This window comes from Cucumis melo, chromosome 3 (assembly GCF_025177605.1).
Source record: "Cucumis melo cultivar AY chromosome 3, USDA_Cmelo_AY_1.0, whole genome shotgun sequence".
Taxonomy (NCBI): Eukaryota; Viridiplantae; Streptophyta; class Magnoliopsida; order Cucurbitales; family Cucurbitaceae; genus Cucumis; species Cucumis melo.
The window spans coordinates 21,028,425-21,160,960 of record NC_066859.1 but is presented as its reverse complement, the minus strand read 5'-3'; the positions used below and the strand labels follow the sequence as shown (position 1 = coordinate 21,160,960).

General features: G+C 32.8%; 7 protein-coding genes across 12 annotated transcripts; 4 read left to right on the top strand and 3 right to left on the bottom strand.

Annotated features, from left to right (window-relative positions):
- The first annotated feature begins 21,155 nt into the window (after positions 1 to 21,155).
- Positions 21,156 to 31,163, top strand: LOC103496591 (protein GIGANTEA-like). 5 transcript variants are annotated; one of them, XR_001763579.2, is made up of 16 exons: positions 21,158 to 21,356; positions 21,724 to 22,154; positions 23,018 to 23,089; positions 23,244 to 23,298; positions 23,411 to 23,553; positions 23,634 to 23,905; positions 24,211 to 24,266; positions 24,451 to 24,691; positions 24,783 to 24,933; positions 25,993 to 26,202; positions 26,326 to 27,867; positions 28,643 to 28,711; positions 29,054 to 29,272; positions 29,718 to 29,810; positions 29,975 to 30,339; positions 30,647 to 31,163. XR_001763579.2 is itself a non-coding variant. In XM_051082798.1 (16 exons), the coding sequence occupies exons 3-16, from the start codon at positions 22,065 to 22,067 to the stop codon at positions 30,272 to 30,274; spliced, it is 3,513 nt and encodes a 1,170-aa protein (XP_050938755.1). In that variant the 5' UTR covers positions 21,158 to 21,356; positions 21,724 to 21,826; positions 21,909 to 22,064; the 3' UTR covers positions 30,275 to 30,638. The 5 variants fall into 5 exon arrangements, 1 of the variants encoding a protein (XP_050938755.1); XR_007819729.1 differs by having other exon boundaries at positions 30,633 to 31,163; XR_007819728.1 differs by lacking the exon at positions 30,647 to 31,163 and adding an exon at positions 30,446 to 30,638.
- A 1,528-nt stretch (positions 31,164 to 32,691) lies between these two features.
- LOC103496593 (40S ribosomal protein S18) lies at positions 32,692 to 34,521 on the top strand. Its single transcript, XM_008458525.3, has 4 exons — positions 32,692 to 32,864; positions 32,968 to 33,128; positions 33,506 to 33,694; positions 34,210 to 34,521. The coding sequence occupies exons 1-4, from the start codon at positions 32,862 to 32,864 to the stop codon at positions 34,313 to 34,315; spliced, it is 459 nt and encodes a 152-aa protein (XP_008456747.1). The 5' UTR covers positions 32,692 to 32,861; the 3' UTR covers positions 34,316 to 34,521.
- A 12,489-nt stretch (positions 34,522 to 47,010) lies between these two features.
- LOC103496592 (UDP-rhamnose/UDP-galactose transporter 6) lies at positions 47,011 to 51,874 on the bottom strand. Of its 2 annotated transcripts, none has more exons than XM_008458524.3 (6): positions 51,592 to 51,874; positions 50,951 to 51,203; positions 48,788 to 48,972; positions 48,504 to 48,704; positions 48,134 to 48,295; positions 47,011 to 47,634 (listed from the first exon to the last, which is right to left on the bottom strand). In XM_008458524.3, the coding sequence occupies exons 2-6, from the start codon at positions 51,078 to 51,080 to the stop codon at positions 47,305 to 47,307; spliced, it is 1,008 nt and encodes a 335-aa protein (XP_008456746.1). In that variant the 5' UTR covers positions 51,081 to 51,203; positions 51,592 to 51,874; the 3' UTR covers positions 47,011 to 47,304. The 2 variants fall into 2 exon arrangements, with proteins under 2 accessions (XP_008456746.1, XP_016902021.1); XM_017046532.2 differs by having other exon boundaries at positions 50,951 to 51,161; positions 51,592 to 51,830.
- A 10,669-nt stretch (positions 51,875 to 62,543) lies between these two features.
- On the top strand, positions 62,544 to 64,531 carry LOC127148684 (uncharacterized). The gene is made up of 4 exons (XM_051082880.1): positions 62,544 to 63,071; positions 63,191 to 63,897; positions 64,153 to 64,313; positions 64,413 to 64,531. The coding sequence occupies exons 1-4, from the start codon at positions 62,544 to 62,546 to the stop codon at positions 64,529 to 64,531; spliced, it is 1,515 nt and encodes a 504-aa protein (XP_050938837.1).
- A 17,030-nt stretch (positions 64,532 to 81,561) lies between these two features.
- LOC103496594 (protein EARLY RESPONSIVE TO DEHYDRATION 15-like) lies at positions 81,562 to 82,399 on the top strand. The gene is given in 3 exon segments (XM_051082796.1): positions 81,562 to 81,892; positions 81,988 to 82,113; positions 82,116 to 82,399. Coding segments are annotated over 3 exon segments (492 nt in total). The 5' UTR covers positions 81,562 to 81,630; the 3' UTR covers positions 82,220 to 82,399.
- Positions 82,336 to 83,800, bottom strand: LOC103496596 (protein SODIUM POTASSIUM ROOT DEFECTIVE 2). The gene is made up of 3 exons (XM_008458526.3): positions 82,876 to 83,800; positions 82,717 to 82,792; positions 82,336 to 82,628 (listed from the first exon to the last, which is right to left on the bottom strand). Exons 1-3 carry the CDS (start codon positions 82,882 to 82,884, stop codon positions 82,480 to 82,482), a joined length of 234 nt encoding a protein of 77 aa, XP_008456748.1. The 5' UTR covers positions 82,885 to 83,800; the 3' UTR covers positions 82,336 to 82,479.
- Positions 83,801 to 97,948: 14,148 nt separating this feature from the next.
- LOC103496597 (wound-induced protein 1) lies at positions 97,949 to 99,206 on the bottom strand. The gene has a single exon (XM_008458527.3). The coding sequence runs from the start codon at positions 98,597 to 98,599 to the stop codon at positions 98,246 to 98,248; it is 354 nt and encodes a 117-aa protein (XP_008456749.1). The 5' UTR covers positions 98,600 to 99,206; the 3' UTR covers positions 97,949 to 98,245.
- Between the last annotated feature and the right edge of the window lie 33,330 nt (positions 99,207 to 132,536).

The following is a 132,536-nucleotide window of genomic DNA, read 5'->3' as shown; positions in this document are numbered from 1 at the left end:
AAATTACTTTTAAATTTTTTTTGTGACAAAAGTATGATGCATAATTTATCATACTTTTGTCACAGAAAAATTGTAAGAGTAATTCGTCGTGTGACAAAAATATGATGCATAAAGATATATACATCTTAAAATTTACCAACGTATTGCTTAACAAGACAAAATGCAACAATCTAACAACATAAATATATTTGAACTAATTATTACATTACTTTGTCATTAGAAGGGATACGGCTGTTTGGAGAGTTGTAAGGTAATTATGATTATTAAGAATTAGAGAAGTGTGCAAAATATAAAACAATATCGTAAAGAGTTAAAATAATTAAAAAGAGAGTTAGATTAAAAAATGTTAAAGATAGAACAATTTGTATATCAATCGAACCGAAAATGTTTAATCCAAACATGAATTTTAAATTACATTATAATATAAATTCATCCTGCCAAACGTCCTCTAACATTCTACTAATCCTTATTACATCATAAATAGTCTGTATCTTTTAAAGGCAAACAACCTAAAATGGCTATTTTTTCAATAAAAATAAAAAACATAAAATGTAGTGGACCAGTAATTTCAAAAAGGAGAAAAAGAAAAAGGCATAAAATTTTAACTTTAATTTACCGGACAAAAGATTAAAAAAAGAAAAAAAAAAAAAAAGACTATTGACAATTTTAACTTTAAGATTAGTGTTTTGAGTTGGGCAGTCCGTCTATTATATTCCTCAGCTTTTACTTGTGTATGTTGGACCCTCCAACCTTTTTCAGTTTTATGGAGAGTGACAATTGATAGGTCACCCTCACACACATAGAACCTACCTCAATCTCGACGATTCTTCTGGTGACACGTACCTTACTTTCTTTATTCGTTATCATTTTTGGACCCAACAATGGTGAGTCACCGATCCTCTCGTCTTACCCATTCCACCTCATTAGGAACATAATCATTTAGTTTGCACTTTTTCCTTCCCCTTATATACTCTCCTCGAACATGCGCAATCTATTTTCAAATAAATATTCACAACTAACACTCATCTATTTAATTTATGTTTATATTGGCTAATGTTATTAAATAATTTGATTGTACAAAAATTTGGTGTTAAAAGAATTCACAGGAGGTTTATTTAATTTATAAGTAGATGGTCATCATAAATTAAATTTATAACTTTTTTATAAACCTTTTATTAAGTCAGTTTATAATAGTCTTGTAAGTTTAATGTTGATTCGTTAATTTCATAAGTGATGTTAGATAACTTAATTTTGATAATATTGTGTTATTGAATTTTTTTCGTTTATCGAGAAATTTCATATTTTATCTTTTTTTTTTCTCTCGCTCTAATGCGTCTAAACTCTAGAATAAATAACTTTCTAGCTCAATTAGTACAAACTTTGCAAACATGTTAACGTTATACTTTATAATTCAAATGAATGTCCAAGAGAATCTCTTAGTATTTTTTATTTGACCTCCTAAATTTTTTTAAATAGTTTATTTAGAAGTCACGAGAGAGAAACTATAGTCGTATTAGAAATCAATTTTATTTTATACTTATTAAAACATTTACTTTTTCAAAATTTTAAATTGATTGATCATATTAGATACAATACGAAATTCTATTTCTTTTTTTTAGAAATTTATTGAGCACCTAACGCTATTTTAGGAAATTAAACACTTAAATTGAAATATCAATACACCAAATTTGTAATTTTAAGTTAACTTTTGTTAGGGGTGAATTCTATAATTAACGGTAAAACAATCAAAGTGTAAAAGAAGACTAAAGTAATAGTCTTGGTCGGTCTCGATTAATCGAGATCGAGCCTTTTATGTTAACTTGAGAGTCAAAGACCTAACACAGTTTATGCTAAAGGATGAAACCTTGCGTGTCTAACAAGGATATTAGGTAGGTTGACCTTGGTCAAAAGAAGATTCACAAACAATTTATCAAATGTAAACCCTAACAAGATAAGGAATATAAAATAGAGGATAAATAGACTTAAAGAGAATGATTAATGGGACTTTGAGTAAAATTAGCTCGATCGACCCTGATCTCGACAAGAGATGAGGTCGAGGCCAACCTTCTCTATTTAACGATCAAGAGCGCACTACGACTTTTTTTGGATGATGGTATGGGTCAAATGCCCAAACCAACCTCTTCAACCTTGACCAAGGATGAGTTCGGATGAGGTAAAGGTTGATCTTCTCCATTTTGAAAATTTTCTTGGGATACACGTAAATGAGAATAAAACATGTTAAAAAGATATGTGTTGCTTTCACTACAAGAAGTGGGACCACTTTCAACACATAAAACGTCAGAAAACGTGTAAAATACATTGAGAATTAAGTTTTCAACGCTGTAAGAGACGTCGGAAAGAGAGTCGAAAGAAATGCATCGGGAGACAGATACCCGATGCCTCACCAACACGGCATCGGGAGTATATGTCTCCCGATGACGGCATTTCTGACGTTGGTGCATCGAAAACAATCCATCCCCGACATCTACTGTCCGACGTCTGCGTGCGTCGAAAATAACCATCCTCGGCGCGACGTCGAAAACTATGTTTATGACGCTTTCTTAGGTGTGTCGGGATATAGACCATATTCCCAACGTATGTGGTGCGTTGGGAAATATTTTAAATATATATTTTTTATTTTTAAAAAATATTTTTTATTCAATTATAATATTTGTATTCATTTTCGATTCTAGTACGATTTATGCGATATTAAATTATAGAAAATTCACAATAAATTAGTAAACACTGAAATAAAATATAAAATTAAACAAAAATTTAAATATGGTTACGAAATCAAAAATAATAAATGTTTATAATACAACAAAGTTTAAAAATTTGAATAAAGTTCATAATACAAATCAAAAATAGTAAGGGCGTGTTTGGGGTGGGGTTTTAGAGGGAAAAGGATTAGGAAATTGGGCCAAACCGTGTTTGGCCCAAGGAATATGATAAATAATCCTAATCCCTAAATAACCCTATCTTATCCTATTTTTACTTTCTTACAACCCTACATTACCCTACCTAAATAACCCAATCTAAATTCTATTATTATTTTTTAAATTACTACAATCATAATCCTTCCCCCAAACACATATTACTATAACACTACTATCATAATCTCTCTCCCAAACACATACTATTATAATACTACCTTTTATATTCTTTCCCCCAAACACATATTATCATAAAACTAGGATTATCATAATCCTAGGATTATTATAATCCTTTTCCCCCATAACTCTTTCCCTCCCCCAAACGCACCCTAAATGTTCCAAAGAAAAAGTATACAGAAATCCATACAAAATAACGTACGTCTCCTAACGAGCCTTATACACTATTCTACATGTGGGACCTACAAAGACAAAAGTGTCTAAGTTTAGTACATATGCATATCATAACTGAATAATGTCATTTCAAGAACTTAAGAATATTGAAACATATATACGTACCATAAACTAGGGATCATGTGGTGGTTCTTGCTGTGCTCGAGTTATTTCTTATATGAGCTTCCGCATTTGTTACACTTGTGAAACTAACATATCTTGGTTTCTTTTCTATTCCTCAATCGCTCGCTTAGTTTCATCAAGTTCGATCCATAATTGGAGCTTTACCGTGGAGTTCGTCGAGGTTGTGGCACTGCTCGCATTGGCCGTCTTGCAAGCCTTGGGCTTAGGTCTCCAACCAAGGCCTTTTGAGTAGTTTGGTTGTCTACCCAACAAAGTTTCGTATATCTCGTCCCTAGAGAGTGGCTGAGAACCATATGGGATAGGTTGGGACTAGAGTTATAGCATTTGATTCTGCAACAAATTTAGAAATTAAGTTAGTAAGTCACAAATAAATTAAAGAGGACAAATAAAGGTCGAAGTATTGCTTGGATAACTTACATGTGCTTCCTCTGCGGCTTGTGATACAAAAGTCTCGTCTCGAAAGTGTGTTTGCCGGAACAACTGCACATGGTCGACCGGTTTCCCTCTTTACTCAACGAGCTCATGCTGTTGTTGTAGAAACGACTTGGACCCGCTGGTATGATTGTAAGGCTGCTTTTGTCTAGTAGCCTTGTTGGTCCGTAATTACTCTTGCATTAAAACAATTATATTGTTTATTTATTATACATATTACAAGTTGAAAATAGAATTAACCATTACAAAGTGTTTAGTTGCTCACCTGGAATGCATGACTCATGTAATGATCACAAAGGTAGTGTCAATCCTCCATATGTGTGGTGGGTTGGCGTGTGCCTCCTTAGGGTTGATGTACTTTTTGAAGTGTCTGTGACAATCGCCCCTGAACTTTTTAAAGATACTGAGCATTGATGCACAACGAACCAATTCATTACTTGATCATTGAAATCAAGCACGAGAAAATGCTACACATTACAAAAAACAACACATTAGCTTGGTTAACTTAGATATGTTTTAAATAAAAACATAAATGTGTAGTGGACATACTTGTAGATTGCCCCTAGTGACCACGATGTATCACTACAAGAGACGGGGGTACTCCCGACGCACAAATACGTCGGCGAAAATGCAAAGTACGTCGGGAAAGGATATTCCGACGTACAAAATGGCGTCGGAAAGAACGTCGGGAGAAATGCGTCGCGAGAGGCTTTCCCGACGCCGAGTTGGTAGGGCATCGGGAAAGTTTTCCCGACGCCGTCGATGCCGACGCATCTCCCGACGTCGGGAAAACCTGATTTTCGACGTTTTTTTCCCAACGTGATGAACGTCAGGAAATCTTTTTTATATATTTTTTAAAATATTTTATTTTTACTTTTTTCCTTATAATATTTTGCTCAAACATTCACAATGATTTTCGGATTGCTCAAAAAAATTTCGCGACGTTTTGGATTAAATTAAAATAAATTAATAAATATACAAACACAAATTAAAAAAATAGAATTAAAATTAATAATACGAATAAGTTGACTACAACAAAATATAGTTCTCAATATAGAAAAACCATAAACATAATGAAAAATCTCCCAACGAGGTGCGTATGCGCGTCATTCTACACCTTCGGTCCTAAAAATGGTATAAAAATAACTAAGTTTAATACATAATCATATATTGCAAAAACTTAAGAATAATAGAGACATATACGACGTACCGCAGAGCTAGGGATCATGTGGTGGTCCCTGTTGTGCACGAGTTAGGTCTTCGATCATCTTTTTCATAGCTTCCACTTGTGAAGCTAATGCTTGGTGATTTCTATCTTGTACTTCAATCCGTTCCAAAGCTTCATGAAGTTTAGCTTGTAATTCAATCTCTTTTTGTGTGGACTGCGAACAAGATGTCGACGAACTGCTTGCACTTGCCGTTCTGCGGGCCTTCGGCTTGGGTCCCCAACCAAGGCCTTTTGAGTAGCTTGGTCGTCTACCCAACACCTGATCGCATATCTCATCCTCAGAGAGTGGCTGACTACCCTCTGGGGTAGGTTGGGATTGGAGTTCCAGCATTTGATTCTGCAACAAATTTAAAAATTATGTTAGGTAACGCGCAAAAATATATAATAAAAGTGGATAATTAATAAGGGTATAACTTACATGCGCATCCTCGGCAGCTTGCGACACGAATGTCCCAGCTTGAACGTGTGTTTCCCGGAACAATTCCACTCGATCGACCGGCTGCCCTCTTCTTTTAGCGAGCTCATACTGTTGTTGTAGAAACGACTTGGATCCGCTACTACGATTGTAAGGCTGCTTCTGTCTAGCAGCCTTGTTTGTTCGTGATTGCTTCTACATTAAAACAATTATATTGTTTATTTCTTATACATATTAAAACTTGTTATCATAATTAATCATGACAAATACCTGGAATGCACGACTGATATAATGGTCGCAGAGGAAGTGCCAATCCTCATCACGTCCAACCAATGCGTTTGGTGGGTTGGCACGAGCCTCCTCCGAGTCGCTGTACTTTTTGAAATGTCTATGACAGTCGGCCCGGAACTCTTTAAAGGTCGTGAGCATCTGATGCTCAACAAACCTGTTCATTGCTTGATCATTGAAATCAAGCACAAACAATCGCTGCACATTGTAAACATAACACATTAGATTGGTTAAAGTTAGATATGTTTCAAATGAAATCATATATAAATGTGTAGTGCATTTAATTACCTGGAGGTCGCCCTTAACGACCTCAATGTATTCTCTCCCAACGTCCGCCCACTTAAGACAGCGGATGGGAAATGTCTTTCGCACGCACACGCCTATCGCCTGGCTGAAGCGAACGGCGTGTGGAGAAATAGGCTTCTCCACTCCAGGGGCGATCGTCATCGAAATGCGCCCATTTATTGCAACGTGACGCTCTAACTCCAAGAGTCGAGACTGCGCACGTCTTCTAGGAGTCGGAGTCGTTTGTTGAGAAGAAGACTCTGGTCAATAAATAGACAATAACATATAAAGTTAGAAACCCCTACATGAAATATTTGTAAGTTAAAAATGAAGAATATTCTTAGACTCACCCGTATTGTCGCCCACAGATGACGACCCTTCCGCAATGTTATCTAAATCCTCCTCAAACTGGTGGAACATATCGTCCGTCTCCATAAAATTTGATCGTCGATATGACATAATGACTATATGGACATATAGAAAACAAACATTCAATAACCAAATATCTTCGCATCCTACAAACCCCTCAAAACTACAGAGGCTATCATAACTGCAGGATAGCCAACACAACCTAATTATTAACAACAAAATACTTCAAGCTATCCTAACTACCACCCCTTGAAACCAGCAAATTCAAAACAAAAAATGCTACCATAACTGCAGGATAGCCATCCCAAATCAACAATAAAAATATTCAACACAAACAGGCTACCATAACTGCAGGATAGCCAAAACAGATCTTAACACACATATTACATTCCCAATTCAATTTAACTATTAACTTCCCCCCCCCCCCTCCCCCTCCAATTTCAATTTTCAATTCAACTATAAATTCCCCTCCCCACCCAATTTCAATTTTCAATTTAACTTAAACCCCTTTCCTCCAATTCAATTTTAAATTTAACTATACATCCCCCCCTAATTCAATTTAACTATTAACCCCCCCTCCCCTCCAATTTCAATTTTCAATTTTCAATTTTCAATTCAAATATAAACCCCTCTCCCAATTTAATTTTCAATTTAACAATAAACCCCCTCCCCCAATTCAACTCCCATTCAATTTTATTCAATTTTCTAAAACAAAAATCCTAAACCATTCAAATTTCAAATTTCAATTTCAATTCAACCACAAATTACACACTCTATACAAAAATACATTTAACAAACAAAAATCTATTTCAAAAGAAAATCCTAAACTAATTTTCATAAAAAAAACCCTAAACTAATTTTCATAAAAAAAAACCCCTAAAACTTAAACTAAATAAATTTTCATATTTCACTTACCTAAAGTGGCAGACGGCGGCGAGGGACAACGGCGAGGGCGGTCGACGACGGACGGCGGCGAAACAAAAGGAAATTTGAAGGACGGCGATGGACGACGACGACTTCTTCTTCTCCTTTCTTTTTCTCCTCTCGGTTTCGGTTCTGTAATTCACAGAACTGAAACGAATTTAAAGGGGATTTCCTGACGCAGTGACGTGGCGTCGGGAAATCCCTCAAAACGCGTCGGGAAAAGGGGAAAAACCCTATTCTCGACGTCGCTCCCGACGCACTGTTCACGGCGTCGGGAAAAAAACCATTTTCCCGACGTATTCTTGCTGACGCCTTCGTGGTGCATCGGGAAAGATAGTTTTCCCGACGCATCTCTTGACGCGTTGTTGACAGCGTCGGGAAAGCCCTTATTCCCGATGTTCGTTATGCCGACGTGCTTTTCGGCGTCGGGAATGCTCCATTTTCTTGTAGTGTATTCTCTGCCTATGTCTGCCCACCTAAGGCAACAGTCTAAAAATGTCTTTCACACACACACGCCTATCACCTGGCTGAAGCAAACAACGTGTGGCAAAATAGACTTCTCCGCGCCAGAGGCGATCGACATCGAAATCCTCTTATCGACATGAACGTAGCTCTCCAACTCCAGAAGTTAAGATTGCGCACGTCTCCTAGGAGTCAGAGACGAAGATGGTTGAGCAGTACCTGCTGAATAAATTAAAACAACAAAGATGACAACCCTTCCGCAAATTTATTTAAATCCTCCAAAAACTCAAGGAACATCACATCTGTCTCATCGAAACTACTCGAAAATGACGACGTAGTGCCTGTGGACATAGAAAACAAACATTCAGTAAGCAAATACGAACACATAATTAAATTCCAAATATAAACTAAATAAATATGTGGGTACGTAGTTCGTCACTATCATTTGTCGTCGCTTGTTCTGCTTTCATATGACAATTGTTCTTCCTCATCGTCTATGAAGTCATCAGTGACATGATGCATAACTGGTCTTTCAACGATTGTGGGATGAACATCAGTACTGCACATAGTGTCATCCTCGATGTGTTCATCCACTTGATGGCCGGCAATAATTTTGAGAACATTCAGTTGCTCGTTCTCAACATCATCTACTTTGGGCACGTCCCATATACGCTTATTCTAGACCACTTGGGCAACTTTTCAATTACTACAATTTTTTAGGTCATCTAGGTAAAATACTTGATGTGGATCAAAAGCAAAATTAGGAAATTCACAATCAAAGTGTTTCCATCCATCAACATCAGCTGGATGTCTCAACACATCATCTATTTCAACATGTTTATCTCTATGTCATCTCATGTCAGCGGACCCTTCTTGCGAGACAAACAAGTGTTGTAATCTCGGTACCAAAGGAAAGTGGAGCAATACCTTACATGAAAATTTTCCCCTTTGTTATGATTAGTCTCGTATCGAACCTTGCCACATGTAGGACAATGTTGCAAATCAGGAAACTCTTTCCAGTACAATACACAGTCGTACTTGTACGCGTGAATAGTCTTGTATCCTAAGCCCAAGTCATGAAGTTTTCGTTTGGTTTCATAAAATGAACTAGGGATAATACTACTACCCATTGAAAACGTTGTTCTTAAGAGTTCTAACAACGTGTCGAACGACTTGTTACTCTAATCGTTTAGAAGCTTGACATGCATCAACTTAACAAAAAAATTAAAGGAAGAAAATTCAGAACAACCGGGGTACAATTCATTACGTGCTTCATTCAATAAGTCCTGAAATATGTTTATTGTGTCTTGTTCTATATCTACCCCAATATTCCTCGGCATTTCATCCTCCAAATGACCTTCCTCTATTTCCTCTTCCTGTTCAATCGGGACATGTAAATCACTCAGCATACCAACATATCATCTTCTTCATGAAAGTGGCTACTACTAGGTCATTCATAAAAAAGGTTACTACTAGTTCTTTCATCAAAACTTTTTGTACCTTTAAAGCTAACTGACTCTCTATGACACACTCATTCTATGTAGTAGGGAATATTTCAATAGTAAGTAGACGTCATTCCACACCTTCTAATGAGTTCCAATTTAAGTTTATACATCTCTTACATGGACACCTTATTCGCCCGTAGGCATCAACGTGAAACTTAGCAACTTCTAAAAGTTGGGTTACTCCCTCTCTATACTCAAGGAAAAACTTATTTCTAAGTTTCATCCAACCCTTGTTCATCATTAAATCCCCTAAAACATAAATAAGTTTGATTAGAAGTATATTCCTCCTCTCACATCTTAAACTTACTCCTCTTAATATACAATCTCCCAAACTTTTCGCTAAAAATAACTTCAAACTACAGAGGCTACCATAACTGTAGGATAATCATTACAACCTAATTAACCATAAATAACTTTAATCTTCGGATACTACCTATCCCTTCCAACAACGTTATCTTACAAGCTACCCTACTACCACATCTTCAAACCCTCTGAAATACAAACAAATTCAAAGTAAAAAATGTTACCATAACTGCAAGATTGTTGTCCTAAATCAACAACAAAGTTATTCAAAACTACTAAGAAATAAAAAACTAAAATTGAACTAAAGACTATCATAACTACAAGATAGTAAAAAACAAAGCTTAATACAAATTACAGAATTTTTAAAACAGTAATAATCCTTGTCCCCCCCTCCCTCTCTCCTCAAAATTTCATCATCACCCCCTCTAATTCTCAACACATCTCCTTCAAATATTCAATTAAACCCACCCTACCCCATTGAAAAGTTCAATTCATCAATCCTCGGCCCCTTCAAAATTCAATTTGACCCCTCCCCCCCCCCCCCCTCCCCTCCTTCAAAAATTCTAATTCAACCCCCCTCTAATTCTTAACCCATTCCATTTCATTCAATTAATTCTAAACCCCCTTCCCCCTCAAACTTTTAAATTTTCAACTCAAAATTTAAATTTCTCAACCCAATTTCTCAAATAACTGGTCCTCAAATTTTCAACCCACATTCCAAAACTAATTCAATATTCAATCCTAAACTCACTTTTAAAAAAACGAAACTATAAACTAACTAACTAACCTAACCTAATTTCTAACCTAAATTAACTTGAAAACTAACAAGAAATGGTTTGAAACTTACCAAAAATGGAAGAACGGCAGCGCATCGACAAAGGCAAGGGCACGACAACATTTTTTCTTTTTCTTCTCCTTCTTCTCCTCTCGTTTTCTCTTCGTCTTTCAATTTTGTGAAATACAGAACGAAGATGAAATATATATGGGAACTCTTGACGCATTACGAAGACGTCGGGAGTTTCGCCCCATACCCGACGTCATGCATGTGGCATCGAGAATCTTGCTCTGACATAATTAATGGTCGAGTTTTTTCCGATGTCTCATGCAAGCCGTCAGAAACTATGTTACCCATTTATGATGTCGGATGAGAACCGTCGGGAACAGGTGTGCCTATTCCCGACACCATGCATAGGGCATCGGGAAAGGTCATATATTTATTTTAATTATTGTGAACTATTCTTGATGCCCTAGACCCTAACGTCAGAAATGACTTCTTACTTCTCAACATCCTTTATGAAACATCGGAATAAGGTAATGTTAAAATAATATTTTTGCCATGTCCCAACATATGTAAAATGATGGCGGGAATAGGCGTCTGTCCTGATGTTCCCTCTTTCGACACACAAAACAGCGCGGAAACCCTCCAATTTCTTATAGTGTTTTGTGAGAACAACCTTCACTTTTTATGAACCATTTGGGACAAGGGTCATGTAAGACTATAAAATAATTCAACTTATTGCTAAAGTAAATACTGTTTGGGAAATCCTAATTAGTTATAGTAGACACTATTTCAAAATTCTTCTACTTGCTACAGTATTTACTATTTGTTACCGCTTTTACTATTTGACATTATTAAATTTTAAATTTTTTGCTACAGTATTTACTATACATATTTCTCAAACTAAAATAGTTTACACCTCAAACACATACTATTATAACCCGAATTAAAATAATCTACATCTCAAGCACAAACTATTATAATTTAGCTATGACTATAATAACTCACTCATTCCCTCAGACGCTCCATTCAAATAGTCGTTCAAGATACGCAAAGAGCATATTAGCATTTTTGGGTTGCAATAGATGAATGGGAATGCATGAGCCATCAATTGTTGAATTCAAATTCTAAATCTTGATATGAATTCCAGACATGGGGCATTACACCCTATATTAAATCCTCTATAAAATACACTATTATGATTTCATATGAAGTAACCGAAACTTTTGACTTATTCTCCATTCTATAATTATCTTTATTGACTTACACATCAAAGTATTTTTCCTTTGTTTTGTAAGTTTCTTTTTCCCATATTATAAATTCAACTGTTGGTGTCACATGAGAGTCAAGCGTATTTTTTCTTGGTCAAAATTTGGCATCAACAACTTTTATTGTAATTTTTTAAAATCGAAGATAATAAGAGAATTTACTGCTTTATTTTATATCAAACCTGAAGGAGTGACACAATTGTTATCGTTCGATATTATTTAACTTTTTAGAAAAGACTTTTAGAAATAGTTTTAGCTAGGGGTCTTTTAAAGAATATAACAAAACAACAAAATATTTACACTGCATAGAATAATTTAAAAAATGGAAAAAGCTCATAGGCCCACAATACAAAATACAAAAAATGCCCCGTCAACCATGTCCGTAATAAATTGGGTACTTGATCATCTAAACGGTTTTTTTTTTCAAGATTCGTTTGTACACGATCGTTTAATTTGGTTACCCAATCATTTAGATTTGATACACGATCTTGAACCAAATAATAGTTTGGAAAAAAAAAAGATGAGGAAGAGAACAAAGACGATGAAAAGAAAAAAACCGCAGTATAGGAAGAGATGAAAGACGATGAAAAGAAGAGCAAACCAGAAATATTTTTAAAAAATGGTTACCTTCATTGACTTTTTCATTTTGTTACACATATCGTAAATATTTTATCGATTTATTATATTTATGAATATTTTCTATAGTTTTATTTAAGGAGACGTTAAAAAAAGGGTTTTCCTTTCCATTAAAAGATACATTATAAAACATATGTTTGTATAAAGTTGGAAAAAAAACACAAATTAAAACCTACTTTTAGATTGAACTATCTTTTTAGTCATAAAAATTATTTGACGAGGGTTGACCCACCTTAAATTTGGGTGATATTTATTTTAATTAACCATCGATCATCTAAATATTCTTTTAGAAATTGTTTAAGAGATGGATGGAGTACAAAATAAAGCTTCATTATAACAATTATAAGTTTTTTATTTTAGGGTCAAAGTTAACATTCGTGTTTCAAGGGTAAATTGAGTGTAATTTAACATAACGATTGAGATATATTTGTACAATCACATCATTTTGTCCAATTGTAATTATTCTAGTTAATTAGACATTGTATAATTGTGTGTATTTAGTATAATTCTAAACATAAATATGAAACAGCCGAGGTTAACTAAATTGATATATTTTAATTTTAAATAAACAATTTAAGGTATGGTGTAAAATTTTATGTAGTCTTCCTATTTAAATAAAATGCATTAAGAGATAGCATTTCATTAAATGTCTCCTTGGCTCTCATGTTTTGAATAGACAAACAAACAAAGTGGTAAACTCAACATTTTTTAATTATAATACAAATACATGTGTTTATTATATAGTTTAAATGGAGAAAGACAAAGAAGGTGGAAGTTAGAATCAAAATCATGTCCAATGACCAATATAATATATTTTATTGATTAAAAAAGAACTGAGAGAAGCTTTTTCGGTGCCGACTAGCCGACCAACGACCACTTGATTACCTCGGCAACCAATCATAACGTGAAATTCGTATCTTACTTTTTAGTTTTTTGTTCTTTTAAATTCTCATTTTAGGTGTTGTCGTTCAATTGCAGATTTTGATTGGTATTGGGGTTTTAAACTTTCAACTATCAAACTTCCATCCTAATAAGTCTAAATCACAAACAACTACCCTCCGTTATTCAGTTACATTCCCTTATTTGATTACCAAAATTCAAGGTCCACCCTATATTTCATGGATACATTTAAAAAAATATTTTTTTGTAAAATGAGTTTAAAATCTAAATACTCACATCTTTAGTTTGACATTTTAATAAATGTTTATATACAAAATTTTGTTTGCTTTAGTTTATAATTATGAACAAATTTTATAAAAAAAAAATTATAAATTAAATTTTATAAAAATAAGTTCATGAAAAAATTGTAACTTTGGTATAACCTTTTAGAAAATTAAAATTTAGTTCATATGATTTAATAAAAGTTAGATTTTTATATAATGATAAAGATGAAGAATTGAGCCTTTAATCTCTTCTCGGACTAATATATCAAATTCATAAATAATACAACAAAAGTACAAATAATTGAATAAAATTTATGGTAGACCATGTTTTTATTCATCTATAATCAACAGAATCCTAATTATTTCCTATGAAAAACTAAACCCTAATTATTAACCACCTGACTCCAAGTGCTAAATTATCACCTATGACAAAGTTTACCAATTTAGCTTTAAAATGTGTAATTTAACAAACATAGCAAATGGATGTATTTTAAAAAAGTAAGAAATAAATTAAAAATTCTCACCAACTTTAAGAAGTTTTAAAACTTATGGTCTTTAAATTTGTATAATTGTTGTTGGAATCAAATGATAGTCATTGTGTGTTGTAGATAAATTTATTGTTTTGCAAGCAAATTGACACGACTTTAGTGTTAAATTATTAAAGTTGGTTGCTCTCTAAAATTAACATAACTCTCAAATGCTGACATGGTCGTACCCTTATTAGAGAACAGATTGAAATAATTGAAAATTGCTAAAAGGAAAACTAGTGAAGAAGAAAGACGAAGAAAAATAAAATTTTATATTTATTTTCGAAATTGGAGAATTTTTTTTAACCAAGAAATAAGAAACATTTGACACATTAATTGCAAAAACCATTTCAAAATTAATTTTAAAAGAATAATAAAATATAATAATGTAAATAATTAAAGGTTATTTTTATATATAAAAATAATAAAAGAAACCAAGTAATTAGTTTATATTATAATAACTTTTTTCTCCTAAATGAAAAAATAAAAAATAAAAAGGAAAGAAGGCAGAAACAAGAAACAAGGGGAAAGATAAACTTTAGAAGGAAGGAATGAGAAAGGAACAAATAAGGATGGTGGTCCCACCAAAGGTTGGGAACAAGCTGACATGACATGCATGTTCCTGTTATATATATCATACATACCATACCATACCATACCATACCATACCATGACATACATTACAAACTAAGTGGGGGCCATTGCTACAGAATGTAGGACCCACGTGGATCCAGCCGTCAGTAACGAAAATCGAGATCTGAGATAAATTCCTCGCATCGCAAAGGGCCACGTCAGAAGGGGAAGTGCAAGGCCAAAGTTGAAAGATCTACATATATCCTAAGCTGCGCTCCAATTGGCTGTTTCTCTGTGGGTCCCCTCCAATAGCAAAAATATCTTGAGATACTTTGTGCAAGTGGCCAGGACGCTAGATATTTTGGGGCTCTGACCGTAAATATTGCTTCCCGTAGTTTTGCTACCCATAACTCTGCCACGTGTCGTGCATACTGCGGAGTATCCTCCACGCATTTTTACGCCGCCCACTGCTACATCCCTTTCGTCCCCCCCCCCCCCCCACATAAAAATGTTTTTAGTAAAATTAAACTTTTGAAAATCCATTTTGCAACATGATGATGTACTGTCACACAATTCTAAACCTACTTTACTAAAATTGTTATTTAATTTAAATCCATGGAACGTTTATTCAACTTTGTCCGTCAAACTTGTAATATTTTTGTTGATTCCATTGCACAATGCAAAATCTCTGAGCCAGAAAATTGCTTATGCTGGTCAACTTTTTCTTAGCGTTCCTTTAAATAAACTCGTTAAGTTATTTTCAAAGTCTTATTTAATCCTTTCTAAATAATCATTCACATGAAAACTAGCATATAAAACTATTTCTATATTTAATCCAAAAAGTTTGTTATTTACATAATTGAAAACATAATATGATATACTTTTTTTTTCTTTTTTTGCCGAGATGATGTTTTAAGATAACTAAAAAAGTAAATTTACTATATAAACACACACTCATATTACGAAAACTATGTGTTATTTTGTATATTAATTTATGCTCTATTTTGTTATCAAAATATGCATGTCTTTTAATAGTAAAAATAGAGGAAAGAGATTTAAAACACGGATTTCTTAATCCTTAGTATATATAGATGACAGTTGAATTATGTTGACACAAAAATATGTGTTCAAAACTTTAAGAAAGTAGACTGTTTTGATTTGATATCAAATTAGACGTAGAGATATGATTGAAATTTGTAGAAATCCAAGTGAGCATCTAGATCCTATATTTCCATTAACTCAAAAGCTCTACACCTAAAATAACAAAATTAATTTTTTTTTCTCTTCTTTTTAATGTTTTTTGAGCATGATGTTCGGAAACAAAATAAGGTTAACGATGTACATCATTGTCGGTCATATTAAGTTTAATATTAAGATAATTTTGTTTTTCTTAAGTTGATTCATACATTTGAATTGTTTGACGAGGTATATATATGATTGTCAAATATGAACGCATATTAGGTATTTCAAAATCGTTTTAATTGGTTAATTGGTGAATTGACAAGTTTTTATACTTCATAGTAATATGATGATAAGAATAATTTGTCACATAAAACTAATAATAATTAAAACATTTAATAAACTGTTTTTATGTTAAATAAAAACATCTTAAACTTCAGATAGAATTGATAGAGAAATATAAAGATTAAAGCTTAAAAATGGGAAGGGAAAATGGTTTTTCCAAAAAGATGTTTGGAATTTCATATGCTTAAAAGATGATAAATTGTTTCTTATAATCTCGTGTAACCCAACTTTTATTTACTTAGGGCCCGTTTGGTAAAGTTCTTATTTCCTGTTTCTTGTTTCTGTTTTCATTTTTTAAGAAACAGAAGTGTTTGATAACGTTCCTTGTTTCTCATTCTCAAAAAAAGTAGAAACGTTTCTCATTTTATAAAGAATTATTGGGAACAAAAAAAAGTAGTTTCTTCTGTTCCGTTTCTCGATTGCTTTTATTGGTTTCTTTTTTCTCAATTTATTTCTATTTGTTTCCTTTTCCTTTTTCTCAATTATTTTTTTTCCTTTCATTTTTCTCAATTATTTTTATTGGCTTTTTTCTTTTTCTCAATTATTTTTATTGGTTTCCTTTTCATTTTTCTCAATTATTTTTATTTCTTTTATTTTCCTTTTTCTCAATTATTTTTATTGGTTCATTTTTCTTTTTTCAATTATTTTTATTGGTTTCCTTTTCCTTTTATCTCCATCGTCTTCTCCAAATAATCATCCTCTTCCTCTTTTACTCATCGTTTTTCTTTGCACACTGTCTTCCTCTTCACCTCTCACCGTCTTTCTTGACAACCCGAACTCTTCCTCTTCGTCGGATCCATAGTTTTTGCCTGATTGTTCCTCTTCGTCGGATCCATAGTTTTCATCTTTCTCTTTGTGCAAATCTGGATTTTCGTTGTGAGTTTTTCTCTAAAGCATCATAGGTTAAGAGTTAAAAGTTAAATTTTGTTTTGTTTCTTTCAATTCTGAATATTGAAAACATAATAACTTACTTTAAAATTAATATTAAATTCTAGATGTCACGAAATAACAATGAGATTGTAGAAATTGATGGGTTAAAAAGAGAAATTACCTGAGTAAGAGATGATATTGCCAATCAAATTTGGTAACATTTGAAGGATAAATATAATTTTATGTTTATGTTATTATTTTTATTCGTGCATTGATACTTCTTTGTATTAAATGAATAAACTTTTGATAATTTTTTTTGTTATGTTTGATGGATAGACCTGTATTTTTGTTTAATGTTTAATTGAAGTAGATGTGAAAAATAAAAAATAAATCTAGAAGAAAATCAATAAACAAGAAACAGTTATCGAACACTTTTTTTGTTTCTATTTCTTTTTTTTTTCAAGAAACAAAAAATAGAAACAGTTATCAAACGTATTACTGTTTCTTGTTCTAAAAAAAGAAGAAATAGGAAACAGGAACAAGAAACAAGAAACAGAGAATAGAAACGTTACCAAATGGGCCCTTAGTTTCTATGTATAAATTTTTTTCAAGAGGAATTAGTTTTTAACAAACTATATATATTTTAGTTTTAAAAATTTAACTTTTGAATAGAAAACACATATTCAACTGGTTTTATTTTCAAAAGTTAAAAATAAAAAACAAAATAAGTAGCAAACAAAATGAAGCATTATAAATTTTCAAAATATTTTGTTTTTTTTAATATATATAATACGTATACAAGCACAAATTCATAAGAGTCTTAAAATATATATATAATAAAACGACAAAATATTTACACTTTACAAAACAATTCTGAATATAGAAAAAGTCTAGCCCACACTGAAAAATATCAAAAATGACGTGTCAACCACTGGGTAATATATTAAGCCCACAATGGAAAATACCAAAAAATGACTGTCAACCACAGCGTAATATATTTGGTATTCGATCCGTTAGATTTGGCTATTGTTTGCAATTTATTTTTTCAATTATGTCGTTTGTTTGATTTGGTTACATGTTTAGATTTGGTTACTCTAAATCTAAACGATTTTTTCAAAATTTGGTACACGATTGTGGAATTTTTTCAAGATTCTTTTGATACACAATTATTTAGATTTGACTAAACAATTTTTTAAAAGTTTCTTTTGCTACACGTTCATTGTTTAGATTTGGCTAGAATTTTTTTCAAGATTCTTTATGGGATGAAAAGAAGAAAGACGATAGAAAAAATTAAAAAAAAAAAGAAAAAGAAAAAGAAAATGAACATAGAAAAAAAATCAAATTTGGTTACTTAAATATAACCAAATCTAATGACGTAAAAAAAAAGAGAAAAGAAAAAAATGATTGAAAAAAATCTTAGTAAAAACAGAAATGAAAAAAGAGGAAAGAGATAAACAAAAGAAGAGAAAAAGAAAAAGACCTTAGAAATAAATCAAATTTGATTATCTAAATATAATCAAATCTAATGATGTAGAAAAAAAAAAAGAGGAAAAGGAAAAAACGATCTAATTTTTTTTTAATGAAAAAACAGAAATAGGAAAAAAGGGAAGAGAAAAAAAAATATTTATGAATTTTGTTATTCGAACCATCAAATAAAATATTTGAGTAGTTGGTTGTATTTATAAAAATTTTCGAAAATTAAAGTATTTGTTATAAAGGTGAAAAGAAGTGGAGAAGCACAAACGATAAAATTTACTTTAATTACCATCTGATGACATGCATTGAAACTTGAGTGCTTCCACCTTTGGGGAATGCAATGACCCTCTTTCTCCACAAAATGCATCTATTCCCCCACTAAACTACAATATTCATATGTTTTTTTTATTACTATTATTATAAACCTAAAGTCAACTCTCTAAGCACTTTTGAAGATAATTTAACATAGCATAATATCATGAACAAGTAGTGGTCATATGGTCAAATATATAATATGTTTTTATGCTTATTTGGTAGTTGAATTGGCATTTTGATTATCTCAATAACAATTTATTTAAGATGTTGGGAACACAATCATCCAATTCTCAATTTTATTTTAATCCAATCTCTTAAATTTTTAATTTCATTTATTAAATTGAATTATCAACTAAAGTTAGGTATTGCGATCTACGATAGATTGCTATTTAACCTATTAATTTAAAGTAAATTTAAGATTTCTATTCATCTAAAAAATATAATTTTTTTTACATATATGGAAAGAATATCGGTTTTTTCACCAAAGTTAGTTCAATTGATTCACTAGTAAACCATTAAACAAAATTTCTCAAACACACTTTCGATGGTTGAGATGTTATAATAGTTCATAATTAGCCTCAAACATTTAAATCTCTTCTAAACCTTTGATTTTGAGCCGTCTTTCGATCCATTTATTAACATTGGATGTGATTCTAAAATGGTTAAAAATTACTTTTAGAAATTTGATCAAAAGTATACAAAATCGTTTTTAATCATTCAAAACTAGTCTTAATTATATGAAACTTAAATTTTAAAACATAAAATTAAAAATTGAATTGATTTCAAGTGATTAATGATATGTTTGGACTGTCTTTTCAAGTGATTACTTTGAGTATGTATTTTGACAACACATTGAAATGAATATATTTTTATGAAAAAAAGTTTAGATAAAAGGTATGTATATATACATACACACTTGAGAACCATCGATGACAACCTTTGACTATCTTCTACGACGATTGTCATCAGGTAACTTCTAACCACAACATTTTCACCCTCTTCCAGCGATTGCTACCGATCAACTTCCGACCTCCGCCATCTATATCCACCTACCATCATCGATGACCGCTAGCCAACTCCAGTCACTATCGCTGCTGATAAATTCTTTTATAGTAATTTGAAATTAATAAAAACACTTATATAACAAATCAAACAAACTTTTATATTAAAAAAAACATTTTAAAAAAATGCGAAGCACATTTCTTTTTATTTTAAAGGTTTATTTTTTATTTTATAAAAAATTGTTTAAATGAAAGTGAATTTTTGAAAAACAATTTTTTCAAAGCTATTTTAAATATAATATAAATGTATTTTTTAAATTGATTTAGACCTTATTAAATGATCATGATTTTAGCAATTTTAGAATCACTCAAAATATATATATATATATATATATATATATATACTTCATTAATCACAAGTCAGATGGAACACAAACTATTACAAAATTAATCAATAAAATATACAATTCATTTTATCGCACTCATTAGTGATTTGGAGACTCGTGATTCAAATATTTTTATATATTTTACTGTACCGACATTTGTTTTTAACTATATGTTCATGTCGACACATCCATTCTTAAGTATTTAGATTTCCACAATGTGGAATTATTGCATTAAAGATAAAATGGTCCATGTTTACATATTTCACCTTAATGGAGATCCCTACTAAAAAGTATAAATAGTAACCCATCTTTTCTCAAGTTAATATAAACCAACTTACTTTGTTAAATTAAATTAGGGCATCTGTTGGCCATAGTCAATAAGAATGTTGTAACATATAGACACTATTTAACATATCATTTTTTTCTTTGCCAACAAGATAAAAACATTAAAAGAAAAGGTTTCGAATCTCTACTATCTCACTTATCAACTAAAAACAACAAATCTCTTCCATCTTTTCGTTCGCCTACCATTCAAGTCAACATCACGTGAAGAGCACTTTTTTCAGTAGAATTGAGAATTTGAATAGTTTATCAACTTTTATAGTATAGGTTTTTACATTATTTATTATTATTATGAAAAAAGACTTACCGGTACTATTTTTTTTAGTATAGGATTAGAGGCGAGAGAATTTGAATCTTAAACTTTTTGATTCTCGATTGATATATTAGTATTAATTATTTTTATTTAAAAGAGAAAGATAGAAAAAGTAAAAGAGAAAAAAAAGAAAAGAAAAGCCACGTGGGTAAAGATGTGATGCATAGATGGATGGGGATGCATGGTTGATGGGCATGACGCGGCACTACGCTAAGTCCCCAAGGCGAGAGGAAAATATCAGTGCCACGTAAGCAGCCAACTTAAGCCTAGAGCCCTGCTAAAGATCTGTCATATCTTCCCTCCTCTCTCTCTCTCCTCTCCATCTCTCTCTCTCTCTCTCTCTCTCTCTCTCCCCTTCTAAAACCAAAACTCAACCGCTGAAAAAACATCTCTAAAAATTAAACGAATATATAAAATTCACAATCTCACTTGTTACAGTGATTTGTTTGATTCCTCGCCCACCGGAGTTGCTTTTTCAGGACCTCCTTTCACTGAAAAACTCCCAGGTTTTTGTAATTTTTCTTATTTTTGTAATTTTTATTTTTGTTTTTTTTTTCTTTTGTGTTCTTGATGTTAATTTGGTTGAGTTTTATATGATGTATCTTTCTTAGTTTCGGATTCTGAATTTCTGATCCATTTTGAGATTTCTTTACCTTTATTTTTCGTTGAAATACAGCTCACCTGCTTCCTTAATGAAGTTTTTATCAGATTATTTGGCTATATTCATTGATTTGTGTGTTTTGACTTCTTTTCTTTTGTAATTTCTGTCTTATTTCGGTTCATGTAGACAATTTTTTGGGTTATTTGTTTCATATTTTCAGTATTGTTTCATTTCTTGATCTTTCCCCTGATTTTATGGCTTTCTCTGAACAGAAATCAGGTTTCTGGGTGTTTTTCTTGTAGAAGACGTTGGTAGCTCTGGAACAGATTCGAAAGGGAGGAAAATTGGAAGTATCGAGCTGGTCATATCATACTTGTAAATTTTCTTTGAAGGAGCTGCCCCAGTTTCCTTGATTTTTAGTTTTTTTTTTTTGTTTCAATTTTTCTAAACGAAACAGGGTGCCGATTTGGGATGTTAAGTTACGATATTTTAATTCTTGACTGGTTGAGATGTGTTGGATGTTAAAAGGCTTGAGGTTCATCTTTTGGATCATTAGTGAGAGGCTGGCGAAAACTGTGAACTACTCCCAGTAGTAGATTATTTCTTGTTCTATATGATGGCTAGTTCATCTGAAAGGTGGATAGATCGTCTCCAGTTTTCATCTTTGTTTTGGACTCCACCTCGAGATGAGCAACAAAGAAAAGTGAGCCAAGTTCCTCTTCCTCCATCTAATCTTTTAGAATCGATTCACTTTTCGAAAATTATATTTGCCTTGTGGTTGGTTTTACTTTGTCTAGACTTTTCTAACGTGGGAAAATGGTTGGTTCTTGAAACTTGCCCATTTTGAGCTATTAACAAGGATGAAATATAAATGATTGCTATGTGTCGTGTTCATATAATTTACCATTTGTTTTACAGAAGCTTCTCTCTCTTTAGCATATGTGTATACATGTAGAATACAAAAATAAATGGTTATGAAACGACTATCATTTGTCTCCATCATCTGTTGTGGGGTTGGCATTTTGCACAGTTTCTTTGGGCTCGTTGGTTGATTTCTTCCGTACTTTATTGGGTGTGGAATAAAGGTTATTATGGGATGGGGGAGGAGGAGCTCGTTAATCCGCCCTGTTGTAATAAGGGTATAATCTTGTAGCATACTAGTTTCTTTGCCATCTTATGGAGTATTTGGCTTGAATGTAATAATATAGGATCTTCATACTTCTTTGTAGTTGTGTCACTGGGCCTTTTTTTAATGAGATATTGGTTTGATTATTGGATTGGAGTTTCTTTATGTAGTTGGGCTTGTTTATGCTCTTATCTTTTCACTTTTCTCAAATGAAAGTTTGGGTTCTTATAAAAAAAGAAAATAAAATATCATTTTTTTCTTCACATTTGTGTACTTTTTCAATGAAAAATAAACTGTACCTAATTTTCGTTGTTTTTAATGTGGTAAACTTTTTGTCAAATGCTTTAATATATGAGACTCAACTTTCCATTTTAATCAAATTATATCTACTTTCTTAATAACTGTAACTAACATGTGCCCTCTTACACCTTGTCATTTAGGCTGAAATCACTACGTATGTAGAATGCTTGGGTCAGTTCACATCGGAACAATTCCCTGAGGATATTGCGGAGGTTTTTCCCATACCCATTTTCTCCTCATATTTTCTGTTATACAGAAACATACTCAATAAGCATACTGATATGGATGAGAAATCTGAAATTTTGTGGAGACTTGGGAGATTTAGTGTTTATTAGTGTGGCTTATTGATGTGTACTCTTGCTGCAGTTAATACGTAGTCATTATCCATGGAGGGAAAAGCGTCTTATTGATGATGTCTTGGGTAAGGGCTAATCTGTCTTGTCCTTAATAGTTTAAAGATTATTTCGTTGCCATTAAATGTTCTATGAATGAGTACTGAACAATTGTCTTTGTCCATTGAAAACAATGTCCAGCAACTTTTGTTCTTCATCATCCGGAGCACGGGCATGCTGTTATTCTTCCAATTATTTCTTGTATTATTGATGGTACTATGGCGTATTGCAAGGATGGTTCTCCCTTTTCGTCTTTCATATCCTTATTCTGCCCAGACACAGAGGTGAGCTTAATTGAGATATTCCTATTTTATCTCCTCTTTTGAGCTTGGATTAGTTGCCTCACATATATTGTTATCTCCAGCATGATTATTCTGAACAGTGGGCTCTGGCATGTGGTGAGATTTTGAGAATTTTGACTCATTATAATCGTCCCATATATAAGACGGAACAACAGAGTGTTGAAGGAGAAAGAAGTGGTTGTGACAATCATACGACAACCAGTGACTCGAATAATGTACCACCCGGCCAGATGCCTTTGAATCAGGATAGGAAGCCGTTAAGGCTTCTATCTCCATGGATTACTGACATCTTGCTTGCGGCACCTCTAGGCATCAGAAGCGACTACTTCCGTTGGTTAGTGGTTGTGCTACATGTTTTACTATTTACATCAGTAAAAGTAGTAGGACTCAGGAAGTTAGTAGTAAACAATCACGGAAATCAAATTTTGAATCCATATGTACTTGGATGATCTATAATATAGGGTCACATTTTATTTATTCAGATTCATATCTATCTAGAAGTATTTAATAGTGGCAATGGTGAGGTAGAGGTTAAATCCATCTAGAAGGAAAGAAATGCTGCTTTAACTGTTGAAGTCAATTATGGGTCTTTCTGTTAGATTTTTTCACCTGATCTTACAATGGTTTTGCATCTGACAGGTGTAGTGGCGTTATGGGAAAATATGCAGTTAGAGAACTAAAGCCACCTACAACTGGTTTGCTCATTACCATTTTAATCAGCAGAATGAATTTTGTTTATTGATGTTATGTTTTTTTTCCCCCTCCCTCCCTCCATTAATGCATGATATAAAATTTAAAATTATCATCTAAAACATTGGTACTTGGTTAGTATTCCATATTGAGATAAGGAATTTACAATGCCATTTTTTCCTCTCTTAGCTACATCTCGTGGGTCTGGAAAACATCCGCAACTTGTACCATCAACTCCAAGATGGGCTGTTGCTAATGGTGCTGGTGTTATATTAAGTGTATGTGATGAAGAAGTTGCTCGATATGAGACTGCCACGTTGACAGCAGCAGCTGTTCCTGCACTTCTACTTCCTCCACCAACTACAGCTTTAGATGAGCATCTAGTTGCTGGGCTACCTGCTTTGGAGCCTTATGCACGGTTATTTCACAGGTCGAATTCTAATTCAGAAGAAAGAAACAAATGAAGTTATTGAATCTTTTCAACTTAGCCTCAATGGCATACTCATGTATTCTTTACTTAGGTATTATGCTATTGCTACTCCAAGTGCTACTCAAAGACTTCTTCTTGGGCTTTTAGAAGCACCTCCTTCATGGGCTCCTGATGCACTTGATGCGGCTGTTCAGCTTGTCGAACTTCTTCGGGCTGCTGAAGACTACGCATCTGGAATAAGAGTAAGCTAGTTTGAGTGGCTTTGCTATTTTTCTTGACGTAATTTCTTTTTCCTTTTCACTCTCTTGAAATTATTCACTTCTGTTGGCCATTTAGGAGGAAGAGGAAAAAAGGGCAAAAAATTATATCAACAAAGTAAAATTGGCAATTCTTGAACAAAATCTGCTAGGTCAAGAATATCATGTTATGCTCGCCAATTAGGATTAAAAAAATTTCTCTCATCAATATTTTTAATCTCAATCATGATAAAAATAAAATTTGAGCGGAAATTATAATGAGAATATTTATGATCTTGAATCACTCCCTCACAAAGATTTCCTTGGGATGCTTACCAGTGGGTAGCCTTTTATTACTTAAGCCAACTAGTTCTTATTTCCACATAAAAGCAAGCCACCCCTCCGATGGAGGGAAACAGAAATTGGGAATAAATATAAGATTTGTTGGTTGATTCTCCAATGTAAACATAGTTTATCTATCATTTGATAACTTTTTAGTGCAGATGTAAGCTAATTTAGACAAATAAAATCATGCCGTTCTCTTTTCCGAATATCTGCTTCATGATGTTGGATGGGGAAAAACAGATTTTCCAAGAATTTTGTGAACTAAATACAACATTAAGGTCTTGTTCTTTAATTGGCTGACTTCTTGAGAGTCTTAAGATTAGACCAATGTAATTAAGCACACAATAAACCAATTTTATTAAAAGAAATATAGTACCCATCCATAACTTCATTGAACCCTACTGCAGGGTTTGTTCCACTCAAGAAAAGATTTAAATGTTGAAGTGGTATAGATATGGTTCGTCTCGCATGCTTGCATAGTTGGTAAGCAGGTATACATAGTTATTGAATTACCGGAATTATCTCCTGTAAATGGAAAAAAATCATATTTATTTGCTGATTGTAATTTATTGGTTAATGGATTTCCTATGTCTATATCTTCTTTTCTTTTTATTTTTCTCTAGATGAAATATGATACAATAACAATAGCTAACTACTTCGTCATGTCCCTGTTTCATATGTTTTCTCCCTCATTGGTTATTGGCTTTTTCCTTACTGCAGCTTCCTAGGAACTGGATGCATTTGCACTTTTTACGTGCCATAGGAACTGCAATGTCAATGCGAGTAGGTATTGCTGCTGATGCTGCAGCAGCGCTACTCTTCCGGATACTCTCCCAACCTGCATTGCTTTTTCCTCCTTTGAGGCAAGTTGAGGAAGCCGAAATTCAACATGAACCATTGGGTGATTATATATCATCCTACCAGAGACAGGTACGTATTGATCAACCCTGGAGAGCGGACTGCACTTACACAAAGTTATAACTTTGGATGCTATGAATCTTATTGTATTACAATTATAGTTTTTAACATTCCAACTATATTGGCTTATGCCAGATAGAAGTTCCAGCAGCAGAAGCAACAATTGAAGCAACTGCTCAAGGGATTGCATCCATGCTTTGTGCTCATGGCCTTGAAGTTGAATGGAGAATCTGTACCATTTGGGAAGCTGCTTATGGCTTGATTCCATTAAGTTCTTCTGCAGTTGATCTTCCAGAAATTGTTGTCGCAACGCCGCTACAACCTCCCTTACTATCGTGGAATTTGTACATACCACTTCTTAAGGTCCTTGAATATCTTCCTCATGGCAGTCCATCTGAAGCATGTCTAATGAAGATATTTGTTGCTACAGTAGAAGCGATTCTTCAAAGAGCATTTCCATCCGAGTCTTCAACAGAGCGTACAAGGAAACTCAAATATCTTTCTGGAATTGGTTATGTCTCTAAGAACATTTCTGTATCAGAGCTCCGGATGATGGTTCACTCTCTTTTCTTAGAATCGTGTGCTTCAGAAGAGCTTGCTTCACGTTTACTATTTATTGTGTTAAGTGTTTGTGTTAGTCACGAAGCTCAATCAAACGGAAGAAAGAAAAGAAGAAGCGGTAGCAGTAATTTTCAGGAAGAAAAAATTGAGCCCAGTCAAGATATTTCCAGAGAAAGTAGAGAAACAAAAAGCTGGGGGAATAAACAAGGGCCTGTATCAGCTTTTGACTCTTATGTTCTTGCTGCTGTTTGTGCTCTTGCTTGTGAACTGCAGCTATTTCCATTGATGTCACGGGGAAGGAAGCGTTTGAGTTTTAAAAGTTCGCAAGATATAGCTAAGTTAGTCAAAATAAATGGATCTTCTTTTGAACTTCAGAGTAGCATCGACTCAGCAATTCGCCGTACTCATAGAATTTTATCTATTCTGGAGGCTCTCTTTTCTCTAAAGCCTTCTTCTCTTGGAACGTCTTGGAGTTATAGTTCAAATGAAATAGTTGCTGCAGCTATGGTTGCTGCTCATGTTTCAGAACTATTTCGACGGTCGAGAGCTTGCATGCATGCTCTCTCTGTTTTAATGCGATGCAAGTGGGATGAAGAAATTTATACTCGGGCTTCATCATTGTACAACCTTATTGATATTCACAGCAAAGCTGTTGCATCTATTGTCAATAGGGCTGAGCCATTAGAAGTGCACATAGTGTCTGCACCAGTTTCTGAATATTCTCGTGTGTCTTCAGCAGGCCGAAAGCTAACACAACTCGAGGACCATGTCTACTTTGAGAACGGACAGCAGTCTATCCCTAAATGTGAAGAGTCATGCCATGTTAGGGCAAAACTTTCATTTGAAAGAGCTTCAGATTCAACTGTTGACTTGGAAAATATGTTGGGCAAACGAATAGCAAGTTTCCAGTTAGATGCTTCTGAGCTAGCGAATTTTCTCACAATTGATAGGCATATAGGATTCAATGGATGTGCACAAATTCTTTTAAGATCAGTGCTGGCAGAGAAGCAAGAGTTATGTTTCTCTGTTGTTTCACTTTTATGGCACAAGTTAATTGCGACGCCCGAAATTCAACCCAGTGCAGAGGGCACATCTGCCCAACAGGGATGGAGACAGGTAAGCTAACTGTTGACTTATTTCTGCCATTGTATGTTTTGGTTTAGGTACTGAGAGATAATAAACCAGATGAACTCTTCTTCAAGTTCTACCAGTGTATGCAATCAACAACTCTCGTCATATTTTGAAGTGTGGGCAATCAAAACATTAAATTAATTTTTTTCTTAGACAGTGGCTTAGGCCCATTGAACTAGGATTTTTTTAAGTGATTTTGAAAGGGTTAAAATTGCTCTCGCTCGGTTCAAAATTACTTTGAACCGTGTCCTAATTATTTACATACAATTTAATACTTGATTTTTTACAATTAATTCTGAATTATTAAAAGCATATTTTAAAGTCATTTTGAATATTACAAAAGTGATTTTAACCATTTCAAAATCACACCCAAGTCTGCTTTTATTTTTTGAAGTTGTGATTAGAAAAGATAAAGCTTTATTGCACATTAAATGACATTATAATGTACAGCCAACTAGTTATTTTGATTTTGTGACGAGATTCATGTTGCATGATATAATATTAATTTTGTCTGTATTTGTAAGGTTAAGCTTTTGATTTAATAAGTGAATTAAGATGGTATTAGAATAGTTGGTTCAAGTAACGTAATTTTTTTCCCAATTAATATTGATTTGCACTTGTTGGGTCTTCTTTATATTTTAAACCCACAAATGAGTAGTAAATGATATAAAATTAAATTTTACTTTATTCATAAGTTAAACTTTTGGGTCAATTGGTGATTTAAGAAATTCTTATTAATAAATACGCTTCAAATTTATAGGTAGTTGATGCACTCTGCAATGTTGTATCTGCATCCCCAGCAAAAGCAGCTGCAGCTGTTGTACTCCAGGTCTTTTCACTAGTCAACTCGTTCATTGCTTAAATTTTTTCCTGTATCATTTTGATTTAAACTATCATGATTCCTATCCTTGGTAAATTAATAAGCTAATGCTGCCATCAATTTATCGAGATTGTATAACAAAGAAGAATGCCTTTTATCGTGTTGCCAAGATTTGTTGCTAGAGGAACATTTTCTTAAAAAATTGAAATATTTTCCATGGAAATGGTGCTTGAATTAGTAGCTCAAGTTCCTGGGTTTACCTCTGTTGAATGCTTCATGTATTATAGTTACTTACCTCTGTTGAATGCTTCATGTATTATAGTTACTTCTATTGCTTTCTGGGATTGTCAGGCTGATAGAGAATTCCAGCCTTGGATTGCTAAAGATGATAACCAAGGGCAAAAGATGTGGAGAATCAATCAGCGGATCATCAAATTGATTGTTGAACTCATGAGGAATCATGATAAACCGGAATCGCTAGTAACTTTAGCAAGCGCATCCGACCTTCTTTTGCGTGCTACAGATGGAATGTTAGTAGATGGAGAAGCTTGCACTTTGCCCCAGCTGGAGGTGATATAAAATTTTGAGCTTCAAGTTCAACAATTTAAGATGTTTGGTAGTGATTTTGAAGTAGTTAAAATCATTTTTATCATGTTCAAAATCATTCCAGAATATGTTCTCAGGTTATTAAAAACAATTTAACGTTTGACTTTTACACTTTCAGGTGTAATTTCTATACAATCAAAATTGATTTTGAATGATTAAGATGAAAGTCATTTTAAATGTGGCAAACATAATTTAAACACTTTCAAAATCACTCTGTAATATACATGTGCACAGGGCATCAAGGGGAAAAGTTTGGGGATAAAACCAAAACAATCTATCTTCTAAAAGAAGAAAAATTATTGAAATGGGAAGGAGGAATCATTGAACACTGAAGATAAGATGCATTGTAGTTGTAATACTATGTACTTGGTCGCTTGTTGGTAATTAAATTTCTCATTTTGACGGACAGCTCCTAGAAGCAACAGCTCGAGCAATTCGACCGGTGCTGGAGTGGGGAGAATCTGGGTTGTCCATCGCGGATGGTCTTGCCAACCTTTTGAAGGTAACATTTTTCCATGTTTCAAGTGCCTCGGTCAAATAAATTTCAACTGAGGAAACTTGACATCATAGTTAGACTTGTCAAATTGATCATGCCTATAAAATCAAAAATCATAACCTCAATTGTCAATGAACTGCACATTGATAGAAATGAATTTGTCCATACAGTGTCGTCTACCAGCTACGGTTCGGTGTCTTTCTCATCCAAGTGCACATGTCCGTGCTTTGAGTACATCAGTTCTTCGCAATATTTTGCAAACTGGTTCTTATGTCCTTAGATCTACACCAAAGAACATAAACGGTGTTCACAGTCCATCTTTTCAGTACTTCAACAGGGAAGCCATTAACTGGAAAGATGACCTTGAAAAGTGCTTAACTTGGGAAGCTCATAGTCGACTTGTAACCGGAATGCCCATTGAGGTTCTTCATGTTGCTGCCAAGGAATTAGGCTGCTCTATTTCTTTGTGATATTAACTAGGGCATTGGGAGCAAATTTACTCTGACGATGGGCGAGAGGCTTGCATAGAGAAATAGTAAGTATTGATTGATTCGAAACAAGCAGTTTCCTATTAGCTACTACTAAGCTTTCTCATTCTGTTTGAGAAATAAAACCTCATAATAGTTCCTTATTCTGGCCAGAGGTTCGTACTTTTTCATATGATGAGATGATCATGTACAGTAACATTATGACAGGGCAACCAAGTTTCTCACCTATCTTGTTATCTAGTTGTGTCTGTTTTGTATGTTATAAAAACCTTGTGTTATTTCAGTGATTGGTCTACCACATGTAATTTGGATCTTCTTACATCAAATGAATTAGACGTAGCTTGAACTTGGCAGGTTCTTTCATCTCTCCAGGAAGATGAATATGTTCTCTCCATTTGATTTTTCCCAATCGTTCTCAACCCGGTCGGTTTTGCAGCTATCCCAAATAAGGGTTCTTAGGTTTGTATATTATGTTCATCCCACGGTGTCCTTGTCGGTTTTGGTGTCGTTTGATAGTTTTGTCAGAGCTGCAAATGGTTTTGAAGCAGACATGGTTATGCTGGGTTAAATCAATGAGACCATCTATAGGAAGGCCGACCTCGGCTGCCACGTGACCCGACATTCAGTGCCTCTTTCTTTTTTTGAGCTGGGGCAAACTCTTTTGAGGTAATCGTCAGTTAGGAGCAGGCAAGTTTGGTCAGAGTTACCAACTGGGGAGACTTTTGTAACAAATAGATGAGATCAGTAACGGTAATCACATAGGTTTTTGCTAATGAGGTCAAGACCCATGTTTGTACTATTTGTTTTTATATCTACTTGTGGCACTAAAAAGTTATCGACCAAACTATAATATATTTTAGTGTATTTATTATGATATTAGTATTAATTTTGAAGTATAAAAAATATGGTATTCTAGTTTTAGGACTACTTCATCCTTTTCCTTTTTAAACGTAGGCTAATCACTAAAAAAAGGATATATGCTTTAAGTTATGTCAATAGAAAAAGATAAAAAAGAGAGATATAGAGAGAGAGAGAAAACAATAGAGAAATGCTTGATGGAAAAATATTACACAAACAATTTTCATAAAAAATGCAAATAATATTTAGGTTTCTGAAAAACAAATTTTTTTAGATCAGTCCAGACCACCTTAAAACTCATCATATTTTGTGGATGTGACAAAAGGTTTCGTTTGTAACAAATACTAACTTTCAAATTTGATTTAATTTGTTAAACTTTAAAATGATGAGTGTTAAAGTGAGCACCACAAGTTACATTTTCCCATATCCCATCCCCTAAATATTTTCAATGGGGTGCATTAGATAATACATTTAATATTTGTTTTAAAAAAATAAGGATTTTTTTTAAAGAATAATAATATCATTTAAACTTCATGAAAAAAAAAGATTAATTTTAAAAGTAATATAGTTGTTTAAAGAAATGATAAAAACATGATCATAAGTAAATTTATCCGAAAAATTATGCAGGAATATAAATAAATGACAAAAATATAGCAAGTGGAAAATATTGACAAACATAGGTGTGAAAATTGCGAAACACACCTATTTTTGTCAAATATTTTTCTTCTTCAATATTTTAAAAAATATGAAAAGAGAACTCACTCGCACAAAAATTACTACATACAAATTTGCTGAACATTTTACCATTTTTAACAAATTTTCGATACAAAAATTTTATTTATTTTCATAATTGATTTATTATGCATTTTATAATATTTAATAATAATAATAATAATAAATAAGAAAGTAAATTTGTTACGATACAACCTACTTCTATACACAATTTCTTAATAACTTTTACCTGCAAATTAAAACATAAACTTCAAGTCAAAGATACGAAATACTCAAAATAGAAACAAGCGGTTGAAAACAAAAACAAAGTAAAAATGTTAGAAATGTTAGTAAAATCGAGAGCACAACAAAGATAAAAATATAATATTATAATAGAAAAACATGTAAATAAAATAAAATAACAAATTATGAAATTAAGAGTTGTGTCTAAATTCTCGAAAATGGAAGGTAACTCCAGGAATAGGTGTATTTTCAAAATTTACAAATCACCACTTATTTTTAAAGATTTTGAGAAGTAGAATGTGAGATAATGACCAACACATGTGGTAGTGGAAAAAATAGAACACTTGACTTTAAACACAGCACTAAGAATGTATAAACTAAACTTGTAATACACGAGGTAACGTGTGGTCTTTTTTCTTTTTTTTTTTTTTTTGTTTGGGATGGACATCAAATTTGTATAATATTTATAAAATAAGAAATAATTAAAATGTTTCAAAATGTTAAATAAATGGGCCAAAACGAAAAAGCAGGCCCACAAATGGGCCGAGTTAAATTATTTTGTCCAGAATGGGCATTTAGTAAGGGGGGCAAAGCAGTCTTTTACATACAACAATCAACCCTAGAAGAAGAAGAACAGCCCTAATATAAAACCCTAATTTTGAGCTTTGTTCACTTGGTAAGTCGTCCGTTTCGTTGCAGCCTCTTAGCCAAGGAGAAGAAGCATCAGAACGAAGACGCTCAACCTCTACTCTCAACAATGGTAAACCCTAACGCTCTCTTTCTTCTTCATCTCCGTTCTTCTATTTCTTCTTATTCTTTCTCGGATCAATCACTTTCTCTACCCATTTTGATTGTCGATTCAGTCGTTGGTAGCGAACGAAGATTTCCAGCACATTTTGCGTGTGCTCAACACAAACGTTGATGGGAAACAGAAGATCATGTTCGCTCTTACTTCCATCAAAGGTATTGGAAGGCGTTTCGCCAACATTGTCTGCAAAAAAGCCGATGTCGACATGAACAAGAGGTATTTCTTTTTCTTGTTTTTGAGTTAATTAGATATGTTTTTCATTGTGTTCATGTTCTTTAATAGATTGTTATAAGAACAGTCCCGTGTGTACTTACTTGTTTATAACTTTGTATATGCATGATATTCTGTGATCCAATGTTATGAATAACTTAGTTGGTAGTTGGCTAGAATTTTAAGGTTTCTGATTTAGTTTGAAGTATAAAGCGAGAAACAAATATGTTTCTAAATGCAAATATTTTTTGAGAAGGGTTTTAAGTTCTGGAAATGATATTGTATCTCTATTTTTGTTCTTGTTTTAATTGGCTGTTTTAGTTTTTGTTCTTGTTTTATTTGGCTTGTATTTCCGTTTGTGTAATGTTTGCCTTTTACTTTAGAGCTGGTGAATTAACTGCTGCCGAGCTGGACAATCTCATGGTGGTTGTTGCCAACCCCCGACAGTTCAAAATCCCCGATTGGTTTTTGAACAGACAGAAGGATTACAAGGATGGAAAGTATTCACAGGTTGTGTCTAATGCTCTTGACATGAAGCTGAGAGACGACTTGGAGCGTTTGAAGAAGATCAGGTGATTCATATTTGCAATTATATGTTTTTGTTTTCGTTGAGCACAAAATGCTAAATTTCTTTCAACTCTTGATATACAATAACTTTATTGCCATTTGACTTTATTAGTTGTCTAACATGTTAAAAAATGGTGTATTTGGTAATGTGCTATTAAGAAATAGGAACCGATTAGTTGTCTAATTTGGTGAATCTATGAAGTTTCAAGTACCCGGGCTAATGAGAATGTATAGATTGATTGTCTCTGATGCTATACCCTATCCAACAGGTTGCCAAATTTCTTTTTTTGGCAGCAGTCCAACTTTCAAATTCGGTTTGAATTAGCCATTTCTCTTTTGTATAATCTTGTCTGTTTTATTCCCATGTCAGTCTGCTCTTCTTTTGATCTGTATTCAAGTAACACGCAGGGATTGAGTTTTGTCCATCCTTTTCCCCTTGTGATTTGATAACTAAACTAAACTCTCGAGTCATTAGACTAATATGGCTTATTACTTAAATTCTGAAATTAATCTTTTGCAGGAACCACCGTGGTCTGAGGCATTACTGGGGTCTTCGTGTCCGTGGTCAGCACACCAAGACTACTGGTCGCCGAGGGAAGACTGTTGGTGTCTCTAAGAAGCGTTAAACAATGTCTGTTTTTATTTTGCTTGACAAGCAAATTTTCTGTTGGATGCAATATTTCAGATTAATGGAATTAGTTGTTTGAGATTTGGTTTAGAACTTTTTGGATTTGGCTGTGGGGTTTCTTAAGCCTCTCTCTGCCAGGTTATATTTCACATCGATGATTCATTTTTGCTCCTTATAATAGAGATTGAAATCCCAGTTGAGTTATTTGTTATTCTCCATTATCTGCTTCGCATTGTGTATTGGTGTTTACTGTTGATTAATGTTATAGCCATTTGATAAGGTCACTATTAATAACCGTTTTACTTATATATATATATATATATATATTTGGACAATTATGCTGAGAAATACTCATTCTGTTTCTAAGTTTGTTGTTTCGATTGTTATTTGCTTGTTATTTGTAATTTACTTTCTAATTTATTTTTGAAATTTAGAATTTTGTGAAAGGATTCAACAGATGTGGTAAAAAAATATTTAAGAAAAAAAAAAAGAAATAGAAAGAGAAATGGTTATTAAATTCAAGCCTAAAAAGATGACCGATTCTGTTATTTGCGAATGTGAAATCACAAACTCTTCATGATTTTCAGGTATCAAGATAGTTATTAAAAAGAAATTATGATTTTGTATATTTCAAGTATCATCGATGAATACTAAGTTATTTTCATGTAGTTTGTTAGGGTGGTGGTGTGGCTTGATTATGTTTTAGGTGTTTGTTTAAGGTTACATGATGATGCCTTATGTCTGCATTAGTTGCAGATTCTTACGTGAATTTCAACAAAGAGCATTTACAATCCAATCTATTCTTTTTAGGGCATTTACAAAACTCTGTCACTCCAACAATATAAAACATAACAAAAAAGAATAAATTAGTTCATCCAAATGGACTTTAGACGTACAAGATAAAAGAAACATGAAATATAAAGAAATAAAGACGATAAAAGAGCAACTGGGAGTTTTGGGACAATTTCAATACAACACCTTTTAAGGTTTTCCGCTTAAGCGTTTAGTCTTAAGGCTTGTCGAGAAACCCTAATCTTCAAAAGAACTCTCATTTTAGAAAACATGAAATTTCCTTTTAGGTGAGGGTACATTTCAATTGAAAAACTTAAACTTGGCTCTTTTGAAATGATAACGACTTGTGGCATTTTAAATAGACTTTAAATGTCTAACCTATTGTTGAGATTCATTCCTCAAGTATCCATGGTCGTTTTGGGGGTGAACAAACACATTAAGAGCTAAAAGCTAACAATCCTTGTGATGGTTGCAAAAGTTACAATTGATCGATTTAAGTGTGAATCATATTGAATTTTTACCTTGGGAGGCCATACATTCATATTGGAACAAAAATTTAGGTATCTTTGACAAATGCAATTATAATTAGTTCTAAAAGAATTCCAATTACCCCCAAAAATGATGGAATCACTTAAAATAGACATCAAACATGCAATATGTCGTTGGACTAAATTAAGATTAACCAAAAATCTATATTACTTCTTTCTACCTATTTTCTATGTATACTAACATAATTTCAAGATACAAAGCATACATACGTGGCATTCATATAGCACATTGATAATATCTAGAGAATTAGATGCAACGATGAGGGAAGAATGAAGGTCTTTAAGGAAACACCTTAGAGGGATAAGCTCATAAAAAAATAGTCTTAGCTTCCGAAGCTTTAATAGTATAATCAAGCCAAAACTCGTGTGAATAGAAGATCTAAGAGAATCACGAATCACCCAATTGATATTTCCTTTCTGCTGAATATACATTTCAAGAAGCATCAAGTTTCTAGAACCACTTTTTTTGATGGTATTCTCAAAACTCAGCAAAGTCGGGTAAAAATCTTTAATGCCTACTAAATTCATTTTTGAAATGCCTTTGAATATGTTATTTGGTAGGTGTTCGGGAACGATGCCTCCAAAATCCAAGTTATTTTACGTATTTGCCATCTTTATATTATTTACGTTATTAACCTTGAAGTTTGTTTAGCAAATGCACAAATATAAACTCTAATTCTAGTGGTATTTCTCTTTCGTATTTTGAATTATTATTATTTTTTGTCATAAAATTGTTATCCATTTATCTCATAGTCTAGAACCAAGCTAATACATTGTTAGCAAACAACTATTTCACTTCTTATCCCCTACGCCCTATCCCATTAAATGATTTCATATTTGAAATTAACTCTCCCAAGGTGTATTAAGTATGTTCTTTGCATCGAAGGACAAGAAAGTTATCCTTGATAATTGATTCCTACTACCTACCTTGGTCATCAAGAATGCGCTTTCGACTCTTTTGCTTTGTAGTTCCTCTTTGATGATGACCAAAAACCAACACTCACTTCGGTTGTTGTTATTTATTTTTAAATTACTAATTGATTCAAAAGTTTAAAAGGTAAATTTGATATTAAGAAAATAACATTATGAACCTCTTGAATTATATACTCTTGTTTAGTACAACAATTGTGGGGAAGGAGATTGAACCAAATTCGAATTAGCTTGGTCTATATATTTTGTTACCATCTTAAATCACCAATGACCAAAAACTTAAACTTATCCTTTTCCTTTTAGAAAGACCCCTTGCTGCAAACAATTTCCTCCAAGATAGAGATAGATTGTAACCTAAGGTCACAATGAAAAAAATCACAATTTTAAAATTATATTCTTCTAGGAGTTGTAGACAAAAGACTATGAAGGGTTCTCAAGAACTTGCCAGCCAGCTATATGCATGAAGCTTCATTAATTAATAAACATAAGAAAATCTTCATACTCTCTCTTGCTCTTTTATTTTTATAATCTGAAGAAGTATCTCCTTGTTTAAACTTTTTTTAGTAATACATAACTATTTTATTTAGCCAATGTTATACTAATAATTGCACCATGGTTTAAATTGATTGATTAAATTAAAATGTAAAATTCTTTTTTTTTTTTTTTTTTAAAAAGGAGAGAATGAAAAGTTTAAACTTTAATTCATTTTTCCCTATTATTGTTATTATTTTATTTTTAAAGATCAGTCTTTGTTAGATGAAGCCAAGAAACAATTAATCAAATCTGATTTGATTAGAAGGTTGAAGTTTTGAATAAACTATATGAAGCCAAGAGATAACTATTGAATTCCTATCTTGGTCATTGAACTTTGGATCTTATTCAATTTTGATCCCAATATTTTAATAAAATGTTCATTGCAGTCCCAAAATTTCTATAAATTGTCTATTTTAGTCCCTACCATTAGAATTGTGTTAACTCTTTTTAACATAAATCTAAAGGGTTTTTAATTCAAATGACCTAATTTGCTATATGATATTATACAATAAGTCTTTCTTACTAATATATTACATAAAAGTTCTAAATGACTTTATTTCTCAAAAAACTGGGCCAATTTACGTTAAAACCCATATTTTTTTTAATGTAAATGAAAAAAATAAAAATAAAAATAGAAGTTTTTGAGACGTTGTGCACGTGAAAAGGGGGTATCATTGCACACATAAGGAAATCACAATTCGTTCGGCAAAAACTACCATCATTTTTTCATTCTTCGTCTTTCCCAGTCCTTCACTGTTAACCATTACGAACTCACTTAGGGTTTTCATTCTTCTTCTCCAACAGTTCCTTTGTCCGGGTGTAAGCCATCTTCCCTCACTGTGTTAAGAAGCAATCTTCCATTACAACGAGTCTATTTTTATACTTCTTATATGAAATAAAATGGGATATATTTGTATGATCGTATTTCTTTAAAGTCTGAAACAATCTTCTTCATACTATTTTATTTAGAAAATGAGACTATGGAAGCATTTAGGGTTTATTAATATTCATGATTTGTACTATGAAATCGATGGATGTAAAGTGTTGATTTTATCTTAAAACCACAAATTAAGTAATGCATGCTGTATATATATTTCATTCTGATGTTTATATTCTTAAAATGCAACTTTGAAATGAAACAGGAAGTGTTTGGCTATGATGTTTTTGAAGTTCGACTATGTTTCCACTTAAAAATTGAAGTTGGAATCTATAAAAATCATAATATCGTAAATGGTAGTTTACATTGATTCATAATCTGTATACGTAGTTGAAAAAAAATGGTGTGTCGAAGTGAAAGATGCCTAGGATCAAGTTTGAAACATATTAAATCAAATAAGAATGATCCAATTCTAATTGACAATAATACATAGGTATATTTTTATGTTTCTGAAAATGAATTCGAAATGGTATAAATTGTTAAACAAAATATAATATGTATATATATGGTAGTAGGAAATAAGATATGAAGAACCAATTTAGTACGAACACTGCAAACTATATATCCAAATTGTGATGAACATGAGTTAAAAGGACCTACAGGTACACAGATTGTGGTGTACCAGGATCAGAAATTTGTGAAATCGGATGTTGTCTTTGAAACACTGGAAGCAAAAATGGCAACACATAAAAAAAAAAACAGTCAAAACCAGTAAGTATATTATAAATTTACTGAAGTATATATTTCATTTGCTTTGTGTTGATACTTTTATTATATTTGTTTGTAGATGAATGAAGGAGAAACATCATATGACGTACCAGGTAGCAATTCAGAAGAGTCTGATGAGGTTTATTTATGTTCTGTATGGATTGAAAATGGTTTATTATACAAAAGATGAGTTATGAAATTGTACGTTAATGATATTTCGTTTTCTGCAGAACAATTTACCTATTGCCAAAAGGTGATTGTTTGAATATGTGTTGAAGAGGAAAGGGAAGACCACTAAAAATGAAAATTTATGTGTGATGTAAAATTTAGTTGTATTTGTTTTTAAGAAACTAATGTTACATTATTATAACCTTTTAATTGTTTCTATGAAATGTAGGTATCTGAAAGATAGAGAAAGTGGTCAAAAGAAGTGAAGAGAAGAAGGATAATACTAAGAAGCTTAGAAAAAGTGATAAGAAACTAGAGATGGAAAAACAAGGAACAAAACATGTGAAGAAAAGAGGAAGGAACTCAAACAAAAAAGTATATATAATATATGTATATAATATTTGTGTACAGTAAACTGCACTCATTTTTCATTGAAAAATGTTCTTATAATTTAAAATCTATATTACTAATATTCTTTCAGAAATTTACTGAGGAGAAAAAAGGGGAAAAAACAGCTGAGATAGAGGATGTTTATAAGGTACCGATTAAGTTGTTGAAATATACTTAGTGTCATATAATGTAATTGTATATATTAAGTATACATAGAATGATATTCTTCTACAAATTATATTTGCAGGGTGCACCATTGATCCTGAAAATGAGTCAATGGCCAAGAGTACATAAACTAAACATCTATGCAAGACTAGAGGTCATTAGAAATATAAAAAGAAAACTAAATACAACATAATTAGAAGTTTTTAGAAATTCTTCTTTTGGTAGTTTTTTAGACATAAAATTCTCTAAATTCTAGAGCCAACTAATATACCAAATTATCAGACGTCAATGTATATGATGAATTGTGGTTTAACTTCGAAGAAACTATAGCTAAATTTGGCATTAGGAAATTCGAGGCAATAATGGGTCTAAATTGCGACCCCTTGCCAACAGTAAATATTTCTAAGGTGAAGGAATTTTTTTTTGTCAAAATACTTTAAGAATGAAAACCGTATCCCGAGGTCAAGGATCTCATTTTTATTTAATGTCTCTAAAAGATTGAAGGAAGAAGATAAAGTGAAAATGACAAAAATATACTTCCTAGCGAATTTCCTACTGGTTAAACAATTCACAATCGATATAGATTTGGAACACATCAAATTGGTGGATGATGAAAAATAATTTGATGTGTATCCATGGGGGAAGGATAGTGTATAATGTCCTAATATATTCTATTAAGAAATTAATAAAAAACCCTTCTACCCTAGCTGTTGGAATCTTTGGATTTGCCTACCCTCTTTTAGTATGAGTGTACGAATGCACTCCATTGTTGACTGGTCCTTCAATATTCTATACGCAAAGAATTGATCAGAACAATATATGCATGCTGAACTAGGTAGTTGACAGCCACCTAGAATGGAAAGAACTTATAGAAAGGGTTTTTGACCATGAACAGGTTTAATGATACAAACTGTATATTTTTTACCTACTGTGAATATTATATATGTATATGCAGCTAGTATAAACTGATTTCTCAATGTCATTTCTGCAACAGTTCCAATACAAGGTCATGTTTCCTGAGGATGATTTCATGGAACGAAGCACGTTCCATGAAAGACAAAGTACAGAGGAAACTTATGAAAGATTTGAAAAGGGAGAATGCTCACAACAAGCTGAGCAATCCAATGTATAAGTTTCTAAATACTTCTTTAAATTTCAAGAATTAATGATGGCCAACAATCAATCTTTGAACGTGAAATTGGGCAAATTGCTTCTAGAGGTTGAATGTCTAAAAAATATGTTGAAAGAGAAGTAAAGTGCAACAGTGAAACCAAATGAAATCATATAAAGGGATGAGAATGATGAAGGCGAAGGTGATAAAAATAATGGTGAAGAAAGTGGAAGGGGGATAAAGGACAAGTATTTTACACATATATGTATATGTTATAGTTATATCTAAAACTGTATATTTTACATAATGATTTTATCGATGATCAGGATGGGAAAAATGGAAATGAAAGTGAAGGAAAAAATGATAAGTAGAATCTATTATGTATTGCTCTGTATATTACACACACACACACACACACACACACACACACACACACACACACACACATATATATATATATATATATATATATATATATATATATATGTATATTTAACTTTAATGTAAATTTATAACTGTATATTTTACATTATAACTTTAATGATGATCATGATGGAAAAAATGAAAAAGAAAATGAAGGACAAGAGGTATATTACATATATACATAACTGTATATTTTAAATTATAACTGTGTATATTGCATATTAATTATGAAGATGATTAGGGAGGTCAAAGTAATTTGGTTGATGATGTAGTATATAACATTGCTCTACTGAATGAAGTAGAAGTAGACAAAATTGAAAAGGAAGCAATAAAAATGAAGGTAAGTATGATGGTAAATATAGTTATTATTTTTGAATTTATATGTAGATTGAAACTATTATAAATTACGTTAAATGTGTTTTATGTAGAAGAAAAAAATGGAAAAATAATCTGTTCACAGACCTGTAGCTGTTAAGAGTGCTACAACGAGTGTATGTATATTTTAAATGTTGATCATATGTATGGCGTAATATTGAAAATATACAATTCTAATTCTTGATTATAATAACAGGCTCGAGATAGAGATATTTTTGCTTATCAACAAGTTGTGAGGAGGAGTATGAGGAGAGAAACTTTACCTTCTAGGATAATCAGACCTCTCTTCACAATGAAATTTGGATCGGTGGAGCTAAAGAAGGAAAAACTAGAGAGTGAAGGATTTGAAGCACCAACTTTTAAATTGCTCTCCCAAGACCTGTAGTATATTGTGTTTGCTAACAACTACAAAAATGAAAAAACAACTTTTAAATTTCTAATTTGGACTATGTTATTTGGATTTGAAGGAACAACTTTTAAATTTATAATTTGTTTACTTTTATCAAGTGTATATTGTGTTTGGTAACAGCTACAAAAAGGTTTTGGTAAAATTTGTTCCCTTAATATACCTTCAATTGTTTTGGTAAAATTTGTAATTTGATAATCAGCTTCATTTCTTCGTTCGAAAAATCATCTTTGCAACATCATTCACAAAACCACAAGCATGGAACATATTAGTAACTCCCTAGCCTTCAACATGGCAGAATTCAAACTCTAAGATATATTAGTGGTTACGACATTATATCTCTTACGTGGTGAGTACGCACGAGACCACTTAGCAAAACCGATGGATTTAAAGTCTACAATATTAAAAGCCCTCCTACATGCATGAAATACGGTATCGACTATTCTCTTATACTTCAATTTCAGGTAAATGAACAAGGCACATGCAACGTAGAACGTTAAAAAATACTACCTCTATGGCTCTACATATATTTTCATGCCTATCAGATACTATGACAACCTCATTTCACTTATCCATAATTCTCTTCAATTGGTTGCAAAACCAGGTCCAAGAGAAATCATTCTCAGAATTCACAACACAAAAGACTAGTGGAAATATATGATCATTGGCTGTAACAATCCAACTCTTTATACTAAGCTAAGGTTATTACTACTTAAAGAAAAATAAAAAACTTTCTTAAAACAAAATGGAAAATAAAACAAATTTTCATAATCAAAACCTCAAGTACTCATTAAAATTATAAATAAACTAATGTATATAGAAATAAATCTCTAAAATAAAATCTTAGCTTGGACTCTATCCAATTTTAAAAGAGTAATAATAAAAAAAATCAAAATATTGAAATCAAATTGATAACATAATGGCGGAAGCAAAACATTTCCCTATGGCACGCCACAGTCACTTCTTGTTATTCGCTAGCTTTCCTCTACTTTTACCTCTACCTTTACATGAAAATTTAAACATTTAAAGAGTGAGTATAAAAATATACTCAGTAAGAGACTTACTACTAGTCCCGCTAGGTGTCTGTTAACTTCCTATTAGAGTCCTATAAAGTAATACCCCTAAAGTGGCACGTTTCCGAATACACGCAAACTGCATCCCATAGGAACATCTCTAGTCTTTAGTGAACCCAAAAGAAAACTTAGGAAAAAACTGATCTTTAGTGAACTCGAAAGAGACACTAAGACAATCGGGCTGTGAGTAACCTCGTCGAGCCACTCGTATACATATCATCTCATACTATACTGGTGATCCCGTCAGACTACACAGTCATAAAATGGTGGTGATTCCGCACCCATGTGGATACAACTTTAATAGATGAAGTTAATTGAACACCATAACCATAACATATAGCATAACATATATCATGACATGAATATTAATCATAGCATACTTAATCAAATTAATCCAAAATTAAATATTTAGGGTCCAATAATTATTATCTCATGGGTTATCCCAAAACCCATTAAATACTTACTAAAACTTACTAAAAATAAGGACAAAAGACCAAAATATAGGCTTGCAGCTAAAAATAGCTTGGATAGAGAGGAAATGGCTCGACTAGGATGATCGCTTGCGTGCGGCTTGTAGAGAGGTGGCGGCCGTGCGTGGCTTGAAAGATAGGGAGTGACTCGGGTTCGGCTCGACGACTAACGAAACGCGAAACTTGCGACGTGCGTGAGGCTTGCAACGATCGACGATCGACGACGGTGACGGCTTGACGGAGGAGACGCGACGCAAAGTGGCAGTCCACGGTGGAAGGTCTGACGCCCGATCGATGACAACCTTCTTACGATGGAGGGCTTCGGGCAACCACGTGCTTCAAGCGAAGCTTCACGGTGGTCGACGACAGAGAAAAAACCAAAGAGAGGGCGACGCCTCTTGATTGGAGTTTAAGAGGTTAGAGTTTTTAAGGTTTCTTGAGGAATGAGATGGTGAATAGTGATGGAACGCATCACAAGGTATTATTTAAAGATAATAGTAATATTATAATTATTATAGATTTTCTTTTCTTTTCCTTTCCCTTTTCCAAATAAACCAAACCTTCACCTGTTTTATTCTTTCATTTAATATAATTCCAACATTAACCTCTTTACAAAAAACAAAACCCAATAATTTTTCTCCTCTCTCCTCATTAATTAACCTATCACATCATCACCTATCTTCTCAAAATAATAACTAAATATCCTTACATAATTATATTATCTTTATAATATAATTATCTTAACTTCCTAATTTAAGTAATTATATAATCATATATATAATTACACATAAATTTCTCAACTTCACCAAATATAAAACAATCAACCACAAATCAATTGAAACAAATCTTTTAAAACACCCAATATTCCAATTTTCAAAATAATTAATTAAATATCTTTCTAAAAAATATCTAATTAAAAAAATATCTAATTAATTCTAATTTCTAAAAAAATCAAACAATTCCCACAATTAACGCAAATAACTCCCAAATTATTTCAACATGGCCAAAATTAAACTTAAGATAATTAAAATTAAAATTACCTTATTTTTAGGGCGTTACATTGGCATCAGATGTTGAAGCAGATAAAAGACTACCACTGTACTTATTCTTCAGATTTGTTCCATCAATAGAAATGACTGGACGACAATGTTGCTTACCAAAAATGGAAGCAGATAATGGCATGAAGAAGTAAAGAAATCTATCATCGGCATCAACTTTGTATTTAACAACAAAACCTATAAACATGAAAAATATGTAAATATATGAAGAAAAATGGTATTGAAAGAATGACGAAAAAATAATTACATATATGAACATGTATATTGCCAATATACATGGGTTGTTAAGTTCCAATATGTATGCAACTTTGGGTATCATCTTGTAGGAGTCCTTTAGAGATCCTCGAATCTTATCCAACGTCGCTTCACGTGCATGCCATGCTTTTTGGTAAGATATGCTTAAACCATGTTTAGCATGAATGTAATGAACTATATCTTTGGGAGTTGACAATTTAGAACAGCTAAAGTTATTTTGTTCTTAATTAGGTCCTTGATAACAGTAAAGGTGGCTTATATATGATCTGTTAATTAAACATCTACTGAACATGTATATTCAGAATCAAACCTAGTAAGAATCCATAATATCATATCCCCATGAATACAACAAGAAGCATGCAAGGACCATTTGCAATCTTCAATTACGCATTGCAAAATCAATGTTTTGATTTCACAGTAACGTATTGAAAATTGTCTCTAATAGCAATGACTTGTACATACTGTTTGAACAAAGATTTGGTTGAAAACATGTCATGAATTTTCAGTGCAAAGTTGGAATCTACCTTAGAGATATCTATGTTTTAAGAAAAAAGACCCCATCATCATGGATTTCAGTTTCAAAACAACTTGAGGACGACAGACCCAAACAAATCGATAAAAGGGCCAACAGAATGAACAATAAGAGCAATATGTCGCTCAACATTTGATGTTATTATATGGTAAACCCATTTAACATCATTATCATTTGTTATAACAAAATCCTTATTAACACATTCTATAGATTCTAGGCAAAGGTATATATCAATATTGTTCATATCAATAAAACTGCCTAACTTGGATCTAAGGCTAGTGTACAATTCTTTATAGCACATATGTTCATTAACTGTAATCTTGGACACGTTAAAACTAAGGTAATTGTTCGATTCATTGAAAAAACCATCGAAATGGATTGCAATTTTGGTCATCCTGCCAAAACATATTAGAAATATATGTCACTACAAATTTATGTTGTAATTGAGTAGGGGTATATATATACTAAATCACTGAAAAAACATATAATCTTCTACGGTTACTGGATGTCCATATATATGTATAATAAGAAGGGGTATATATCTACAAAATCACAAAACACACAAATTTTATTCAGCAATTATTGTATGTCAATTTATGTATATTATTGTGTATATGAAAGAGTATATATTTTAAAAATAACAGAACACACATATCATATTAATCGGTTACTGTATCTCAATTTCTATGCATTATTGTATATATGAAATGGTATATATAAACTAATTCACATAATAGACAATTCGTATTCCTTGAGGACTATGTAAAAAAATATATGCATTGTTATATATATGAAGTGGTATATATCTAAAACAAATACTTTGGAATATAAGGTTAAACGTTTTAAGAATACTACGATGTAATGGAGTACATAAAAATATAACGAATTGAGGAAGACAACTAACAAAATGTATGAGGAGAACGAAAGGACGAAACAAATTCAGATTATGTGAATAACAGAATCAAAATTGGTGATGGACGAAATATAATGAAATGAAGAACAAAATTGGATGTACCGAAATTGGTGGAGAAATTCGATAACTTGCAGACGATCGATGTACCGAAATTGGATTATTGTTGATGGTGGCGATGAGGATTTAAGATGATTTATGCGACTGACGAAGAATTAATCAAGATAATTTCGAAAACTATTTCTATTAAAAGATATATTATTTGATAATAAATTAAAATTAATTATATATCATAACGTCTTTTGATTTTACATTAATTAAAGTCTTAATTTTGGAAGTATATACTTTTTAATTTTGAATTACCTATATAATTAATATTAATAATAAAGCTAAAATTGCCGTAAAAATGTGTAAATTTGTAATTAAGTAAAAAAATCTTATTTTAAAATATTTATGGAATTTCATAACCAAATTAGGTCTTTTCCTAAATCTTTCAACTTTCAAATACTAAAAATCAAATTCTTAACTTTAAAATACTAAAATCCAAATTCCTACTCGAGATGTGTCAATGAATATAGAGTGAAATGTCAACAACCAATGTGTCAAAATTGGAAGCAACCAAAATATCAAATGAAAAATAACTTTCTAATTCTCCCATTGAAAATTGCTTTGGCACCTTTTTCGAAATCAAAATGGTAAATTTTTTAGCGCAACTTATTTAGTAATTAAGTCATAATATACAAGTCAGCAAACCATTTTGTTAAACATAAAAAAAAAAAGAAAAAAAAAGAACACTTTTTAAAAATGTTCAAGAACTAAAATAAACTCCTTTCGAAAGTGAACAATAGAGCAAAACAAGATTTAATTCAATATATAATTGGCCCAAAAAGAGACGAATGTAAAAGATGTTGGCAGTTGGGAAAAGCAGCCCCCGAAAGTTTTGATTAAAAGACCAAAACTAGTAGGCTGTGATTTTGATAATAATTTATAAAAAGAAAAGAAACGGAAATTTCCAATAACACTTTCTTCCCTATCCTGAATTACACAATGCCTCTGAGGAGAACAAAAAAGAATAATAATGAAAATTAGAGAGAAATGGGGAGATGAATAAATATGAGAAATATGATGATCTCATTCTAAACTCAGCAAATTAAATTAAAATTTCTTTTTCTTTTTGGAAGGAATGAACCAAACTCTCTCCTTTAGACCTTCCCATCATGTTCGGTAGAATCTGTTAAACCACCATGTTTTTGTTGTCTAGCTGTTGGGAGCGTGTGGCTCCGACGTTCTTTTCCACCGGGTTTCGACGAGGCATTACCGTACCAAATCATCCCGATGACCGCTATGATCATACCCAAAACCACCTGCATGTTAAGCCCTTCCTTTCCAAAGAAGAAGAATCCCATGATCAAAACAAGGATTGTTTTCATGTGGCCAAGAACTTGGAATGAAACAGCTGTGAATCTGCCTATGCAGATAAATTGGCTAAGATTGGTTCCCACAGCAATGGAGCATGACAGAATTATGAAAATCTGTGAAATCAGCCACAAATGGGAATGTGCTCAGCAAAACCAAGTTCATGAACAATAAAACAAAAAGAAAAACAAAATGAGGTGTATAAAAGTATACGTTTGGGAATGATTTTAAAATCAGAAAAATCACTCTTTTCACTTCTAAAAATTACTCATTTTTAGGGTTTATTTGGTTTAACGTTTTTTTGTTGGTTGATGAGTCATTTTGAAAAAAAAAAATGAAGTGTTTAGCGACTTCTGAAAATAGCTTTTGAAAATCTTTCAAAATGCATTTTTAACGGCTTCTATTAAAAGAGTTTAAATAAAAGATACTCCTTTAGAAGACATTTTTTTCTCTAACCAATCTAAACAAGTCCTTAATTCCTCAATATTAATTTAGTTTTAAAGAATTAAAAACATGTTTTATAATGATTTTGAAAAAGACAAAAGTGAATTTAACGTTTTAAAATCACTCCCTAACATACTCAAAATTTGAGAATATAAGTAATCAACAACTTACAATAGAGGCTAAATTGTAGTCATATCGATCTACCCTTTTGTTCGTCAACCAGTAGTCGAGAAAAGGTCCGACCAATAGAAGGGAGCCGGCCTGTGCTGGAGCCGTATGTCCTAACAAGTTGAAGGAACTCAGCGAATACTTCCGTTGGAGGAAATGCACATACTACACATCAAAGTTTTAACAAAGTCATTATTGTTATACAAGAAATTTGGAACAATGTTGCCATCTTTTGTTTTTGTTTTAAGGAATGGAATCAGCCTGAGTTAAGAACAACAGGATATTTATGCTTTCTACAACAAACGAAATCCAGTAGCATGATCTGAAAACAGAAGAATTAGAGATAAATGTCAGAGGAATGTGAAAAACTCACGTATTGCTGCAGAGAAGTGCTCCACACGGCGATAACGGCTGCAACAAAGCCTCTGGTATTAACACTGACATCAGTAACAGTGCATACTCCAACACCTAAGAGAACAACTGCAATGCTCAACTTCGTATCTCTGGAGTACCGAATCTTGTCCAAGACGACTTCCAACAAGCAAGAGACAGGAATCATACTTAGCTTTGCAATCTAATAACAGAAAAGAACAAGACGAAATTTGAGAATAGTTAATGATAATCCAAGAAAGACGAGAAGAAAAGAGTTGAATTTACCTGATAAAATCCCACTGAATTCCACATCAGGCTGACATTCATTCCAACAATGGAAAAGTTGGCAAATAGTACAAATTTTAGAAGCTCTGGTAGAGGGAGATGGGATGCTTGAATATAACCAAGCCACCTTAGAATGACAGTCATCAAGGTGGTTGTCGCAAAATGCAAACCTGTTAAAGTTGTGGCTGCAAGGTATTGATGTATACATAATTAGAAACAAATAACCAACGAGCAGCGTATTCTGAATACATAAATCAAATCAAATGATCACTATTACGACCTACAATTTTCCTCCACCAATTACCAAACTTCACAATCGCACTTCAAACTTAGTGGTTCAGACCCCATAGCTACTTTTTCTTGTTCAATACCAAACTAGAGCAGTCGGATAGAGACTTTTCACCTAATTTTTATAATAATAAAATTGGTTAAATTTCAGTCCCTTACTTTCAAGTTTTAGTTTCATACTTTTAGTAAATCTTAACTTTAGTCTCCGTGCTCTCAATAAACTTTAAATTTAGTCCTCAAGGTTAATTTTGATCGAAATTGGTTAAATAACGACATAATTTTCATACCAGAGAAGACACTATATGAATATGTTTCCCCAATTTATGAACGGAGTGCTAGTAGAGACTAAATTTTGTTTGAAACAAATCAACAAAAACTAATTGTTAGAACTAATTTTAAGATTTATTGAAAATTTGGTGACTAAACTTTGACATTAGAAAATAAAGGAACCAAAATAGTATAAAACCAAAAGTACTAATACCAAAAGAGATTTTAATAGTTTTAAACGGCAAAATTGTTAGAAATATTTTCAAATATAACAAAATGTCATCGTCTATAAGTGATCGACAGTGATCCAATGATAGATGATAGTAGTCTATCAATTTCTAGTGTTGTATGTCATTGCCATACAATAAAATTTTGCTATATTTGTAAATATTCTGACCGATTTTGCTATATTTGATAACAAAATGGAAATTCAACCGATAAATTTTAAGTTTTACCTACTCCAACAATTTGCCATCGAACTTTAATACAACAAGTGCTTAAAGCAATAAAGCAGTTACATACATACAACATTCCCAGAATTACAAAGCAACACTGTTTTTTCTTTATTAGTTTCCCCTTCTTTTTCAAACAGGAAGCAGTTCACAACATTAGCAAGATTAATAATGAGATCACCTAGGGAGTTATATGTTTCCAAACAATATCACAAAGATGTTTTATACACAGAAAAACTCTCAGTCGTTCAATGCAACAATTAACCTCTCTTCATGATTAGTGCGCAGACGCATACTGCCTGATGTTTGATCCATACCACACGACATAGTTCTCCACCAATTTTCAATCACATACTTTTGGTTGAAAAAGTAAATGAGCTAAAGCTAACCTAGAAAATATATAATATAGTGGGATGTCTTTATTTAGGTAAAATGTAAAGTTTCAGAAAACTCCAAAAACATATATCCAACTATTTTATGCAATAAAAATCAGCAACAGCTTTTTATTTTGAGCCTCCATCCCTCATATTCTGCAACCAACCTATTTTACAGTCGAGCCACTTGGGAGTTCCATTAACAATCTTGGTTTTTGTTCAGGAGGACATTTCTAAATAATCTAATAATTTTCTAATAGGACATTTATACTCATACATATTAGTTTCTCATTTCTACCCCCTCCCTCCCCCTAATTATTATTATTTATAATTATTTTATTATTTATTATGATTATACCCATGTATATTTAGTACAAATGATAGCCGTCTATTACATAATTAGGAATAACTGAAGATATGGATTAAAAGTGTGCCTTAAGAAGGAAAAGAAGGAATGCAAATTTAGACAAAGGATGAAACTTGAGAGTGTTATAATTTCTTAAGGAATCACATGGACAGCACCAGAAAACAAACAGAAGTTACTAAAGATGGTATGAAGCTTCTCTAAACAGGAGATGATAAGACCAGTAATGGAAACAGAGGAGAATACAGATCAAGACCAAATTTGAGAAATAAGAGAATGTCACTATAATCTTAAGCAACCATATATAATTCCAGTACGTAACTCCTAATCTCTACATCTAAAAGAAATAAATATGATAAAACTCAAGGGACGTATAAATTTAAAAAAAAAAAACGGAAAAGATGAAGAAAACAATTACCAAAGCTGAAGCCATAGGTAGCCATGAGAGCCTTATTCACGATTATAATTCCAACAGAAGTTACAACGTTAAACATCCACGCGGCTGCATCTACAGCCGCTTTCTTGTCAGCTTTGCTAGATGGAGCCATTTCCAAACAAAAAAAAAAAATCCCTAATACGACTTCGGTAAAAATCTTTATCCCTCAGCTTCCATGAAAATTGGATCACATCTACACAAATTCCATAGTTTACACCAGAAGTAACGATATACACTGTAAATCCAAAGAGCATGAAGTGAGAGAAACTAAAAAACATAAAACTCACACCGATTACACAATAACAGTAGTAACAAATTGAAACCGAATAGAACAAGTGAAGAATAGTACAACAGATCCAATAGGAAAAAACGAAAAAAAAAAAAAAACCGTGATCAAGGTAAAACGAAAGATGATATTAAAGTGGAAACAGATCTAGATAGAGAATGAAAATCAAAAGCAGAGAAAGAAGATCCAAAATAATAAGAGAATTGAGGAAAAAGAAGGAAAGAAAGAAAGAAACACAGATCCATGGGTGATTGAAGAAAGCGGAAAGGAATCAGAGTTGAGGAGAGCAAAATAAAATGGAAAAAGAAAATAGAATGGAATTAGGAAGAAAAGATACCGTCAAATGGATGGAAGCATGAAGAAAGAGAGTGACAGAGAGAAGAAGGAGATTGAATTGAAATGGAGGAGCTGAGAGTTGGGATTTCGAATGGGTATGGATTAATATTGAATGGGAGTTGGCGTTTTTGTGTATTTCTGAGATTCAGAGTTTATTTATTTATTTTATTAGAAATGAAAAATGGAAACGGGAGGAAAGGGGGCGGGGGAGGAAGTGCGGGCAGAAGAAGAAGGTGAGTTGGGCAATGAAGGGCTGGTGGGAGGATTTTGACGCCCACGATTTCTTACTTGGGCTATAATGGGGGCCCACTTCCATCTCCCTTTTACTTATAGAGTGTTAACAACTGCTTAACTTCCTTTTCCCCTCAACTTCTCATCTATTATTATTTTCGGAACCTTCTCTTCTTAACTTTTTGTAAAAACACGTACCCAAACAAAATTATAATAATAATATTTCAAAATATTTATTAAATTTAACAAAATGCTATATATATTGATACTATATAGATTTATATAGATAAGAGTCTCTCTATCGTTAATATAATTTGAAATTTTTTCATTCTTTCTAAATATTTACAGTCATTTTGTTATTTATAATATTTTTCTTAAAATATGAGCATAATCTAACTAAGTAATTGGTCTAAATTTCTTAACATATTTAAAGTCTATTATAGACCAAATTAAAGGTTTAAGGATATGACGGACATTTGTCACTAGTTTCACACAAAATTAAAATTTTAGAGACCAAACCTATAGGTTAATGTTTATATAGATATAAAATACATTTGTATAACATCTAAATTAGTAATATTAATAACAAAATTGCAATAAATTATCGTACCAAATATTTAAATCTATACTATATATATATATATATATATATATATATATATATATATATATATATATATATATAAAGGGGGTTAGAAGGAATCTTTTCTTTCCTTTTTTATCCTACGTTATCGATAAATGTCTATTTCGTTTATTTTGTACTTTGTTGGTGGGACACAACTACTTGAATGTACGTGTCTTTTAAACTATTAGGCTTTTCGTTTATAGGATGTGTATGTTCAAATCTAAGTACCTTTTAAGTTTGATGGGTGAAATTTGATGTTGATGAGACATGTTTTTTAAGTTAAAATTGGTTACACATCAAATTAGTGCATCCACTTTCATACAGATATACAATTTGTATATAAACTTGTAAACGTTAAAATTATAAAAATAATATAAAAATTGAAAGACCCATAAAATTTGAATAATCTATACATAAAAATGATACAAACTACATTTGGAGTGATTTAGATTTTCATATGTTCTTTTCATGAAAGCTTTTCCATGTTAATCTTTGGCTTTGTTTGGCATAAGTGTTTATATGAATCACAGCACACGTGCTTTGGTATGGAGCATCAAATTTAGGTGACAATGTTATATAATAACTCATTACTATTATATTCTTTAAAACTGTCGTCAAAAAGGCCTAAAAAAATTCAAAAAATTCTTTACGGGTATGTTCTTTTTTAACTATCCGACAAGAAGTTAAGCATAATTTGATCTTAAAACATAACCTTAACGAAACGTCTAAATCATCGATTCACTTATAATATTTTACAAATTTAATTGATACAATTTTACACTATGTTTTTTTTTTCTTCAATAAATTTATATGTTTACAAAATTTTAGAGGTTAAATGAATACAATTAGTTGTCAATAGTATAATATATACTTTCCATAAACAAATGCTGTTCAAAGGTAAAGTGCTACATAACTATGGAAGTTCTCAATTATTTAGGCTCCAACAAAAGTTTGGTGTAGTGAAAGATGAGGAGCAACTAATTAAAACCCAAACTATTTAATTTGATTGATGCTTTTAATGAGTTGAAGGAAAGATTATTATGAAAAATGAATAAAAATAAAAGTAATGAGTAGACATCAATATATATATCATAGGCAAACAAGGTAAAATTTCACTCAATTAAAAGTCACATTTTTAAAGTTAGTACAATTAATTAATTAAAGTGAATTAATCACAAAATCTAATTTTATATAGACCAAAGGAAAATTCAAAATTTTTGATTGTGTTCAAATTTTGGAAGGGAAAAAATATATAGTTGTAATATTTCGGAAAACTTCTTTATCATTTCATATAATAACAAATAATGCATTTAATTTGTATTTTAATATATTTTCAAGTAAAGAAGAAAAAACAACAATTTCTACCTTTTAGCTAAATTTTAAATGTTGGGGAAATTTTAGATTAAATTGCTGTAAAAAAAAACATCTGGCTGATTCATATGGAAAAATAAGGTCTATAAGTAAATAATAAATACCCTTAAAAGACCAATGAGTTTAAGTTTTAACATTACTTTGGTCTTAATGTATGTTAGGTGTTAGATTCATTTTAATTCTATAATTTCAACTTTCATCAGTATGATAATATTACTTTTAAGGAATATTTTAAAAATAACAAAATAACAAAACTATTCACAAAATATAACAAAATTCTTCTTATTTTTAATAATCAATTTGAAAACTTAGTTATATTTTTAAATAGTTTCTTTTTCTTTCTTTCATTTTCTTTTTTTGCTTTTCATAACTATTCTCCATCCCTTACCACTTAATTTCATTTTTTGTCATCTTTTATAATGAAACTTCCTTGAGTAAATTACTTAAAATATAACCCAAATTAATGTTAAAGAACTTTTAGTGTATACAAATCCTATCCAAAAGATCCCATTTTCTAAAATTAAAAAGATTAAAACACATGTGAAACAGATGACCTAACAATAAAGATCAAATGTAGTTAGAATTACTAAAATGAATCAAAATTAAAGCATACATAGTTGTAAATGTAGTCATCAGACCTAAAATATTAGTAGATATAACACAATGTAAAAAAAAAAGTAAAAATATTTAGATGCAACTGTTAGAGTTAATTATTGATATGAGTCTATCACTATAACTAATAGAAGTCGATGGTATAATCAGATAGATTTATTATATTTGTAATTCTAAAACATTGTTACGTACTTTGTGGAGATATTTTATTGAATAAAATATTCTTATGTTTGTTTACATCAAGAAAAAAAGAGGGATAAATACAAGGACCTATGTGGTAAATAAGGAAACAAATAAAATAAAGTAATTTACTCTTAATTATAAAGATTTTACACATTAATACCCTCCCTCAAACTCAAGGTGGTAGAGTATTGAGTTTGGTAAGTAACTAATTGGAGTGGGTGGATGGTAGAGCTTTGGTGAATATATCTGCTGGTTGCTCAGTGGTGGAGACAGAGCGTAAAAGGAGTGTGTTGCTCAAGAGATGATGACAAATGAAGTGACAGTCATTTTCAATGTGCTTTGTACATTCATGGAAGACATCAGAGCAATAAATTTTGGCCAATTAAATTCTGCCACGTCATCAAAGTAAACATTGTGATAATTATAATTTGATTGGGTTTGGATAATTAAGTTTTCTCGTACCCGATCTAATTAAGCCCTAAATATAAATTAGGGCAAGAAATAATGGACCAAGCCCGTCAAACAAGTGGGCCCGGGCACTAACCCAACAAGCAAATGGGCCCAAGCCCAGAGTGCCAGGTGGGCTCAAGCCCAAGCCTAACAAGCAAATGGGCCAAGCCTAAGTCCAACAGACATATAAGCCCAAGCCCAAGTCCAACAAGAAAATAGGCCCAAACCCACCTAAAGCCCATAAAATTTCTCTATAAATAGAGACATCTACCATTCATTTAGGGGACAGGGTTGAAAAGAAGAATCGATGCTCTAAAGAATTGAAGACAAAAACTTCTGAAGACTCTTAAGACGTGCAAGTTATCATCAACCTCGAAATCATCCTTCTGAAAGATCGAAGACTTGGAAGATCAAACTTTTCTTGAATTCCAGAAGATTGAAGCTCGAATTGACTTGTAATTACAACTTCTTGAAGATCGAAGACCACGAAGTTCTAAATTTTACTTTTTGTATTCGAGAGAAAGAATCAAAGGAGTAAATATTAGAGATTGTATCCACAATACATAAATCAATACAAAATTCGATTCCACGAATTAAATTTCTCCTAAAATCTCGTGTGAACAATTTGGCATGCCCAGTGGGACATCTCTACCTTTCATCTCTTTCTCTTTTTGAAAAACATCCAAAGAAAATCATGACATCTCAAGGCAACACTTCGAAGACTCTCAGTGACATCAGCAAGCGGCCAAACACTCGCAGCCGCTCAAGGGAGATTCAGTCATCTGAAGATATGCCTCCTTTTGAAGTTGCAAAGAATATTTGGGAGCAAATCTCTAAGCCACCGAAAGGTGGAATTGTAATCAAAGAGAATCCTGCAATTGACGAACACAACTCGTTGTTTGAGCACTCAAACGAGGAGGCGCCGCAGCCAAATATAATGTCAGTTATGGTAACTGATGTGGATACAAGCGAAGGCAGAATGACAGAGCTCGAAAAAAAGGTTAATATGCTCATGAAGGCAGTTGAAGAAAGGGATTTTGAGATTGCATCGTTGAAGAATCAGATCGAAAGTCGTGACGTTGCTGAATCAAGTCACACACACATTATAAAAAAATATTAACAAAGGAAAAGCAATTATGCAAGAAAGTCAACCACAAAATTCTACCTCGATCGCATCTGTCCAGCAGCTGCAAGAGATGATTGCAAACTCCATCAAAACTCAATACGGTGGACCTGCTCAAACGTTCTCTTTATATTTCAAGCCATATACGAAAAGGATTGACAATATGAGGATGCCACATGGATACCAACCACCCAAGTTTCAACAGTTCGATGGAAAGGACAACCCAAAACAACATGTTGCTCATTTCATCGAAACTTGTGAAACTGCTGGTACACGAGGAGATTTGTTAGTCAAGCAGTTCGTTCGAACTCTCAAAGGAAACGCCTTTGACTGGTACACCGACTTGGAGCCTGAATCCATTGATAGTTGGGAGCAGCTTGAAAGGGACTTTCTTAACCGTTTCTACAGCACCAGACACATTGTTAGCATGATAGAGTTAACTGCAACCAAGCAGCAAAAAGGTGAGCCAGTCATTGACTATATTAATCGCTGGAGGGCATTAAGCCTTGACTGCAAAGATAGATTAACTGAATTATCAGCTGTTGAAATGTGCACTCAAGGAATGCATTGGGGGCTCCTGTACATCTTGCAGGGAATAAAACCTCGTACCTTTGAAGAGTTAGCAACCAGAGCTCATGATATGGAGCTAAGTATTGCTAATAGAGGAAACAATGATCTGTTAGTCCCAAAAGTTAGAAAAGAAAATAAAGAAGTGAAGAGCACCTAGAAGGTATTGAAGGGTGCTACCAAGGAGGCTATGGTCGTTAGTACGACCCCATTGAAGCTTGTCTCAAAGGAAAAGAAAATGGAAAAACGCCAAGATGAAGGTGAAAAAAGACGTCCAACATTGAAAGCGAGGCAAGAAAAAATTTATCCCTTTCCAGACTCTGACTTACCTGACATGTTAGACCAACTACTGGAAAAACAACTCATTCAACTCCCCGAATGTAAACGACCTGCAGAAATGGGGACAGTAAACGATCCTAATTACTGCAAATATCATTGGGTCATCAGTCATCCCGTTGAAAAATGTTTTGTGTTGAAGGAGTTGATTCTAAAGTTAGTTCTAGACAAAAAGATCGAGCTAGAATTTGATGATGTGGCACAAACAAATCACGCCGCAGTAATCATACAGTCAGATAGTAGATTGTCTGCTATAGGGAGTCTAATCCAATTTGGATCGTTGGAACCTGTTGTTATATATTCTTCACCGAAGGGTTTACAAAATAATGACTTCCGAGCTGATGGCCCTAAGGAAGAAGAAAAACAAGTAGATAATGTTGAGGAGGGATGGACGCTGGTAACGCGTCGAAAGAAGCGCAAGCAAAGTTTTTCCCAAAAAGAATTCGACTCGTACCGAACATACAGGAGCAAGGGTAAGTCTCAGAGAAGAAACACAAGAAAGAACCTGAGAAAGTTTCTACCGATTATTGAAGAAAGTGAGGGGCTTTCTCGACCACGAAGACCGATAATTCTAAAGGACTTCTTCCCTAAAAACTTTCCAATGGAAATAGTCTCGTGTCATACTACCAGTACGACGGAGGAGTACGCTTTCCCCTTAAATGCAATGAAGGAGACACCCAGGCCAGAGGATTTGCTTCCTTTAGGCATAAATGATTTGTTGACACTATCGCGAGAAGTTAAGGATACAATCATCGAGATATTAAAAAATGATGATGTCTCGACTACTGTTACATCACCAATGAAGGCGTGTGATTCCTGTTGTATGTCGATATCATTCAGTGATGAAGATTTGCTACTTGGGTCAAAGCTTCATAATAGACCTTTATATATATCAGGATACATTGGGGAGCAAAAGCTTAATCAAATTCTCATAGATAACGGTTCCGTCGTCAACATTCTGCCCAAGTCAACAATGAATCAATTAGGTATCTCAGTAGAAGAGTTATCAAATAGTAAACTGGTGATTCAAGGCTTTAATCAAGGAGCACAACGGGCAATAGGCACTGTTCATTTGGAAATCATCATAGGGGATTTGCAGGCAAGCACAATATTTCATGTGATCGATTCGAGGACTACTTATAAAATGTTATTGGGACGTCCATGGATACATGAAAATGGAATAGTAACCTCCACGCTTCATCAATGCTTCAAATTTTATAAACAGGAAATTAGGAAGGTTGATGCTGACTTTAGGCCATTTACAAAGGTTGAGTCTCACTTCGCTGATGCAAAATTCTATACAAAAAGTGAAGACGTGAATGAAGTCATATCAACTGAAGTTCCAGTGACTAAGGGTACTTTTAAGAACGAGCAAGAAATGATCACAAGCAAGAAATCAAATAAAGGGGATGCACTCAATAGTCAACAAAATGATGAATCAACGACCCAAACCAAGTCAAGGGCACCAGAGGCTGAAAAGATAGCAACCTTATAAAAGGAAATCTCAAATCCCCCTGTTTTACGTTATATTCCTTTGTCCCGACGTAAGAAGGGAGAATCACCATTTGCAGAATGTTCGAAAAACCTGACGGTAAAAAACACCTAGATATTAAAGGAAAATTTCACCGCGCCGCTTACCAAGATAGAGAAAGGAGAAGCGAAAAAATTGAGAAAAATGAGCTAGAAGCCTACCTTCCAGAAAGACGAACAGTAGAGGGATTCGACCCAAAGACATATAAGTTGAAGGCAAAGGCGGGTTATGATTTTACAACCCGTACTGAGCTTAAAAACGTGAAAATATTTGACGAAAGGCCTAAGTTTTCCCCTACTCAAAAGAAGCTTCAGAAACAAGGATATTCTATACCTAATTCCAGAGCTGGAATTGGATATCAGTCTTTTGAACCAGTCCGAATAACTGCTAAAGGAAAAGCAAAAGTTGCTAATACATGCCACATTACTGTTGAAGAAAGCAAAGATTCTAAAGAGGGCAAAAAAGATAGAAGTCAAAGAAGTTCAGTTTTTTATCGCATTACTTTTTCTGCTATATGTCCTTCAATCTTCTAGAGGCTGAGTACATCGATAGTGAAAGACAGTAATCAAGTTTCAACCTGCAACTCCACTGGACTTTCTACCTTTCAAAGGCTAAACACAAATGCAAAGAAAGTACAATCTATTATAAGCCCAATTCCGACCACAAGAAAATCTGCCTTCAAAAGGTTAAGCGTGTCAGTAACAAGAGGCCAAAAGAAAGCCTCCATATCCGTCTTAAACAAATCTTGCCTAGTGACTGGAGACAAGAAAATCTGTAGTGCAGTTCCGTCAAGAATGAAAAGAAAGATGTTCGTCTCAGTAAATACAGAGGGTTCATTGAAAGTAAAGCGACATAATGTTGTTTTTACTCGACCTGAAGATAATGAACCAGAAGATGAAGTAAGTGTGGCAGGTTGTTGCTGAAGGAATGGAATTCCTAAAGCGAAAGCTTATGAACGCCCGTGCGAGTGAAATTCAATTTATGAAACCAATAAATTCAAAGAAAAATAATAAACATGCTTTTCATGGAAAATGTGAAAATAAACTGACCTTTGTAGAACCAATTCAATTCTTCTTCCAAGCTTGGCACCACAAAATCTTCCTCGTTATTCTCCAAGTAAAGAATCACAGAGAGTTGTGGGCTTCTGTAATTTTGGTGAGGGAAGAAGCTTTTGAGAGAATTTTCTTTTGTTGGGATACAGAGAGATCGTAAGATTGTTTTTGCTGTTAAAAAAAAAACCTTTCTTTTTATTTTCTTTTAAAACAAATCTCAACAATGGAGGGGGAAGTTATCAAATAACTTCCCCATCCTTCCCACGTAGAATAACTCCCAAGGGAGTTATTCTATTCTATTTAAATATATTAATATATATATATATATATATATATTAATTAAATTAAATTAAATCAATATAAATTTAATTAATATATATTATATCTCATATAACATAAAATTAATATAAATTTAATTACAAATATATTATATCTCATATAATATAAACTTTATATTATATCATATATAATATAACCAATGATTTAGATCTCTCATATAATCTATAGTTCTAATATGAATCGAATTCAATTTTAACCTATAGTTTATTTATGAATCTCATTCATATTATTATTATTATTTGAATCATATTCAAATATTAACTTCTCTCATAAAAAACTTTACATTATAATGTATCAAATAAATTATATTAATTGTATCATATACAATTTATTCACTTTAATCAATTTGAACAATTCAAATTAAACCAAAATAAATTTGATTCTCATTTATCCTTATTGAGCTAACAAGGGGACCTTATGGACCTACAGATTGAAGCTCTAATGAAATGAGATTAATTAATTAAACTCTTTAATTAAATTTAATCTCTATTCATTAACTATTAGTCATTCCACTAAAGACTAATAGTTGCACTCTTCTAACTGTAGATATATTTTTGTGTCCATTAGATATAACCAATCAACAGTGCAATGACCCTTCACAAATTGCTCGTAAGTACAGCTAGGCCAAAAATTACCGTTTTGCCCCTGTAGTTACATCTAACTCCTTAAGTACCATTGATTCCTCTAATGAACAATAATTATAGTCCTACTATAACTGAACTCCTCTCAGGCCAAGAGAGGGTGTGGCGCCACATTGTTCAAGCCCTGAAATCAACCCTTAAGAGAGCAAATTCTCTACTTACTCCATCTATAGAGAAGGAGTGAATTCCTTCTTGTGTAGCTGCGTTCCCAGCTCCCCAATCAGACGAATCCCCAAAATGGTAGGCATATTGAGTCGGCTACATAGGCCACTCTCACCCATACAAATCAAAGGATCGCCTACATAGGCAGGAGTTCACAACTCACTCAAGATTCAGGTCAAGTCACCTATAGTCATCCTGGTGAAATGTAGTCTCAACTAGTAACGGTGTTAATAAGAGAGACTATTCATTTCATGGTCCGGTCTTATACAAACTCTTTGTATAGAATACCCCCGCTCTAATGTCTCGACATAAATGATTAGGATCAAATCATTTGTAGCACTTTAGAACAATTGTAACAACTACAAAGCAGACCGTATTCGTAGTGTCACCAGGATAAGGTATCCAGCCTTATCCATTTACTACAGACCATTTAGGTTATCACTTAAACATGATCCACTTGTATGTCTCTACATACATGTTTAGGTTACAGAAGATAACCTTGGATGTTAGTTTATTGGTTTTGTGAGTTAATGCAACTAAATATCAAATAAAATAAAACACTTTATTTTATTAGATAAATAAAAAGTTTGTATTATATATACAATTACAAACTACAAGACCACGAGATTTAGGGCATCAACCTCAACAGTTGCCATGTTACAATAGAAGAGACATCTAATCATGATATATTTGAAGAGGATGCTGAAGCGGTTCCGTTATCATTTGAGGATGGGGGTCAATCAACGATTAATGAGTTAAAAGAAGTCAATCTTGGTACGAAAGAAGAACCTCGTCCAACCTTCATAAGCACCCAACTTTCTGACAATGACGAAAATGAGTATGTGAACTTACTCAAAGCATATAAAGATGTCTTTGCATGGTCATATAAGGAAATGCCTGGACTCGATCCACAGGTGGCCGTTCATCGCTTAGCGATCAAACCAGAGCATCGGCCAGTCAAGCAAACCCAACGACAATTTCGACCAGAACTCATTTCTCAAATTAAGGAAGAGGTAAATAAGCTCATTGAGGCTGAATTTATTTGTGAAGTCAAGTACCCAACATGGATAGCTAATATTATTCCAGTAAGGAAGAAGAATGGCCAACTACGTGTTTGTGTCGATTTTCGAGACCTAAATAATGCATGCCCAAAAGATGACTTTCCTTTGCCTATCATGGAAATCATGATAGATGCAACTGCAGGGCATGAAGCTTTATCTTTCGTGGATGGGTCGTCAGGATATAACCAGATTAGAATGGCTCTAGATGATGAGGAGAAAACAACATTTCGAACTCCAAAAGGTATATACTGTTATAAGGTAATGCCTTTCGGATTGAAAAATGCAGGTGCTACATACCAGCGCGCTATGCAAATGATCTTTGATGATATGCTGCATAAACACATTGAATGTTATGTTGACAATCTCGTAGTCAAGTCCAAGAAGAAATGCGATCACTTGAAATACCTGAAGCTTGTACTTGATTGCCTCATAAAATATCAACTAAGAATGAACCCTCTTAAGTGTGCATTTGGTGTAACTTCAGGGAAGTTTTTGGGATTTATAGTGAGACATCGTGGCATCGAAGTTGATCATTCAAAAATTGATGCTATCTAGAAGATGCCAAGTTCGAAGAATCTGGATGAATTGAGACGATTGCAAGATCGTTTGGGTTACATTAGAAGGTTTATATCTAATCTTGCAGGTTGATGTCAACCATTCCAGAGACTGATGAGGAAGGATGCAGTTTTTGATTGGGACCAGTCATGCCAAAATGCATTTGATAGCATAAAGAAGTATCTACTTAACCCTCCAATCTTAAGTGCGCCTGCAGTTGGAAAACCATTAATATTGTATATCGCAGCTCAAGAGACTCCGCTCGGGGTATTACTTGCACAAGAAAATGATAAGGATAAGGAATGTGCACTCTACTATCTAAGTAGAACTCTGACAGGAGCTGAATTAAATTATTCTCCAATTGAGAAAATGTGTCTCGTCCTCTTCTTTGCAATAGATAAACTGAGACATTATATGCAAGCCTTCACTATACATTTGGTGGCAAAAGCTGATCCTGTCAAATATATCTTATCAAGGCCAGTCATCTCGGGATGCCTCGCGAAGTGGGCTATTATACTCCAACAATATGATATTGTATATATCCCCCAAAAAGCAGTAAAGGGCCAAGCATTGGCAGATTTCCTGGCTGATCATCCAGTTCCATCAAATTGGAAATTATGTGACGACTTACTTGATGAGGAAGTATTGTTTGTTGAAAGCATGGAGCCTTGGATCATGTTATTTGATGGTGCGACACGAAGAAGCGGAGCTGGTGTCGACATTGTCTTCATTTCTCCTGAGAAACATATGTTGCCATATAGCTCACACTCTGTGAGTTGTGTTCAAATAATGTTGCCGAGTACCAAGCCCTTATTATCGGCCTCCAAATGGGTTCAGAATTTGGGATAAAGTGCATAGAAATATTCGGCGATTCGAAGTTAATCATAAATCAGCTCTCTTATCAGTACGAGGTAAAGCATCAAGACTTGAAGCCTTACTTTAGTTATGCTAGAAGATTGATGGACAGATTCGACTCCATAATATTGGAGCATATACCGAGATCAGAAAATAAGAAAACTGATGCACTTGCAAATTTGGCCACTGCTTTAACAGTCTCGAAAGATATACCAATAAACATTTCCCTTTGCCAAAAATGGATTGTGCCTTCAATTGAAAGTCAATACGAAGAAGCTGATGTGATATCTGTATATGCAATTGATGAAGAAGATTGGCGCCAACCCATTATAGACTATTTGAAGCATGGAAAACTTCTCACCGATCCTCAACATAGAGCTGAAATACGTAGAAGAGCTGCACGATTTATTTATTACAAAGACACACTTTACAGACGCTCATATGAGGGACTTCTGCTGCGTTGCCTAGGAAAAGAGGAATCGACAAAGGCCTTAGAGGAAGCTCATTCAGGTATTTGTGGTGCCCACCAGTCTGGTCCAAAGCTCCAATATCGGTTGAAAAGAATGGGTTACTACTGGCCTACCATGATCCACGATTCGATGCATTTTGCGAAGTATTGTGAGGCTTGTTAATTCCATGCAAATTTTATACATCAACCAGCAGAGCCGCTCCATCCGACAATAGCTTCATGGCCTTTTGAAGCTTGGGGACTCGACCTGGTTGGACCTATCACGCCTAAATCATCGGCTGGTCATTCTTACATCCTTGCAGGAACTAATTATTTTTCTAAATGGGCTGAAGTCGTGCCATTAAGAGAAGCAAAGAAGGAAAACATTGTAAATTTCGTTCAGACACACATCATTTACAGATATGGTATTCCTCATCGTATCGTAACTGATAATGGAAGACAATTCGCTAACACTTTGATGGACAAGCTATGTGAAAAATTTAACTTCAAACAATACAAGCCTTATATGTACAATGCTGCAGCAAATGGATTGACAGAAGCATTCAACAAAACTTTGTGCAGTCTGCTTAAAAAGGTGGGCTCCAAGACAAAAAGAGATTGACAAGAAAAGATTGGGGAAGCATTGTGGGCCTACAGAACTACCCATCGTACTCCTACAGGTGTTACACCTCATTCCTTAAGAATGGCGATTCAAGAAGGGCTAACTACTGAAGACAATGCTAGATTACGCCTTCAAGAGTTAGAAGCACTTGACGAAAAGAGACTGGAAGCTCAATAAGCACTCGAATGTTATCAAGCACGAATGTCAAAAGTATTTGACAAACAGGTAAGGCCTCGATCATTTCAAGTTGGTGATTTAGTGCTCGCAATAAGAAGACCTATTATCACGACAAGGCATATGGGAAATAAGTTCACACCTAAATGGGACGGACCCTACATTGTCAAAGAAGTTTTCACGAATGAAGCATACAAAATCATCGATCAAGACGGATTACGAATTGGCCCAATCAACGGTAAATTTCTCAAGAAGTTTTATGCCTAATCCAGTTATGTAAACAAAAAAATAATAATAAATAAATAAATAAATTTTGAACTACGTCATGACTTGATCCCTATATTATAGAAAGGGTACGTAGGCAGCTTAAAGTTCACTTTAAGTTCAGTCACATGTATAAAAAAAAGTCATGTTTCATTGTCTGCTCATATGAAAACATGGCAAAATAAATGTAAATGTAGCTATATTATATATATATATATATATATATATATATATATATATATATATATATATATATATATATATATATATATATATATATAAATATATATAAATCCTTCTGCATTATAATTCAACAAAAATTTTCACATCTACAAGGTTTGCAGCAAAAGAAAAAGGGGCATAAATCAAAGCCTCCACTTGAAGTTCTTAAATTCTTCTCGTGCAGCTTCCATGCTCTGGCGAATCGTAGCTAGTGCCTCAATCGCTTCCTCAGTAATAGTAGGGGTGCTTTCAAGGGTATTGACTTCATCCTAGAGCTTGGCAACTTTTAGTTCTTGTTGGTCTATGACCTCCGCTTTTTCACAAGATAAGATCGACAGTTTTTCAGACTTAGCATTTATGCTCCGAAGTCTCTTCTCCAGTTCCTTCCTTTCTAAAGATAACTCCGCGGTTCTTTCCTGAATAACTTTGGCATCTCCTCGTAGTTGTTTCACCAAAGTCAAAGCTTCCTTGATGGCAGATGTCTTCTTATTTAATTGACGAGCTTTGTCCGTCGACAACAACTGTGCAGAATATGAAGATTGCACATCGTTAAAATTGTCTACCCTCTTAAGGTAACTATTTAGATACTCTTAAAGAGAAGTCAGGCCATCCGCATGGATCTTCTCAATCTCCGAGAGAACCGTCGCTATTTCTGGCCTAAGTCTTGGGATATATTCAAAAGGAGTTCACATGATCTTATTTTGAATATCCTCCCACATACATAAGGCTATTTTCTGGAAGAAGTTTGAAACCACCTTTTCACCAACCCACTGAGAAGGTTCATGGTTTCTCGTAGTCTGTTTATTAGAAGTGCCTAATGGTAATTCGGAAAAATTAAGGGGAGCATGTGCTGAGCTAACTTTTTGTAAAAATGCTTTAGGACAGGCACCTTCTTTGGATGAAGGGCTCTCAAGGTCTTTTCCCCCACTATCATCTTGCCTCGACGAATCTCCTCAAGAAGAGCAGATGGGCGTAAGGATTGTTCAGCCAGTTTATTGACGGGAGTTTTCGAGGTACCAACTTCCTCAAAGACCGAATCAACTGCGTGAAGTCCCGTCAAAGATTCATCACTGACTGGCTCTACAAGTCCTTCAAGATGATCGTTCAATGGTGACTGCAGAAGTAAACAATTAATAAGTCACTTATGAAGAAGATGAACAAAACAAAAAATTTTTAGAAGGGAAAACGTGCAAACCAGTGGTGGAACATCAGGAACTTCCAAAGCACTTAAACCCCTTCCGTCGGGATGATCACCTGATACCTTCGCTTTCTTCAAAGGTCTCTTCCAATGACGATAACTTTTGCTGCTATCGCTCTCATCTTTATGCTTCTTTACCTCCTCCTTAAGATTAGGAGCCATCGCCTCAACCAATCGAATTTCTTTACCACCCAGGTTGCTCCCTCGGTTCTTCGATAGTCTAGGCTGTGAAGGGGGAGGAATGACACTACTCACCAAATGGTGTCTGTTATCCTCAAAATAGGTCTTGTGCCTCGTGGTCCACCAGTCTGTAAATTGCTGAGTCACATGCTTGCAAGGCTCTAACGAACGGGCGGGCAAGTATAGCTCGGATAAAGTGTTATGCCTCGTACATATTCTCCAGTGATATAATATATCATCCAGCGTGATCGCAGGTGGCATGCCCCCTATATCATTAGGGATGTCCTGGTAAAAGCCAAATTGTCATCCAAACCGATACGGACTGTATGATGTTATGATCCAGGTATTTTCGCAATGAGAGGACAAGTAGCAGGAACACATGCTTACAAAATATGACATTTGCAGAAATGATGAATCATGGGTATCAACCATGCGTTCATGTTTATTTCTGTTCTGGAGGTTAGCGTGCCGCTAAATTCTCGCACCATTATGGATTAATTCTCGTGCCTCATATTCGCTAAAATAAATAGACCCACCTTCGCCTGAAAAGTTAGTCATCTTGGGGCCTCGAACTTCCGTGGGAAGTGGATAATGAGTGTCGAAATAATAGGCTAACCAGCCATGGACGTAATGCATGGGAAAGTGAAAGTCCATGCGTCCTATCGGATTGAAGGCTTTGGTTATCAAACCTAGCCCATGGTATATGTTCGCCAAAACTGGAATTGCAATACTATAAATAGTGCCAGTGGCCATTAGGCTTGCAACCGTAAATACTCCAGGACGAAGAAACGATCCTTTCTGAGGAAATACGAAAAGACACAACTAGCAAGATAAGAAGGCAGCTAAATACGTTTCATCCTTCAAATCATCCCTGATTCCAAGTTCTACAAATAACATGCTCTCCCTAGAAGACCACTCACGAGCTTGGATCTTCGAACCATCAGAGTTTTGAGTAAATTTGGAGCGCAATGCCTTCTTTTGCTTTCGCGTTATTGGCTTATCATAGCTCTTAGACCCAAGATACCAAAACGAAATCCATGAGCCAATAGTTACTTGGGAGTCATTCTTAGAAGATGCTGAGCGGTCATTCCTCTGCGTACAAACTATTGAGTAATACGCCTGGAAAAGATATTGGCAGGTCGTCGGAAGACACTTCGTCGTATCCCGCGATGTGGAGGTTAATTCTTTAAAAGAAGGGATCCTTTCCTCGTAGAAATCTCCCTTAATGGGAAGACCCCCAAAGGACCATAAGTCTCACAAAGAAATGGATAACTCGTCCGCCAAAATATGAAGAGTATTAGTCGAAGGACACCATGCTTCACAAAATGTTCGAACAACATCACTGTTACGATCATAAGTGTATAAAGAAGCTGTTACGACGCCATATAAACGAGTACTGTAAAGAAGTCGTGTATTTCGACCAACGACAAGCTCCAACCACTCCCAATAGCAGTCAGTAAAGCAGAACTCTCCAGGGACCTTGGTCATAGTACCCCAACGTGTTTGGCCTTCAATTAAACGTTGTCCAAGAGTGAGAGCTCTGCCAGAATTAGGAGCCTCATTGTGGATAGAAGATTGCAAGACCCATGCGCTTTTTCCCTCAGACAAAGGTATCTCCACGGATAATCTGGGAAAAACTGAGTTGTTGTCTAAGTGTGGCCAATGATCTGCAAAAGCGCCAGCCCATGACTTCTCCACAATGAGACTAAGTCCATCTTCTCTGGGTTGATTTCTATCAGAAAGTATTATGAGATGTCGAACTCCAGACAAGAATCGTTCCGTGAAGTAAACCATCGTTCTGTAAAAGTAAATCATCACAAGCAAGTTAGTGGCGATGACATTGTCTTGGAACAAAGAGTATATGAAAAAAAGTTGACGAATCAGTAGGGCGTCATGATAGAGTTGCATCATCTATCACAAACAAACCCCGAACAACGAGGAAGCAGCAAGGCGTCATGATAGAGTTGCATCGTCTATCACGAACAAACCCCAGGAATCGAGGAAGCAGCAGGGCGTCATGATAGAGTTGCATTGTCTATCATGAACAAACCCCAGAAGTTGACGAATCAGTAGGACGTCATGATAGAGTTGAATCGTCTATCACGAACAAACCCTCGGCGTCAAGGAAGCAGTAGGGCGTCATGATAAAGTTGCATCGTCTATCACGAACAAACCCCAGGCGTCGAGGAATCAGTAGGGTGTCATGATAGAGTTGCATCATCTATCGCGAACAAACCCCAAGCATCGAAGAAGCAATAGAGCGTCATGATAGAGTTGCATCGTTTATCACGAACAAACTCCAGGCGTCAAGGAAGCAACAGAGCATCATGATAGAGTTGCATCATCTATAATGAACAAACCCCAAAAGTTGACAGTCATAGAAGCAGGGCATCCAGGAGATCGTAACTTCATATATACTCGCATGGGATCTCCAGTTTTTTTTCTTTCTTTTTAAAAAAAAAGATGAAAAAAAAATTCGTTAATAGTAAACAAAAAAATGGAACCAACCTTTGATAGAGCTTTAAGTTGGTGCGAACCTGAAAAAAAATTAGGTAAGCTAGGGATAAAAAAAAGAAAGAAAAAGAAGAGATTAACAAACAAACAAATAAATAAATAAATGAAATAAAAATAAAAAATAAAAAAATAATAAAAAAAAAAAAGAAAAACAAAAGAAAAGAAAAATAATTATAAATAAATAAATAATAGATTTAAAAAAAACAAAGTGGAAAGTTAACAAAAAAAAAGGGGAAGAAACTAATTTTAAAATAATAATGATAATAATAACAATAAAAAATTATGAAAAAATAAAAATAAAAAAAGAGAAGAAAATTATAGAAATCATATATAAAAAAAAAGAAAGAAAGAAGAGATTAACAAGAAAAAAAAGTTAAAAAAAATAAAAAGAAAAAAAAGTCTGTCTTTTAGAAATTGTAAAAAAAAATATGTATAAAAAAAGGAAAATAATTATAAATAGATATTATTTAAAAAAAAAAAAAGAAGAAGACAAAAAAAAAAAACCTAAAGAGTCAGCAGCAGCCGCCCGCCCACCCCATTTTTTTTTCTCCTCTCTCTTTCTTTTCTCTTTGCACTTCTTCTTCTTCCTCCTTTTTCTCTTTTTTTTTCTCTTTCTTTCTCCTTTCCCATTTTCTTTTTTCTTCATCCTCCTCTACATCCCTCTTGTATTCTTTTTCACTCTCTTCTTTGCATCCCATTCTTTTTCTCTCATTCTTTCAACTTATTCTAAAAATTAAAAAAAAATGACGAACAAGCAATGAGTCTTCGTACGATGGTGCAGTGGTGGTGCGGACTAACAGGACGTGCAGTCGGCGGAATGAAAAAAAATCAGCAAAAAAAACAAAGAAAAACTTTTTTTCTTCTTCCTCCCTCTTTGACAGTAAATAATGTGAATGTTGTGACTCTTTGCATCATAGCCTCAAGTATTTATAGTGAGTAAAAATAAATCATATCTAGGATTGTTGAGATTTGAGGATTTTTTAAGTTCAAATGGTTAAGATATAGAGAAAGTTGGGATTGTTTTTTAAAAAAAAAAAAAAAAGAAAAGAAAAGAAAAGAAAAGAATATATATATATATATATATAAAATACTAAAAAAAATTGTTAAAAGAGGAAGATATTTGAGTATTCGGTTAAAGAAAAAAAAAACTAACGTGAAAAAAAAAACAAATCATTTCAAAAATAAAAATATACATAAAAATAAGTAATAATAAAATAAATAAAAAAGCTTTAATTTTTACTCTTTTCTAACCGATAAAAAAAATCCTTCTAAATATGTTAAAAGTATATAAAAAAAATAATAAAATAAGTAAATACAGGTTAAATTTACTTCCTTCCATTTATCCTTTTATAAAAAAAAAATTAAAAATTGTGATATAACTTTAAAAATATAATAATAATAACAACTGCTTACATTCATGAATTGGCAATATTCCAATTTCATTATTTTTAAGCTTCAATCTTCCAATTACTATTTTTTAAAAAAAAAAATTAATTAATTAAATTTCACATAGTGTTTTAATCACTCATATCCGAATGCATAGTGATTAATTTGACATTTTTCATGGGAGCCAAAATCAAGAACAAATCGCTTGTATTTTTTATCTCAGATTATTGTTTTCGAAATTCATCCACTCATGCAGGTGTACGAATCTCGAAAGAGAACATTTGTTGAGCAATAAATTTAGGCCAATTAAATTTTACCACGTCATCACAGTAAACATTGTGATAATCAGAATTTGATTGGGTTTGGATAATTAAGTTTTCTCGTACCCGATCTAATTAAGCCCTAAATATAAATTAGGACAAGAAATAATGGACCAAGCCCGTCAAACAAGTGGGCCCGAACACGAACCCAACAAGCAAATGGGCCCAAGCCCAAAGTGCCAGGTGGGCTCAAGCCCAAGCCCAACAAGCAAATGGGCCAAGCCTAAGTCCAACACAGATAAGCCCAAGCCCAAGCCCAACAAGCAAATGGGCCCAAGCCCATCTAAAGCCCATAAAATTTCTCTATAAATAGAGACATCTACCATTCATTTGGAGGGCCTTTGGTTGAAAAGAAGAATCAAAGCTCTGAAGAATTGAAGACAAAAACTTTTGAAGACTCTCAAGACGTGCAAGTTATCATCAACCTCGAAATCATCTTTCTGAAAGATCGAAGACTTGGAAGATCAAACTTTCCTTGAATTCCAGAAGATTGAAGCTCGAATTGACTTGTAATTACAACTTCTTGAAGATCGAAGACCACGAAGTTCTAAATTTTACTTTTTGTATTCGAGAGAAAGAATCAAAGGAGTAAATATTAGAGATTGTATCCACAATACATAAATCAATACAAAATTCGATTCCATGAATTAAATTTCTCCTGAAATCTCGTGTGAACAGGCATCATTGTGAGCAATCTGGAAGCATTACGACTATCACAATGAAGGAGAGTGGGACCCTGTTGGGGAACACCCATATCAACAAGGAGCCAACGAAGCCATAGGAGTTCAGTAGTAGCATCAGCAAGAGCACAATATTCTGATTTAGTACTGGAACGAGAGACAACACTTTGTTTCTTACTACGCCAAGAAATGAGAGAATCTCTTAAGTAAAAGCAGTAACCTGTTGTAGAACGCTAATCGATAGGATCCCCAACCCAATTTGCATTAGAATAGCTAGAAAATATGAGAGAGGATTGAGAAAACTGAAGGTCATGCCCAATGTTCCCTTGATATAGCGAAGAATACGTAACACATCAGTAAAATGTATGGTTCGAGGAGTAGCCATAAATTGACTAACAATATGAACAACATATGCAATGTTTGGACGAGTCATTGTTAGATAGATGAGACTGCCAACCAGTTGCTGATACAAACTAACATCTTCAAGAGGAACACCATCATAAGGTGTCAGATGAACATTGGGATCTAAATGTGTCGAAGCTATGTTGGAGTCAGTGATTCCTGAGTAAGCCAAAAGATTAGAAGCATATTTGGCTTGAGACTATAAATATTCATTCAAGCATCGAGAGACTTCAAGTCCAAGAAAGTAGTTAAGAGACCAAAGTCTTTCATCTCAAAATGCTGACGAAGATAATGTTGGAGATCAAATATGACCTATGGATCATTACCAGTAATAATCATGTCATCAACATAGAGAAGAAGAAGAACAATACCCTGGGATGTGTGGCAAGTAAAGAGCGCAGTGTCATGAAGGCAAGAAGCAAAACCAAGTTGAGTGATGGTAGAGCTAAATGTGGCAAACTAAGCCCGTGGAGCTTGTTTTAGACCATATAATGCTCGACACAGGAGGCACACCTTGTGAGGAGGAGGAGAAGTACCAGGAGGTGGCTTCATATAGTCTTCTTCAGAAAGAGTACCATTAAGGAAAGCATTTTTGACATCCATCTGAAGAAGAGGTCATTGCTTGGCAGCAGCAACAGCTAACAAACTTCGAGTAGATGTCATCCGAGCCACATGAGCAAAAGTTTCTTTATAGTTCAATACCATATTCTTGCGAATATCCTTTTACAACAAGACGAGCTTTATAACGCTCGATAATACCATCAGAGTGCGTCTTGATTTTGTAGATCCACTTGCAGCCAATGGGTCTTTTACTAGGAGATAAGTCAACAGAGTCCCAAGTGTGCATCTTTTCAAGAGCCTGCAATTCATCATTCATCGCTTTCTGTCATAAAGGGTCAGTACTAGCCTCTTGATAAGAGGTAGGTTCAACAAGAGAAACAATAGTGGAAAAACAGTGATAATCTTAGAGATGGATGAGAGGTTCCCTTACTCAAGTAGAACGACGAAAAGGGGTGTCTAGAGTAGGTTCAGAACCATCATCGGAAATGGATGACTGGTTCGAGTTTGCAAAAGTAGGTGTGGATTGAGCAAGCTCAGTATCAGAAGTGGACTTAGAGAGAGGAAAAAGTTCAACATATGTATCGGTGAAGAAAGGTTAAGGACTAGAGAAGGAAGTGTGGAAGGAGGACAAGCGAGAGAACATAGTGTGCTCCCAAAATGTGACATGGCAAGATATACAAAAGTCTGTTGGAAAGAGGATCCCAACAAAGAAAACCTTTATGTTCTGTACTATAGCCAAGAAAACAACAGAGGTGGGCACGTGGTTCAAGTTTAGTGTGTTCATGAGGACGCAAGAGAACAAAGCAAGAACAACCAAAAACTTTAAGGTTAGAGTAGTTGGGAGGAGTACTATATAGTTTTTCGAATGGAGAGATGTTTTAAAGAATAGAGGAAGAAAGATGATTGGTGGTATAGACGGATGTAAGAGCTGCTTCACCCCAGAATTTCTTAGAACATAAGGCAAAAAGAAGGAGGGCACGTACTAAGTCAAGAATGTGATAATGTTTGCGCTCAACATGTCCATTTTATTGAGAGGTGTAGGGGGCAGGAGCGCTAAACAAGAGTGCCCTGTTGAGAGAGAAAAGATAGAAAAGTAGAGTCCTTATACTCCAAGACATTATTAGTACGGAGGGTTTTGATAGGATAAGAGAATTGGGTGTGAATCATGTTAGCAAACTCAATATAAGTGCGAGATAATTTAGAGTGGTGTTTGAGAAAATAAATCCATGTGAATCTAAAGAAATCATCAATGAACAAAACATAATAGTGATAACCATGGACAGTGGTAGTAGGGGCAGGACCCTAAATGTTAGAATGGATTAAATCAAAAGGTTTACCACATATAGAAGTGGATTGAGAAAAAGACAAAGTATGTTGCTTAGAAAGTTTGTAATTTAAACAATTAAAAGGGATAGACTTGGTAACATTATTTAAAGTGTTAACTGAAATTAAATAACAAAGTTTTTTAGGAGAAGCATGACCAAGACGAAGATGTCACTAATATGTATCAGAGTCAGTGACAAGAGCAGAGATGGATAAAGAAGGAGGAAGCTGAAGTGATAGGAGCTCAAACAATCTTCCCACTTTGCGACTCGTCCCAATCGTCTATCTCGTATGCGGATCCTGAACCTGACAACCATTGGGAGAAAAAGAAATAGTTAAGCCAAGATCACACAGTTGACCAACAAACACTAGATTAAAGGTTAAGTTTGGGACGTTGTAAGTATGGGGAAGACTCAAACTGGGGTTATTAATGGTGCCAATGTGAGAGATGTTCATACAATTGTCATCAACCGCATCAATTGGAGGTAAAGATTTAACAAGACTAGAAGTGTTCATAAGAGAATAATTAAATGTCATACGATTGAAACAAGCAGAGTCAATAAGTCATCAATTATCTGATGAGACGGCCAGTGCAGAGGAAGATGTTGAAACAAATTGATTTAAAAGGCTTTGAAGATCACTTATCTAAAAATGAGGGGGGGGGGGGAGTCGAATTAGCTGAAGCAACAGCAACAACATGAGAGGTACCAGATTTAGTAAAGTTTTTTGCTCTTGTAGAATATCTTCGAGTTCGAGGTAGTTTTATGGGACAATTATCCAGAATATGACATGGTAGTACTTGCATTCTATTTTAGGACAATCAATAAATTTGTGACCAGTGAACTTACAATTCTTACAAAATGTGCTTGCTGCTCTAGATGGTGAATAAGTGCCTGCAAGAACAACATCAGAATGTTTGGAGAGATTGATGCCAAGACGTTTTTTTTTCAAATAGTATCTCTTGGATAACTGCATCCAATGAGGGCAAAGGATTGTGGTGTAGTAAGGCAGCTCTAACAGATTCATATTCTGGACGTAATCCCATAAGGACTTTAATAAGACAAAGATGATCTTTACTGATTTTAGCTTGATCAAGTTGAGTCCAGATAGGTTGAAGCACTGCTAGATATTCATTAACAAATTGACCAACTTCTTGATTAAGATTGACAAGGCTACTGTGCAACTGATAGTAATGAGCTAATCCGACATATTTAAACCGTGTAGACAAAAAATCACACAGCTCCTTGGCATTTTCAAAAGTATCAAATTATGTATGGATAGCAGGGATTGATGTGTTACTAAGTCAAGTGATAATCTGATGATTTTTGTTATCCCATTATTCGAGGCATTCGATAAATTTGCTATTATCTCCCTTGTCTTGTTTGGTTGGTTTGGTAATATCGCTAGTGATAACACGTCATAATTTTCGTCAAATTAAAAAGCTTTACATTTGATTTGTCCATGTGGTATAATTAGAGCCATCAAGAATAGTGCTAATTGGATGAGCAATTTCACATTTCTCCATCTACTCGCAATAAAAAAAACAAGTTAGATATTCGACAAACAAAGCACAAACACATATCGAAGGAAGACTTTAGATTGGGCAGAATATGATCAGAACATCAGCAGATTGGGGCAAGCTAATCTGGGTTTTCCGGCGGTGGATGTGGGTTTCATGGACGAGGAGAGCGTCACGCTGGCAGAGCTGGAAGCGTGGATCTGGTGTATCGGACAGAGCTGAATCAGTGTAGGTGGTCTGCGATGGATCTGGAACGATGTTGCGACGGGATGAACGGATCTGTGACGAATCGACAAATCAGATTTGGAACAACGAATTCTACGACGGTGAAGTTCGCGACGGCTTGCGTGGGTGACAAAAAATCGACAGGAGATTGATCTGGAACGACGGATATGCGGCGGTAAGATTCGCGATGGCTTGCGTGACAAGAAATTTTCGAGAGCAACGGAAGATGGATGAGATTCGCGGCAAAGGAGACTGGACAAACGAAGGACGTCGTCGGCAAAGGAGACAGAATGAACGGATGACGTTGGCGGCGAGTTCACGACAAGAAGAGTGGTTGCAGCGGCTGAACAGAGGACCTAGGTTAAAGCTCTTACACCATGTGGAGATATTTTATTGAATAAAATATTCTTATGTTTATTTACATTGAGAAAAAAAGATAAATACAAGGACCTATGTAGTAAATAAGGAAATAAATAAAATAAAATATTTTACTCCTAATTAAAAAGATTTTATACATAATTGTTCTTTTTAAAAATGTTATCCATCATAATTATCTTCATTATTTTAAAAATTAAATTACAATTTAAACTACGTTGAAAAAGTGTTCCGAGAATAGAATATAAATCCTAAAGAGAATCGTAGTTGGTATTAAGTTGAATATAAATGATTATTAACTAATTTACAAACTTGATTTATGTCAAATAATTTGCATGATTATTATTTTGTAACATCATATAAGTTGAAATAATGTAAATAGCCTCCGTAGCATTTAAACCTAGAAAAGAAGAAGATAATAATGAAGATGGTTTGAAATTGAGTGTTGTTGGGATTCTGTTGTCCCGTATCCCAAAAAGTTCGTTGGCAACTCTCCACGTGTCCTACAAGTATAGGGGTTCATGTGATAATAATATTCCACTATATATATTCACATAATTATTTATATGCACTATCTTAAAAAATAATTATAAAAACTATTATTTAAATTAATACTTTAAAACAAATTAAAGGAACATTATTCTTTTATATTCGATAATAACCAATATTTTAAAATCAAACATAAATTTTATCTTTACACTCAAAATGAAGTTATTGTCTATATCCATATATCTATACAACCCTAACCATTTTTTTAGTAGAAAGAAAAGCTAAATATGTTAAATAAAACTAATATTTAAATATTTTTCAGAATACTATAAAACTATTTTTATTTGAGTGATCGTAAAAAATGACTATCAATGAACTATTTACATTTATAACAAAATTAAATATAATGAGTTTTTGTCGGTTTTTGACAATGTGTAAATAGTTTGTATTTTTCTATTATTCTTGAAAAATCCTACATTTTAAGTATGATTTAGTTTAAAATAATTGTGATAAGAAATTGAACCGATAAAAATTTAAAATAAATGTGAATGGGGATAAATTTGAGATGGTGAAGGAAGGATACAAATTTTGTAGCGAAGTTAAAATGTAAAAGGTCATAATAGTTTTAGCAGGAACTAATAGTTACGTTGAAGATTATTCTGATATAATGATTGAAAAGCAATCATCCCAAACCAAGCTAGTCTTCGAGATATCGAGATATCTGGTAAATACTAAGTTTTTACTGTTAGTCCTAACTAGCAATGTGAGCTGTTTTTTAAAATCATGTGGAAATATTTATGAAGTTGATATTGGTCCTTTTATTTGAGGTGACACACTATTTTTATTTTTTCATTCTTTTTCCTCCCCTCCCCTCTTCTCTATTCCTATCTTCCTTCCCTTTTCTTCTACCCTAACACACTAAAACCCTACTAATAAGATCCAATTAATTAACCAACAATCGTCCGAACCTCATGACTTGCCACAAACCTAAAATCAACATTGGATGTTGTCAAACGCTGTTCGGTAAAATCTGTTGTTTCTTACGTCGAATCTCTCTCTCCGTCAATCACACTTTTCTCCTCTCTTGTCTGTAAGAAAAGCTTTTTCCCTCGCGTTTGTCTCTTTCGTCGTCTGCCCCCTCTCTCTCAATCTTCTTCTTTTCTTTTTCTCAAATAAAACCTAAAAGAAAAAATTTAAATAATTGCAAAAATACCCTTAAGAAATAATTACAATTCTAAAATTTAAATTCAAAATATTATTAAAAATATATATTATGAAGTATTTAATAAATGTTAAATTCAAATTGTTATTAAGAATTTATCTTTGTAAGATTTGAATTCAAATTGATGATTTTTGGAGAGGATATAAAATCTAAATTTTAAATTATTATTAAAAGTATGTATTATGTATTATTTAATATAGTTTTGATATATTTTGAAATATAAAGAATCCAAACCTATTGGATTTATATTTGCAATTATTTTAGGGATATTATCTAAAATTTGAATTTAAATCGTTATTAAACATATGTATTATGAATTATAGAAATAAATGGTGAACTAATTTATTTAAATCCTAAAAATTTGAAGAAATTGATTTTTTTAAAATAAAATGTTTTTTTAAAAGTAATGTCAAAATATGTTAGAAGGAAAAATATTGACAAAAGGTAGTTTGGGCGAAGTCGTGGATCTCATCTATAACTTCACCCAAACTACCTGTTGTCAATATTTTTCCTTCTAACATATTTTGACATTACTTTTAAAAAAACACTTTATTTAAAAAAAATCAATTTCTTCAAATGAGATGGCACGTGAACCACACCTTTTTCTTTTTTTCATTATTTAATATATATTATATTAAATATTTAAATCTAAATGTATCTTTTTTTTATTAAATACATTTCCAAATTACAAATTCTAATTTTAAAAAATTTCTTTCTTTATTAAAATATATTTCCAAATTTCAAATTCTAATCTTCAATTCTTTTAAAAGATATATATATTAACAAAATATGTTATTAAACAAATATTTACAATCCACCAATATTAACAAAATATCTAAAAAAAAATTAAAATCAAAATGAAAAAAAGTGATGGCGAGAATAATTCTATTGTATGAAAATTAGAATATCTAATTAATTTTTTTAGAATCAAAATATCTAATTCTATTGTATAACAAGAATATCTAATTTTCTTTTAGAATCAAAATGAAAAGAGTTATGGTAATAAATCATTTTGTTAATACAAATATTTGTTTAATAACATATTTTGTTAATATATATATTTTAAAAAAATTGGAGATTGAAATTTGAAATTTGAAATGATATTTAATAAGGAAAGATATTTTTGAAATTAGAAATTAGAATTTGGAAAGATATTTAATAAGAAAAGATATTTTTAGAAATTGAAATTTAGAGATTTGAATATTTAATATAATGTATATATATATATATATAATAATAATAATAATAATGAAAAAGAGAAAAAGATGTGGGATCCACGGGTCCACGACTTCCAAACTATTCTATTTTTGTCATTATTTTTCATACTAATCTATTTTGACATTACTTTTAAAAAACACATTATTTAAAAAGAATTGAATAAATTACAAAGAAAGTATCATGTTTAGTTAAGATTTGCAAAAAGATGTTGTTTACAAATACACTATTCGTGATCTGTGATATTCTACTTCATTTTTCTGACCTATCCAAATACACTGTATGTGTAAGAAATGTCTAAAAAAGTAAAAAAAAAAAAAAAAGTCTACAATCGACGATTTTGCTATAAATTAAAAGATTTTCGAAACTTGCTATTTTCCAATTTGTTATTAACTATTTTGCTATTTACACGGTTATTTAAAAAGAATCACTCTTTAATTACTTGTGGACCATGTCCATGAGTAAGCTTAAGTAAATTGTGGACTTGGTCCACGAGTTACCTAAAAATTGTGGACCTAGTCCATGAGTTAGGTATTAACCATAGACCCCATCTACAACTATTTAGTTAATATGGCATGTTTACGAGACATCTATGTTTGACTCGTTGAGCTGTACCTATTTTTAACATAAATTTCCAACTTTACATTAAATTGGTTATATGTTCAAACCTGTTTTTGGAAAAGTTTCTATTTAAGTACATTATTTTAGGAATTTAACCCTTTAAGTTTAATTGATTCATAAAGTTGGACCATTAAGTAACCATGTGAAAACTAATTAAGAGAAAAAGAGTCACACGTGTTCTTTTTATATATATATATATATATATATATAAACTATTTAAATTGTTCAAATTCAATGCATTTCATTATCAATTATATATTTTACGATTGATAAATGTTTACAAATGTAATAAAATATCATAATTATTATAGATTAAAGTAAATTACTATTTAGTCAATTTGAGGGCTATACCATGTATTTCATTATATTTTCAAAATAAGACATAGTTTGTTGTTCCACATTTGTTATTGTTTTGAGAAGGTCCTGTCCTAGAATTGAAAAGAAGCAAATTATTGGGAGTAATGGAATAAATATGAATATTTTTATTATATTTATTTATCATATATACTCCTTTCAATCACATTTTAAACAAGCCATTAAATAATAATATATAGACAGCAAAATGTAAATTCAAGTAGTCATGGAAAACATAGTACTATATCATGCAGTCAAATAAAATGATTGTTACCTCAGTTTTTTGTATCATGAAAAATATTATTTATACAAAAGAAAATGTATGATTTATAAATTAAAATAAGATATGATATAATAGTAATGTGTCACACCTTAAAAGAAATTTAGTTTGTCCTAAGTAGTAGTATGTAAATGTTAGGGTTGGTAGATAAGTAGATAAGGTAAAGGAAGAAAGGAAATTACCTAAAGAAGGAAAAGAAAAAACAAAAAAGAAAGGTGGGGGAAGTGGAAGGGATAAGAACGATGAGTTGGAGTGTTAGTTGTGGATAGTGATGAGAGAGTTATGGATGAGCACTAAATCCCTGAGGAGTAATTCTTGGAATTCATGAATCCAAATATTTAAACCCAAAGTATAACTTTCTCCCTCTTATTAATTAATTCATCATTATATGATATGTAATAATTTACTGTTTTTTTCCGACTTTTCTAAAATTACTTTATTTTCTCCTCATAAGTTCTCGACATTTGTCCTTTCTTACACCTAATTTAACACTGTAGTTTCAGATTTGTTATGCAAAGTATAGGGGTTTTGTTGTCAATATATGACTGAATGAGAATCCCTTGATGTAAAAGAAAAAAACTTTGCGGTGTAAATATTTTAACTTAAACAAATCATAAACTAAGATAACAAAATGAAATGAAGTACAAACTCCATGCTGTTTGTAGATAACAAAAACTATGTTGAATCAACGTTATTATATAATTAGTGAAAATTGGTAAATATTTACTACATGCATAATAATTTAAAAAAGTCTATTAAACTAATAAAATATTTTCATATTCCAAATTTGCATTTGCGTCATTTGTCTTCCTTCTTCTTCCTTATGTCATTTCTTCTTTTTCAGATCTTTTTCTTCTATTTTCTAACGATTTATATTTCTCTTTAAATATCATTTTCAACAAATTTTTCTGAAGTTATTTCATCTTTTTCATATTTGAGAATAACAAGATCCTTTGAATACCATTTTGATATGATCTAAATGATCATTTAATACTGTCAATATAATCGTTTACTATGGTCAACGTGATTGTCTAAATTTCAAGCTATTTTTCCATCGTTTAAAAAGAACTATATGATCGTGTTTATATGATCTAAACGACTGTTTACCATAGTCAACTCAGATAAAATTGAAAACATTTTTCACATTATTAAAAATAACCGCACAATTGTGTAACATGACCTAAACGATCGTAGACCATTCATTTAAACGGTAGTATATGATCGTTTAGAAGAATATTACTCACGCGCGCATGTAGTTGATTAATCGCGTGTCAATTGGAGTATTTTTTTGATTTTCCAGTGTGAACTTATGAGATTTTTTTCTGTTTTATCAATTTGTTATATTTATTTATAAAAAAAATCCGATAAAAATACATGTTACTTAGTATAAAATATAAAAATATTTGTTAGGTACAATATTATATATATATATTTATAACATCAATAAAAAAGACATATGTTACTTGAGATTAATTATAAGATTATAAAAATATATGTTACTTATAGTGTGGACGTGAGAAGGGGCTAAAAACCGTGTGCAGTGTTTGAAAACTTGTCAATTAGTTAAAGAAATCAACACCGTTTTTTAAAAACATTGGGCCAAATTCCATTTTAAATAGTGTCATTTCCGTAATAAAACTAAACCCTAAGTCCTATTTCACTTTTTCATTTTTATATATTTCATCCCAACCTCTCTTCGTATTCATCCTCATCCCTCATCGACCTTCAAATTAACCAACCAACCCAGTGGCTATGGATGTTGTCACTCAAAGAAACTCCTCTTCTTCCGTTTCCATGTTGAATCCCAACGCTCCCTTGTTCGTTCCCATGGCGTATAGGACGGTCGAGGATTTCTCCGACCAGTGGTGGGAGCTCATCCAGTCCTCCCCCTGGTTCCGTGAGTACTGGCTTCAAGAACGCTTTCAAGATCCTCAAAATGAACTTCCGTTTGGTGAAAATGAAGAATTCGTCCTTCCGGATCTTGAAAGTTTCTTCGATGACTTCACTCGTCAACGTAAAAAACGAAATCCAGTCATCGAATCTGTCTATTCGTTTTCCTTCTCTTAATCGAGCTTACTAATTCGTTGTTTCTTTTGTTTTCTTCTTCAGAGGAAGAGGAAGAATTGGAATTCTCGAAAGACTTAGTTCCAATGGGAGCTTTCAAATGGCAGAAGGCTCGGTCTGGAGCGGAGGTTCCTAAGTATGCTCAAAAGGCTCCCAAGATCGTGAACGTGAAAGTGAGTCCGAGAACGATTCACCAACCGAGATAGATTTTACGCGCCCAATCGAGTACGTTTCTTCATCAGAACTCAAGAACCAGTTTGAATTGTTGTTGATCTAGGGTTTTCCATTTCCTTTTTTTTTTTTTTTTTTTTTTTTTTTTTTTTTTATGTACAGAGTCTAGAACTTGATCTGTTACATATTAACTCTGATGAATCTGTGTTTAGTTCTTGTAAATTTGAACCAAGTCTTACTTTCGATTATGATAAAATAAAAAAAGAGTTTCAAAATTCTCAACAAAGTAGATCCATCCATCACTAACAACATCAGAATTGGAAGTCTTATTCTCTCTTCTCTAATCTTGATAATCGCCAAAATCCTCTAGTTAGTAATGTTGTTCAGTTCATCATCTTGCCATGGAACTGCAGTTTTTCTAATTTTCTGAAGAACTTTGATGACTTCTTCGTTAGTGACATTGCCAGTAACAATCACTTTGTTCATCTCCATATCTACATTATATGTTTCTATATCTGCAAATGGAGAAGAAAAGAAAGGAAAAGAAAACCCGAATTAATTACTTAACCACAGGAGATTCTGACGAAGACATTGAACACAAACCTTGGATTTTCTTGATGGCTTTGAGAATCTTCTTGATACACTCGTCACAATGCAAAAAGACCTTCAATTCCACCACCTATGGCCAGAAAAACAACACCCATTAGAACCCATAAGAAAAGAAATCAAATTCCAAGAAATTTCTCTCTTAGAAATACTTGCATTAGCCATTCTGTGACCGATCACAATTCCTGATTCAAGTGCAAAAATCTGAAGAGTGTTGAGGAAATAAAGTGGTTTTTTCTTATCCTTCAAGAAAAGGAAGTGTTTTGATTAAGTAAAGAATTTATGTATGTTGATAGAGGAAAAGTAAGAAGGAATTGGATTCTTCGTTTGGTGGATTTTGCTGGATGCAATTTTCAGCTCAAAAAGGTGAGATTCTTGATTTAGGAAGAATAGAATGCTGTGTGGAAATATTATCAATGTTTACTTAGCTGGGCTTTTCTTCTTTTTCGGGGATATGGCCATTGTCTGAAGTCTGTCCCCCCACATTGCACTTTCGGTATCCACTCCCCTCTTTTGTCGTTAACATGACCCACTTTCTCCGCAAATATCTTTCACTTTTACTTTTATTATTGTTATTATATCAAGTCGGACACTATCATAAATTCTTAATTTTTAAGATAAGATTATGTAATATTATTTTGTTCTTGATTTGCAAAGATTCTAATGTTTCTTTTTATTTATATGGTTGACGTGTTTGTCTGATAGTTTGCGTTGGAAAATGTGGATTGTCACGAAAGGCACATGAATCTAGGCCCATTTATATATTGGTTCGGCCCACTTATGTTGAACAAAAATGACATCACGTGTCATTTTAAGAGATTTTAGTAACATTGTTTTCTATTCTACCTGACATAAATTCCTTTTAAAATTTGATTATTTTCATTCATGTTAGGACTTTTCCACCCATTTTGTACAGACACAAAAAAAAATAGAAAAAGGAAAAGAAGTTTCATTAGAGAATTGAAAGTGGTTGATTTTTATGATTGTATGTTTGGATTATTGTATGTTTTAAAATTTCTACTCTATCCTTTCTATTCTATATGGACCACAGTAGTTTTTGTTATAAAATTATAATTTATTGTTAGATGTGTGATTTTGGTACTTGCATATACCATTCTTGTTTTGTTCTTTTCGAATCTTTTGAAGAATAATAATTAATATAGATAATTTTGGTATAATGTACATCTATATACACTTTTGTTTATATCTGAATTCTTGGTTTTGTAGATTCATAAACCATTACTATAAATTGTGTCGTATACTCAAAGTTATTTTGTTCTGTTTAATTTTATATTGAGAAAATTAGAAGAACAATGTAACTATTTTGGTATAACATATAAACTATCGATATACATAGGCAATATGTATGAAGTTAGTGACAAATCCAGAAATTTTGTATAGGGACACTACATAATTAAACATACTAAAGAAAAAAAAATAATAGCTTCAAAGATGAATTAACTTAATACGTATTATAATTATCCTTTGATGATAAGTTTACTATCTAACTAATCTAATAAATCTTTCTTAATATAAGTTATAAGACAATCATTCATCCATTGATCTGTCATTCGATTTATAGTCGAGTCTTCACAATATTCATAGCAGAAAATTCTCTTTATAATGGCTGTTGCAATCGGTAAAATCAATGCCAATGTGAGCAACCAATAAACTAATAGGTAGTTCTTATCTCTTTTCGTAATCTTTTTCACTACAAGATCATCAATGTTTTTTAATTCAATAAACTCTAAATGTATATCAATAATGTTATTTTGAAGTTAATCCTCTAGCATAGAGAGTTCAACAGTTGAAAAGTCTATTGAATAAAACTGAGCAAGTCAATCATGTTTTTGTTTATCAAAAGCAGCAAATGAATTATGAATTTAACACGATAATGATGCAAATTTGTAATCTGTTGAGATTTTTGACTTTTTCGTCTTCGAATTAAAAACATAAGATCCATTTTAAGAACTTCAATGTCATGACTATCGTAGAAATTATAAACTCTTTCCGATATTGAATTCCAACTAAATTCTCTTATTGCTTACCGTCTATCTTTACAAACATTAACTAAATTCATTGCACTCATAATATCTTGCTCTTTTCTTTGTAAGGTTCGAGATAAGTCATTTGTGATTCTCAATATATTTTCCATGAGATTGCATTGAAAACAAAATCAAATAACAAGATTGAATTCTTCATATTTTTGTTCTGAATTTGATCCACTGTCCACAATTGTCTCAAGCACATCAACTACCAAAGAAAACATTGTAACGAAACTTGTTAAAGTGTTGTAATGTGATCCCTATCGAGTATCTCCTAGTCTTTTAATCATTATCCCTTGATTTAATCCTCATCCACTTGATATTTCACCATTATTTAAAGCTTCAAAAATTTTCCTGCTATGTTTCTTTAGTAGAATATCCCGACGTTTTGCTGATGCTCTAGTAACATTCACAACATTTATAGCAATAAAGAAAGACTGACAATTCTCAAATGATTTTTTTTATAAATATTTATTAGATAACAAATGATGACCGCTAGAAAATAAGTTAGGGTTTTATGTTAGTTATGTTTTTCTTTTCTTTTATTAATAAATTATCTTCTATTTATGAGATAATTGAAATTTGTCAATAAAATTGACATTTGGAGAAATAAAATTATTGAAATTTGGAAATATATTTAATATTTGGGGAAAGAAAATTAATGATGTTTAGAATAAAATATATTTTGTGACAATTTAAGAAGAAATTTGATATTTGAAGAAAGAAAATTATTAATATTTAAAATAAAAACTAACTTTTGCAGGAAAAGAAAATTAACAATGTTTGGAATAAAATATATTTTGTGCAATTTAGAAATATTTGAGAAACAAAACTATTGATATTTGAAATAAAAATTACAATATACGAGATTCAAACCTTTGATTTAATTGCCAAAAAGTGGAGGCACAACCATTACACTAGAACCAAATTTTAGTAAATTTAAAGCATCATTTAACATATATTGTAATTTGATACTTCAAAATTAATATCAAAATACGAAAATCGATAATGCGTACTTCCACTAGTCCCTTGCATAAAGTGATATGCTATATTAATTGACATATATCGAAGTTTTATTACATAGATGCATGTGTGTGTATTATGTAAAAGTTAAATTTTACTTGTACATTCAAATTAAATTTCAGAGGATGAATAAATTATAGAAAATAAACATGCATGTGAAACAAAAAAAGAAGTGGGAATAAGAAACTTGGTAATTGGGGACTGCTTATTAGGAGATAACAAATGATTTCATGTCATTAAAGAAGAAAAAGAAATTGGAACAGAAATAGTTGTAATAGAAAAATAATTGAAATAATGAGAGGATATATATATATATCTGTCAATATAGTCTAATTTATATGCACTTGAACAAAATGTTGAGGCATATTATGTTAATATATATATAGAAGTAGGAATAAGAAACTTGGTAATTGGGGTATGGAGTATGGATATAGACAAAAGCATAGGTCAAATCAAAATACAAACCAAATACACAGAACAAAACAATTTCTCTCCCTAAAACAAATGAAGTTGGATTAGATATTTTCTAAAAAGAAAAATACATACTATTAGAGCAATGAAAATGAGAGCTCACCCTATGAAATTCAATGGAATGCCAACAAAATTTCCCCATCTAAATGATTGGGACACTTTCACAACCTCCCAAATATCCCCAATAATTTGTACCCTTTTTCCTTTTAATCAAAACATAACATCCCTCCTCTAATTTTCAATCACTACTACGCAAACCTTTTCATCTTTTTTATAAAAATATCCCACGAAAGTGCTTAATAAACCTCAAAACAAAGACCTTCGATGTTGTATTATTCACTTTTGACAATATATTTAAAAAGTTGTCTGCGTCTAGAGTTTAGAGTTTATTTAAGTGGGCCAAATATGGTATCATATATTCCACATATTTATCTAAATGAGGATGAGATTTTGGATAAATGTTAACTTCAGCTAATTATTCTATACTTTTCTTTCCTTTAAAAAAAAGTTATTGTTTATTTGATGCAAAATGACCTCAATCTTATTCTACTTGCATCAATCATTTTGTTTTAAATTATTTCGAGATTAATTCTTTTCTTTTTTCCCTTACACTGTGACACAACCTCATCTCATACATTTAAATAATATATATAGAAATGTGTTTATATTTTTATCTAACTTTTTTATTCTTAGACAAAGGGGTTTCTTTTGAAATAATCTTTGCCTCTAAATCATCTTTTGGCCCATGCAAAGCAAATGATATAATTTATCGGATAGTAATTTAAAAAATCAATCTTTAAACTTTCTAACGAGCCAACAAACAAGAGCATTGGATTAGGCACAATCTAGAATGCGCCCTAATTATTGGCTTTTCAAGAAGTTACAACATTACGGTTGATGTTTGATGAAAATATGAAAATAGTAAAAAATTGGTAGAAGTTTGAAGGTAAATAATGGAAAGATAGAATGGGGTTGAGAATCCAATTTGAACTTCTTCCAGCTCATTTCACACCATTCAGGATCACAAATTTGTCCAACATTTTGATATATCAAATTGATAAAGTGGAGTTTCGAGATGTTTAGTTATAAAAGGTTTAGGTTTAGTTAGAAATTAGAGTTATAAGTTATTTATTTATTTGGTAAATGTAGCCATTAAAATAATGTTTATTATTATACTCTATGTTTCATGCAATATAAGTTCCTTAAACCCTATGGTAACTAAAGGAGAGGCGCTCGAAGCACTAAATTAGTGAATTTTACATGAAAAGAAATTGGGATATTGTATATGCTCAAAAAAGTTTGCATATATGGTTTCCTAATTTTTATTTCTTTTAACCTCATCAAATCAAGATAGAACTTCTCTATTTATAGTGTTCTCTTGTGGGTTTTATGGAATTGAGCTTGGTTGGCTCATGAACTTGGTCTCTTGGATCTAACTTGGGCCTTATTTAGCATTTGGGTTCAATTATATATTTATTTTTGTGCTTAATTAGATTTTAGTCCAAATAAATAATATCTAATTATATAAAAATAATTAACTTGATTCAATGGTCGTGATGAAAATACATAGCAAAGGCATCATCGAGATTAGTCAATTTATAGTTTCAATTTTTAGAACATATGTCCAATTTTTAATTAGTCTCATATTCAATTATTTATATTTTCGTCATTAATTTGGTAAATGATGTGACAATTAATTATGATTTGAGTCAAAATTTTTCCTTCAACAGACAATGTGTAATATTAAAAGGGTAAAAGAACGGTTAAAAAAAGAAACATATTATATAAACTAAATAAATGCAAATATGAAAATTACATTTAAAAAAAAAAATAGAAAAGAGTCAAGGATACATATTTAAATAAAAGAACTAAATGGTATGATACATCCTCGTGATAAAAAAAATAGATTGTGCAGTTTTGACTTTGGGAATGAATTGAAATATAAACAAAATAATGCAAAAATTTAGAAGTTACTTAAGAAAAGGTGAATGAGTATACATATTGAAATAGAATGGTTGTTGAGACTGTAGACTAAAAATTTAGATTTGGAAAAAAGTTTTATGATGGAAATAAATCATCTGTCTTGACTGATTGCTTTCTTTTCTTAATATAAGAGGAAATACTTCAACCAATGACCAGAACAATTGTTTCCCAATCACTGCCTTCCGTAAGTAAATTAAATTCGTGTATATATTTATATACAACCAAACCAACAAATATTTACGATAAAGAAGATTTTCATAAATTTCAGATTTTTCTTATTAGTTTTGAATTTTGCGTTAAATGTTTACGCATCTTCTTCAAATTATTACTTCTCTTGTTATTCATTTTCTTCATATGCATTGATTTCTTCGTCTACTTTTTCAGAAATTTTTCCTTTTTCTTCATATCTCATATTTGGTGTCATCTTTTTCATGTAGACAATATTTTTTTTTGTTCTTTTTTTATTATCAAGTATTGTATCTTTTTTTTTTTTTTTCATTATACGATCATGTATCAATATCTAAACGATCTGTTGTCTATTCCATATAGACAGAGATAGACCACTCTATCGCTAATCAATTGTTTAGATTCAGGATAAAATCGTAAACCATTATCACTAAAATATCGTTTAGATTTGATACAAGATCATTTAAATCGGATACAAGGGTGCAAAGATTATTTCGATTGGTTACAAAATCATTTTTTAGCGTGTGTGTGACCGATTAATTACAAGATATTTTTTGTTATTTGTCGTTGTGGACTTGTGAGATTTTTCTCTCTTTGGTAAATATTTTTGCACTTATTTTATTTTTTTAAAAATATCAAATTTATATTAAAAATATAAAATGGATAAGTTGAGAGGAAATGTCCCACTAAACCCTGCCTACGTGGATCCTATGAATGTGGGGTGAAGAAATGAATTATATTAACTTATAAGTTATACTTAGTTGTATAAAAATCTCTATCCTATTAGCTTACATTTAAATTAAAAATAAAATCCAATCTAGTCAAATACTTTTTTGCAATAAACAAGGATTACTATCTAAAGTAAAACCCAAAATGATCCAAAATACATAATTCTATGATGGAGAGTGATTAAATTCAATATCATTTTGCACAATGAGTGGGGTTTCTTAAAAAAAAATTGATTTGTTTCTTAGTAAAACGTGATGATGCAAATACCCACCACACCTTTTTTTCTTCAAGAAAAATAATGTAGAGAATAAAATATTTGATTTTCTTTTAAAGAAATCAAATAATATTTCACAATCTTAATTGTCTTTACATGACCAAAACTTAAAATGAGTACCAGCTGTCTGTTTTCTCCTTTTTTTTAAGTAGAGAATGATGGAAATATGTATTTCAGACATTCAATAAGATAAACATTACAATGCTAAACTTTTTTCATCCCTATATCTCATGCCTACTAATTTTAGATTAAAGCTTATAATTGATATTTTAGAAAAAAAATAAAATAATAAGAACAAGTATTGTACTTACTAACAATGACAACTAAAAAAAAGGAGTTGGTCTCGGCTAGAGCTAATAGTCAAGGCTAAGGGCGGGCCTTGTCAAATTCCCAATAGCAGATGCTTTCCCATACCCAAAACAACACTTTTTAACTCCAAGATATATAATTCAAGAGATGTTTGGTCGAGGCAACCCTAACTAAAAACAAAACTTTGCAGCCTTTCGGCTCGATTGGTTTTCTAATTATCTTAAGGTGACTCGAAAACCCTAAAATATACTGTAGGTTAACTTTATTTTTATAAATATATAATTATAACTCCATATGAGGTAGCTAAAATTCAGAAACTATTTAACTTTCACTCTCTAACTTAAGCATCAAAGTGAATGTAGCAAGCATCACACTATTGTTCAGGTTTTCTCTTTTGTAAGTCATGTTCTTTTCATCTTTAAACAAATTCACTGTTAATGTTACTTAAAGGTCAGGTGTGTTTACCTTTGTCTAAAATTTGACATAAGTAATTTGTAATATACTAGCAATAAAAAGATTTAAAATTTGAATCCTCTCATTTTTTATTATATTTAAATAATTTTTTAGCCACCTAATTTTACATTTGTTATCTCATTTTGTTGAAATATTGGAAATCTCATTTTGTTGAAATATTGGAAGAATTACACTCATTTGTTTCTTCTCACTCTTATGTATAAATTAAATATATGTTAATAGAATTTAGAGAGTTTTTAATAGGACCCTGAACTTAAAAGAGTGTGTTTAATAGGTAATTTAACTTTAATTTTTTGATTTTGTAACTATCAAAGTCACTAGAGCTTTTAAAATTACAAAATAAAAAGAAGACACTCAAACATTCAATTATGTATTTAATTGGTACTCAATGTATTTGACACTATTTTTTAATTAGAAAAATTATTTGTATGCTTTTGTTAATTTTAATTCTAATTTAAATGTTTGATGTTTAGATTTATTAAATATTAAAAGTTTAAAAATTTATATAATATTAATGGGTTTTAAACTATTGTTAGACATGTGATTGCAGTTAAATTTGGAGATTTATTAAATGTTTAACATATAATGTATTAGTATAAAAATATTGAAGACTAAATTAGTAAATTAATATAAAAAATCATAGAAAGGCATAATGGATTGGTAAGGTCAGTGATTGGTTAGCGTACTAAAGGTGGTAAAATCATCACCTACATTCCATTAATATATACTATAATCACCATTTAAGCATCAAATATTATGCTTTTATACTTATAATAAAGTAATATAATATATAATAGTTTATATGGGTCTTAATTTTCTCATTTTTTAAAAGTATTAAATTGTTAAAGGTGACCATGGCCAGTTCAGACTTTACTTTGGCTTTTTAACTGTATTTCATTTTGACAAAGTGATGTAACACTATGTTCATATATATAAATACAATATAGATATAAGTGATGTATGAATCAGCACAAGCTTTGACATACATTATATATTATTTTTTTATATCTTTCAACTTCCAACATGTAACCCATTAGCTCCTAGTAGCAAACCGGTTCATAAATAAAATTGTCCAAAGTATAACAAAATTAAAAATAAACTTTTATATATTTATTTAACTTCCAACATGTAATCCATTAGCTCCAACTAGCAAATGGGTTATTTATCCAAAGTATAACAAAAATAAAAATAAACTATTATATATTTATTTAAATTAATGAAATTAATATTTCATGTTTTACAGATCATTTATAATAAAAATGTCATTTATTCTTATGACAGGAATCTATTAAAAGTGCATAAATAATATTTATGAAAATGTACATATATATATTGCATTGGAAAGGTGTCATTCATCAACAAAAGCAATTTTAGCACACTGAGTATCATAATGGAGTTGATGCGTGTCCCTTCAAGTTACAACGAGCTTATGTTTTTTTGGGTCATTATGAAAATTAAAATAGATTTTGTTGTCTTCCTCTTTTTAGTAGTTGATATTAGGTATATATTACTTTTAGTTCCTAGTCTTAACATATATATTTTTTTTTAAATTATGTTTATATACCACATCACACAATAAAAGGTTATATATATAAAAAAAATTCTCAAAGCTTTTATAGTTTATATAAAAGATACCCTTCAACTTTAAAAATGTTAAAGAATGCCTTTAAACTTTTAAAAATGGTTCAAAAATACGTTTAATGTTAGTTTTTGATAAAAACTATTGAAAAAGTTTCATAAACACTCTTGAGCTTTAAAGAATTACAAAATACTCTCATTGATTAATTTATACCAATTTTCTTACCAACCAAAATAATTAAAGTCCTAAATTTTAAATTAAACCATAGCCTTAAATTTATTTGACTATTTGTGATACACGTGTTTGAATAGAAAAGTCATTTTTGTAAATAGGAGTTTTGAAGAATGTTTTTGAAGGAGTATTTTTGTTAAATGATCGTATGGAAGCAATTATTTGGAAGTTAAGCGATTGAGTTGGAAGCTAAAACGATCGTTTGAAGGTTAAAACTAAGCGATCGTGTAGGAAGCTAAACGACTGTGTAAGAGGGTAAACAATCGTATAGAAGCTAAATGATTGTGTAAGAAGGTCAAAGATCGCGTAGAAAGCTAAATGATATTATAAAAGGGTAAAAGATTGTATAGAAAACTAAACGATCGTGTAGTAAGTTATAGGTAGAAAAGGAAATTTTATAGAAGTCCTCAAGGTTATGTTGGTCAAAAGCTTTAATTAATTTTCAGATAAATGGAGTTCGATTCCAGGTGTCTAACAATGAAGAAACTTAAATTTTGACAAGTAGGAGATGTAAGCTCATAGTTAAGAGGTGAAATGGAATAAGTATTATGGAATTAGGTGTCTTAAAGTGGTTTTGTCGAGGGGTTCCATAAAAAGGGAGAATTACGGGTGAAGTTCATGAATCATTCATATCTTTTAAGATTCTCAGAAGGGAACTTCAAGTATTGTGGGTGATTTTTCTAAAAATTGTTCAATGATTTCAAAACTTTTCTTATAAATTCATGTTGATGTAAAGTTAAGTGATTTCAAAACATGTCCTTAAGCTATTATTTACGAATGATTTGAGTTAAAAGTTTAAGTTGTTTTATGATTAGTTTTTAAAGCATATGATTTCATTAAACGTATTTATTTCAAGCATGTTTACTAAGAAATGTTTAAGGTTTGTGAGGAAAAAGAGTTGATCAAAATATTATTATGACTAAAGGTTATTATGCAAAAGGGTTCTTGAAAGGGTTTGATGGTTATGTTTAAAGGTTTGCGTTTTATTGAAAAAAGATTCTTGAATGGTTTGAAGCTTATAGTTTTACAAATGTTTTATCGGACCCAAGATGTCTCAAATAGCCCTTCGGGTTAGGTTAAAGGGTGTCAAGGAATTGAGGTAGGGACACTTATCTCCAGGATCGTAGGTAGGGACGCCTAACCTCCCAAAAACAGGGATTGAGGATGCTCACTTCTGAGGTTTGGAGTTGGTATTGAGATTACTCTACCACCTCCCGAGAGTAGATACTTGGTTACAATGAGGAAAAACAAAGATGTAAGTTACTGTTTCCTAAATGTTTTATCAAGTTTAAGTACTGATGTTATTGTTTAAAGGATTTATGAAATATTGTTTGAAAAGGTTTATGAAAAGTTATTTAGAAAACCCTATATGTTTTATGTGGGATTAGGCATTGAGCTTGGTATTTATGAAAAGAAAATTATTTATTGGTTGAATTGCATCCCCCAAGAAGGTTTTCAAAGTATCACCCACTAAGTCATCAACTTACTTTTTAAGTTTTCCCTTCCTTAGGATTTAGGCATTGAGGTCAAAGTCGGGTTAAAAAGGTAACCGATTGTTGAAGGTGGTGAACGATCGAGTTAAAAGGTAAGCGATTGTTGAAGGTGAGCGACCAGGTTGTAAGCTAGGCGATTGGTCAAGGAGCTATACTATCGGACTAAGAGTTAAGCGATTGTTGGAGGTTGAAGATTATGAAGGTGTTATAATTGTGTTCTTTATCATTTAGTGGTGTTAAAAGACTTAAGCGAGTGTTCTGGGATTTAGCCTTAGAGGCGTCAGGATTGCTCAAGTCACATTTCGTTCTGCACTACAAGTTTAACGACGTGATACTATTAATACACAATGATAGATCACGAACACAATGAATATCTATAGTTATTGTTGTAATTAACATACAATTAATTGATTAATAAAAAATGTATTTGTGTTTGATAGATTTATCTGTGTGAGATTTTTTTTGTTTGACTAATCATTGTATTATATTTTAAGGAGAAATTTTTATTTTCGAACTTTGTGAGATTGTGGAATCCAATCCTATGTTTTAACCAAGGTTCAAAGTATCGACGTTGATTAATATATATTAATTTTATAGAAATTTTGATTTCTATTGATATTTCTAGAAAAATTATAAAAAAAAAAGTAAATTTAAGTTATCAAATAACTATTTTATGATTTTCAAATAAGTAAGCATGTATGTTATTTATATTATATTTATTATTAGTGTCATTTTGATGTTTATTTTATGTGATTCTTGGCTTTTTTTTAAGATGTAATGGAAATATCAATTTATCTCTTTTATCGACCATGTAAATATGAAAATATTGATAAAAACATCGACATATTGATCAAAATTTAAAGCTATGGTTTTAATTTAAAATTTTTCATTTTTTGTGTAAGAAATTTAGTGAAAAAATTGGATTAACGAGAGTATTTGTTTATTTTATTTTAAGTTTAAGGATATTTATAAAAAAATTTAATATCTAAGAAGTATTTTTGAAACAAAATAGTAATTGTTTTTGTCCAAAACTTATGGTAAGATTACTTTTAAATATTTTTTTGAAAATTTAAGAACACTTTTGAAACTTTTAAAAGTTCAGAGGCATTTTAAACAAAAACTACAAAATTTTGAGATATCTTTTATAATTTAGCCCGATAAAATTAATTACATCACATTAGATCAAATATGTATACGTGTATATATTGAGAAATTAAAGTAATGGAAAATTAAGAATAAAATATTTTAAAATGTAATATGTTTTATTGCACCCTGTATATTTTTTTCACTTTTGCAGAAGTAAAGAGAAGTTAATTTTCAAAAATATATTTTACCAAATCTGTAAAAGTCTGTATTTTTATTTTTATTTTCAATGATTAGGTGGAGGAAGAGATGATTTATGCATAACATTTGAATAAAACAAATATAATGTGAAAAAGATATCCAAACTAATAAATCAAATTAATTAATTAATTTGATTTTTTTGTTTTGTTTTGTTTGTAGAGTTGAAAAAATGGATTTTGATTTTGATTTTGATTATTCCAACTTTGGAAAAGATAGAAATCAAATATAGTATTAAATAAAAAAAAAAAAAAAAAAAAAAAAAAAAGATAAATGAACCCAGGAAGTAACACCCGATGGGCGATAGATGAGATCAGACGGCGAAGAGTGAAGTGATGAGAGGAATAAATTGAATCATTAGAGATAGCAGATCTCAACCGTTGGGTTCCCTCAGTTTTCAAAACCCACATGTGGTTTAAAACCGGTAAAAGACTACACCAGAACCTTCTGGATCACAAGTCACATCTAAATCATACACGTGGCAACAAACTATAATCTCTCACATAAAAACATTTTCTTCCCCCTTTTCATTAGATTAGATATTTGTTAGGGACGTCCATCCACACCTCACACTTACTTTTTCATCCTTCCTTTACTATCAATTTAGTATATATTAAAATTAACTCCAAATTTACAACACTCAAATCGGTTCTTCTTCCATTCCTTTAAATCTTTAAAATTATTTTACAACATTCTCCGCTTCATTTTTTCTTAAATAATGGTAAACAAACTCAATATTTAAAATACTAATTCGTTGTACCCTCTTTAAACCAATAATCGAAACTTAAACACACTTCCACTACCTACAGGATAGGACTCCTGTCTGTCAACTTATCTCTTTAGAATCTTTCTTTTTGCAAAAGAAAAGATTACGATAAGATTTAAGTAGGACAAAACTTCCACTTATCCTTATCTTTTCATAATCTGAGAGATCCTTAGTAATTGCTAAAATACAAATCGAAAAGCAAAAGTAAAACTACAAAACAAACAAAATTCAATAAAGAAAAACTTAAACAATTGAAATGATATGTCTGCCAATGTCCCCAAGCCTCTTTTGGTAATTTCTTCTTCCAAGAAGGTGACGTCATCCGACTTTGTCTGAATGGCCAGGATTGACCTTACCGTGCGACGACTATAGATTCTTTGAGATAGAATACATCTAGGGACTTACTCTCGACTTCCCTGCCATCAATTGCCCAACCATCCTATTCTTGTTAAATTTGCTGGTCGCGGTAAGCATTCCTAATTGGAAACAATCCTCGTTAACTGCACTGGCCTGCGGTTGGTCACACCACTTCAGTCACCTACCATCTCCATTACCTCCCCGTTAATCGGAGATTATCAAAATCGGCGATTACATTGACAAACTAGAAAAGATTTTTTTTTCAAGGACATAATTTATTTATACGTTGGTGACTCTAACAAAAAAATCCAGGGCACTTGAAAGTAAAGAGAAAACCTATACGTCGGCGAAAGCGCGGACGAATAGATACTTGTTGAAAAGTGGTGGTAAGCTCGTTGGACCTCAACTGCAAATATTTCTGTAGTTAGGCCGAAATAACTTCACCACTTTTTAAACCAATTTGAAAAATTAGTTTTGTACGTAATAAACCAGGAGTGGTTGTGGGACTCATGCCAGAATACTTTGTACCAAGCTTCCATGTAGTCTCAATATGTGGACGATTGAGGATTGAATGATTTTGAAAATTTTCTGGAGACAAACATCCCTTAGGGTCAATGAGATGGTGTTAGAACTCTGGAAATTTTTAACTTAGAATAGATATTTTTTTCTGAATTATTTCAATTTGGAATGTGAGTGATTTCGGCAGAGATAATACCTACCAAAATGAACTCATAGAATTGTCTAGTTTTCTTGATATCTTCCGGAAAGAAATTGAACCCATAAGGGTAAACTTTGGAACAAATTTCTGGAACAGAAGGTCCGCCAAATTTTAGTTCGATGACTACATCTTCCAAAATTGTTTTTGTTTGATATCCTGTGACTGGTGGTCTTGACATAAATACTGCTGGTTTAACCGTCCAAACATAGGATTGAGGTTTAGAAGCTAGCCTGTTTGATGTTGCAGGCGTACAACAAAGTTGCGGAAGAATTTGGAGTTTGGAGTTGATTCAATTGTTATATTATGTTGTTAGGATTCTATTAATCTTTAATAATGAAATGATATTACTTAAAATGATAAATAACTTGATCATTTATTCCACAAATCTTATGTCAATATATATAGAATATGATCAACACATTTGTAGAATAAACATAAAAGGCAATTTTTTTTATTTGTTTCGTTTAAAATTAAAAAGAATTTTGTTACTTTTTTTTTAGTCGGAAACTCCAATATTATCTGATATTCCTTTCTGATTCTCTACCATTTACTATATTTTTTCAAATTAATATCTTAAAGCAAATTGAAAAAACATTGAATAAAAAAAAAAAAGAAAAAAAGAAAAAAAGAATGAACATGTAGTTTCAACATATCTATAATTATAAGTAAAATATAATAAAAAGTTAATCATCAAAATCTATATAATGGGAAAGTGACTCTTAAAAAGGTTTGAAATTAAAATAAAATAAATTAAAAAATTAAAAACGTAAATTGGATTTAGACCTTAAAAAAAAAAAAGAAAAAAGAAAAAAAAGAAAATAGAGGTCTTTTGGAACTTATCCAAAAGTTGGACATCTACGTCTCACTTTTTTCTTTTATATATTTTGTTCACGTTTGGTTTTTCCCCCGCCCACTAGGCCACAACATTCTGCAGAGATTTGGAGTTTATACAAAGGATGTTCCAATGTTTCTCTTTTTAATTTTTAATCTTTTTTACCATTTTTAATTTAATAGGCTTTGGGTTCTCAATTATTATTTTAACTACAACTCCTACCAACTAATACCCATCAACCCAATCGTTCATCCCCTCGAACTCAGCACAATTTAACCTAATCCATGGCTTCCTACACCCAGCTAGCTACCCACACAGATTCCTTTTTCTTCTTTAAGGAAAATATTACTATTCATGATTTAACTTCACATATATCGCAACATACTTAAAAGTCATCCACATAAAAAAAGAATCAAAATTAGGAAAATAAATGCCATTTTTAACCCAAACATTGGAACATGTCCTTATTATGAACATTACAAATACATCGGAAATCCACCAATACGATCTCATCTCCATGGTGCTTACCCCTACTCCACCACACACACTATCACTATCACACAAACAAACCCTTCAAATTAAATAAAACCGGAAACAAACCAAACCAAACCAAACCAAACCAAACCAAAGACGCACAATCCCAAGTTTCTCACATCTCTCAATTTATTTTATTTTTACAGTACAATTGCGGCCCTACCCAATCAGAGAGATTTAATTAAATGGCCAACACCAGTCCGGGAACCGATTTTCCTACCTGATTTGAAACGCTACTTTCCCAAACAGAAGGACAATGATGCAACGACGGAGCAGTCGAAATCTCCGACGCCGAGGAGGACGATGTAGACGGATACTCAGTCGGATCTCCAACACGAGTCACAGTGAGAGAGGTATTGAAATATTCACGAAGCTGTGTAATTATCCCATCCGTGATAGTCCAAGCGTGGATCCAGGAGATTGAACGGCTCGGATCGCAACCTTCGACGAGGACGGTAGAGCCGAAGGATGTGATTGATTGAGGAACGAATTGAAAAGATTGACCGTTGGATGAAGCTCCAGTGAGAAGGCGCATCAGAAATTGGTGAGACGGCGGACCATGGAACCACCACTCTAGATCAGGAGCGAGGATTTGGTGAACGGTGTTCACGTTACGAGAGCTTAAGGCTTCATACAGGGCGAGAACCACCCTTTGATTACTGGAATCTTCTTCCTCCAGAATTCCTTGAGAGTTAGCCAGTTCTTGCAGAAGTTTTTGCCTTAGCCTAAGCCTCGGACTCCTCAAGAATTATTTTTTTCTTTCCGATGAACTACGAAGAAGAAGAAGAAGAAGAAGGGGGAAGAAATGAAACCAGAGAGAAACGCCGGTTGAGATTTCACGAGAAAGGAGAGGGGAATTTATAGGGAGGAGCATATCGGGACAAGCAATTGTCTACGTCCTCATCCGTTTTGTAGATTTACACGTGGCCAATCAAAACGCACGACGAATATCATTTTGGGCATTTTAGTAATTTCAATCTGTCTCCAAAAGGTGACGTGGCGTGCTTTGATTAGCGAGCATGGGTTTGTTACATGTAGGGCGATGCAGGGAGTGTCGATGAATCCAAAAGGTTCACAAATGGAGAATGGTCAAGCCAACTCCGGTTGACCTGGTTTATGTTAATGAGATTACGCTAGCTACTTTATACTAACTAGCTTATTTACTATAATCACACTCTTCAATTACATTTACTTTCCCTACTATAATATAATATAATAATATATATATATATTCAATATAACTTATCTACCTTGGATCAATTATGAGACATTATTTGATTTGATTATTTGTGATGGGAGTAGACTGCACCAAAATAAGTACAGTTCAAGATGCACCAAAATATGGCTTATAATTTTAAAAAATTCAAGATATGATCGATATTGAATTTGAGCAATGTGACTTGGGTACCTTTAATGGAGTGACATGTCTTCTTATTTGTACTACTATATTAGTCTATGTCAATGGAAGGAATATCAAGACTGGTTGTAAATGATTCAATGTCTAACAAGATTTTATTACATTTTTTTGAAGATCGAGTGGTTTCTTGATTGAATGATGAGATCCTTAAAGTCTGAGTCTTCTATAGTTTTTTTTGTGCTTAGTCCAGTTAGATCTTGTGAATTATGATGAATAGACATTTGATTTAACCTTAACCCAACCTATAAACATAGGTATTAATAAACTTAAGTTTTGGATAATTATTATTCGCATAAACATGGAATATATTATGTTAAAAAATAGAATTGAATTAACATTTAGAAATAGGTCTATTATTCCATTTGTTGGGCATGGAATTGAATCATGGGATCGAGTGGGCATAGATTCCATATTCTTTTGTTTATTTTATAACATATGTTGGAAGGGAATGAATCTTATATGGAATAAAAGATACCTTCTAATTGTTATGGGCATATGAAACCTTCCAAAATGGATAGCTTCATAGCTTCCCTCCCTTTCAGTACCTATGTTATGATGCTAGTAATGAGGATAAATACATGTTGCCTTTCAAGTGGCAATTTAGGTGTTTATGTGAGAAATTAATTTTACAATTTTAGAAATATTTTAAGAAACAGTTGTGTCGCTACAGGAATCTCCGACCATAAAATTGAAATAACAACTGGACCATCAAAATAAAAATATGCAAAATAGAAACTTGTTAATGGTACGTGGAACTCGCTTTTTTTTAAAAACGTATCACAACTCTACTTTTGTTTTTTAGCAAACAGTTCTGCAAAATTACCACATTATCCTTAGGATAAAACAGTAAAAGAAATATTTACTAATCAATTCTGCACTGAAAATATTGTCCCAACAAAACACCCCTTTTAAAGATAAATATAATATTACTTGATTTAAAAAGTAAATATTTTTCATAAAACGAGGAGAGAAGCGTATGTAAGAGTGGAAGAGAAATCTTTGTAAGAATGAGGAGGTCGAAATGATTTGTTGTGTAGAAATGAAATGAGGAGGGATCCCTTTAATTTTATAGGCCTTGAAGTTCAACAAAAAAATACACAAAATGAGGGCATCCCACTGAACGTGTAAAAAAGAGCAAGAGGTGAGGGGAGTCGTCGAGTGTCACGAGCATGCTTGTTTAAGGCGTTTTTTGCCCATGGTCGTATGCTCGAACATCCTCAAACCACACCTTATCTTTATGTTTTGTACTTAGTTTAACTTATTGCTTTCATTTAGCTGTCACCGAGCTAGAGTATGACGTTTCAACATTTCATATGCAAACCTGTCAAAGCTAAAATTGTTAAAAATGTACTATAGGGGAGATACAGTAGTTGAATTCCCGTCTAAGCCTTGTTGTACTCTTTGCAATCTAAGTTTTCCTTGTAATTGACAATCTTCAATGCTTCTTTAACAATGTTTTCAATGAATTTTTCTCTCTCTCACATTTTATAAAATCATTTTCTCTCAAAACATGAAGAGAGGCTACATCATATTGCGAGTTTGTCCTCGACTTTCGAATTTTAGACGACTGACTTATTCATCAAGTTAGAAAAAGTGTAGCACAATCATCCGTCTCGTACTTGAAGAGTTGTGATTGTGACAAGTGGTATCACAACTTTGTTAGCTCCTTGGCTAAGCGAGCGTATGTCGGCGTTTAAGCAACTGTCGAAGTTGCAATTTGAGCGATAGACTGAGAATGAGGAGTAATTCTTGTATCTGAGAGAATTGTCGGATGAAGTAAGATTTCTCCAGATCCGACTAGAGGGGCTGGAAGAAAAAGTCAGAGAAGTAGACGCCTCGAATGTCCGAGTATATGGGCTACCCATAAGTGAACTGTCATTGAGGGTTGATTTGTTGGAACACAAAACCACCCAAGCGGGCAGTTTTGAACGTGGGAGTAGCTCTTTGAGCTATATTGTGCACGTGGAAGATCGCGTCAAATAGCTTGATTGTTCCCAAAAGACCATGCTAAAGTTATTCAGTGATTTATTAGACGACTTTAGAGCAACAATCGAGACAATTAAGGTCGAGACGGTCGAGATGAAAATGCAAATAAATCTGATGAAGCAAGCAGTGGGGAATTAGACCCCAAATAAAGTATGTAATGTTTCGAGTAGGCTCAAGATCCCGAAACCCAAAGCCTTCAATGGGAATTGCGATGCTAAAGATGTTGAAAATTTCATCTTCGATAAGGAACAGTATTTAAGGCTAGTGGAACCAATTTTGAAGAAACCAAGGTGATATTAGCCTCCATGCATCTGTCTGATGATGCAAAACTCAGGTGGAGGTTGAAACTGAATGACGCCCAAAATGGTTGATGTACCATTGACATGTGGGAAGATTTAAAGAAAGCACTAAGGGGTTCTTCCCCGAAAATGTTGAATTTGTCACTAGAAGAAAACTGTGGGAACTCAAACATACTAGAATCATCAGAGAGTATGTGAAACTGTTCTCCAATGTTATGTTGGATATTTGAGACATGTCGAAAAAAGACAAGGTATTCTGCTTTGTAGAGGGGCTCAAATCGTGGGCCAAAACTAAGTTATATGAATAGAAAGTTTAAGATTTTGCTCTGCTCTTGCTGCTGTAGAGAGATTGTTTGACTACGGTGGTGACCAAGGGTCCCAAAAGAAGAATGTGACTACATTGAACACTGGGAATAAGATCTCAAAGCCTAATCCCTCGAGAAATTTCACAAATGATAAGAAACCATAGACCTCCAACTCTAACGCTCCTCGAGGAGCACACCCATCAAATTCGAATCATACAAGACCCATTTCTTGCTTCTTGTGTAAAGGCCCCCATCGGGTAACCAAATGCCCACACCGAGGCTCGGTGACAACTTTGCAAGCCTTTTTACAGTGTTCTAATGATTCAGAGGTAGAAACAGAAGCGAAAAGGGAAGATGAAGAGGACACACCTCAAACTGATGCATTAAAATTCTTATTGGCAATCCAAAAGAAGGCATCTCAACGAAAAGATGCTTTTGAAAAGGGACTCATGTTTGTTGACGTAGTCATAAACGCCAAAATAACAAACAGCACCATGGTAGACTCAGGTGCAACTCACAGCTTCATTTCTATACATTAAGCGTGTCGGTTAAAATTGAAAATTGAGAAGAATACAGGAAAGATGAAAGCTATGAACTCCGAAGCCTTGTCAATTGTTGGGGTATAAAAAAGGGTATCCCTAAAATTAGGCAAATGGAGAGGAGACGTTGACTTAGTCGTGGTCCGTATGGATGACTTTGACGTAGTACTCAGTATGAAATTTCTGTTACAACACAAAGTCATCCCCATGCCATTAGGTACATATATGGTAGTAACGAGTAGTAACCCGGTAGTGATCTAAGCGAAAATCAAACAACCCAGTGGGGTGAGAATGATTTCAGCCCTACAACTAAAAAAAGGCCTCAGTAGAGAAGAGTTGACCTTCATGGTCATTCCGTATGGTGGATGAGTAGATAGAAACGGGAACTATCCCAACTGAGACCCAGAAAGTTTTGAATGAATATGTTGATCTCATGTCACTTGAATTGCCAAAGACACAGCCTCTTCGACGGGGGATTGATCATGAGATTGAACTTGTCCCAAGAATTAAGCCTCCAACAAAAAATGCTTATCGGATGGCTCCACCTGAGTTAGCTGGGCTCAGAAAATAGTTGGACGAGTTACTAGCCGTTGGATTTATCAGGCTTGCGAAGGGGTCTTATAGAGCTCCTGTGTTTTTTCAAAAGAAGAAAGATAGGACATTACGACTGTTCATAAACTACTGAGCTCTAAACAAAGTCACAGCTCATTACTTCACGAAGCTTGATCTCCGGTCAGGCTACTATCAAGTTTGAATAGCACAAGGAGATAAACTGAAGACTACATGTGTTACAAGGTATGGAGCCTTTGAATTTCTTTTAATGCCCTTCGGCTTAACTAATGCCTCCACAACCTTTTTCACCTTAATAAATCAGATGTTTCACGAGAGTCTAGATCAATTTATAGTGGTATATTTTGATGACATTGTGGTTTTCAGCTCTAGCTTTTAAAAACACTAGGTCTATCTGTGGTTAGTCTTTGATAAGCTCTAGTAGAATTAGTTGTCTGTCAAGAAAGAGAAATGCACTTTTGCTCAACAGCGTAGTAAATTTTCTAGGTCACGTCATTAAATGCAGAAAGACTCAGATGGATGAAGACAAGCTGTGAGCTATTAAGGAGTGGAGAGCCACCACTTCTGTGACAAAACTATGTTCCTTCCTTGGATTGGTTAATTACTATCGTCGGTTCATTGAAGGATTCTCAATGAGGGTTGCACCATTGACCGAGTTGTTGAAGAAAGGTACGACTTGGAGATGACCAGTTGAATTCAAACTGCATTTGATGATTTAAAGGTGACAATGACGAGGGGTTCTGTCCTTGGATTAGTTGATGTGTCTAAGTCGTTTATAGTTGAGACCGACACGTCAGACTTTGCCCTTAGGGGCTTCTTACCCAAGAGGGCCATCCAATAGCTTACAAGAGTCATAAGCTTAATAGTGCTGAAAGGAGGTACATTGTCTCTGAGAAAGAAATGCTTGTCGTGGTCCATTCTCTGAGAGCTTGGAGGCAATATTTACTAGGATCATTATTCATGGTGAAATCTGACAACAGTACCATCTGTCACTTCTTCAGCCAGCCTAAGTTGACTTTTAAAGAAGCGAAGTGACAAGAATTTTTGGCAGAATTTGACTTCAAATTCAAGCACAAAAGAGAAACCAATAATCAAGTTGACGATGTTCTCAGTTGTAAAGGCTAGCATGCGGCCCAGTGTATGTTAGCCCCCATGCATTCGAGTAAAATTGATGCATCAATGCGCGACATAATTAGGGAGTTCATTCAAAAGGATCCCTCTGCCCAAGCTGTGGTTGCTCTAGCCAAAGCTAGCAAAACCATACAGTTTTGAAGAAGACTTGTTGTTGACAAAACGAAACAAACTATATGTTCTGAGAGTAGGGGACTTGAGGAAAAAGTTACAGCATGAGTATTATGACATGGTGTGGGCAGACCATCCTAGGTGGTAGAGGACATACGCGATATTGAAGAAAGGCTAATTTTGGCCTAACATGCGAGACAACATCATGCAGTATACAAAGACGTGCCTCATCTACCAACAGGATAAGGTCGAGAAAGCGAAAGTTGCTAGACTTCTCGAATCCTTTCCTGTTCTGATGAGATCGTGGGGAGTGTCTTTATGAACTTCATTAAACATCTTCCAAAAGTGGCTGACATTGAGGCCATCCTAGTTATCATTGGTCAGTTCTTGAAGTATGCCACTTTCATTCTCGCTAACAAGCTTTGTTCTGCCGAGTTGACTATACAACTATTCTTTAAGCATGTTGTGTAGTTGTGGGGAGTCTCGACGAGCATTGTGAGCGATCACAATGGTAGATTCATCAATACCTTCTAGACCGGGTTATTTACTTTCTTGGGGACGAGCTTGAACATATCCTCAAGCTACTATCTTCAGAATGATGCCTAGACATAACGATTCAATTGTATGCTCGATGAGTATTTGCGCCATTTTTTCGATGCAAGACAAAAAAAATTGGATCCAGTTACTAGATGTGGCTCAATTTTGTTTTAATGCTCAAACCAGCTCGTCAACAGGGAAGAACTCCTTTGAAATTTTGAGTGAAAGACAACTCTTGCTACCTCATATTGTTGACCATCCTTATGCAGGGAAGAATTCACAAGCTCACAACTTTACGAAAGAATGGAAGCAAACTACATATATCGCTCAAGCTTACTTAGAGAAAGTCTCAAAGCATAAGAAGAAGTGGGCTGATAAGAAGCGGTGGTCTCTCGAGTTTCGTGCAGAAGATCAAGTCCTCATCAAACTAAAAGTGGAACAAATTTGATTTAAAGGATACAAAGATCAGGTGGCGTTGCCTGCATGGATGAAAATCCATCAAGTAGTTCATGTAAGAAACTTAAAGTCCTACCATCATAACTCCGATGACAAGCAACACAATGACCATGTTCGATCATTTGTCAACTTGAAGCAGAAGGAAAAGAAAGAAGTCGAAGAGATCTTTGTTGACAGAGTAAGAAAAGTTAGAAGACCCATGAGGAGAATCCATAAATTCTTGGTCAAGTGGAAGATCCTCCCAGTGAAAGAAACAAGTTGGGAACGTGTCGAAGACCTTAAAGCATGAAAGGAGAAGATTGAGGAATTCTAACTCCGCCAGTCGACAAGGACGTCAATTGTTTAAGTGGGGGAGAATGTCACGAGCATGCTTGCCCAAGGCATTTTTTGTCAATGGTCGTATGCCTAAACATCCTCAAACTACCTTATCTTTATGTTTTGTACTTAGTTTAACTTATTGCTTTCATTTAGTTGTCGACGAACTAGAGTATGATGTTTTGACATTTTCATATGCAAGATTGTCAAAGCTAAAATTGTTAAGAATGTACTATCTGGGAGACAGAAGTTGAATCTTCGACCAAACCTTGTACTCTTTGCAATCTAAGCTTTTCTTGCAATTGACAGTCTTCAATGCTTTCTTTAACAATGTTTTCAATGAATTTATTTCTCTCTCACATTTTATAAAACCATTTTCTCTCAAAACGTGAAGGGAGGCTACATCGTACAACGAGTTTGTCTGTGAATTTCGAATTTTCGACGGCGACTTGTTCACTGAGTTAGAACAAGTGTTGCAAAATCTCTCGTCCCGTACTTGAAGAGTTGGGATTGTGACATCGAGTGTGTGTTTGCCTAACGTGAGCAATCACCTTCTTTTAATACATGTAAATTTCTTTTATAGAAAATATCATTGATGTGCTTATCCTTATACATGTGCTTATCCTTCGGATCCAATTCAATTTGAAGAGTGTGAACATATAAATATATACTTTTCCCTTCATAAATTAATCAACGTTGGACAAATCAAAACCAAATTTTAATTAATTTTCGCCGGCATCAAATTAATTACAAAGTGTAGTCTCATTTTTCAAATGGTCTCTATTATTTTAGATTATTAATCCTATAATTTAAGAAGTGTTTTTCTTTGTAATATTTGTTCATCTATTTGGTATTTATACTCAAAGAAATTTTATAATAATTAATAATTAAAAAATTTAAATTTATAAGCTAGTAATGAATTTTTATCTTTCTCAGCTAAACATTACGTTAAAAGAAGTGTAAACTCAGTTTGTTGGAACCTAATTCTGGTTGCAGTAGTTTTATTACCTACAATTATATGTAACTTTGATATATAATCATTGCATTTAATCCTATCTTTCCTGAATGGACAAATATGTTAATTAAGATAGATTGTCATTTTATTCGAAAAAATATTAGTCACATTTTAAACTTGTGTCGATTCCTTCACCAGAGCATTACCAACAACTTTGATGTTTTTAGTCCAAACTTAAAGAAGAGTATTAAGCGACAAGTTTGCGAGAATAGTTTTTGTTATATTGATTTTTCTGAGATGAAATAATCAGTTTTTTTTTTTTTTTTTTTTTTTTTTTTTTAAAATTTTTTTTTGTTGTGTACTATTAATCCATATAATGGATTTTAAGTACTTACGCCTAAAATGCTTTACTATGTGTCACAACTTATGTATTATTAAAAATATGCAAGTGTACATATCACATAAGAGAATTAGATTATATAATGGTATATAATAGTATATAACGTTGATGGAGCATTTAAGAAACAAAAAATTGAAAAAGATGGACCAGAATATTGAAGAACTTTTAGTTTATAGTCACTTCAGGCGGAAATTAAACATGAAACATATATAGCAAAAATTTACATAAATAAGAAGGATAAAGAAATATGAACGAAAAAAAAAAATTTCTGATTTACCAGATATACTTAAAAGAGATGGAAAAGGAAAGAACAAAATTGGAATCCCAAACGGAAAAACTGATTGGAGAAAATTGTAACGATGGATGACGCCGAAAAGTAGGTTCGTGAAAGTCAATTATATTTAATATTGATATGATAGTTAAAATGGTCTTAAAAAACACGAAATCTTAATTAAGATAATAAATGAAATCTTAGGACATTAGTGAAAAATCATGTCTAAAGAATTTGATTTTTCTAAAATCTTGTCTAAAGAGATGATTTTTCTAAAATCTTTCTTATTATAAACATACATGTAATAGTTTAATTCTTAATATAATTGGCATGCTACATTGTAATCACTCAATTCAATCCGTAAATTAAAAATTATTTCACGGAAATTAAAAGTTAAAGTTCGGTTAAAGAACTTTTAAACCTATTAGATTTGTTAAGAAAAGTTTTTGACATTACTTTAGATGTTAAAACCATAAATTATAACTTTTTTTTAATCGAACTTTTCAATTGTTGGGGTTGATACCCTAAATCTCGTAGTTTTGTAGTTTGTAATTATATATATTATACAAATATTTTATTTATCTAATAAAATGAAGTGTTTTATTTTATTTGACATTTAGTTGCATTAATCAACAAAACCAATAAACTAACATCCAATGTTATCTTTTGTAACCTAAACATGTATGTGAAGACGTTAGTGGATCATGTTTAAGTGATAATCTGGATGGTCTGTAGTAGATAGATAAGGTTGGATACTTTATCCTAGTAATACTACAAATATGACATGCTTTCTAGTTGTTACAATTATTCTAAAGTGCTACAAATGATTTGATTCTAGTCATTCATGCTGAGACATTAAAGTAGAAGTATTCAATACAAGGAGTTTGTATAAGGTCGAACCATGAAATGAATAGTCTTTTTTATTAACATTGTTACTAGTTGAGACTACATTTCACCAAAATGACCATAGGTGACTTGACCCGAATCCTGAATGAGTTATGAACTCCTACCTTTGAGGGTGGTTCTTTGTTTGCATGGGTGAGAGTGGCCTATGTCGCCGACTCAATATGCCTACCATTTTGGGGATTCGTCTTATCGGGGGGTTGGGAATACAACTACTCAAGAAGGAATTAACTCTTCTATAGATAGAGTAAGTAGAGAAATTGCGCTCTTAAGGGGTGATTTCAAGGCTTGAACAATGTGGCGCCACACCATCTCTTGACCCAAGAGGAGTTCAGTTATAGTGGGACTATAATTATTGTTCATTAGAGGAATCAGTGGTACTTAAGGAGTTAGATCTAACTACATGGGAAAAACGATAATTTTTGGTCTAGCTGTACTTACGAGCAATTTATGTAGGGTCATTGCATTGTTGATTGGTTATAGCTAATGAACACAAAAATATATATATAGTAAGAAGAGTGCAATTAATAGTGTTTAGTGGAATGTCTGATAGTTAATGAAAAGATTTTAATTAATTAATCTCGTATCATTTGAGCTTCAATTGGTAGGTCCATAAGGTCTCCTTGTTAGCTCAATGAGGATAAATGAGAATCAAATTTATTTTGTTAATTTGAATTGTTCAAATTGATTAAAGAGAATAAATTGTATGTGATACAATTAATATAATGTATTTGATACATTATGATATAAAGTATCTATGAGAGAGTTAATATTTAAATATGATTCAAATAATAATAATAATAATATGAATAAGATTTACAAATAAATTATAAGTTAAAATTAATATGAATTTGATTCATATTAGAATTGTAGGTCATATGAGAGATCTAAATCATTGGCTATATTATATATGATATAATATAAAGTTTATACTATATGAGATATAATATGAATCAAATTTATATTAATTTATTTTATTAATATATACTTAATAACTTTTCCCTCCATCCCTCTTTAAAAAAATAGGATTAAGATAATCTTTTTGTTATTCTCTAGATTACCACGATCTCTCTCTAAAAAAAATCTCTCAGAAAACAAAAGTTTTCCCTTTCACTAAACCAAAAATCACAGAAGTCTACAAACTCTCCGTTGGTTTTCATCTTGAGAATAATCAGCAAGAGTTTGTGGTGTTCTTTGGAAAATTCAAGAAGTTTCAAGGAGATTCTACAAATGTTAGTTTCTTTTTCATTTTCCTCGTTAGAAGTATGTTTAGACTTTTCTTTTGTTTTCTCTGAATTCTTTTTGTTTTCAAATTGAATTCCATTTACATGACCTTTATACGTTACCGCTATGAGAATTCCATTCTTTAAAATACAACACTTTATAACTATTTAGTTTTAAAAATTAAGTTTATAAAATTACCTTTACGAATGAGTTTGCTTATTAATTTTTATCTATTTTTTAAGAATAATTTTTAAATTCAAGTCAATTTTTTAAAAACCCAAAATATTAATTTTAAGTCATGATTTTGGTTTTTAAGTTGAATTAAAAAATTCAAATACTTAATTCATTAATATTGTGAGAAAATAAGTGTAATTTTGAAAAATCAAATAATTATTAAAGGAGATCTCGTTAAAACAAAAGTATAGTTTAACAGTATCAACTAAATTTGAATCTCTAGCTTGAGAATATTATTACATGTGTCTTGGCTCGTTTTTTTTATTTATTAACAAATATGTGATTTTAAAATTTATAAAAGAAAAGAAAAAATATCCATTTATTTTGTAATAAACGAACATGTACAAAGCATATACCTTTCAATATACATAGATAACAGATATACGTATGTACATATATAACACATATACGTATGTGTACCTATATATATACGTATATATACAGACATACACACATATATACATACACACACATATATACATACATATATATATAAAAAATTATTTTGAATGATAAAAATATTTAAAAATATGGTAAAATATCAAAATATCACAACAAGAAGTGAGGAAACTCCCGATGCACAAAAACGTCGACGGAGAAACAAATTCTCGACGTAGAAAGGAACGTCGGAAAGACTGTTAGAAGAAACGCGTCAGGAGATCGATTTTCAATGCATCACCAACAAGGTGTTAGGAATAGTCTTCTCCCGACGTCGTCTGTCTTTGATGCGTTGGCAATAAGTAATCTTTGATGTTGATAGTTTCGGTGTCATCTATGCATCAAGAATAACTACTCCTGATGTGTTTATATCTGACGTTGTCCATGCGTTGATAATAACTATCCCCGATGTGACGTTTGTAGCATATTTTCGACGTTCGTATTGCATCGAAAATATTTTTAATATGTAACTTTTATATTTTAAATATGTAACTTTTATTTTTTTCCTAAAATATTTTCTTGTAATGCTTTCAATCAAGTCTCTATTTCCTGAAATATTCACATTTGTTTTCGATTAAATTAAAGAAAATTCAAAACAAATTAGTAAATTACAAAAACAAACACAAATTCAACAAAAAATTTAATGTTCATAATACAAAAAAGCGTAAAGAAAGTCGTACGTCTCCTAACGAGCATCGTACGCCATTTTACACTACGTGTCGTACAATGATACAAAAGTGGCTAAGTTTAGTACATATATATGCATATCATGACTGTATACTATCATTTCAAAAACTTATGAATAATGAAAACATATATACATACCGCAAAGCTAGGGATCATGTGGTAGTCCTTGCTGCGCCCGAGTCATGTCTTTTATCAGCTTCCGCATTCATTCCATTTCTGAAACTAACGCTTTGTGATTTCTTGTCTGCTCTTCAATCCGTTGCATAGTTTAATCAAGCTTAGCTTGTAATTGAAGCTCTACTGTGGACTGCAGACATGACGTCGTGGAACTGCTAGCACTTGTCGTCTTGCACGCCTTCAGCTTGGGTCCCCAACCAAGACCTTTTGAGTAGTTCGATTGTCTACCCAACATCGTCTCACATATCTCACCCTAGAGAGTGGTTGACTACCGTCTGGGGTAGGTTGGGACTAGAGTTCTAGCTTTGATGTTGCAACAAATTTAGAAACTATCTTAGTAAGTAAAAAATATATTATATATTAAAGAGGACAAATAAAAGCAGAAGTGTTGGTTGTATAACTTACGCATCTTCAGCAACCTGAGAGACGATCGTCTCGTCCAGAACGTGTGTTTGTCGGAACAACTCCGGCTCCCCTCTTTGCTTAGCAAACTCATGCTGTCATTGTAAAAACAACTTTGACCTACTGCTATGATTGTAAGACTGCTTCTATCTAGCAGCCTTGTTCATTCGTGATTGCTCCTGCATGAAAACAATTATATTGTTTATTTCTTATACATATTAAATGTTGAAATCATAATTAACCATGACAAAGGGTTCAGTTGCTCACCCGGAATGCACGACTCATGTAGTGGTCATAGGGGAAGTGCCAATCCTCATCACGTCCCACCCATAGATGTGGTGGGTTGGCACGAGTCTCTTTGGAGTCACTGTACTTTTTGAAATACTTGTGACAGTTGCCTCGAAACTCTTTAAAGGTGCTGAGCATCTGATGCTCTGTACCTATGCATTGCTTGATCATTGAAATCAAGCACAAAAAACTGTTACACATTATAAAAACAACATATTAGCTTAGTTAACTTAAATATGTTTCAAATGAAATCATAAATGGGTAGTGGACTTACTTGGAGGTCACCCTTGACGACCTTGATGTATTGTCTACCTACGTCTGCCCACTTAGGACTTACTTGGAGGCCGCCCTTCAAATTTTTAATTCAACCCCCACCCCCTTCAAAATTGCAATTCAACCTCCCACACCTTCAAAATTTCAATTCAACCTCCCTCCCCTCTAATTTTTAACTCACCTCCTTCAAATATTCAATTAAACCCCACTCCTCTTCAAATTCAACCCACACACTCAAAATTTCAATTCTCCAAATTAATTTCACAAATACCCCCTTTTCAACCCACATTAAAAATTCTCATTTCAAAAACCAAAAATTTATTCCTAAACAATATCCTACAACTAATTCATCATTAAAATCATAAAACTAATTTTAAAAAACAAAAACCTAAACTATTCAAATAAACCTAATCTAAACTAACATGGCTAGACGCTTCTCTTCTCTTCAATCGCCGACGAAATCGATCTCTCCTCCTTTTTCTCTCTTTTGTTTCGGTCTATTTTATAGGAGAACTCCCGACATAGCACAAAAACGTCAGGAGATCCCCTTACTCCCGACGCCGTTCCCGTCAAATAACTAATGGCGTTGGAATCTCGCATTACTTCTGATGTCGTTCTCAACACACCAAAAATAACGTCGCAAGCTACCCTTAAGTCCTTGACGCCATGCAGGATGCATCGAGAGTATTCGTCTGACATAATTAATGTTATAAAATTTTTGACTAATAGTTTCCGATGCGTGCATGCGCATCGGGATAAGTTATATTCCATCCAAACGTAAAAAATGTTGTTCTCTTTCCCGACGTCTCTATCACGGTGTTGGAAAAATGTCAATAGCCCGACATGTGAAAAGTGGTGTCGGGATAATGCGTATTTCCGACTTTTGTTTTTTCGACACCTTTTTTTAAGTCGAGAGAACTTCGATTTCTTGTAATGTATATTTGTGATAGACCATGGAGACTAAGAACGATTGCTATTTGTGTCTATCTTATCATCATAGACATAAATAATAGCTTATTGTTGTCTATCGTAAATAAAAATTTGTTCATACATACATACATATATACATATACATACATACATATATACATATACATACATACATATATACATATACATACATACATATATACATATACATACATACATATATATATATACATACATACATATATATATATATACACACACACATATGTTGCATACTTTTTTTTTGCATTAAATGTAATTCAATTAAAAAAGACTTTTGAATGAAAAAAATGGTAACAAATTAATTTAATTCAAACTCATTTCAATTCAATATTTTATCATCTTTTGCAACATACATTTTTTTTTAGAAATCAAATTATTTTTGGAGAAGAAAAAAATGCTTTTAATGAATTCAATTTAACAAAAAAAAAGTGTCAAACACATTATTTTATACATGTAGTTTCAATAGTTTTTTATGAAATTTTTTTAGCTTAACAACAATAAAATAGAGAATCGTGACAAATGATATTTCATTTTATTGAGCTATGTTTAGATTGTATTCTCAAACAATTAAATTATATTAAAGCATTGATAATTGGTTGGAGAATTAAATTTTGTATTCAAATGTGTGGTTGGTTGTTAATCTAAATCTCTAGTGAAAAGGGCTAGCTATCGACATACTAGCTTTAGCCTTTTACTTCACCTTGGTTCATCTACCAAGTCTCTCTCTTCCATTTCTCCCTCCCACTATCCAACAGTTTTTCTTAGTACAATCCAACTCTCCTTTATGTGGCTATCTCTTCTTTGATGTTCAAAGAATTGACAACTCTATCGTTTTCTTCTTATATACATATAAGTATAATGTTGATTGACTTTTATCCACTCAATTATAGATCTCTACTATAACCACATCTTCTAAGGTTTATTATTTCTTTGTTCGAAATTTTCCTATACTATAACTTTGTCAGAGACATGACTTTATTATCTTCCACTTGGTTCATGATGATATTATTGTTGATGTTAATGTCAAAATCTAGATGGAAAAGAAAAAAACATATATGACCTTAACTTTACGTGATAGCAATAGTAAATTTCTAATTTGATGAATAACATGACTAGCAAAATGAAAATGTCTGCACATCAACGTTGTGCTTGCCACACAGGCTTCAATGCTTAAGTCATAAAGTGTATCTAGGTTTTGAATTTGCATTTGGATTATCCTTGGATTTACTGGGTTAGGGCTTGTGAGCGGTGTATCTTGTTTTGTATTTTGTTAGAATCACTATGGTCAAGGTTGAGGCCAAACACAATTTTTTATTATATTTTGGGTCTAAGACGATCTCTTTGGTCGAGGCATACATGAAGCATACTCCATTAGGCATTTTATGAAATTCGGCCTTGGTCCCATTGGCTTGAACCAACCAACTCCTTTTACTAGTCTCATTTTGATCTTAAGTTGACACTTTTGACTTGAATTATGTTATCTTTTTATATTTTTTGTTTTTGTTTTCATTCGATGTCGATTATGTTATTTTTTTCTAAAATGATCCATAGCAATTGATACTCACTTTAGGCATAAATTTCTTTGACCTTATTTTTTTTTTTACATGTATATACTTATAATATTTCTCATTGAACAATAATTAAGTGCAACATAGAATACACTTAATCTCCGTACTTTTTTTGTCCCTACGGAGAAGAAATCATTTTTAATAGTTTTTTAAAAAGAAAAAAATATTACCATGTGGCAAGTTGTAAATGGGTGTAACATGGATTGTGGAAGAGATGAGTGCAACACGATTGCATAGAATTATTTTTCTTCCTCTAACCAAGTAAATGTAAAATTTTGATTGCATTGTCAATGTATTTTAAATTCATAGAAATGACAATTTTTAAATATCATAAAATGTTGAGACTCATTTTCGACCATATAAATGAGTGGGACTTTAAGGAAGATTGTTTACAAAAGAGGGGTAAAATTGGAAGTTTAATTAAATCAGGAACAAAGGGAACACAATTTATAAATTATACATACTTCAGGTGAGGGATGTCTACCATTAACAAAATAATAATAATAATAATAATAATAATAAAAAAGCAGGATGTTAAACTAAATTACTTTTGTTGGAATTTAATAATGGAGGGTAAAGTGATTTTTGTAATGTGGAAAGACTTAAAAGGTATTTAATTAATACATACATATCAAGTGGACAATTAGTCAGGACATTAAATATTCGCATATCACGAAGGCATCATCATTTTTTTAAATAAATTAAAAAGCAACTTGCTTTTCTTTTCTTTTTTTATAATTTGGAAATTTTCAGGAAAAAAAAAATAAAGGAGGTTGGAATTTTATTTAAAATTTTATTTTTTCGAAAAAGAAAGATAATAATAAATGATAGGAGGATGCAAATTTCGTAGGTAATATAAACAACTTTTCAGCCATAAATTTAAATTTTAATTATGCTTTTTGTATGTTGTGGAGAATAGTATGAAATTGTAAGTCTAAGGGGCGGCTCTCCTTTTTGACTTCTCCACTCGAAAACGACTCCACCCATATCTCTTTCTATTTTATATAATTATTAATAAAATCCATATTTAACTTTTCATCTATTCCTAACAAAAATTCTTTTAAATAGTAAAATTATTTAATATATTTATAAATACAATGAAATAATAAAAAGTAAAGACAGAAAGAAAATAAAAGTTAATTAAAAATTATCGAAACGAAATGAATTTAATATTTCAATTTGATCTCAAAATGTAGACTTTAGATTACATTATACTATGGTGTCCATACACCCTCTAAAATGGATCACAACATAGATAATAGTACTGTATCACCATCAAATAAAATTTTAGCGTATCTCCAAATTTTTTGGTTCATTCTCCAAACACCCTTTTGCAAAATTACATTTTCTTTTGATTTTAGATTTTTCTTTTTTTTGTTTTGTTTTGTTTTTTTTGAGTGACCATTAAATTTTGTTAAAAATATTTGACTGAAGGAGTAGAAGTGGAAGGGGAAGCAGCGAAGGGAAGTGTGGGTGTAGATGTAAACAATTATTTAATAATTTAGAAAAGTAAATAAGTCCAAAAACATTGTTATGTTGGGATTTGAATTATTAAGCAAAAAAGTGGGAGGAGTAATTAAAGCAACAAACCGACCAAACATAATAATGAAGAAAAATGGAGCATTTGGTAACTAATTAATTAAATAAAATTCAAATGATTTTATTTTTGTCTATTATTATGTGAAATTGTGATCATAAATTAATGATATGGGCATACGGGGGATTTTGCTTCTTTGGTCTCCACCAGCCATAAGGCGACAGCCCATGATGATCTGTCACTCATCCCCATCTCCCAAAACCAAAACTTGGTGGTCCTAAAGACAGTGATATACATGGAGGCAAAGGAAAGCAAATGGAATTGGAAGTAGTAAGAAGGAGTGTGCCAAGTTGATTGGGGGAACCAAACCAAAAAATGTACACCAAACTAGAAGTTTGAAGGGCAAAAAAGGGTCTAAAATGAAGAGCATAGGAAAGTGAGGGATAAAAAGACAAAATAAATAATTGGGAGATGGGATTGCAATTTGGGCATGGAGAACCACAACCAAACATTATGGGATATGCATCTCTCCAAAACACACACTCCCACCATTTCATAAATTAAATTAATTAATCTAAACAAGAAGAAAGACAGTTTTCATGTTTCGTTTGTCTGTTATATGTAGGTTGGAATGCCTAATTTTGTTATATACACCCAAACACGTACAAGTATAACACACCGATACTAGAGATTTCTCCCATATGCCATCCAAAATCAGTGTAACTTACTTATTATGGGTCTTTTTTTGGACTAATTAATGAAATTTGGAAACTATTTGATTATAAAAATAGTGAAACACAATCCAAGAAGCCATACTCATAAGACCAAACTAAGCAGTGAAAGAAAGGAGAGTTTGCAGTAGGACTAAACTAACATATTCGGTCTTGGTCCAAGATGAGACTAAAACTAATCCTCTTTGTTTGATAAATGGTACACACTATAATTTATTTGGACATCGACAAGAAAATGAATATTTTAGGTAAAAAGCCAAAACTAATTTCCTTAACCTTAATTTCGACCAAGGATGAAGACAAGGTCAAGCTTCCAAATTTGATGGACGAGGCATGTTCAAAGGATGTCCTAATTTAGAATTTTAGTATAAATACATCATTGTGACTTTAGAGTAAGAAATGTGCATATTGGTATATAGTCATATTTGACTTCATTGAAGCATGTGTAATAAGCACCACACTAATTTGTAGATCTTTACATCTCGCAAGTCTCGTTCTTTCGCGTAAAAGTCACGAGCATTTTTCCAATCTAGATTTTGACATAAACATTATTAATTGATTTATCTAGTATAATCTACCAGAAACCATAAAATCCAAACAAGTATGTAGTCTTGAAATTCAACCTAAGAATAGTAAACTTATAGAGAGTCTTCATCTTTGATATGAGTGAGAACTTTAATACGCTTGACTGTAACCATTTTCAATAACTAAGTTCTTTTTTCTTTCTTAAGAGATCTTACTTGTACAAATTTTAGTAAGAAGATTCAATTAAAGTAATGGAAGAAAGTATTTACTTAGGATAGTGATATAGATATTTGATTGTGTTGTGTTTGGATTGCCTATCAAATTGCATTTTGAACTTTATCAAGTGTTCTAATATTTACCTTCTAACATACTTTTGTTTGGAATCCATTTTGTTTTTCATGTTAAGAATCTTCACTTGTTTTTAATAAAATTAGTACATGAATCCAACAAAAACTAGACCAAGGGAAAGAACTGGAACAAATTTTAAATTTGAAGGTTTAAATTGATAAAATTAATTGACATAACATCTCTAAAATAAAAATGTTTCCATTTTTCTCTTCCACTAGAAATCCAACTTGATTGAGTTAATTGTATTGTAATATTTTGAAAATCAAAATACTAGGTAATGCTAATTCCATCCATTTGAAGAGAAACAAAACTCGACATTTCACAAACATGTACAACTTTTTTTTTTAGTTCAACTATATGTAAAAGGAAGATTCAATCTTTTTATAATCTCATATGGTATAGATAGTAAAGACAACCAATTTTACATTTGATTGGTTAGTTGGTGAGTAAATAATTTCAAAAGGTAAAAAGAAAAAGTAATTTAAAGAAATAAAAAAACAAAAACAAAACAACCTCAATATCAAATATCAAATGGGACCTTGAAATTGTACAAACACATATCTCATCCACCCATTTAGAACAACCACCAAACAATTGCGCCAATACTCTAAAACAATATCACGTGGGTATTCATGTGACATATATTAGCTTGGCTCCATTTGTAAGCAAGAATGATAAACCTTGACTTGAACATTGACAACATATTTTAACTAACTAAATATCATTCCTATCACACACAGAACTTAAACATGCTCAATACAAATTAGTAGTGTTTTTATGATGGATTGTGATGCTAATATATCCTTCATCCATTACAAGAAAAATCAAGAGTTGTTCACCAAAGAGCCAACATGCAAATTGATAGATGAAAGGTTCGAAAAAGAATCCGATGATCCAAACCATATCAACCCTAATTGTACCGTTTGGATTGTATTTAAATAAATGAAAACTTCGATGCATCTAATTACATTAACTCAAATCAAGTAAAACTTACTATTAATTTTAAAAAGTATAAGACTGTTATAAATATATAGATTTATTATAATTTCATTATCTTTTTTTAGTGGTTTTTTCTTCCGCAACTCTTAAAAATAATTTTTTTTCTTTAATATTTTGGAACGAAAAAAAATCCAAATTGCTAATTTTTATTTGTAGTATTTAAAAATAATTAAATGATTCTTTACATATTAAAATAAAATTTTAAATAAATGATTCAAGCCACCTCAACCAGGTCAACTTAAATGTTTTACAGTAGTTTTGTTGGATTTTTTTGTCTAAAACTCGCAGTTTTTAATTTAAAAACATATTCTATTCAATAAAGTTGTTATTTAAGAATTATTAGTAAAATTAAATATTATAATCTTGAATCCAATAAACTAAGGACTCAAAGCTATTTTGAGTAAATCTGTGAAATGTATGTAGAGACATAAACATGGATTGAGTTTGAGTATATATAGCCTAAATGGTTTATAATATTTGAATAAGGTTTAACACCTTATTCTGGGGACACTATGCATGTGATCTGCTTGGTTAGTACAAACGATGTGATCTTGAATCGTTTATGTGGAAATATCCTATAAAAAGAGTTTACACAAGACTAGAACCGTTAAATGGTCTTTTTCACGTTATAACACCGCTAACCGTATAAAATTGATTATTTTGATTATTGTTGACATAGGTAATTTAATCTTAATCTTGAGCTAACTATGAACTTTTGTTCTCATGGGATTATTTTTAGATCTGCATAGGTGAGGGTAGCTCATCAGTGTAATCAAAGTTGACCTAATAAGCCTCTCATTTTTAGGGGTAAAAACCAAGTGGATGACACAAGGTGCAAAACGAAATTCACTCCTACCCATTATAGGGTCAGTATATAGATGGTTCCCTTAAGTCACTACAAGAAATCGGAAGAATCTCAATTTCGAAAATCACGTCGGAAATGATAAGATCGGGAATGTCCTACCATTCCCAATGCGTACGAAGAAGCATCGATATAAACGAGCCATTTCGACGTCACAATGAAGCTTTCGGGATTGCTCCACCAATTTAATTTCTTAAAAATATATTGTGAAGTTTCTACGACATTTATGCAGGAACGTCATGTATGGTTTCACCCATTCTTGACATATACATCGAAGGCGTCAGGAAAAATTAAACAATAATTCAATTGTGAACTTTCTCTGATGTCGTTAGGTAAATGTCAAGATTGGTTGTCACTAACCTTGACGTTCCACTTTATGGCGTCGGGACATATTAAAATAATAGTTTGCTTAATATTTCTTGACGTTCATGCATAGCGTCCGTATAGTTCAAACTATTACCGACACCATTTAGTGAAACGTCGGTATTGGTTGGCATTAACCTCGACGTTCTACTTTACAGCGTGGTGAAATATTAAAATAATAGTTTAAATGCTTAATATTCCCTTACGTCCATGCATGACGTCAATATAGTTCAAACCAATGCCGACGTCATTAGTAAAATGTCAATATTGTTGGGCACTAATTGTGACGTTCCACATTACGACGTTGATATTAGTTGGGTTTTTCGACGTTTTCGAAGTGCGTCGAGAAATGTCCTATATATTTCGTTATGTGTTCACATAACATATAACGTAAAGAAAAGAGTATGCTAAGAGTAAGGAAGGGAGAGATTGCCGCCACCGTCCACCGTTAGCCTCCATCATCGTCGTTGCCATCCTTCTCCGCCGTCCACCATCCTCCCTCGTCGTTCTATTTGTCCACCACCGCTCCCGATCAAGGTTTGTTGTATCTGTTCTTTTGTTTTAAAATTAAAAAAAATGTATGTTCTTTATTATTTTTTTATATATATTTTTAGTTTAGTTAATTAGTTTTAAGATTTGTTTTAGAATTTAGATTTTGAAATAGTTTTAGGATTTAGAATTAGATTTAGAATTATTTAGTTATAGTGTTTTGAATCATTTTGAATTGAGAAGTTGTTTATTGAATTTGAACTTGAATTTGAGATTGTGCTTTAACTTGAATTTAATATTGTGTTTAATTTGAATTGGAATTTAATATTGGATTTGAATTTAATATTGTGTTTATGGCTATACTGCAGTTATGGTAGTCTTTTCATTTCAAAATTAGTTCTAATTTGTCAGTAGTTTCGGGGGTTCTTAGCTAGGTAGTTTTAATGAAGTATGTTGGAAGTGTGAGATGGTTTTAAACTTTAACTTTACTGAAAGTTGGGAGATTGAGCATAGTGATTCCTGAAGTAAGTTCGAGGTAGTTTGAGCATTTGAGAGGAGGAATATAAGACTAATCAAATCTATTTATGTTTAGGGCTTTTAACGATGGACAAGGATTTGAAACTTAGGAATAAGTTTTCGCTTAAGTATAGAGAGGGAATGTCCAAAGTTTTAGACCTTGCAAAGTATCACGTCGATAATTACAGACAAATAAGATGTTCATGCAAGAGATGTATGAACTCAAATTGTGACTCATTAGTGGGTGCGGAACGACATCTATTAACCATTGGAATATCCCCCTTCTATACAGAATGAGTGTATCATGGAGAACCCGTGAACTTGCATAGAGGTATATAAAGATTTGATGAAGGAACTAGCAGTAACCCCTTTTTTGAAAAAAATGAAATGATGGGTATGCTTCATGATATGCAAGCTTTACTTGGACACGTAGAAGAAATGGAGGAAGGTTTGGAGAATGACATGTCGTTGAATAGTGGGGATAGATGTAGAATAAAAGACGAAAAACATATTTTAGGACTTATTGAATGAAGCACATAGTGAATTATACCCTAGTTGTTCAGAATTTTCCTCCCTGAGTTTTTTGGTTAAGATCATGCATGTAAAAGTTCTCAATGCTTGGAGTAACAAGTTCTTCGACATGTTGTTGAAGATATTAACAGCAGAGTTTTTAACGTTTAGTACCAATATCCCTAGTTCATTTTACAAAGCCAAACGAAAATTATGTGACTTGGGCCTGAGATACAAGACTCTCCATGCTTGTAAGTACGATTGTGTATTGTTCTAGAAGGAGTTTGGGGATTTGCAACATTGTCTAACCTGTAGTGAGTCTTGGTACAAGGTTAGTCATAGAAGAGAAAAAAATTCCACAAAAAGTATTACGCCACTTTTCGTTGGTACCGAGATTACAACGCTTTTTTTGTATCGTAAGAAAGCTCATTTGACATGAGGTGACATAAGGATAAACGAGTAGAAACAGAGGATATGTTGCGACATCCAATTGATACAGAGGGATGGAATCATTTTGATTTTGAATTTCCTGATTTTGCTTCAGATTCACGAGACGTTTGTTTGGGGTTAGCATCAGATGGATTTAATCCATTCGGTCATATGAGTTCTCGTATAGTATGTGGCCTACGGTGTTAATTCTTTACAATTTTCCACTTTAAAAATACGAAGGAAACAAACTTCTTTATGTCATTGCTCATTTCTGGTCCAAGATCTCAAAGTAGGAAAATTGATGTGTACCTCCAACCATTGATTGAGGAACTTAAACGTAATAGTTATGGACTTCTAGTGTGCGTAAGTACGATTCTTTTACGAGCTAGTTCTTTCAGTTGTATGCAGCCTTGTTGTGAACAATTCATGACTTCTCGACATCTCTTGTTGTGGACAATTCATGGTGACCTATTCGGGTGGAGTACGAAGGGGTATCTGGCATGTCTCATATGCATGGAAAATAAATCGTCATTCAAGATACGAGGGAAAATATCTTCCATGGGACATCGCCGTTATCTTCCAGAGAACCATGTTTGCCGTAGAGGTAGACTACATGATGGAAAGGTAGAACGTAGGGCTTCTTCAGTGGTAATGAATAGGCATGAAATATTGGAACAACTAGATCTGTTGGAGTTTCTAATTATGAGTAAACATCCTTCATTAAAAGATAAGAAAATAAAGAGACCATTGTTACATTACAAACTTGATGTAATGCATATTGAGAAGAATGTTTGTGATAACTTGGTCGGTATGTTGTTAGATATCCAAGAAAAAAATCAAGGATACCACGAGTGCTTGGTTAGACCTACAAGATTTAAAAATAAGAAAATATTTACACCTGATAGAAGTCGATAACAGATTCGTGAAACCCTATACGAGTTACATGTTGACTAGAAGCGATCGAGTTGAGTTTTGCAAGTTCCTTAAATCAGTTAAGTTTTTCGATAGATTCGTGTCTAATATTACACGATATGTGAATGAAAGAAATGGAAAAATATCAAGTCTCAAAACGCACGGCTGCCATGTTCTCTACATCAACTTCTACCTATTGGTGTTTGAGCTTACTTACCAAAAAATGTGTACACCACTATTACTGAATTGTGTAGTTTCTTTGTGATTTGTGTGCAAGAACGATAAGGGTAAGTGATTTGGATCAATTGCAAGCAGATATCATAATCATACTTTACAAATTAGAAAGAATATTTCCACCTACCTTCTTCAGCGTAATGGTACATTTTGCCGTTCACCTACCATATGAACTAAGATTACTGGTCCGGTTTCTTACAGTTGGATATATCTCATTGAGAGGAGTCGACGCACATTAAAACAGTATGTTCGTTACAAAACACATCCTGAGGGGTCTATTGTAGAAGGATATCTAATGAACAAATCAGGGACTTTTTGTTCGAGGTATCTAAGTGGGATTGAGACCTGTTTCACTAGAGATGAACAAAATGATGATAGCATTCTAGAGGATAAGGTGATTGGTGAGTTTGAAATGTTTGTTCAGGAAGTACACCCATTGGAAGAGTCAAGTTCACGAAGCATATCATAGAAAGAGAAAACTCTCTTTCATCGGTACATCCTTAACAATGTAGATGAAATAGCGGACTTTTGCAAATACGCATTCCCAACTTTATACTTCATTTTCTATCAAAAGTCTTTGTTATTTTTCGTTACATAAACTCACAATTATGTACTTTAGGTATCAACCTCAGGTTGATATGTTGTCAGGGTCAAAGTATTTTTCACATATTTAAAAGACATCAATGAGCATTTCCTGATTGGTTCAAGGCTCAGGTATATAGAGCAATTTTGTTTAAGCAAGTGGTATATGCTTATTTCACACTTTATATATATTCATTTACATCAAGTTCATGTTCTAGAAATGTGTGCAAGAGAAAACCTTTCTCAAGATTTCTTCTCACTTGTAATGAACCTTCACTTGAGGTTCGTTCTTATAGGACATGCATTGTCGGTGGCATACGATTTCACACGTTGGAGTATGATTCCCGACACACTACACAGAATAGTGGAGTCATGGTCGTTGGTGAAGGTAGTGGAGGTGGAAGTTCCGACAACAATTTCTACGGTGTTTTAGATGAAGTGTTGCACATTCAATATCCACTTAGACGATGTGCTTGGCTAGTCAAGTGTAGATGGGTCGATATAGACAAAAACAAAAATTTTAGGACACATGTGGAACTAGGTTACAAATTAATCAACACATCCCATTTTTTGTTCGCTGAGAAATCGATCATTCTCACAACCCAAGCACATCAAGTGTTTTACCTCGAGGACCCAAAAAATGGTACCAACTAGAAAATTGTACAAGTCATCCAAAATAAATGTGTATGGGATTTGGCAAAAGTCAAAGACGTAGGGATGAGCAACTTAATATATTGGAAATTGTCGTCGAACATCACGTGGATGAACACATTAAGGATGACACTCTTTGCAAGACTGAAGTTAATCCTACAGTGGTTGAAAGTTTGGATGTGTGTCATGTCACTAACGACTTCATAGATGATGATGATGAACAATCATCATCACCTCAAAGCGAATCAAGTGACAATGAATAATAATGTCTTCTACACGTATACACGTTAGTCATTATTCTATACATTTAGTTAGAGATACTCACATTTTTTAACGTTTGTTGATTTTTATGTCTATAGGAATTATGTCATTTTCTAGCTATTTCGTCGAGACAAATTTGTATTTAGAGTTGGATGACGCGTTCAATAACGCGAGAGGATCATCGTCGGTGGGTGGCACTTCAGGTTAGTCTTGTTAGATAAACACTTGAATAGGTAATTAATTTTCTATTTCTGATAGAGTGTTCTTTTTTCGAAGATGTCCCTCAACCCACTCTCATTTCCACTCCAAGGAGATGTCAGTACTTCCAAAAGTTGGGGTTGGACCAATACATACAACAACACAGGAAGATCCCTATATTGATCGCACTATGAGGGGACAAGCCCATCTCGCCACACGCTTTTAGGTTTAGCATAGTCATTGATGTGTTAACACGTAACACATTTTCGACCACTACCTTCACATGGGTCGATGTAACTTCAAAGTACATCGAGGTCGTCAAGGGCGGCCTACATGTAAGTTTGTAAAGTACTCAACATATACGTTACTCCTCACACATGTAGAAAACAAATTCGTATGCATTTTTCTTTTGTAGTGCTGGTTCGAGCACGATTTTGGTGATCAAGCTCTTACTCGTTTTGTTGAGCATCAAATGTTCAGCACGTGGAATAAATTCAAGGGAGAAAACCTCCAATATTTCAAAAGGTTCAGCAACTATGAAGAAGCACGTGTGAACCCACCGGCGAGATTGGTGAATCACGTGAAAGATTGGCACTTTCTTTGTGATTATTATATAACCTGCCAATTCTAAGTGATTCTTTGATTATTCCGTCTACTTTTACTTCATAGTAAAAAATTTATTTTTATTTTGTAGCTATATTAATTAATATTTTCATTCTTTGAATGTAGGAGCAATCAAAGGTCAACAAAGCTGCTAGAGCGCAGCAACCTTACAACCATAGAAGCGAATCCAAGTCATTTCTTCAACGACAACACGATCTCGTTTAAGAACGCGGTCATCCAGTGGACCATATCGAGTTGATTAAAGAAAGACACGCCAGTAGGTCTAGCGATTTCCTTTCACAGGCGGCAGTGGATGCCCAAGTAAGTTTATGAAATTAAACTTTTCAATTGTATTTTATACTTTTAATTATTGTTAGCTCACAACTTACAACTTGTATGGTGTAGAGTCGAATGCTAGAACTCCATTCCCAGCTCACCCCAAGGAAACCACTTTTTGGGGATGAGATACGGGAGATCGTGTTGGGTAGGTGACCGTGCTACTCAAAAGGTCTCGATTGGGGCCACAAGCCCAAGTCCTGGAAGAGAACTACTTCCAGTTCTTCCTTTTCTTATCATGACATGCACTTCAGAGAGGTCCGCGAACTAAAGGCTAGCCTTGAAAACGCTAACCCCTTAATTGAAGAACAATAAATACGGGAGGAGGAGCGTGATCGAAAATTACCAAAAAAAATCGTCGAATGGAGGAGATGGGAAGATGATCGAGGAGATGAATCAGACACAGCGAGGACCATGAAGACGCTTGGAGTACATATTTTTCAACTTTTAATTCGTTTAATTTCTCATATATGAAATATATCTAACTATACTTTTATGTTATTTCTAGGTTTGGAGATTTTTCTTTGCACTTGATCAATGTTTTAGGATAGATTGATGTAGCTTTATTATTTTAATGTACTCTTTTTAAACCATTTGAACAGTATCAATTGTGATTTTTATTAGACATTCAGATGAATTATTTAGATTTATAAATTGCAAATTTTTTATTTTAATAGTTCGTTATAAATTTTGTTAATTTGTGGCTTTTCAAAGCGGAATCGAAAAAATTGCGCAAGAATAACATAAAAAATAATAAAAATAAAATAATAAAATTAATTAAAAACTTAATCTTGACGCATGAACTACGTCGAGGTAGACAGTTTTCCTAACGTCGTGGAAAAGACATTGATGACCATTTTACCAACGTTGTGTTAGAATTAGTTGAATCTCGAGCACTGAAGCGTCGGTTACATTTCATTGTTGATGTGTGTCAGATCAACTACGTCAGGGATACCTCTATGCTGATGTCGTCCCGTAGCACGTTGGAAAAAGTTCACATGATGCTGTATTTTTTACATTCTGGCCGACTGTGTTTTCGACATCGACATAACCTATGCTGGCGCGCTTTCCTATTTATGCCAATGGCTACAACGTCAGGAAAACCCCGAATCCTTGTAGTGAGTACTGAATTCAGTTCTTGAACAAGGGGTCCTACCCTTTCATTGGTCTAAAAGGAATTCCGTTTATAGGTTAGACCTTAAACCAACTGTTCAATAGTGGATCAGTGGGATTTAAGGAATAAGATGTAATCTTGGGGATAAAACAATAATTTTGACCCAACCGAGATTATGAACTATTTGTGAAGAATTAACTTACTAATCTTGGTAATATCAGATAGACACAAATATATCTATAGTGAAGGTAGTGGAACTATGAGACTTTAGTGGAATGACACGTTAAGTTAACGAATGTTGATTAGCTCGGTCTAAAAGGGTTTAGCCAGTTAATTTTTGCTTGTTGGAGCCCATGATCTATAGGTCTAGTAGGTTCCATTGCTAGCTGATATGGAATTAACTTAGAACAGTCTGTTGGATTAATTCGAATAGTTCGAATTGGATAAGAAGAGAGAAACCAATAAGTACATGTGATATAGCGGTCGGCCTATCAATTTAGAGATGACATTTTATATTTAACAATGATTTAAATATAAAAATATGAGTGGAAATTCATATTCAGAAGCTCGAAAATTATGAAAAAAGTCAAAGTTGTAAAAAGTCAAACTTCAACCAACTTTATATTCAAATATGATTTGAATTTTAGAAAAATGAATATGGATTCATGCTCGAGAGATTGGAATTAGTCAAGACAGACAAAATGGAAAAAGTCAAAATATTGACTTTTGACTTTGAAAGTCAAAGTTTAACATGCTTTAAATTCAAATGTGATTTGAATCTTAAAAAAACGAATGCAGATTCATGCTCGAGAGGTCGTAATTAGTCAAGATAGACAAGATTGTAAAAAGTCAAAATGTTGACTTTTGATTTTGACTAGAATGGTGAAAATACCGTTTTGCGCTTTGACTAAAGTTAGTGGGATAAGTGGTTGCATATGGTGTTGACACCAAGTCCGCTAAAGCCCACTGAAAGACGGTGTATTGTGAGGTGTTGGGCTTTGGTGAATCAAATTACATACAAACTTCCATGTAAATTATAAAAAGAGAGTAATTTCAATTGAAACATTTGTCTCTTTTATTTATTTTTACCTTGAAACTAATTTCACCAAAGTATTTTTCCTCCAACTCTTAACCCCAATCTCCAAATTTCATCTCTCTCTCAAATCCTTCACTTATCATGTCTCACTACACGGTTCTTAGTCTGAAGAATAGAATAGCCGATCAATTCTAATGGTGGTCCAGTTCGAGATCTTGAGACAATGGCTGGTTAATTCAAATGGTGGCTTGGTTCGAGTACTTGAGAAAAATACAAGCAAATTAGGAGGTAAAATTTTTGTTAACCTTGATTCAATTTAATTTATAGTTTCATGTTAATTAAGAGAAATTAGGATAAAATTTCAGTCCGCTTTCCATTGTGCATGCCTAAAATCCTTCTGGTTTACATTGAGTTCATTATTTTTTTCTTGATTTGGCAGAATTTAAAAACTAAATAATTTAATTGGGTCTAAGCAGTGCTTTAATTCAAGAAAAATTTAGATAAATGACATAATCTGGCTACAATATTTCACAAATTTCTTAAATTTTCAATAATTTTCATTCATAAGATTTAGAAAATTTTATGGATAGATTTATAATGCCCCAAATTTAAGGTAATTTTGAGAAAATTTTGAGAGAATATAATTACTATTTGCCCCAAATTTATAATATAATTACTCAAGGGTATATGTTTTTTTTTAGAGAATTTTGAATAATTATATTTAGGAATATATAATTAATATTTGGGTTTAAAGTTAAAATAATTGTATTATGAAAATAATATAATTATTTAAGATTGGTAGTTTATATTTTTGGAGAAAAAGGTGGTTTGATTGGCAAGAGAGAGAATATTGGAAAGAGGAGAAGATTTGATGGGTTTTTAATTGAATAGAGAAATAAAGATAATAGTAATATTATTATTATTATTATTTAATAGGGCATGGGGAGTTGTGCACTTCATCCCTTCCATTTGGAGAAAACCCTAACCCTAAAAATCCTAGTAAGTCGCCGCCACCGCTGCCACTTTTTCCGTTTGACAGCCACCGAATCCAATCCATCAACCACCGCATCCCTTCCGTCACAGCCACCGCCTCTCCGTCTCCGTTCGATCTTCTTCATCCTCGCCGTAGCATTCGTGTTTCGCCAGTCGTTCGTAGCTGTCAACATTTCCATCGCAAGTCGCCGGTCGTCTACTTGTCGTCACGGTTTATCGCCCGGCATTGTCAACAAGCGTGCTCCATCCATTCGAAGAGTCGTCTTCATGTGTGCCGAGCTGCGCCTTCGCCAAGTCGACCCGCGCTACACGCTTGCTGGAGCCGACCCACGTCGAGCCTCCCTGTGTGTGCCTACCTTCAGCGCGAGCTGTCCCTGCCCAAGCCATTTCCTCCTCCAGTCGTAAGCCACCTAGCCAATTTCTGCCATTTTCACCTCTTTTTTTTATAGTTTAAAGTGAATTTTGGGTTGGTTCCCAGCAAAGACCGATTCTGGATCCTAAATAATTTAATTATGGATTTAATTGAATTATTCTTCATGAGGGATCAATTGGGAGTTGTACCGTAGAATTTTCCTAAACCAAGGATAAATTTGGATTCATCTTCAACTTTTGGTAACTTGAAATAATTGGATTTTGGTCCCTAGGCGACTGTTAATTAATCTATTAATTTTAGTTATTGGGTTCACTTGTGTTTAGGACTTGACTGTTGGGAAGCTTGACGTGACTGTTAGGATAATTTTGGGTTAAACTAATCTCCAGGTAAGAGATTCTCCTACTAGACATTCGTATTGAAGTGAGAGCTTGCATGAAATTTTTCTATTATGCTTTGATGTAGCTGGTATGCATAATTTCATCATGTGTATGGTGAATGGTAGTCAGGAAAATCCCATGATTTTGATGACTGATAGGTCCGATTGAGATATGTTATGATGATAATAATTGAATACGAATGCTATGATTGATACTTATATCATGTTTATGATGATGTATGTTATGTTACATGCTATGGTTAGGTTGTGCTGTTAGCTTTAGCTATTAAAGTCGTATCCACATGGGTGTCCCTCGGGATCACCACCTTTTATGACTGTGTAGTCTGATGGGATCACCAGTCCAGTATGACATAGACATAGACATGATTATGAGTGATTCGACAAGGTCACTCACAGTCCGATTATCTTAGTGTTTCCTTCGGGTACATTAAAGACCAGTTGTCCTAGGTGTTCCTTTGGGTTCACTAAAGACCAGATATGTTCCTAGGGATTAGAGATTGCACGTGTTCAATAACGTGTCAGTTTAGAGGTACCACTTTACAGGACTCTAATAGGAAGTTAACAGACACCTAGCGGGACTAGTAGTGGGTCCCTTACTGAGTATATTTTTATACTCATTCTTTCTTGTTTAATTTTTCAGATAGAGATAGAGGTAAGGGCAGAGGGAAACTGGCGAATGACAAGAAGTAACTGTGGCAAGTCATAAGGATCTTTTTGCTTCCGCCTTATGTCATTGATCAGATGCATTCATTTTATTTTATTTTATTTTATTTTATCTTTACATACATTTGTTTATGATTTTTAATAAGTATTTGAGGTTTGTTTTATTTTCTGTTTTTAATTTAAGAAATTTTATTTATCTTTTAATTAGTAATGACTTTGGCTTAGTATAAGAAATTGGGTCGTTACAAGATTTGATCTTATCATTAATTTAAAATAAAATATATATACCAAAATTGGTATATTTATTTATCATAAATACTTTGGACTACATTTATTATAAATATTAAAACTGGCATATTTATACTATCAATTATTTAATATTTTCTTTTTATTTAATTTATTTGATTGCATTTATGAGTGATCCTCACTATGGTATGTATGACATACAATTAGGAAAGTTTATTTTGAATTTAATAAACTGTAACGCCCCAAGTAAGTAAATTTAAGTTTAATTATCCTAAGTTTTGGCAGTTTTTCAAATTATTTTTTGGGTGATATGATTTAATTGTGGAAATCTTTGATTTGTAGAAATTAGAATTAATTAGATATTTTGGAAAAATATCTAATTAATTGAATTTGGAATTAATGATTGGTTTGGTTTGTTTTTTTAAGTAGTTGGTGTTGAGAGATTTGTATTTGAGAGAATTTTGAATAATTATATATAAGAGTGTATAATTATTTGGATTTAAAGTTAAAATAATTGTATTATGAAAATAATATAATTACAGATTGGTTTATTTATTTTGTAAGGATAAGTGATTGATTGGTTGAGGAGAGAGAAGTGTTGATTTTATTTTGGGAAAAGTTAAAAAGAAAATAAAATGAAGATTTAGTGGGTTTTTAATTGAAGAGAGATAAATAAAAATAATAGTAATGTTATTATTTTTATTATTTAATAGGACATGGGGAGTTGTGCACTTCATCCATTCCAATTGGTGAAACCTTAATCTCACAGGAGAAAACCCTAGCCTCTTAAGTCGTCGCTGCCGCCACCTTCTCTCTGTTCGACAGCCACCGTAAAACACCCTCATCATCCGCAAGCCGTCCATCTCTGTCTCCATCGTAAGCATCGCCGAACCATTGACGGGTCGATTCTTTATGTCGATTGCTCCATCGTTCGCAAAACATTGTCGTCGTCGCGTCTCTTCATCATAGCCAACCGTTCGCGCCGCGTCGTTGTCCGCCGTGTAGCAGTGGCATCGACAAGCGATCACCGTCGACGATCGTCCGTAGTCGAGCCTTCTGCCCGATCGCGTCAGCCGTTCGACTAGGTTCGTCAGCCACGTGCGTCCTTCACCCGAGCCATTCTTTGTACAATTCGTCGAGCAACACATGCGCAAGCCCCACACACGAGCCGTGCGCACACCTTAGCCTAGCCGTCCTTCTGCGTCTGAGCCGTGCACGCAAGCAAGCCACGAGTCGTCTCAGTCGATTTTCCTCCTTCAGCCAAGCCGTTTAGCCAGTTTCTCCTCTAGCCAAGCTATTTTAAGCCACCAAACTTATTTTTGGCCTTTTCACCTATTTCTTTTTGTAAGTTTGGGGCAAGTGGATTGTGTTTTGGTTAATGTCCAAGAAAGTTTTGGTTGGACCCTAAATAATTTAATTTGGAATTTAATTGAATTATTTTTCTTAAAGGATTGGGAGTTGAGCTGCGGAATTTTTCCAACTAAGGGTAAATTGAATTCAACCTCAACTTTAGGTAAGTTGAATCAATTGGATTTTTTTATCCTTAAGCAACTATTAATTAAATTATTAAGCTTAGTTATTTACCCTTATTGTTTAGGATTTTCCTTGGGAAGTTTGACTTTGCTGTCAGGATTAAATTGGGTTTATGCTAATCTCCAGGTAAGATATTCTCCTACTAGACCTTCGAATTGAAGTATGTAACTTTTTTTTCATTATGCATTAAAGTAGCTAATATGCATAATGTGTTATGATTGATGATGATTTGTAGTCATAACTAGTCTATGCTTATGATGACAGTTAATTCTGACTGGGTTATGTTGATGATGACAGTTGATGTTGTTGTTATGCATGAATTATTAATTTCATGATTAAAAATGTTATGGTTAATATTCATGTCATGATTATGATGTTATATTATACTACAAGTTATAGTTAGGTCGTACTGTTAGCTTTATCTATTAGAATCGTACCTACATGGGTGTCCCTCGGGATCACCATCTTTTATGACCGTGTAGTTCGACGAGATCATCAGTTCAGTATGAAATTATATGTTACGAGTTACCCAACGGGGTCACTCATAGCCCGATTGTCTTAGTGTTTCTTTCG

Bases quoted from the DNA above. Each gene is read 5' to 3' on its own strand.
- LOC103496591 (XM_051082798.1), top strand. From the start codon at position 22,065: ATGATGGCTAGTTCATCTGAAAGGTGGATAGATCGTCTCCAGTTTTCA. The intron at 23,299-23,410 runs GTAAGGGCTAAT...AACAATGTCCAG, and splicing joins TCTTATTGATGATGTCTTGG to CAACTTTTGTTCTTCATCAT. The intron at 26,203-26,325 runs GTACGTATTGAT...GGCTTATGCCAG, and splicing joins TATCATCCTACCAGAGACAG to ATAGAAGTTCCAGCAGCAGA.
- LOC103496592 (XM_008458524.3), bottom strand. From the start codon at position 51,080: ATGGCTCCATCTAGCAAAGCTGACAAGAAAGCGGCTGTAGATGCAGCC. The intron at 48,973-50,950 runs GTAATTGTTTTC...AATACCTTGCAG, and splicing joins TACCTATGGCTTCAGCTTTG to CCACAACTTTAACAGGTTTG. The intron at 48,705-48,787 runs GTAAATTCAACT...TTCTGTTATTAG, and splicing joins ATTCAGTGGGATTTTATCAG to ATTGCAAAGCTAAGTATGAT.
- LOC103496597 (XM_008458527.3), bottom strand. From the start codon at position 98,599: ATGCGCCTTCTCACTGGAGCTTCATCCAACGGTCAATCTTTTCAATTC.
- LOC127148684 (XM_051082880.1), top strand. From the start codon at position 62,544: ATGAGGAAGGATGCAGTTTTTGATTGGGACCAGTCATGCCAAAATGCA. The intron at 63,072-63,190 runs GTATTGTTTGTT...GTTGCCATATAG, and splicing joins ACGACTTACTTGATGAGGAA to CTCACACTCTGTGAGTTGTG. The intron at 64,314-64,412 runs GTCTGCTTAAAA...GTACTCCTACAG, and splicing joins ATTCAACAAAACTTTGTGCA to GTGTTACACCTCATTCCTTA.
- LOC103496593 (XM_008458525.3), top strand. The intron at 33,129-33,505 runs GTATTTCTTTTT...CTTTTACTTTAG, and splicing joins GATGTCGACATGAACAAGAG to AGCTGGTGAATTAACTGCTG. The intron at 33,695-34,209 runs GTGATTCATATT...AATCTTTTGCAG, and splicing joins GAGCGTTTGAAGAAGATCAG to GAACCACCGTGGTCTGAGGC.
- LOC103496596 (XM_008458526.3), bottom strand. The intron at 82,629-82,716 runs GTTTGTGTTCAA...CTCCATTTGCAG, and splicing joins AGCCATCAAGAAAATCCAAG to ATATAGAAACATATAATGTA.